At 39.0% G+C, this 144,179-nt stretch overlaps 2 protein-coding genes and 1 long non-coding RNA gene across 11 annotated transcripts; 2 read left to right on the top strand and 1 right to left on the bottom strand.

The window, feature by feature from the left end:
• Positions 1 to 31,252: 31,252 nt before the first annotated feature.
• On the top strand, positions 31,253 to 106,629 carry LOC139044369 (centromere-associated protein E-like). Its single transcript, XM_070503833.1, has 37 exons — positions 31,253 to 31,363; positions 31,799 to 31,880; positions 32,049 to 32,116; positions 32,194 to 32,259; positions 42,758 to 42,809; positions 44,329 to 44,416; positions 44,765 to 44,894; positions 45,974 to 46,093; positions 54,979 to 55,125; positions 56,003 to 56,091; positions 57,416 to 57,583; positions 61,930 to 62,049; positions 63,664 to 63,786; positions 63,869 to 64,034; positions 64,416 to 64,570; positions 65,749 to 66,063; positions 66,176 to 66,448; positions 66,602 to 66,760; positions 71,998 to 72,198; positions 73,799 to 73,957; positions 75,504 to 75,794; positions 75,913 to 76,071; positions 76,256 to 76,537; positions 77,201 to 77,359; positions 78,137 to 78,427; positions 79,049 to 79,207; positions 80,872 to 80,976; positions 84,117 to 84,335; positions 86,253 to 86,450; positions 87,354 to 87,557; positions 89,425 to 89,643; positions 92,525 to 92,710; positions 99,178 to 99,290; positions 100,898 to 100,995; positions 102,611 to 102,794; positions 104,483 to 104,769; positions 105,814 to 106,629. Exons 9-37 carry the CDS (start codon positions 55,026 to 55,028, stop codon positions 105,906 to 105,908), a joined length of 5,277 nt encoding a protein of 1,758 aa, XP_070359934.1. The 5' UTR covers positions 31,253 to 31,363; positions 31,799 to 31,880; positions 32,049 to 32,116; positions 32,194 to 32,259; positions 42,758 to 42,809; positions 44,329 to 44,416; positions 44,765 to 44,894; positions 45,974 to 46,093; positions 54,979 to 55,025; the 3' UTR covers positions 105,909 to 106,629.
• LOC139044373 (uncharacterized) lies at positions 63,272 to 112,974 on the bottom strand. Of its 2 annotated transcripts, XR_011501313.1 has the most exons (5): positions 112,324 to 112,974; positions 111,271 to 111,348; positions 65,616 to 65,771; positions 64,810 to 64,983; positions 63,634 to 63,771 (listed from the first exon to the last, which is right to left on the bottom strand). It is a non-coding gene; the product is annotated as an uncharacterized lncRNA (long non-coding RNA). The 2 variants fall into 2 exon arrangements; XR_011501312.1 differs by lacking the exon at positions 111,271 to 111,348 and having other exon boundaries at positions 63,272 to 63,771; positions 112,595 to 112,850.
• LOC139044371 (dehydrogenase/reductase SDR family member 6-like) lies at positions 112,500 to 142,644 on the top strand. 8 transcript variants are annotated; one of them, XM_070503837.1, is made up of 10 exons: positions 112,500 to 113,097; positions 115,653 to 115,744; positions 116,607 to 116,685; positions 118,481 to 118,578; positions 120,295 to 120,403; positions 126,017 to 126,073; positions 134,261 to 134,374; positions 138,023 to 138,081; positions 138,659 to 138,751; positions 141,324 to 142,644. In XM_070503837.1, exons 6-10 carry the CDS (start codon positions 126,046 to 126,048, stop codon positions 141,375 to 141,377), a joined length of 348 nt encoding a protein of 115 aa, XP_070359938.1. In that variant the 5' UTR covers positions 112,500 to 113,097; positions 115,653 to 115,744; positions 116,607 to 116,685; positions 118,481 to 118,578; positions 120,295 to 120,403; positions 126,017 to 126,045; the 3' UTR covers positions 141,378 to 142,644. The 8 variants fall into 8 exon arrangements, with proteins under 8 accessions (XP_070359938.1, XP_070359940.1, XP_070359937.1 ...); XM_070503839.1 differs by having other exon boundaries at positions 120,295 to 120,408; XM_070503838.1 differs by lacking the exon at positions 112,500 to 113,097 and adding an exon at positions 114,321 to 115,412.
• Positions 142,645 to 144,179: the final 1,535 nt, after the last annotated feature.

Here is a 144,179-nt window from a genome sequence, read left to right as displayed (position 1 = left end):
TGCCGGATCATATGAGAGTTCTATGTTTAACTTTTTGAGGAACCACTACATTGTTTTCCACAGTAGCTGCACCTTTTCGTATACCCACCAGCAGTGCGCAAGGGTTCCAATTTCTCCACAACCTTGCCAACACTTGTTTTCTGTTTTTTGCACAGTAGTCATCCTAAGGAAGTAGTAACTCATTGTGATTTTGATTTATATTCCCTTAAGGATTAGTAACTGTTGAACATCTTTTCATGTGCTTATTGGCCATTTGTATATCTTCTTTGGAGAAAAGCCTATTTAAGTTTTCTGCCAATTTTTAACCTTTTGTTGTTGCTGTTGGGTTTTAGTAGTTCTCTATATATTCTGGATATTAATTCCTTATCATATATGTGATTTACAAATATTTTCTCCTATTCTGTGGGTGAGAGGCAGGCATTTTACAGGCTGTGTCCACAAGGCAGGAAATAGACCAATGTGGAGAAAGGATCAGACCTTTCTTGCATGAAGTCAGGAACCCAGTGGATGAGCCAGAAAAATCTCGATCCAGAGAAGGAGGATAAGGAATTCTTCCTTTACCATTTTTATTCACCAAAAGGAACAAAATAAAACCCAACTGTCTCCCACTTCCCATATAACAAACTCACTCTAGTTTTAGGTTAGAATTAACACTACCTTTGTGGACTAAAAATGTTAGTTTACGTGTACCAAATTTGAAGATGTCTAACAGAAAACATATAAAATTTATTCTACAGGAATGTACTTTAAAACAAGTTTTTTCTATTGAAAAAACATTTAAGGAAACAATCCAAAGCCGGTCAATATGTTAATAAAAGATGAGAACAACAAAAGGAAAAACAAAGCAGATCCTCAAGATTGAAAATTGAAAATGACAAAATCTATATATTTACTGTCTCATTTTCAAAAGACTGTATTGACATCAAGATGAAAGATTACCAAAAAGGTACAATTGAAAAGAACCAAATGAAACTTGTAGAATTGACACATCACTGAAATTATAAACTCAGCTAGTGGGCTAAGCACATACAAAAGAATTAGTGAACTGGAAGCCAGATTTGAAGATATTATCAACTGTGCCGCAGGGATAAAAAGATGGAAAATGTTAGTGTAAAACTCTCCGTGGAATTTCAAAGCACTTATAAACTTGTGCTCACTTCCAAGGCCTATTGGGGTGGGAATCTTTCTTTTCTTCCTCACTGACCTCATTTGGTAGCATCTTCCCCATTCCTTATAAGCTTCATTCACTCTTGTGGAACATGTTGCAACAGTTAACTTTATGCGTCAACTTGATTGGGCCACAGGGTGCCCCATTTGGGTGAACATTATTCTGGGTGTGACTATGAGGATATTTTGGGATGAGATTAACATCTGAACTGGTATTGAGAAGAGTAGATTGCCCTCCCTAATGTGAGTGGGCCTCATCCAATCAATTGAAGATCAGAACAGAACAACAAGGCTGAGCAAGCGGGAAGTCCTTCTCTCTGTCCGGCTGTCTTCTCCTGTCTTGGTCACACATATGTGAGCCAATTTCTTATAGTCTCTTTCTCTGACATCCTCTTCCTATGTATATTTCCTACTGGTTCTGTTTCTCAAGAGAACTCTGATTAATACACACATAATGTCCCTATCCTGACTTAGTGCCATTGATTCAGTTCTTTCTCTACCTTGGGACATTTTTCCTGATCTTGGCCTGACTGATTATTCTTGCTATGAAGATTTCAGTTAGGGCACCTCAGAGAGGTCTAAAGTTACCATGTCACCAATTGCTGTCCCTTCACAGCTCAGCACAGCGGCTATCTGATCCATCCTTATTTGTGTATTGATCCCTTGCTTTGTCATGGTCTCCCTCCCTCAACTAGAATGTAAGCTCACATAGCAGGCCCTGGAGCTCTTATTCATTTCTCTCCATCATGGAACTGAACTGTTCCACATTGGAGTGAATGACATTTGTCCTTTTGGTTGTGTGTGCCCAAAATAAAGGAGGGTCCTTGACAACCCTGCTCTCTCACCCACACCTCTGCTCCCTCTCCATCACATCCCCTGTGATCTCCTCTGGAGAGCTGTGTTGTCTGGTCATGTCTTCAGGGAAGATTTTACCTGACCTCCAGAATAATTCTAATCCCTTTAGTTCATGCTTTCAGGACAGCAGTTTCTGTTCTGTATAAAAGGAGATGGGAGAAGCAAGTTTTAAAATGAGAGAATTCAATACTATATTAGAGCTACAAGTCACAAAGGGGTATTAGGCATTACATAGCCAGGATGAAAAGAGCAAATTAACAATCAAATGGTGAGTGGGAGGGGGCAGAAAATACATCATGCCCTTCCTTTCTATCTTGTAAGCTTTCTGCTGAAAAGTCAGCTGATAACCTTATGGAGTTTCCTTTGTATGTCATTTGTTGCCTTTCTCTTGTGGCTTTTAGGATTCTCTCTGTCTCTTTAACTTTGGACATTTTAATTATGTGTCTTCGTGTGGGCCTGTTTGGGTTTATCTTGTTTGGTGATCTCTGTGCTTCCCATACATGGATGTCTGTTTCCTTCCTTAGGTTAGGAAAGTATTCAGCTATTGTTTCTTCAAATAGATTCTCTGTCCCTTTGTCTCTCTCTTCTCCTTCTGGGACACCTATAATATGGATGTTAGTGCACTTGATGTTGTCCCAGAGGTCCCTTAGACCGTTCTTGTTCTTTTTAATTCTTTTTTTCTGTCATCTGTTCAGCTTGGGTGATTTCCTCTATTCTTTTTTCTGTCATCTGTTCAGCTTGGGTGATTTCCTCTATTCTTTTTTCTGTCATCTGTTCAGCTTGGGTGATTTCCTCTATTCTTTGGTCCAGCTCGCTGATCCGTTCTTCTGTATCACCTACTCTACTATTGAGTTCCTCTACTGAATTTTTTGCTTCCAGTATTGTATTCTTCATTTCTGATTCATTCTTTTTATATATTTTCCAATTCTTTGTTGATATTCTCACTGTATTCATCCATTCTTCTCCCAAGATCAGTGAGCATCCTTATGACTTTTTGCTTAAAGTCTTTGTCAGGTAGATTGTTTATTTCTGTTTCATTTAGTACTTTTTCTAGGGTTTTGCCTTGTTCCCTTGATCAGAATGTACTCCTTTGCTTCCTCATTTTGCCTCTTTCTTAGCATATATAGCTAAGTATCAGGTGGGTCAGCTATGTCTCAAGATCTTGGAGAAGTGGCTTTATGTAGGAGACACATTTTCAGGCCCAGCAGTGTGCTTCCCTCTTGTCACCAGTTCCAAATGTTCCAGGTGTGAACCTTGTAGGCTACATGTGTATTTCTGTTGTGGTGGTAGAGTTGCTTTTGCTGCAGGTGCCCAGGGAGCCTAGCCTGTCCCCCTGGCCAGCTGGTTGTAATGCTTAGCTGCATGTGGCTGGTATGGACCCTTCAATCTGTTTACCAGGGTTGAGGAGCCCCCAGCACAGTTGGATGCAAGATGTAATAGCGCACTCCTGTTGCAGTTTTCTGTTAAGTGGGTAGATGCCCAGTGTGGCCAGTTGTGAGGCTCAGGTGTTTAAAACTGCTGCAGTCCTCTTGCTTGCAACGCTGATGTCAGCTCTGTCAGGATTGCAGCTGAGTGGGCCTGGCCCCAGGCACAGGACTACCCAATTGTTTCAGGCCTTGGAAGGCGGTGCCAATCCACTATGTGGCTGTTTGAGAAGTACAGGTCTTCTATCTTGATAAGCCCCACAGCCCACATGTCCACACCCACTTTCAAGACAGTGCTGGCACATATACACATCCAGATCACCTGGAGCAGATCCAGTTTCCCCACTGCAGAGGCCCACACACACTCAACCAATGCCGCACACACTTCACCCACTCCTCATGCCCACCCTACCCTGCAGAGGTGGACCAACTCACATGACTGCAGAAGATCCAGGCACACAGTCTATGCAGGCCAAAATGTTCCTTTAGGGCTTGCGGTTGGGTGGGGCCAGTCTCTAGGGTGGGCTGTCTGCCCTGGCTGAGCTGGATTTATTCTACACTCTAGTGGGTGGGGCAGACTCTGGGCTAACAGGCCAGGGGAAGAACTCCACTGGCATCTGGAACATCTGTGTCAGCACACCTGTACTAGGTCATAATAATGGCTACTGTCAACGTCCCCGTCACTGGAGAGGTCTTACGTCTCACAGAGATGCACCCAGAGCCTATCAGGTGAGTCTCTTTTCACCAAAGGACTTTATACCTTTCTTTCTGAATTTAGGTTGCTTCCCAAAACAGGGAAGTTTGTGTGTGGGCCCTTTAAAAGCAGGCTTTTTTTGCCTCTTCTGTCCAGTAACTTTTCTAGTGGTATTCCCCGTTGTAGTTAATAGCCAGCAACATCAGATATTATGACACTATTTTCAGTTATGCTAAATGTAAAGGATGCTTTAGGGGTAACAATCCCCGTCAGGTCCCCCACTCCTCCAGGGAAGGCTGTACACCTTAGGACTGCTCCTAGCTAGCTGTGAAGCTCTGCAGCTCAGGAAGTTGGCTTTTTTTCTCTCAGACAGGAAATTCTGGCTCTTCTGGCTCAGTCAGGAAAGTCTCATGAAGCAGGGGTTCTTTTTATCCACTTTTCAGTTCAAGTTGTATCTTGGTTCTGTTCGTGGGAGGAGGAGAGTTCAAAGTCCCCCTACACCTCCAACATGACCTCTCAAGTTGTGGCTCTTCCAGATCATCTTTGTAAGTGACTTTTAATAGACAGCCATTCAGTCTACACACAGGCTCGGATCGCATGTGATGAAGGAAAACTATTGCTGAGCTCAGCTTGCAAGGAGCTGGAAGTGACATTTTCCCGGGAGAGCACTTAAGCATTTCACTACAGCTGGGAGAAAATAAGTATAACACGTTAAAGCAAAGTACATTGTGCAGCAAAGCTCTGGCTTCTGGCTGTTTCAGATCATCTAGGTAAGTGCCTCACGTATTGCAGTTCCTGGCCTTCACTCAGGATCTCTACGACATCATGAAAGCCTGTTCCTGCTGTACTCAGCTCCCCATAGCTGTGAAGGGACATCTTCCAAGGAGAGACTGAAAACCTTTCACTTTCTCTGGGACAGATCATCTGTAACATTCACCCAGTGCTAGCACACACATTGGAAAACGTTCTACTTTTGGCTCTTTCATTTTGTCTTCATAAGTGACTTTTAACTCAGTGCCAAGCAGTCTAGTCACAGGCTCTCATACCCATGTGAGGAAGGAAAACTATTGCTGAAACCACCTTGTCAGAAGCAGGATGTGACATTTCCCAGGAGAGCTTTAAGATTTTATTACAGCTGGGAGAGATTATCTATAACACACATTCAAGCAAAGTACACTGTGCAGAAAATCTCTGGCCTGTAGCTCTTTAGGATCATCCTGGAAAGTGCCTCTTCACAGCTTGCAGTTCACCGCCTTCACTCGGGCTCTCTCCTGTGTCATGAAAGCACCTTATTACTGAACTCAGTTGCCCATAGCTGTGAAGGGACTTCTTCCAGGAAGAGATTTATAAGTTTTCACTATACCTGGGACAGATTATCTGTAAGAAATATTCAATGAGGGTTCACAGAAAACCTCCTGCTTCTACCTCTTTAGTATCTTCTTGATAAGTGACTTTTAATACGCTCCAGTTCAGTCTACACACAGGCTCTGATCGCATGTGATGAAGGGAAACTATTGCTAAGCTCTGCTTGCCAGGTGCTTGTAGTCACATTTTCCTGGAAGAGCTCCTAAATTTTCACTACAGCTGGGAGAGAATATCTATAAAATCCATTCAAGGAAAGTACACTGTGCGGAAAATCTCTGGCCTGTAGCTGTTTAGCATGGTCCTAGTAAGGGCTCTTGCACACATTGCAGTTCACCGCCTTCCCTCAGGCTCTCTCCCAGGTCATGAAAGCATCTTCCTGCTGAACTCAGATGCCCATAGCTGTGAAGGGGCTGCTTCGAAGGAGAGATTTAAAAGCTTTCACTTCAGCTGGGACAGATTATCTGTAACTTTCATTCAATGAGGTTACACTGTGTAGAAAAATCTCTGGCTTGTGGCTCTTTAGTATCGTCTTCATAATTGACTTTTCATACATGCCATTCAGTCTACACAGATTCTCTCACTCTCATGTGATGAAGGAAAACTATTGCTGAGCTCACCTTGACAGGAGCTGGAGGTGACCCTCTCCTAGGAGAGCTTTTTAACATTTTATCACAGCTGTGAGAGAGTATCTATAGCATCCATTCAAGGAAAGTACACTGTGCAGAAAATCTCTGGCTTGTAGCTGGTTAGGATCGTCCTTCTAAGTGCCTTCTCACACACTGCAGTCCTGAGCCTTCGCTCGGATTCTCTCTTCCATTGCATGAAACATGTTCCTGCTGAACTCAGCTGCCCATATTGTGAAGGGGTTTCTTCCATGGGGAGATTGAAAAGTCTTCACTACAGCCAGGACAGGTTATCTGTAACGTCATTCAAAGAGGGTATACAGTGAGGAAAAGGTCCTGCTTGTAGATCTTTTGGATCTTCTTGATAAGTGACTTTTAATACATTGCCATTCAGGCTACACACAGGCTCTCACGTGTGATGAAGGAAAATTCTTGCTGAGCTCTTCTTGCTCAGAGTCATATTGATATTTTCCTAAAAGGGCTTTTAAACATTTCTCTACAATTTGAAGAGAATATCTATAATATCAATTGAAAGAAAGTGCACTGTGCAGAAAAGCTCTCAACTCTAGCTCTTTAGGATCATCAGCAAGTGTCTTTTCCCACATTGCAGTTCAGGCCCTTCACTCAGGCTCTGTCTCACATGTATTGGAAGAATGCTCCTCCTGAACTCTGCTTCCTGGTAAGTGTGAAAGGTTTTGTGTCTAGAAGAGATTTAAGACTTCTCACTCTAGCTGTGCAATATCTATAACATCCATCGAGTAGAGTACGGTGGTGGGGAAAACTCTTGCTTCTCCCTCTTGAGAATCATCTTGACAGTTGCCTCTTCAATCTTTGCAGTTTTAGTCCTTCATTCAGGCTCTCTCTCACATTTATTGAAAGAGTGTTCCTGAGGAGAGTGGTGTCGAGATGGTGTTGTAGGTGGACTCTGAACTCACCTCTTCCCATGAGCACAACGAAGTTACAACTGTGTTTGAAGCAATTACCCCTAAGAAAGAACTGAAAACTGGGTAAAAGGAAGCCCCGCATCATGAGACATTCCTGACTGAGGCAGAAATTCCTGTCTGGAGAGAAAACAGCCAACTTTGTGAGCTGCAAAGCTTCACACTGGGTGGGAGGAGCCCTAAGGTGTGCAGTCTTCCCCAGAGGAGTGGGGTACCTGACCAGGGGAACACTGCCCCTATAAGCATCCTTCAGACTCAGTACAACTGAAATGAGTGTTATAATACCTGGCTTTGCTGACTATTAACTACAATGAGGAATATCCCTAGAAAGCTATTGGACAAAAGCAGAAAAAAGCCAGCTCTCAAAAGGCCCACACACAAACTTCCCTGTTTTGGAAAGCAACCTAAAATTACCAGAAAGAAAGGTGCAAGGTCCTTTGGTAAAAAGAGACTCACCTGATAGGCTCTGGGTGCATCTCAGTGAGATGTAAGACCTCTTCAGGGACTGAGACATTGGCAGCAGCCTTTATCGTGACCTAGTACAGGTGTGCTGACACAGATGCTGGCAGATGCCCTTGGAGTTCTTCCCCTGGCCTGTTAGCTCAGAGTCTGCCCCACCCACTAGAGTGTAGAATAAATCCAGCTCAGCCAGGGCAGACAGCCCACCCTAGAGACTGGCCTCACCCACAGCAAGCCCTCAAGCAACTTTTAAGCCTGCATAGACTCTGTAAATGCATCCTCTGCAGGCAGGCAAGTGGCCCTGCCTCTGTGGGGAAGGGCATGCATGAGAAGTGGGTGGAGAGTGTGGGGCACTGGTGGAGTGTGTGGGTGGCTCTAAAGTGGAATGACTGGGTCTGTTCCAGGGAGTTGGGAAGTGTCCACAGGGCCAGGACTGTGTTGAGGGTGGATGTGGACCTGTGGGCCATGGGGCTTATCAGAGGCAGAAGGCCTGTGCTTCTCAAACAGCCACATAGGGGATTGGCCCATCCTTCCAAAGCCTGGAACAACTGGATACCCCCATGCCTGGTGCCAGCCCCACACAGCTGCAATCCTGAGAGAGCTGACAACATTTTTGCAAGCCAAAGTCCTGCAGCAATTGTAAGCCCCTGAGCCTCATGATCAGCTCTGTTCTGGACCCACCCGCTTAACGGAAAACCTGCAACAGAAATGTGCTATTAGACCTTTTGTTCAACTCTACTGAGGCTCCCCAAAGCCAATAAACAGACTTAAGTGTCCATATCCGCCACACGCAGCAGAGCACTACAACCAGTCAGCCAGGGGCACAACCTAGACTCCCTGGGCACCTACGGCAAGAGCAATCCTGACACAACAGGAGGACACACATAGCCCACACAGCGGTCACTCCTGGAACATTCGGAACTGGTGACAAGAGGGAAGCACACTGCTGGGTCTCCAAAGATGCCTCCTACATAAGGCCACCTCTACAAGATCAAGACACGTAGTGGACCCACCTAATACACAGAGAAAGAGACAAAGTGAGGAGGCAAAGGAGTATATTCCAAGCAAGGAAACAGGACAAAACCCCAGAAAAAGAACTAAATGGAAAAGAAATAAACAATCTATCTAACAAAGAGTTCAAGTAAAAAGTCATAAGGATGCTCACTAATCTTGGGAGAAGAATAGATGAATACAGTGAGAATATCAACAAAGAATTGTAAAATATAAAAAATAACAAATCAGAAAAGAAGAATACAATACTGGAAATGAAAAATCACTAGAGGATTTAATAGCAGAGTAGATGATACAGAAAAACAGATCAGTAAGCTGGATGAAAGACTAGAGGAAATCACCCATGCTAATCAGATAAAAGAAAAAAGATTATAAAGAATGATAACAGTTTAAGGGAACTCTGGGACAACATGAAGTGCACTAACACTGATGACATTCATATTATAGGTGTCCCAGAAGGAGAAGAGAGAGACAAAGGGGCAGAGAATCTATTTGAAGAAATAATAGCTGAAAACTTTCCTAACTTAAGGAAGGAAACAGACACCCAAGTACAAGAGCACAGAGAGCCACAAACAATATACACCCAAAGAGGCCCACACCAAGACATATTAGAATTAAAATGTCCAAAGCTGAAGAGAAAGAGAATCCTAAAAGCCACAAGAAGGCAACAAGTGGCATACAAAGGAAACCCCATAAGGTTATCAGCTGACTTTTCAGCAGAAACCTTACAGGATGGAAGGGAGTGGCATGATATATCTATTTAAAGTGCTGAAAGGAAAAACTCTACAGCCAAGAATACTCTACCTGTCAAGGTTATCATTCAGAATGGAAGGAGAGATAGTTTCCCAGACAAGCAATATTAAAGGAGTTTATCATCAAGAAACCAGCTTCAGGAGAAATGATAAAGAGACTTATTTAAGTGGGAAAGAGAAGACCACCAATAGGAATTAGAAAATTATCAAAAGAAAAAAAGAGGCAATAAAATAACTGATAATGGCAAAAATAAAGTTAGAAGATACCACCTATGAAGAGAATATGAAGGTCTAAAGAAAAGGTGCTGGGGCTGCCCCGCGGCCGAGTGGTTAAGTTCTTGTGCTCCACTTCAGTGGCCCAGGGTTTCGCTGGTTCAAATCCTGGGTGCAGACATGGCAGCATGCATCAGGCCACGCTGAGGCAGTGGCCTACATAGCACAACCAGAGGCACTCACAACTAGAATATACAGCTGTGTACTGGCGGGCTTTGGGAAGAAAAGAAAAAGAAGATTGGCAACAGTTGTTAGCTCAGATGCCAATCTAAGAAAAAAAGTGCTAAAATTCCCTGTTTCAATGATAGGAGGATAATGGATACATGCACACAAAATGAGAGGTTAGATATGATCAAAAACATAAAACGTGGGCAGAGAGGAATAAAAGAGAAGAGCTTTTATAAAGACGTCAAACTAAACAGACCATCAACTCAATATAGATTTCTATATACATAGATTATTATGTATGAACCTCATGGTAATCATAAACCAGAAAACTATAGTAAATACACACATAATTAAAACAAGGGAAACGAACATAATACTAAAGAAAGTCATCGAACCACAAGGGAAGGGAGTAAGAGAAGAAGAAAGGAACAGAGAAGAACCACTAAAACATCCATAAAAAAGTAACAAAATGGCAGTAAGTACATATCTATCAATAGCTATTTTAAGTGTCAGTGGACTAATGCTCCAATTAAAAGGCATAGGGTGGACAATTGGATAAAAAAGTAAGACCCACATATACGCCGCATACCAGAGACACACTTCAGACCTAAAGACATTCACAAACTGAAACTGAAGGGATAGAAAAAGATATTCCATGAAAATGGCAAAGAAAAGAAAACAGGGGTAGCAATACTTATATCAGACAAAATAGACTTTAAAACAAAAACTGTAACAAGAGACAAGGAAGGACACTACATAATGATAAAGGGAACAATCCAACAAGAAAATATAACACTTGTAAATATCTATGCACCCAACATAGGAGCACCTAAATATATAAAGCAATTATTAACAGACATAAAAGGAGAAATAGGCAGTAACACAATAAAGTAGGAGATTTTAACACTCCACTTACACCAATGGACAGATCAGCCAAACAGAAGATCAATAAGGAAACACTGGCTTTAAACCACACATTAAACCAGATGGACTTAGTAGATATAAACAGAACATTCCATCCAAAAACTGAAGACTACACATTCTTTTCACATCCACATGGAGCATTCTCCAGGATTGATTACATACTGGGCCACAGAACAAATATCAGTAAATTTAAGAAGCTTGAAATAATACCAAGCATCTTTTCTAACCACAACAGTATGAAACTAGAAATCAACTACAGGAAGAAAACCAGAAAAGTCACAAATAGGTGAGATTAAACAAAATCCTACTGATGAATGATTGAGTCAATGAAGAAATCAAAGGAGAAATCAAAAAATACGTGGAGACAAATGAAAATGAAAATAAAACATGCAAAAACCTGTGGGATACAGCAAAATTCGTTCCAAAAGGGAAGTTTATAGCAATACAGGTGAAACTCAACAAACAAGAAAAATATAAAATAAGCAATCTAACAGTGCACCTAAAGGATCTGGAAAAGAAGAACAAAAATATCCTAAATCAGTAGAAGGAAGGAAATAATAAAAATCAGAGCAGAAATAAACGAAATGGAGACTAAAAAATATCAATGAAACCAGGAGCTGGTTCTTTGAAAAGATAAACAAAATTGACAAACCTTAGCTAGACTCACCAAGAAAAATACAGAGAAGGCTCAAATAAATAAAATCAGAAATCTAGAGGAGAAATTTCAATGGACACCTGAGAAATACAAAAGATTATAAGAGAATACTATGAAAACCTATATGTCAATAAATCGGATAAAGTAGAAGAAATGGACAAATTCTTAGAATCATATAACCCTCCAAAACTGACTCGATAAGAAACAGAGAATTTAAGTAGACAAATCACTAGTAAGGAGATTGAAAGATTAATCAAAAACCTGCCATGGGGCCGGCCCGGTGGTGCAGTGGTTAAGTGTGCACGTTCCGCTTCTCAGCGGCCCAGGGCTCACCAGTTCAGATCCCAGGTGCGGACATGGCACCACTTAGCTAAAAGCCATGCTGTGGTAGGCGTCCCATGTATAAAGTAGAGGAAGATGGGCATGGATGTTAGCTCAGAGCCAGTCTTCCTCAGCGACAAGAGGAGAATTGGCAGTAGTTAGCTCAGGGCTGATCTGCCTCAAAAAAAAAAAAAAGAAAAGAAAAACCTCCCAGGAAATAAAGGTCAAGGACTCCATGGCTTTCCTGGTGAATTCTACCAAACATTTAAAGAAGAACTAATACCTATCCTTCTCAAACTCTTCCAAAAATTGAAGAGGAGGGGAACCTTCTCAACTCATTCTAAGAAGCCAACATCACCCTGATACCAAAACCAGACAAGGACAACACAAAAAAAGAAAATTACAGGACACTATCACTGATGAGCATCGATGCAAAAATCCTCAACAAAATACTAGCAAATCAAATACAGCAATACATTAAAAAGATCATACACCATGATCAAGTGGGATTTAGTCCAGGGATGCAGGGATGGTTCAACATGTGCAAGTCAATGTGATACACCACGCTTAACAAAATGAATAAAAATCATGTGATCATCTCAATAGACGCAGAGAATGCATTTGACAAGTTACAACATCCATTTATGATAAAAACTTTGAATAAAATGGGTATAAAAGGAAACTACTTCAATATAATAAAGGCCATGTATGACCAGCCCACAGCTAATATCATTCTCAATAGAGAAAAGCTGAAATCTATCCCTCTAAGAACAGGAACCAGACAAGGATGTCCACTTTCACCCTCTTACTTAACATCATATTGGAAGACTTACCTAAGGCAATCAGGCAAGAAAAAGAAATCAAAGGGATCCACATTGGAAAGGAAGAAGTAAAACTGTCACTATTTGTTGGTGACATGATTTTTATATATAGAAAACCCTAAAGCACTCACTAAAAAACTTTCAGAAATAATAAATGAATATAATTTACAGGATATAAAATCAACAAAGAAAAATCGGTTGCAATTCTATACACTAACCATAAAGTAGCAGAAAGAGAAATTAAGAATATAATCCCATTTACAATTATGACAAGAAGAATTAAATATCTAGGAACAAATTTAAGAAAAAGGGGAATGATCTGTACACTGAAAACTAGAAAACATTGTTGAAAGAAGTTGAAGAAGACACAAAGAAACGGAAAGATATTCCATGCTCTTGAATTGGAAGAATTAATATAGTTAAAATGTCCATACTTCCTAAAGCAATCTACTGATTCAATACAATCCCTATCAAAGTTCCAGCAACATTTTTCATAGAAATAGATCAAAGAATCCTAAAAGTTATATGGAACAACAAAAGACCCCAAAGCAATTGGAATCCTGAGAAAAAAAAGAACGAAGCTGGAAATATCACACTCCCTGATTTCAAAGTATACTCCAAAGCTCTAGTAACCAAAACAGCGTGGTACTGGCACAAACAGACACACAGATCAATGGAACAGAATCAGGAGATCATAAATATACCCAGACATCTATGGATTATATCAGCTAATTTTCAACAAGGGAGACAAGAACCTACAATGGAGAAAGGAAAGTCTAATAAACGATGTTGGGAAAACATGCAAAAGAATGAAACTAGACCACTATCTTAAACCATACACAGAAATCAACTCAAAATGGACTAAAGACTTGAACATAAGACCTGGAAATATTAAAATTCTGGAAAAAAATAGTCAGTATGCTCTTCAACATGGGTCTTAGAAGCATATTTTCAAGTATCATGCATGATCAGGCAAGGGAAACAATAGAAAAAATGAACAAATGGGACTACATCAAACTAAAAAGCTTCTGAAAAGCAAAGAAGACCATCACCAAACAAAAAGACAACCTAACAACTGGGAGAAGATATTTGCAAACCATATATCTGATAAGGGGTTAATATCCAAAAAATATAAAGAATTCGTACATCTGAACAACAAAAAAACTATCAACCCAACTAAAAACTGGGCAAAAGATCTGAACAGACATTTCTCCAAAGAAAATATACAGATGGGCAACAGGCACATGAAAAGATGTTCAATATCATTAGCTATCAGGGAAATGCAAATCAAAACTACAAGATATCACCTTACTCCTGTCAGAATGGCTATAATTAACAAGACAGGAAACAAGTGTTGAAGAAGATATGGAGAGAAGGGGACCCTCATACACTGCTGGTGGGAGTGCAAACTGGTGCAGCCACTATGGAAAACAGTATGGAGATGCCTCAAAAAATTAAAACTATATCTACTATATGATCCAGCTATTCCACTGCTGGATATTTATCCAAAAACTTGAAAATACAAAGGCATAAAGATACACACACCCCTACGTTCATCACAGAATTATACACAACAGACAAGATTTGGAAGAAACCTAGTTGCCCATCAAGGGACGAATGGATAAAGAAGAGGTGGTATATATACAGAATGGAATACTACTCAGCCATAAGAAATGATGAAGTCCGGCCATTTGTGACAACATGGATGGACCTTGAGGGCATTATGCTGAGTGAAATATCAGAGGGAGAAATTCAAATACCATGTGATCTCACTTATAAGTACAAGATTTTAAAAAACGACAGACAAAAGCATAGAGACAGAGATTGGATTGGTGGTTACCAGAGGGAAAGTGGGGAAGGAGAAAGGCAAGTGGGGTCATTAGACACATGTGTGTGGTGATGAATTGTAATTACTCTTTGGGTGGTGAACATGATGTAATCTACACAGAAATAAAAATATATAACAACGTACACCTGAAATATGTATGATGCTATAAACCACTGTTACCACAATAAAATAAATAAATAAATAAAAAATAAAAAAAAGAGAAGAATGTTCCTGCTGAACTCTGATTCCTGGTAGGTGTTAAAGGTTTTGTTTCTAGAAGAGATTTAAAATTTTCTTTTAAAATTGCCACTACAGCTGGGACACATTATCTGTAACATCCAGTACAGTGCTGAGAAAAAACTCCTGCTTATAGTTCTTTAGGATGATCTCATAGTGACTTTTGATAAGTTCCTGTTCAAGTTTACACACAGGCTCTCATTTTTATGTGAGGAAGAAAGACTATTGCTGAACTCAGCCTGCCAGGAGCAGGAAGTGAAATTTCCCAGGAGAGTTTTTTCTTTTTAAAGATTGGCACCTGAGCTAACAGCTGTTGTGTTGACAAAAATAATCCATAACCAATCTATAAGTAAAAATTTGACACAGTGTATTCTGAGCTGAAATCTGAGGACCATGGCCCGGGGCCTTTCTTCCCGAAGGAAGAAAGGGCACCAAAGAAGTGGGGTGCACAGAGTGGTTATATACCCCCAGAGAGGATGTTTCACATAGGATTGAAATGTCCCTTTTACAGTAGTCGCGAGACTGCTCTGTCCGCACAGCGATTGATGGAAACAGCAGGTAGGTCTGCTGTCTCAGTGAACGCAGCAGGGTGACAGTCTGTTGTCTGTAGCTGGGTTGTCACAGGTGAGCTGGTGGTCCAAGGTGAGTGCAGCAATCAGTTCCTAGCCTAAGGAAAGATGCTTATCCCTAAGGAAATGCCAATGTGAGGGGAAGTTGCACCTTTATCTCAAGGGCCTTTGTTCTTGCCACAGGAAATGTCTAAGCAGATATGCAATGCGTGCTCAACAGCCACAGTCAGGCCCTTTTGGAAAAAACAAGGTCAGGCCGAATTAGGTTTATACCAAATGGCTTGCTCATATACTCCAATATATCCTATTGCTTGCCATTTTTATTTGTCAGTTGCCAATCTTTTCTTTTTCTTCTGCTTTTTCTCCCCAAATCCTCCCAGTAAATAGCTGTATGTTTTAGTTGTGGGTCCTTCTAGTTGTGGCACATGGGACGTCGCCTCAATGTGGCCTGATTAGCAGTGCCATGTCTGCGTCCAGGATCCGAACCAACAAAACCCTGGGCCACCGTAGCAGAGCACGTGAACTTAACCACTCGGCCGCGGGGTTGGCGCTCCCAGGAGAGTTTTTAACCATTTCTCTACAGCTGGGAGAGAATATCTATAAGCTCCATTAGAGGAAAGTGCACTCTGCAGAATCGCCATGGCTTCTAGCTGCTTCAGATCGCCTAGGTAAGGCTCACACAGTGCAGTTCACCGCTTTCACTCAGGCTCTCCCATGTCATGGAAGCATCTCCCTGCTGATCTCAGTTGCCTGTAGCTGTGAGGGGACTTCTTCCAAGGAGAGATTTAAAAGCACTCACTGCCCCTGGGACAGATGAACTGTCTGTTCATTCAATGAGGGTACGTGGTGGAGAAAATCTCCTGCTTGTGGCTTCTTAACATCTATTGAAAAGTGACTTCTAACACATTGCAGTTCAGTCTACGCACAGGCTGTCACTTGTATGTAGTGAAGGAAAACTGTTGAGAAGCTCAGCTTGCCAGGAGCTGGGATTGACATGTTCCTAGGAGAGCTACCAAAAGTTTCACTACAGCTGGGAGAGAATAGCTATCATATCCATTCAAGGAAAGGACACTGTGCAGAAAATCTCTGGCCTGTAGCTTTTTTGGATCACCTGGTTAAGTGCCTTCTCACACATGGAAGGACAGGGGCTTCACTCAGGCTCCCTCTCCTCTGTCATGAAAGCACGCTCCTGGTGAACTCAGCTTTCTGTAGCTGTGAAAAGTCTACTCCCAAGGAGAGGTTTAAAACCATTCACTACAGCTGAGACAGATTATCTGTATATTCATTCTATGAGGTCACATGGTCAAGGAACTCTCCTGCTTGTGGCTCTTTAGGATTTTCTTGATAAGTGACTTTTAATTCAGTGCCAAGCAGTTTACACCCAGGCTCAAGGACATGTGATGAATGAAAACTATTGCTGAGCTCAGCTTGCCAGGAGCTGGAAGGGACACTTTACTAGGAGAGCTTTTAAACATTTCACCAGAGGTGGGAGTGAATACCTATAACATCCATTCAAGGAAAGCACAGTGTGCAGAAACGCTCTGACCCGTAGCTGTTTAGGATCATCCTGGTACGCTCCTTTACACACATTGCACTTCACGGCCTTCACCCAGCCTGCCTCTCCCCTGTCACGAAATCATATACTGGCTGAACTCAGCAGCCATGTAGCTGTGAAGGGACTTCCAAGCAGATATACAATGCGTGCTCAACAGCCACAGTCAGGCCCTTTTGGAAAAAACAAAGTCAGGCCGAATTAGGTTTATACCAAACGGCTTCCTCGTTTACTCCAATATATCCTATTGCTTGCCATTTTTATTTGTCAACATTTTATCAATACAATGAAACACTACGTAGCCAGTAAAAAGAGTGATATAGCTCCTATGTGTACTTTAGAAAAGCATCCCAGATGTTTTATTAGCTGAAAGAAACCCAAGGTGCAGAATTGTATGCACGGTAGGGTCGTATTTGATATTTTCAAAGGACATTTATATGTCTTGATAAGCATACATGATTTCTGGAAAGATACACATAATATGCCTAGTTACTTTGGAGAGTTTGATAATGGATCAATCTTTTATTGTATAGCAGTCTCCCCTTATCCATGGTTTTGCTGTCTGTGATTTCAGTTACTTAAGGTCTCTCACGATCTGAAAATATTAAATGGAAAATTCCAGAAATAAACAATTAATGAGTCTTAAATTGTATGCCATGCTGAGTGTTGTGATGAAATCTCACGCCATCCTGCTCTGTCCCTCCCCCCGAAAATGAGCCATCCCTTTGTCTAGCGGGTCCACACTGTACCCACCACCTGCCCACTAGTCACATTAGCAATCTTGGTTATCAGATCAGCTGTCAGTATTGCAGTGCTTGTGTTCAAGTAACCCTTATTTTGCTTAATAATAGCAAAAAAGTGCAAGAGTAATGATGCTGGCAATTTGGAAATGCCAAAGAGAAGCCATAAATTGTTTCCTTTAAGTGGAAAGGTGAAAGTTCTTTACTTAATAAGAAAAAAAGTCATATGCTGAGGTTGCTAAGGTCAATAGTAAGTTTCATTACAATATGTTGTTATCATTATTCTATTTTATTATTAATTATTGTTGTTAATTTCTTACTGTGCCTAACTTGTAAATTAAACTTTATCATAGGTATGTATGTATGGGAAAAATCATAGTATATTTAGGGTTTGGTACCATCCGTGATTTCAGGCATCCACTGGAGGTATTGGAATGTGTCCCCTGCAGATAAGGAGGGACTACAGTATACTATTTTATAATGATTAATATTTTAACTATGCAAATATTAAGTAGTTTCATTCAACTTAAAGAAACTAGTTAATAGAAAAAAACAATAAATATAAACGAGTTTGCTTGTTCAAGAAGTGTTTTGGTTAACAAACTGTGAGCTAGTATGGACTACAATTTTAGTTGCTAAACTGTGAAAATATTTGGCTATGTCTAATAGAATATAAGGTTAAAAAAAGTGTGTTTTAACTGGTTTTTTAAAAATAGTGGGAAAACTTTGCACATACTTAGCTGAAAGGAAGCAGCCTGAGAAGAGGAGGAAGGGATGTGCAGTTAATGAAAGAAAGTCTCTGATGACCCGAAAGGAATCTGTTCAAGAGCACAGAGGAGGATCAGCCTTCCACAACTGTGCTCATGGTTGTTGACATGGTTGTCTATGTTGTCATTGTAGCCACTCACGTTTACTGAAGATTTACTATGTGCCAGGCACTCTGTTATATGCTCTACATATGTTTTTTCACTTAATTTTCCAATTATGTTCATCAAGAAATATTTAATGAGCACGTACTATGTGCCAGATGTGATTTTAGGCTCAGGAGGCACCTGGTCAATAGAATAGAAAAGCACCTGCTCTCATAGAACTATGATTCTCTGAGGGCGATGGATAGTGCACAAATCTCTCTCTCTAGTCCTATCTCTATCTCTGTCTCTATCAGGTGGTGGTGAGAAGAGGAAAAGCCAGATCAGAGGAGAGAGAGAGTGATAAGGTGGAGGTGGGGTGAGGGTGATAGTTTCTTATGAAACACATTCTTGTGGGAAGAAGCAGACAATACAGAATAAACATGTAAGTAAAATAACATGATGAGAAGAGAGGCCACTTTAGATGGGGTATTCAAGAAAGGCTGAGGGAGGGGACCTTTGAGGTGAGACCTATATGATAAGAATTAGCCAAACTTAGCAGGTGGGAGAGAGGGCTTACCAGACAGAGGGACAAGTAAGTCAAAGAACCCAAGCTTGTAAGTTTGCCATGTGTCTGAGGCACTGAAGGAAGAAGGCCCCCATAGCTGGAACATTTTGGGCAGTGGAGAGAGGTAGATGGCGCCAGGTCCTGTGGGGCCTTGTGGGCCATGATGAAATGTTTGTATGTTATTCTATTGGTGAAGGGAAGCCTATGGAAGATTTTAAGCAAGGGAGTGAAAATGGATTCACTAATTCCTTCCAACAAGATTTTCCTTTCTATTTCACTATGAAAGTAGAAGCAGCCAGAAGAAACTTTGCACTGACTCCTGTCAGCCTGTCTACCCACCCACTTGTCTGTGCCCATTTCCCTCATCTTCTAGCTTGCAATAAGTTGAACAGCCGTCTTCCACTCTGACAGTCTCCCCACCGGTGCACTGGATCCTACCCCTTCCTGCATACTCTTCTCTCTCTTGCATCATCATTTCCCCTGTTCAATTAAACCAGTCACATCAGCAAACAGGTCTTAATTTCTCCCTTCTTGGATACCTAATAGATACTGCGAACTAAAAATGTCTGATACTAAATTCATGATCTTCCCCTCAAATCCACAGTTTTCCCCTGCTCAATCCACAGTTCTCTACATCTTAATTGATGGCAAGTCCAACCTTCTGGTTACCCAGGCCACAAACGATGGAGTCCTGTTGCTTAACTTCTTTCTCTCCAAGTTCACCTTCAAAGCACCTGAGAATTCTGTTGTGGCTACCTTGAGAATATTCCAGAATATGACCAGTTATCACAACTTCTGCTATCCATCTGATCTCAAACAGCATCATCTCTCTCTGAACTCACCTCCATGTTTCCATCTTTGCCCACCCCCACTGCCAGTCTATTCTCACCACACCAGTTTGAATGATCCTTTAACAATGAAAGTTAGGTCATGTTAATCCTCTCTCAAGATGCCCAGGACCACCCATCCCAATTTTTCTCAGAATAAACCCACAGTCTCACTGTCGCCCGAGCCTCACCATAACCCTGCCTCTTGTTACCCCCTGGCCTTACCTCCACTCTCCCTTTTGTTCTCTCCACTCCAGCCACATCAGGTCTCTTGGCACTTTCTTGAATACTAGTCAGTCTCCTTCTCTTTTTGCTGAGGAAGATTCACCCTGAACTAACATCTGTTGCCAATCTTCCTCTTTTTTTATATGAGCCACCGCCAAACATGGCCACTGACAGATGACTGGTGTGGTTCCACACCTAGGAACCGAACCCAGGCTGCTGAAGTGGAGCATGCTGAACTTTAACCACTAGGCCATCAGGGCTGGCCCGACAGGCTCCCTCTTAATTAAAGGATTTGCACTGGCTATTCTCTGCCTGTTAGGCCCTTACCTGAGATAGCCATAATTTTTTTCTTCCATTTAATTCTGGTATCTACTCAGATGTCACCTTCTCAGAACTCAGTACAAAATAGCAACTCTCTTGTCTGCCACTTCTGTTTTTTTACTCTTCTTTTTCTTTTAAAAATTATAACTTTCAGACACAATATCTATGTATTTATTTGTGTATATATTATCTGTCTCCTCCCACTAGAGTGTCACCTCTATGAGGTTAAAGACATAGTTTTTGTTTACTCCTTATTCCATGCACTTAGAAAGACTCTTGGGGTATGGTAAACATTCAATTAAAAATTTTGCTTATTCAATCACTCAATAAATTTGTATTGATGTAATTTCTGGAAAGATACATAGAATACACCTAGTTTCCTTTGGAGAGGAGGACTGAGTTAGAAAATAGACCTACCCTTGGTGGTGGCACCTGTGACCCCAGCCCACTTGAAGTGGCGATGATGCCTGCAAACCCAGAACCCCCAGTAGTGGTGGTGCCAGCACCCCTAGAAAACCCAGGAACAGCAGTAGAGGCAGCACGAGTGACTCCAGCCCCCCTAGTCACAGTGGCACATGAATCTGCAAAGAGCCAGGTAGAAATGGCAGTGGAGCCTGTGACTCCAGTCCTCTCCAGCTAGAGCAGTGCCTGAACCCTGGCCCCTCACCTGTGGCAGTAGCACCTCTGGACCCAACAACTTCAGATGTGGCAGAAGTGCCCATGTCCCCAGCTCCTGCCTCATTCTCTCCCTGCCCCCATTGCAGGGGAGAACCCACAAACCAGGTAACACTGGAAGCAGCAGAGGGACACGCCAGCCTGGACCTTGGTGGTGATGCCTGCTACTGCTAAGACACCAGCAGCAGCAAGCCACCAGCAACATCGGAGGCACAAGCAGCACAACAAGGGCACCAAGGACACTGCTAACAGAGGCAGTGGAGGGTGAAAGTACCGGTTCTCAAATACAACCAGAAGCAGCTCAGAATCAAAGTGAACAAAGCATTACCTGAATAAGCAAGATACTCACTATTACAAATGCACCAGCAGAGGAAAAACTCCTCAAGCACCATGAAAAATTATGGTGACATGTTATTACAAAAAGAAAATGACAATTCTCCAGAAAGCAAACTTGAAGTTATGGAAGATTGTAATTTAACCAACAGAGAATTCTGAATAGCTGTCATAAAGAAACTCAGTGAACTAGAAGAAAACTCAGAAAGACAGTTCAATGAACTCAGATATAAAATTAATAAACAGAAGGAGTACTTCATCAAAGAGATTGAAATTCTAAAAAGGAACCAAGCAGAAATTCTGGAGTGGAAGAACTCAAAAAATGAGATGAAAAAGATAGACAACACTGGAAATAGAGCAGACCATGTGGAAGGGAAAATTAGAGACGTTGAAAATAGAACTTAGAAATGATGCAGGTAGAAGAGGAGAGAGAACTAAGATTTTTTAAAAGTGAAGAAATTCTATGAGAAATATCCAACTCTATTAGAAAAAGCAACATAAGGATAAGGGGTATCCCAGAAGGAGAAGAGAGGGAGAAGGGAGCAGAAAGCCTACTTAAAGAAATAATAGCTGAAGGGCCAGCCCCATGGCTGAGTGGTTGTGTTCACGCACTCTGCTTCAGCAACCTGGGGTTTTGCTGGTTCGGATCCTGGGCACGGACATTGTGCCACACATTGGGCCACGCTGGGGCGACATCCCACATGCCACAGCTGGAAGGACCTACAACTAGAAATACACAACTATGTACCACGTGGCTTTGGAGAGAAAAAGGAAAAAAAGTAAAACCTTTGAAAAAAAAAAAGAAGTAATAGCTGAGAACTTCCCAAACCTAGGGAAAGAACTGGATATATAAGTATGTGAAGCTAATAGAACACTTAAATATCTCAACACAAAAGGACTGTCTCCAAGACATGTTATATTAAAACTATCAAAAGACAGGGACAAAGAAAGAATTTTAAAGACAGCCAAGGAAAAGACAGTAACCTACAGAGGAACCCCCATTAGGCTATCAGATTTCTCAGCAGAAACTCTACATGCCAAGAAAGAGTGGAACAATATATTCAAAATATTGAAAGATAAAAACTGTCAGCTAAGAATACTCTATCCAGAAAAATTATCCTTCAGGTATAAAGAAGAAATAAAGACTTTCCCAGACAAATGAAAGCTGAAAGAGTTCACCACCACTAGACCTGCCTTACAAGAACTGTTGAAAGGAGCTTTACTACCAGAAATGAAAAGGCAAAGGTAAAACTTTGAGTAAGGTGATAAATAGAGAGAACCAGGTAATTTCAAAGCTATTACAGAATAGGGTGTTAAACACTTAATTGTAGCATAAAAGTTAAAGGAGAAAAAACCATTAAAAATAACTAAAGCTACTTCAATATGGTAATGAACTCACAACATAAAAAGAGATAATTTGAGACAACAAAAACATAAAAGGGGAGGAGGAAAACCTGTATAGGCAAATCAAGATATGATGTTATCAACAGATAAAAGACTATTTTATCTCTGAGACATTGTATACAACCTCATGGTAACCACAAAACAAAAATCTAGAGCAGAAACACAAATACAAACAAAAGGAGAAACTGAGAAACACATCACAAAAAAACCACCAAACTAAAATGGCAAGCAGAAACATAAGGGAAAAGAAACAATGGAAATATAGAACAACCAGAACACAAAAGATAAAATAGCAGTAGTAAGTCCTCATATAACAATAATCACCCTAAATGTAAATAGATTGAATTCACAATCAAAAGGCAAAGAGTGGCTAGATGGATTAAAAAACAAGACCCAACAATATGCTGCCTCCAGGAGACCCATCTCAGCTCTAAAGACAAGCATAAACTCAAAATGAAGGAATGGAAGAAGATACTCCAAGCAAATTGCAACCAAAAGAAAGCAGGTGTAGCCATACTTATTTCAGACAAAATAGACTTGAAGCTAAAAAAGGTAACAAGAGACAAAGATGGACATTACATAGTGATAAAGGAGACTCCTTCAAGAAGATATAACGTTAATTAATATTTATGCACTCAATGGGAGAGCACCAAAATATATAAAACAACTATTGACAGAACTAAAGGGAGAAATTGAAAGCAATATAATAGTAGGGTTCTTTAATACCCCACTAGCATCAATGGATAGGTCATCCAGGTAGCGAGTCAACAAGGAAACATTGGCCTTAAATGACACATTGGACCAGATAGACTTAATAAATATATACAGAACATTGCATCCAAAAGGAACAGAATATGCATCCTTCTCAAGTGCACATGGAAAATTCTCAAGGATAAAACATATGTTGGGAGACAAAACAAGTCTCAATAAATTTTAAAAGATTGAAATAATACCAAGCCACAGTTTTTCTGACCACAACAGTATGAAACTAGAAATCAACTACAAGAAGAAAACTGAAAAAAATCACAAAAATGAGGAGACCAAACATCCTACTGAACAACTATTGGGTCAATGATGAAATCAAAGGAGAAATAAAAAAATACAGAGAGACAAGTGAAAATGAAAATAAGACATACCAAATTTATGGGATGCAGCAAAAGCAGTACTAAGAGGGTAGGTTACAGCAAAAAGGGACCTACCTCAAGAAACAAGAAAAATCTCAAATAAACAGTCTAACCTTACACCTAAAGGAAGTAGAAAAAGAAGAACAAGTCAAGTCCAAAATCAGCAGAAGGAAGGAAATAATAACAATCACAGGGGAAATAAATGAAATAGAGACTAAAAAAATCAGTGAAATTAAGAGTTGGTTCTCTGAAAATATAAACTAAACTGACAAACTTTTAGCTAGACTCACTAAGAAGAAAAGAAGACTCAAATACATAAAAACAGAAATAAGAGAAGCCGTAACTGATACCACAGAAATAGAAGTGATCATAAGAGACTACTACAAATGGCTATACACCAACAAATTAGAAAATCTAGAAGAAATGGATAAATTCTTGGACCATACAACCTTCTGTGACTGAACTATGAAAAAAATAGAAAATCTGAATAAACAGAACACCAGTAAGGAAACTGAAACGGTAATGAAAAACTTCACAAAAAATAAAAGTCCAGGACCAGATGGCTTCACTGGTAAATTCTACCAAACATTCATGGAAGATTTAATGCTTATCCTTCTCAAACTCTTCCAAAAAATTGAGGAGGAGGGAATGCTTCCTAACTCATTTTAAAGGCCAACATTACCCTGAAACCAAAACCAGACAGGGACACCACCAAAAAAGAATATTACAGGCCAGTATCTCTGATGAACATACATGCAAAAATTCTTACCAAAATATTAGCAAACTGAATACAACAATACATTAAAAGGATCATACAGCTCAATCAAGTGGGATTTATTCCAGGAATGCAGGGATGGTTCAAAATCTGCAGATCAATCAACATGAAAGACCACATTAATAAATTAAGGGATAAAAGTCCTTGATCATCTCAACAGATGCAGAGAAAACATTTGACAAGATTCAGCATCCATTTATGATAAAAAAAATTCTGAATAAAATGGGTACAGAAGGAAGTACCTCAACATAATAAAGACCATATATGACAAACCCACAGCTAACATCATACCCAATGGTGAAAACTGAAAGATATCCTTTTAAGAAAAGGAACAAGACAAGGATGCCCACTCTCACCACTTTTATTCTTTTTTATTGCGATAACATTGGTTTATAACATTGTATAGGTTTCAGGTGTACAACATAATAATTTCACATCTGTATATACTACAGCGTGCTCACCACCAAAAGTGTAGTTTCCATTCATCACCATATAATTGACCCCCTTTGCCCATTTTGCCCCCACATCCTTCCCCTCTGATAATCACTAATCTGTTGTCTGCTTCTAAGAGTTTGTTTCTGTGTCGTTTGTTTTGTTTTGGTTAATCAGCTGTGGGCTAATATAGACAAATTTTTCATAGCTAAATTGCGAAGATACTATGCTGTATCTAATGAGATAATACAGAGTTCAGGAAGCTATACTTTAATTTAAATTGAGTGGTCAGGGAAGGCAAAGATATTTGTTAAAAGATAAACTGAGGCACATTAACATTTTTTAGTTTATTTGTGCAAAAATTGATTTGAATCAAGCATCATCTAATTTAGACTGGATTGCAATATCTTCAAGAGTTAAGGAGAGCTTCCTGAACATAGCCTCATTTGCACTTACTCCTAGCCAGGGGAGTAGAGATCTGCTGAAGGAAGTGAACTTTTTAAATCATGGATGCCTCCTGGCAATTCCAATTTTTGTCTGTGGCTCAGGACTGGAAAGTTGACAGCCATGGAGGTGAGTAAAACTTAAGGGACTGTAGACTGCATGGGTGGTTTTATTCTGGTTGCCTTTATCTTGTGTCCCTTTCTTTGTACAGAGCCTAGAAGCAAGGTCCCCTGGGTTTGGAGCTGTTAACCAGAAGCGGGGAAATGGACCCCCAGGTTTGGAGAGTCTGGCATGATAGAGAAAGGAGTCAGATTGTCCCGAGAAATGGAGGCATTGGAAATCAGGGAGAAGTTTGTGAGGGCAGGGTCAACACCACTGTGGCAAATCCAACAGCCATGTTGAGGTGGGAGTACCCTCCTCTGCAGTGGCCTGAGATGTGTGAACAATGATATTATTTTTCCAGGCCAGAGCAAGACAAAATGTGAACAACCGCAACAACAAAAATAAAGACATTCATGGTGTAAAAATTAGGAAAAGGAAGGTCAGAGAGGGGAGGAGGACTGGAAAGAGACGTTCTCGATCTGACATCTTGGGAGGAAGCATCTACCTCGATGTTGGCCACTGCTCTTCCTACTTAGTTTGATTTCGATGTCTCCAGCATTTGCACAGGACCAGATGTCAGGTGGAGCTTTCTTCGGTTGTGAAATGTGCACCCAAGTTTTGACACTTTGTAATTTGGCAGCAGAGTCATGGTCCAAGAGTACTTGGTAGGGTCCTTTCCATGAATCTTCCTTTTGCAAAAGCATTAGAGTAAAATAATATCTGTTTGGAAATGACAAAAGACTTAAAAATCCCCATGGTTAAAGATCTGATCAGAGTTCATTATAATGGAATTGACAAGGAAATTTTGTTATGTCTGTGACCTACGACATTTTAAGACAATTAGTGGAATTACAACTGATAACATTATACCAGGACATATCAGATTTTTAGGAATTTCATATGGCTTCTAGAACACATATTAATAACATGTGTCATACGAATATAATCTGAGTGTTTATCATCTGTTATTTGACAATGCTTCTGCTGTAATTTTTTTTTTTTAAAGATTTTATTATTTCCTTTTTCTCCCCAAAGCCCCCCGGTACATAGTTGTATATTCTTCGTTGTGGGTTCTTCTAGTTGTGGCATGTGGGACACTGCCTCAGCGTGGTCTGATGAGCAGTGCCATGTCCGCGCCCAGGATTCGAACCAACGAAACACTGGGCTGCCTGCAGCAGAGTGCGCGAACTTAACCACTCGGCCATGGGGCCAGCCCCTCTTCTGCTGTAATTTAACATACCAAATAAGCCTATTAGTTTAATATCTCTCTTTTACAAAGTGAAAGACAAATCTTTTGAGATTTTTCCAGGGGCCATCTGAGAAATTTCAAAGTTATGTTGCATTCAAAAAGATTCCACTTAGAGTCTGATTTGGGGAAGTTGTCAAAACATCTAAAAGTTTGAACCATTGACTTGGGATCACAAACCATTATGAAATAACACTTCATTATCCATTTAACCAAAGTGACAATAGAAAAATTTAAAGTCTAATACAGAAGGTTACATAGTTGTAAACAAAACTTAGCTTTTTTAATATTGAGAAGATTGGGTTTTCTTAAGTAATCAAAAACCTAATAAAGACAATGTGAAGCACAGTAAATCATTTTGGTAAGACACAAAATCTTTGCTTTCAAGCTTTCCAGTTAGATTTAACCAAAAGGTAAAACAAACAAACAAAAAAAACCCAAAAAACAAAAACTTTCACAACCTCTTATCAAGGGCAGACCATAGTCTAAGAAAACTTTGTTCTCTTAACAGAGTGAAACCAAATTCTAGTTTTGCACCAGTGCACTTTTGATATTAAAATTCATTGTTAAAAAACTTAAATAAATCCATGCCGAACACATAAAATTTCTTTCCCAAGATTCCTTTTTCTACAAACCTATAGCTTTTGATATCCATTCAGATTTTATCCTATGCTGTTTCCTCTTTCTCGTTCTGGAACAATCAGTCATTTTGCTTTCCTTACCTACTTTTCATATGCATTGTTTTCTTCCACTCTTGTTATTTCTAAATAGTTTTAATTAAATGTATTTATTAGAATTCTTGGCCCTTAGAATCCTTTATTCCTAGTGATAACTTAGAAGTAAGCAATTGTGGACTATTACACAAGCATTCTGTGAGTCGGCAAATTTGTAAACACATTTCATAATTTCTGGAAGTTTATCTTTCTCACAATGAATTTTTCAATGTGGCACAAAACATTGTGACACATTCCTTGCTAATAGACCACAATATCTTTAGTTACTTTGTAAAAGGAAGCCAAAAGTGGATAAACCTATGTTCAGTAATTAATGTTTCAGTATTTTATTTCATTTGGAAATGATCTAGACGTTCAATTAATACCCATTATTTAACATATTTCAGTATAACTTTAAGGTTTCAAGTTACCAAAAAAGATTTTGGAAACTATTTTTAAATAGATATACTATAAAGAATAATTATTGTTGAAAAGTTCACTTATAAACTTTTATCTTATTACATTTATTTAATTCATTTGCTTCCTAAAAATTATGCTTAGATTAGTCATTAAAACTTCACAAGATATTACACAGCTAATCATCATCTTAAGTTATCTTTCTTGCTGACAAATTCTGTAACAGAGAGCACATGAGCTTATTTGACTTTTGCTAAACCTAGGTAGAATAAAAGTTTTATATTTAATGCTGATAACTCTCAAGAAATGCCTGTTTTAATTAAACCAAAAAACTTAAACTAGCTTTTATTTACTGAAGATTATTCTAGATCACATGAAATTGAAAAACATTTGGGTTAGTTTCTATATTTTTGAGAGTACACTTGATTTATATAAACTCTTGTTTGCCTTTAAGCCAACTAAATAGAGCTCTTTACAAATTAATTTTGGCAATACCGATGCGGGGTTGGTGAGCCGAGGAGTCGAAAGAAAGATTTCTTGGATTCTCAAGGTCTGGCAGTAGTGTTCTTTTATTTAGAGAATAGTGTGGAATAGCATGGGGACAGGATCCATGGGCAGTCAGAGCTGCTGTGTGGGGACAGGACCCATGGGCAAGAGGAGCTGCTGCTGCCACTTCTGCTACAAACATGGGTGGAGAGTAAGGCTAAATTTAAGGCATAGGTATGTGAGCCATCTCTTTACAAGACAAAGGAAAGAACATGTAAAAAAGTTAAAATGTTATCAGTGCAGGTGGGGTCTGGCCATTGGGTGGTCCCACAACTTTTAGATAAGAATCAAATCGGATTCAGTAAAGGCCAGAAGCCACCACCCTAAATCAGTTACATGAGGTTGCCAAACAGTAACCAACTTAAGTCCTTGCCTTCCCCATTAAGAGTTCCCAGAGATAAGGCCATCCTGCCTTCTTCCTGACACAGAGAGGAGGCATCTTTACAGATGGAGGTTTCCCTTACAAATGTAAATGTTTCCCAACAAAGGGCAAGCAAACTCCTCTCCTGCTCCTCGGAGCCTGCTTCTCATCTTCAGTTTTAAAATTAACCAGCCTAAAACCCTCATTAATACCATCTGGAGGTAGAAAAAAATACAGATTTAAAACATACATACATAGACAAACATAAACACGCAAACAGATCAAACAAAGATCTCCTAGCTTTTATTTTAAAATTTTAGCTGAGAGACAGGTATGGTAATGCAAGACTCACTAGTTTATAAAAAAATCAGTTTCATCCAAGTTGTGTTTCTGGCAGAGGGAGTAAATTAACTGCTCAGATGGCTAAAGCTTTTTACTATTATTTGTGGAAGAGATTTTCAATAAGCCTAGTTTTCAAAATTGCCTTTTCTTTTTCTTTCTTCTGATATGAATGACCTTGGTTCCTAGAGAAGACCAGGTAGAATATTTACATTTCAAAAGGCACAGAGAAAGAATACAAGTTCCACTTAGAAGGACTTTTGTTTCTGAAGCCCAGATCCTTTAGAATATCTGCAAGCCTTCTGAGATGAATATCGGAGGTTTTGGATTGGTAAAAAAGAGAGATGGGCTTTGAATTGTTTCTAGATCCACATTTCTGTTCTTGTAAAGACTCAATTTGTAAGACAAGTATGGTTGTTTTTAATTTCTCAGAGAATGGGATTGCAACCAGATTAATATCAAGGAGGGACCCCATCTACCAAGCACATTATCCTCAGTTTGCTTCTTTATATCAGGGAGAAGATCATCAACTAAGATGGAAAACAAAAGATCCCTATGTTCTAGAGTTAGAGCTGTGTGTCTTTGGAATATTTTAGTAAATTCTTCCACAAAGATTTCAGAATGTTCTTCTTTCCCTCTGGGTATATAGTTTCATTCTAGCTTAGGGGAGAAGGCCTAAAAAAATTGTTTTCTATCAGGCTCTAAATATCAGCTTCTTATTGGGCCAACTTTTGACCATAGAGATACTTAAAAAAATCCTTTTGAATATCTTGTCAGATTTCAGCCAGGGCAAATAGTAAATATTCCTGGCAGTACTGAACAACTCCATGGACACAAGAGGTGTCCTCAAAGAGGAAAAAAAGATACTACCTTCTCAGGATCCAGAGCCACTCTCCAAGATAATCAAAGCAAGAAAGAAATAATTCCCCTGAGAGCTGGCAACAGTGGGTAGAATCCCAGCTGCAAGTGGAGTGCAACCCACATTTCTGTCCAGCCATGTCCAGCTGCAGATGGGGTGCAACCCACATTTCTGTCCAGCCATATCTAGCTGCAGATGGGGTGCAACCCATATTTCTATCCAGCCATATCTAGCTGCAGATGGAGTGCAACCTACATTTCTGTCTTGCCTTATTGTAGGGGTCCACAACCCGATGATTGCCAGGCCAATTTCTCTGGCCACTAAAGGAGACAAACAATAAGGCAATAGTTATCCCTAGGAGGGAAAGGATCAACAACCAATGGGTACCTGAAAGCAGATTCATACTTTCAGTCAAGATCTAATTCTTACAAATGTTTTGTCCTGCCAATCTGAGTTTGGAATAGAAGGAATAATGTGAAATTTTACCTTCCTCTCTCAACCAGGCACCACAGATAGAGATCTGGAGGGTGACTTTGGTAAGAATTCTCACCCTTTGGCAGCTTCTACCAGTTTTCCTGGATCCTGTCTGCAGGCTCTGGAGCGAGTGGGGTGTCCCAGCAGGCCTCATCCTGGTACCAGACACAGTAGAGGAGGAAAAATAATTTTCCCTCTTCGTGTTTTGTGTTTGGCTGAGACCCCTTTTTCACCAGGGCATCTTCTAAATGGATAATCTTAGCTAGGTTAAAAGTTCTCCACCATGGCCACTATAATTCAAGACTGTCTTTGGCAAGGTTAACTTACTTGCCCATCCTTGAAAGAAAATTTTATCCACTCAAGGCCTCACACTGGACCCAGTCCAGCTTAAGTCACGTCCAGTCCAGACCCAGACCCAGCCCAGGTTTTTTTTTTTTTAGATTTTATTTTTTCCTTTTTCTCCCCAAAGCCCCCCGGTACATAGTTGTGTATTCTTCGTTGTGGGTTCTTCTAGTTGTGGCATGTGGGATGCTGCCTCAGCGTGGTCTGATGAGCAGTGCCATGTCCGCGCCCAGGATTCGAACTAACGAAACACTGGGCCGCCTGCAGCGGAGCACGCGAACTTAACCACTCAGCCACGGGGCCAGCCCCAATGCTTTTATATTTTTGTGTTTACTTTTGTCAATATAGAACCATAGGATTTTTTTTGTTTGTTTTACAAAGATAACTTCTCAAAGAATATTTTAATGTTTATTATGAGCACATCAACATTCAGTATTAGGTTTTCATAACTGGGTGATCTCTGATGTTTTTACATATGTTTTCCCCTAGTTTCCTGATAGGGAATTTCTCTTACGTGTGTCCTACATGGAGATATACAATGAAACCATTACAGACTTACTCTGTGACACTCAAAAAATGAAGCCTTTGATAATTCGGGAAGACTTCAATGTGAGTAACAGTGGCTCAAACAATACAGTTACTTATTGGGATTATAGTTCATGAACATTAACCTTTACTTTCCATTATTTTTTAAAATGTCTCCTGTTTCTGTGATTTGTTTTTTGTTTTCTTTCTTAAATGTTTATGAGATCATCTTTTAAGTGATGTGTATCATTTTGAAATGTTGACAGTTGTAATATTTTTGTGTAAGGGCCTCAAAAGAACAAGATGGAAGTATCAGGTTAGAATTTGGTGTGCTTTGGTATAGGATATAAATTGTAAATATCATAGATTTACTTCTTATTTTTATACAGAGTAATATTCTCCATTTTCTACTTTTAACTTCTACAAATTAATTCTGTAATAGTTTGCACCTTCTCTTGAGATGCACACTTTTAAGTGACTTCTATTTCTCTACTCTTCCCATCATTAACCTTGTTTCAGAGGAATGTATATGTGGCTGATCTCACAGAAGAAGTTGTTTATACACCAGAAATGGCTTTGAAGTGGATCACAAAGGGAGAAAGTAAGACTTTATGCTGTATTTCCTCAAAACACTTGTAGAATAGTAAAAACTATTCACTTGAATGTATTTAGGCTTCAAATCACACTTTTCACTTTTAAGCTACAGTAAAAGTTAATGTTTTTCTTTGGATTTTAATATATGCCGCTGAAATATGACTCATTTTTACAGAGAACAGACACTATGGAATCACAAAGATGAATCAAAGGAGCAGTCGTTCTCATACCATTTTTAGGATGGTGGGTAATTCTCTCTCTACTTGGTCTTTCCAATTAAGAAGACACTAATTTTTCTACAAGTTGCCTTTTCTGTCTAGATTTTGGAAAGTAGAGAGAAAGGTGAACCCTCTAATTGTGAAGGATCTGTCAAGGTGTCCCATTTGGTGAGTATTGGTAAACCCTGCTAATGTACTCTATGGGCCAAAGCAAAATTTAATTCAGCTGCTGGATGTTTGGTTTCATAAGAACTGTTAACTAAATAGGGAAAAACATCTATAAATTGGTAGTTTATTCTTATCGGTAGCATGAGATAACTAGTTAAAATATAGGAAAAATTCGGGGGTCTTTCTTCCTGTTATGTTATGGCTGCCATCTCCTAAAATTTAGATGTAATGGTTGTAGGAGTTGAGGCCTTTCCTAACCAGTAACGAAAGAGGATTTGGGTTTTTTTTTCCAATCTACATTTAAAACTTAAAGTAATCTTGGAATTTGGTGATTTTTTTTTAACTTAGTCTCAGCCAGTAGAATTGAGACTTGTGAGATCAACAGAAACCTAGATGGGATGGTTAAAAAATAAATCACATATTCAAGTTCGTTCTTAAGTACAATAAAAAAATACGTTTTATATTATGAGCACAATGTTTTATGGTTTTTATTTTTTTTAATGAAAAAAAATTACATTTATTTAACCGATGGAAATGTTGCCACTGTTGACGATGTATTCAAAGTATGCATTCTGTAGATGGCACTCTCTTTGGTTTACAGCACAGGCCTTCCCATGCATCCTCCAAGTTGTGTTGGATCATATGCTGATTCACCCAGAGTTTCTTTTTGTTTTCAAATGGAGTGTTTCTTCCAATAAACTTTATTTTTCCCCCAAGGTAGTTTCTTTCTTTCTTTTTCTTTTTTCTTACTGTTCTGTTGGACATGCGTGTCAGTGAAAGCAAATTAAAATGAATTGAGGGGGTTTGCGGCATTCTACAGATCTGAAGAATTTATTGCAACAGGAGAAACCATTGTGGTCTTTCTTATCATTTAATTTTAACAGTCCGTAGATACTGGGACTTTTTGTTCCCCCTTAATTGCAATTTTTCTCCCAAATGGTGGGTTGAATTTATTTATTTATTTATTTATTTTTTATTGAGTTAATGATAGGTTACAATCTTGTGAAATTTCAGTTGTACATTACTGTTTGTCATTCGTGTTGTAGGTGCACCACTTCAGCCTTTGTGCCCACCCCCCACCCCACCTTTCCCCTGGTGGCCACTAATCTGGTCTCTTTGTCTACATTTTTAAATTCCTCATGTGAGTGGAGTGAATCAGAGATTATCCTTCTCTAACTGGCTTATTTCACTTAACATAATTCCCTCAAGGTCCATCCATGTTGTTGCAAATGGGATGATTTTGTTCTGTTTTGCATCTGAGTAGTATTCCATTGTATATATATATACCACATCTTCTTTATCCATTCATCTGTTGATGGGCACTTAGGTTGCTTCCATATCTTGGCTATTGTAAATAATGCTGCAGTGAACATTGGGGTGCATAGGACTTTTGGAATTGCTGACTTCAAGCTCTTTGGATAGATATCCAGTAGTGGAATGGCTGGATCGTATGGTAGTTCTATTTTTAATTTTTTGAGGAATCTCCATACTGTTTTCCATAGTGGCTGCACTAGTTTGCATTCCCACCAGCAGTGTATGAGGGTTCCATTCTCTCCACAACCTCTCCAACATTTGTTAATATTAGATTTAGATATTTTTGTCATTCTAATGGGTGTAAGGTGATATCTTAGTGTAGTTTTGATTTGCATTTCCCTGATGATCAGTGATGATGAGCATCTTTTCATGTGCCTATTGGCCATCCGTATATCTTCTTTGGAGAAATGTCTGTTCATGTCTCCAGCCCATTTTTTGATCGGGTTGTTTGATTTTTTGTTGTTGAGTTGTGAGAGTTCTTTATATATTATGGATATTAAGCCTTTGTCAGGTATATGACTTGCAAATATTTTTTCCCAGTTAGTGGGTTGTTTTTTTGTTTCAATCCTGTTTTCATTTGCCTTGAAGAAGCTCTTTAGTCTAATGAAGTCCCATTTGTTTATTCTTTCTATTGTTTCCCTTCTCTGAGTAGACATGGTGTCCGAAAAGATCCTTTTAATACTGATGTCAAAGAGCGTACTGCCTACGTTTTCTTCCAGAAGCCTTCTGGTTTCAGGTGTCACCTTTAGGTCTTTGATCCATTTTGAGTTTATTTTGGTGAATGGTGAAAAAGAATGGTCAATTTTCATTCTTTTACATATGGCTTTCCAGTTTTCCCAGCACCATTTGTTGAAAAGACTTTCTTTTCTCCATTGTATGCACTCTGCTCCTTTGTCGAAGATAAGCTGTCCATAGGTGTATGGTTTTATTTCTGGGCTTTCAATTCTGTTCCATTGATCTGTGCACCTGTTTTTGTACCAGTACCATGCTGTTTTGATTACTGTAGCTTTGTGGTAAGTTTTGAAGTCAGGGATTGTAATGCCTCCCGTTTTGTTCTTTTTTCTCAGGATTGCTTGAGCAATTTGGGGTCTTTTGTTGCCCCATATAAATTTTAGGATTCTTTGTTCTAATTCTGTAAAGAATGTCATTGGGATTCTGATTGGGATGGTGTTGAATCTGTAGATTGCTTTAGGTAGAACGGACATTCTAACGATGTTTATTCTTCCAATCCATGTACATGGAATGTCTTTCCATCTCCTTATGTCGTCATCCAATTCTCTCAAAAAGGCCTTGTAATTTTCATTATATAGGTCCTTCACTTCCTTAGTTAAATTTACCCTAAGGTATTTTATTCTTTTTGTTGCTTTTGTGAATGGTATTGTGTTCTTGAGTTCTTTTTCTGTTAGTTCGTTGTTAGAATATGGAAATGCTACTGATTTATGCAAATTGGTTTTATACCCTGCAACTTTGCTGTAGTTGTTGATTACTTCTAAGAGTTTTCCAATGGATTCTTTGGGGTTTTCTATATATAAGATCATGTCATCTGCAAACAGCGAGAGTTTCACTTCTTCCCTCCCTATTTGGATTCCTTTTATTCCTTTGTCTTGCCTGATTGCTCTGGCCAGGACTTCCAGTACTGTGTTAAATAAGTGTGTACAGTACTGTGTTAAATAAGTGATGATACATGTCTCGTCCTGTTTTCATGGGGATGGTGCTCAGTTTTTGCCCATTGAGTATGATGTTGGCTGTGGGTTTGTCATATATGGCCTTTATTATGTTGAGATAGTTCCCTTCTATGCCCATTTTGTTCAGAGTTTTTATCATAAATGGCTGTTGGATCTTGTCAAATGCCTTCTCTGCATCTATTGAGATGATCATGTGGTTTTTATTCCTCAGTTTGTTGATGTGGTGTATCACGTTGATTGATTTGCGGATGTTGAACCATCCCTGTGTCCCTGGTATGAATCCCACCTGATCATGATGTATGATCCTTTTGATGAATTGCTGAATTCGGGTTGCCAAAATTTTGTTTAGAATTTTTGCATCTATGTTCATCAGTGATATTGGCCTGCAGTTCTCTTTTTTCGTGGTGTCCTTGTCAGGCTTTGGTATCAGCGTGATATTGGCCTCATAGAATGTGTTAGGAAGTGTTCCATCCTCCCTAATTTTTTGGAATAGCTTGAAAAGGATAGGTATTAAATCCTCTCTGAAAGTTTGGTAGAATTCCCCAGGAAAGCCATCTGGTCCTGGGGTTTTATTCTTTGGGATGTTTTTGATTGCTGTTTCAATCTCTTGCCTTGTGATTGGTCTGTTCAAATTGTCTGCTTCTTCTTGAGTGAGCTTTGGGAGATTGTAGGAGTCTAAGAATTTATCCATTTCCTCTAGGTTATCCATTCTGTTAGCATAGAGTTTTTCATAGTATTCTCTTATAATCCGTTGTATTTCTGCAGAGTCTGTTGTTATTTCTCCTCTTTCATTTCTGCTTTTGTTTATTTGAGCTTTCTCCCGTTTTTTATTTGTAAGTCTGGCTAGGGGTTTGTCAATTTTATTTATCTTCTCAAAGAACCAACTCTTTGTTTCGTTGATCCTTTCTACTGCCTTTTTTGTTTCAATAGTATTTATTTCTGCTCTGATTTTTATTATTTCTCTCCTTCTGCTGACTTTGGGCTTTGTTTGTTCTTCTTTCTCTAGTTCAGTTAGGTGTAGTTTAAGATTGCTTATTTGGGATTTTTCTTGTTTGTTAAGATGTGCCTGTATTGCAGTGAATTTTCCTCTTAACACAGCTTTTGCTGTATCCCATATGAGTTTGTATGGCATGTTATCATTTTCATTTGTTTCTAGGTATTTTTTCTTCTTTAATTTCTTCAACGATCCATTGCTTGTTCAGTAGTGTATTGTTTAGGCTCCACATCTTTGTGCCTTTCTCAGCTTTTTTCTCCTAATTAATTTCTAGCCTTATAGCATTATGATCGGAGAAGATGCTTGTTATTATTTCAATTTTTTTTAAATTTGTAGAGGCTTGCCTTGTTTGGCAACATATGGTCTATCCTTGAGAATATTCCATTTGCACTTGAGAAGAATGTGTATTCTGCTGTTTTAGGATGAAGTGATCTATATATGTCTATTAAGCCCAATTGTTTTTTCATTTAGCTCCACTATTTCCTTGTTGATTTTCTGTCTGGATGATCTGTCCATTGATGTGAGTGGGGTGTTGAGGTCCCCTACTATTATTGTGTTGTTTTTAACATCTTCCTTTAGGTCTGTTAATAGTTGCTTTATGAATCTTGGTGCTCCTGTGTTGGGTGCATAGATATTTATAAGTGTTATTTCTTCTTCATGAAGTGTCCCTTTGATCATTATATATTGTCCCTCTGTGTCTCTCTTTACCTGTCTTATTTTGAAATCTGCTTTGTCTGATATAGGAATTGCAACACCTGGTTTTTTTTTGCTTGCTATTAGCTTGAAGTATTGTCCTCCACCCTTTCACTCTGAACCTGTGTTTGTCCTTGAGGCTGAGGTGTGTTTCCTGGAGGCAACAAATTGTTGGATCTTGTTCTTTAATTCATTTTGCCACTCTGTGTCTTTTTATTGGAGAGTTCAGTCCATTTACATTGAGAGTGATTATTGATTCATGTGGACTTAATGCTGTCAATCTGTTGCTCGTTATCTGGTTTTCCTGTGTTTGTCTTCCTGTGTGCTTTAGCCTACCCATTTAATACTGCACTTTCTTATGCTGGGTTTCTTAGCTTTTTCCTTATTTATGTTTTGTGGCTTTGTTGTGTTTTTTAGTTTAGTGTCTACCCTGAAGTTTGTATTTTGAATCTCGTGTATAATATAGTCTATTCTCTGGTGGTCTCTTACTTACTTGGCCTAGACTAATTTAGTCCCTTTGCTCTTCCCCTCCTAAATTATTATTTTCATTTCTTTTTTTTTTTAAGATTTTATTTTTTTCCTTTTTCTCCCCAAAGCCCCCCAGTACATAGTTGTATATTCTTCGTTGTGGGTCCTTCTAGTTGTGGCATGTGGGACGCTGCCTCAGCGTGATTTGATGAGCAGTGCCATGTCTGCGCCCAGAATTTGAACCAACAAAACACTGGGCCGCCTGCAGCAGAGCACGCGAACTTAACCACTTGGCCATAGGGCCAGCCCCGTTATTTTCATTTCTTATTCCAACTCGTGTTATGAGTTTGTAGTTAGAGTGATAAGATCCACTTTGCTTTGGTAGTTTCCTTACCTTTGTCCTAATGCTATAGGTGAATATTTGCTATCCTATTCTGGTTCTATTTATCTGTCTCCCTACTCTGTGGATTGTGTCCCCTTTCTCCCTTTTTTCTTTTTTCAGGTATGAGAGCCTTCTTGAGGATTTCTTGTAGTGGAGGACTTTTGGTTACAAATTCCCTTAACTTTTGTTTGTCTGGAAAAGATTTAATTTCTCCCTCACATCTGAAGGATATTCTTGCTGGATAGAGTATTCTTGGCTAAAGATTTTTATCTTTTAAAGTTTTGAATATGTCACTCCATTCTCTCCTAGCTTGTAAAGTTTCTGCAGAGAAATCTGCTGAAAGTCTGATAGGAGTTCCTTTGTAGGTTATTTACTTCTGTCTTGCTGCCCTGAGTATTCTTTCTTTGTCTTTCATTTTTGCCATTTGTACTACTATATGCCTTGCAGTAGGTCTTTTCACATTGACAAATCTAGGAGATCTGAAAGCTTCCTCTACACACATTTCTCCCTCAATCCCTAGATTTGGGTAGTTCTCTTCTATAATTTCATTAAGAACACTTTCTGCTCCATTTTCCTTTTCCACGTTCTTGGGAATTCCTATTATCCATAAATTCTTTCTTCTCATTGAATCCGCTATCTCTCAGAGATTTTCCTCATTTTTTTTAACTCTTAGTTCTCTTTCTTCCTCTGTCTGGAGCCATTCGGCCTGTATATCTTCAATTATGCTAATTTGCTCCTCTCTGGTGTCTACACAGGCATTCAGGGAGTCCGTATTCTGTTTTATCTGGTCCATTGTGTTTTTCATCTCTAGTTATTCTGTTTGATTCTTCTTTATAATTTCAATCTCTTTTGTGAAGTAACTCCAGAACTCGTTGGCTTGTTTCTCTATCTTTCTCTCTATCTCATTGGGTTTTTTGATTATAGCTGCTCTGAACTCATTTTCACTTAGTTTACCTATTTCTAAGTTCTCAGGACTTAATTCTGTGTTTTTATTGTTTTCCTTCTGGTCTGGAGCTTTTATAAATTGCTGGATGGTAGAGGAGCGGTTTTTTCACATGGTGGTAGAATTGAGTTGCAGTTACAGCCTGTTGCCACTATATGGGGGTTGAGAGCCACGTGTTTTGAGCTCTCCGCCTTCGGACAAGATGGCAGCACCCAGCATTGTTTGCCAGGGGGAGGGGCTGTTTTTCTGGCTCGCCGATCTGGATTTGGATCAGTTCTGTTTTCTGGTCTCCTGAGGCCCTGGGTTTATGGGGTCCCCACACACGGAAGCTTTCCCCCATCAGCGGGTTTCCACTATACCGGCGGCAGGAGTCCTGGGCAATCCCCCGGTCACGTGGCCCCTCCCCGACTCCTTCCCTCACCTGCGGCAGTGATCCCAGACTCTAGGGGAGGGAGCGAAGTTCTCTCCTACCCTGTTCCAGCTCCTCTGAGGCCAGCAGCAGGGTCTCTGTCCTCCGTCTTTTTGATACTCTAGGTCTCTGATCTCCTGGCATTAGGTTTATTAGCTGAAATTCAGTTTTTTTTCAGTCCTTTGTTGTAGTTTGGAGGGGAGCGAGTCCCAGGTCACCTCACCCCGCCATTTTGCTCCACCCACCCCGTCCATGAGCACAATGTTTTAGACTGTAAATCGCTTGAAGGGAAGAGTAATGTCTAATTCATCTTTATAGCCCCAACACATCGTATGTAGTTTATATTCAATACCTGTTTGTTGAATGAGTGAACATAAGCATTATGCAAACACTCCTTACCACATAAGTAAACCTCCCATTTCCTTCTTGCTGCGCTGTATCAATTCTCTCTGTTTTTGTGCTTCCTTCCTATTCCTTACCATTATTACTTTATTCTCTGTCTTCAGGACCTAAATTCTTTAGCTTGATGTGGGATATGATTTAAGATTATTCTGTTTGGGAGCTGGCCCCGTGGCCAAGAGGTTGAGTTCTCATGCTGCTTTGGAGGCCTGGGGTTTCGCCACTTTGGATCCTGGGTGCGGACCCAGCACTGCTCATCAGGCCACGCTGAGGTGGTGTCCCACATAGCACAGCCAGAAGGACCTACTACAACTAGAATATACAACTGTGTGCTGGGGGGCTTTGGGGAAAAGAAGAAGTGGGGGGGAAGATTGGTAACAGATGTTAGCTCAGATGCCAATCTTTAAAAAATAAAGATTATTTTATTTGAAAACTTCAGGGAAAAAACGAGTAAATCTATAATATGTTTATTCACTTTGAGATTTTGAAAAATCACTCAAGTATCTAATTCTAGTTCACCCCAGTTATTTTACTACACAGTATAATGTCTATTATAATAGCCTATTCTTTCTTCAGTTTAACAATAAAAAACCCCACAAAACCTAACTTCTGTTTTGTTTTCCAAACCTGGCCTGTGATATTTCACTGCAATTTTTAACTTTTCTCTTAATAATGTAGCTTTAATACTCTTGACATATTCAGTGATCCATTTGGTGACTTTTCTTGTGTTCTTTGATGTTCTATTATCTGGCGACCTTAGATATCATCAAGTCCAGCCCTCCAGCCTCCCGCTCACTCTAAGTATCTTCTTGGAAAGAAGTCTTCCCCAGAGTCATTTTCTGGCTCTTTGGAGGGAGTCTCTGAGTGTCTCCTGGCCTTTCTGGGAGAATAATATCCAGGTTCTCTTAGCTCTGCTCCGTCTCTGTTCCCTTCTGTGGCTTCTTTTCCCTACCTTTCTAACAAAAACTCAGGCGTGTTCTGTGGCCTTTCTTACTTCCCCGTTGCCCTCTGACATTTGGTTCACATTTGTCTTTTGATGACAGCCATATATTTATTTTGTCTAGAGCTCTGAGTTCTAATTCATATCTTCCTAAAGATTGTTATAATGGTGTGTCTCACTGATATCTCAAATTTTAGTGTGTCTAAAACCAAGTTATTTCTTCCTACCATGGTGAATATTCCTTTTTTCCAGTATTATCAGTGTTATCCTGGTCACCTAGGCTGGAAACCCAAGTCAGTTTCACCTCATCTTTTTCTGCCTTCTCTTTTGTCCCGTCATCCCCGTTTTTTATTGATGCTACCCTTTAGCATTCCATGGGTGTCATACTCAAGTCCTCATCTCTTGAATTACTGTATCATTCCCCTGGACCTGGCCCCCATGACCTGGTTTTGCTTCTTCAGTCTGTTATGCAGATTTCTGATGTCACTAAGCTTGTGTCGTGTCACTTCCTTGGACAAGATCTGGCCACTCTTAACCAGTCTAACTTGACGTCCTTCTGCTCCATGTGCACTCCTCTCTTAAGGATAGGTTGGGCCACTTGGTATCTTTGAACACTAATGCTTATTCCCATCTTTATACCTAAGTTCATGCTGCCTTCACCACCACTTCACCCCTTTATTATGTATCTAGGCCATCTGTGGTAGATACTACACAGGAAAGGTGAGACTTCTTTGAATGTTTTAAAGAAAGAAGTATCTGAGACAGGACTCCAAAGCAAAAGTGTGTAATCACCTGCTCATCACTGGAGGTCTCCACAGAGACAAATAATTTAAATCTTTGACTTTCTTTTAATGCATTAAGAATATTTGCGGAGGCTTTACAGTGTTCTGAGCCCAGGACTGGGCTCTGAGATTAAAAGAGTAAAGAAGACATCCCTCCATACTTACTGTCTCCATGGCAACCTCCCTAGTCCAGGCCGCCTTGTCTCCATTCACATTCCTGCCCCAGCCTCCTAACTGGGCTCCTGGCTACGGTCTTGCCCCTCTCCAATCTGTTTGCCCCCCAGGGGCCCAGGTGACCCTTGAGGAAGTTCAGTCAAGCATGTCACTCTTGTCAAAGCCGTCCAATGGCTTCCCATTGCATCCCAAAAACCCGCTTCTGTACCCTATCTTGTCCCATCTCTCCTTCACCAACTCTGCCACACTGCCCTTTCCATTTCTTGAACACACCAAGCTCATTTCTGCTTTGTGACTGGTGTGCTGGTTGTTCTTTAATCTGGAGTATGGTTCCCTTGGTCTTTGCAGGGCTGGCTCCCTCTTCTCCGTCCTTCCAGATCTTAGCTGAATTGGGGGACTTCCCCTGCCATCCTGCCCAAAGAGCCTGTCCTGTCCTTTCCTCTTCCCACTTCTAACACTCTGTTTAAATTGTCTGTATTACGCTTAACATGCTATGTTTCTTATTTGTTTGTCTTTTTCTCTCCTCTCACTAACTTCCTCCTCCCCGAGTCCCACCCTGTGCAGAACATAAGCTGAGAGCAGGGTCCTCATTTGCCTGTTGCGCTGCCATATCCCTAGCACCTAACGTGCTGCCTGCAGCACGACAGGCAGTCAGTTCTTTCCAACAATATTTGTGAAATGGAAGAGAGGCCCATGGTTTTAAAGATGCTACAGTGTGGTCAGAGACGCAAATAACTAGCTCAACACAGTAAGTGCTATAATAACCAGTCATATCTATAAAGACCTCTGGGTACACCGTTGAAAGGTCAATTCATTCACGGTATAGGGAAGGAAGGATCAAGTTGACAAAGCTACACTGGGAAGGTGGCAGTTGCCTTTGGTCGTGAAGGAAGAGTAGGGGCAGACTAGAACATCAGAATCAGCGAAACACAGGGAATGGCAAAGGGTAGCTGTGCATGGTGTGGAGGGCATAGTCCGTAGTTCAGCCAGAGTTAAGAGTAACTGATGGACAGAAATGAGGCTAGAGCAACACAAGTGCCGGATTATAAAGAATCGTATTCACCATGGTAAGATTTCGAACTTTGTGTAGGAAAGTGAACCTATTCTGGCAGCATTATGGAGGAGGTATTATAAAGAAGGAACAAGATGTTGAGCTCAGTTTGACTCAGACAAGGGAAGGCTTAAATAGTGAGGTGAGAAACAAGGAAACAGATGGGGTGTTCAGATAAACCATGGGTTAAAAATGTTCTTCCAGTACTTTGGATTTTATTATTTCAAGTTACACTTCCTAAAGGTTTATTTTCATCTCCTGCAGAATTTGGTTGATCTTGCAGGCAGTGAAAGAGCTGCTCAAACAGGTGCTGAAGGTAATGAAAACTCATGAAATATTTTGGTCTGAAAGTCCTCCTGTTCTTTAACAGAGTAAAAGTGCCACCATGCATTTTAGAGACTAATAAAGTAATGATAATTTTGTGATAAAAGTCTTTAACAGAAAAAGCAGCTTCCTTATCTGGCTTATTATCTGCTTTGTGCTGCTGTAGCGTTAGTTAAAAAGATGAAACTCTGTCGTTGACAGGATTTATAGTTGGAAAGCTCCTGAGAGTCCCATGAACACCATAATCAGTAAGGAAATTCAGAAAAGTGGCAGGATACAAAATTAATCTATAGACATGAGCACCTCCTAACACAACAGCCGGTTGGAATATTTAATGTACGAAAAGACCCCCTTTGCAATAATGACTTAAAAGGAATAATACCTAGGAAGAAACTCAACAAAAATTGTATAAGACCAAAATAAGGAAAACATTAAAACAGACCTGAAAGAGGTAACCAAACACTGAGACAAATGAAAACGCATACTTAGATGGGAAGTTTCAGAACCATAAAGATGTCAGGCCTCTCTCTGTGTTAGTTTCCTGCAGCCTGACATAGAGACACTCAGCTGAGTGTGGCCTGTACCCACCACACCAGTGGATCCTCAGACCTGTGAACAAGAAATAAATGCCTGTTGCTTTAAGCTGGCTTGTTAAACAGCAGTATTCCAGCAATAGCTGAATAACGCACCTGTGCAATAACTGCTGTTCAGAAGGATTTGTTGCAGTATTTTTTGTGTACATGGCAGATTGAACACCTGCATGTCCCTCAGCAGGGTGCTAGGTAAATAAATTCTGATACATCCATACAATGGAATTCTATGCTGTAAAAAAGAGTGAAAAAGACCAATGTTTACCAATAAGATAGATGATATATTGCCAAGTGAAAAAAGCAAAGTGCAAAATAGTGTGTATAGTATGTTACTATTTATGTAAAGAAGAAAGGGGAAAAATTAATACGTATGAACTTGTATTTCTAAAAATCTCTAGAAGAATAAACTAATAATAGTTCTTGGTTAGAGCGATAGGAACTGGTTGAAAGGAGAATAAAGTGAGAGAAACCTTTTTCAGTAGACTTCCGTTTAAGACATGTGAGCATATTAACAGTTTAAAAATAAGGACTTTTGGTTGTGAACCTCTAGGAACTAACTTGGTTGCACGTCATTAGTTGCCTGTATTGGAGGTTTGGAAAAATAGATTTGAATTGAGGAGTTCGAGGAGCTCTTTTAGGACGTGGTGCAGACATGGGCTTTCCTGCATTCTTATTCTTTTCTTAGTCGTCTTTTTCGAGCTGTTTCTCTTGGGTGAGAGCCTTTCTGCTTCACGTGATGGGTGGGAGGAAGGGAAGGGCGCCTGTCAGCAGTGGGAGGAAAGGTGGGCGCAGATCTAATTTGAAGCACAGACTGTAGCATCTGACCCTGCAATTTCTAATTTCTCCCATAAATTACTGATAAATAAGTTCATCATCTAGTACAGGGACCAATTTGTTTTCTTATTTATTTAATAAATGCAGGTGTGCGACTCAAGGAAGGCTGTAATATAAATCGTAGCTTATTTATTTTGCGACAAGTGATCAAGAAACTTAGTGATGGACAAGTTGGGTAAGTTTGTCCCATTGTACATTTACCTATTAATGCTTACGTTTTTCATTAGGTTGAAAATTATGATATTTCAGTGACACTCAAATAAATGTACTGATACCCCTGTATGTTCAAAAGCTTCTGTGATTCTATGAGCATGCGTTGCTTCTTATATGTATGACCGTGACCTACTAAATTTACTTTATATTTTAAATATTTTCTAGTTAGTAGTTTTGCTCTGCCTCAAGTAACCAGTAAAGAATGAATTTTTTAAACTGTAGCAAATTTAAGGTTCTGCGTTAAAAATAAACCACTTTTGTTATATAAAAAGTTTTACTCTTTTTCTCCCCAAACTCATCTCTCACTAAGTGGTTTCATAAATTATCGAGATAGCAAATTAACACGAATTCTCCAGAATTCCTTGGGAGGAAATGCAAAAACACGCATTATCTGCACAATTACTCCAGTGTCTTTGGATGAAACCCTGACTACTCTCCAGGTGAGTTTGATTTTTATCTCGAATCAATATGGGGGAAATCATCTTTCAGAAGGAAAAATTAGCTACTAAAATTAGGTGTAATTTTTTGTAATTGACATAACATACCTGTTAAAATAAAATTGGTGTGTCTACTAAATAGCATTCCTTAATCTTCCCAAACTTCAATCATTCATATCCTGCCTCCCCAATTTTTGCCACATCCAACAATATTTTATTGAAATTGACTTGATTTTTTCTTAAATAACTCACTTTTTAAATTTAACTTATTATAAAAGGAAACTTTCTATCAGTCCCATAAATGAAAAACTGGTTATCACTTGGAACAAACAGAAGGTGACCCAAAAAATGGGTGTGCGTGTTTATAACAAAATAATTCTTAAGTTCCTGCTAACAAATTGTTGCCTGCCTTTGCCTTGAGCCTAAGGCCTGTATTTTCTGTTTTCAAAAGAAAAGAAGAATGAGAACTGTCAGTAGAATAGCTGTCTCAATGAAGGGTTCAGTGTTATTTAATGGGCACCCTCACGTACCCAGTTAAAGTTACTTTTGACACTCATGCTCTAAGAAACATCACTTTAAGTAGCTATTGAGCGCTGGATCAAGGTTCTGTCAGAGAAACAAAGGTAGGAGATAGCGTTCCTGGCTTCACAGAATTTATAGTCTTATAGTGAAGATAAGACCTGTCTTCCAGCGTGATTTCCTTGGATTAAAAGTTAAGTGGCTAATAAGTAGGACAGAGTTCAAAGGAAGGAGAGGTGCTTTTGACTGGAAGTGAAGCTTCAGCGCAGAGGGAGCATTTGCCCTGGACTTTGAGGAGTAGATGGATTCCAGTGAGCCAGGGTGTGTAGGCTCTCTGTTGGCATCTGTCTTCAAGATATTTCTCTGACCCTCCTGAAGACTAGTGGCAAAGGTAAGTTATGGACATTGTTACAGGGACGTAGAATGCTGTGTGTTCAGAAGCTGTAAGCCACCTGGGAAGCTTTTACTGATGTTTCTTTACAAAAGAAAATTACAAGAAACCTAAATATTAATTAAACTAATCTTTTGGTGTCAACGTTTAACACTCTTGTATTTTTTCCCAGTTTGCCAGCACTGCTAAATATATGAAGAATACTCCTTATGTCAATGAGGTGTCTAGTGATGAAGCTCTCCTGAAAAGATATAGAAAAGAAATAATGGATCTTAAAAAACAATTAGAGGAGGTATGTATGAACTGTGTATTTCAGTAAAGAATAGAGATGGATTTAGAATTGAGATCTGCCTACATGCCCAGAGACTCTTAAATCCTCAATATCTGAGTTCTACAATCTAAATTTAAAACAAATAGTTTTTAACTAAGGAGAAATCAACCCGTAAAAACTTTACTATAAACTGCAAGATTTGGTTTCTTGAAATTATTTTAGATTTTGTTTTTCATTTCCAAAGGGCAAAATTTGAGATTTTCAAATGGGCCAAGTAGAGATACGTTTTTTTAAGAGATAAAAACTGTCACAAATACAGAGAATTAGGTTAAAAAGAGAGACCATGAATAGTGTTTAAAACTACTTTGTTTCATTTTACATTATCTTGAATTCCTCTTCTAGCCCTAAGATAGCAATCTAATAAGATAGCATAATTGCTTGTCATTACCATTTGTTTGTTTAAACCATCATGGTCCCCAGTCTGTAAAAAACTTACATTTTACTGATCTTTTTAAAAATGACCTAAAATGTCAAATGGCGGTCTTAGAAGGATCTCTCTTCCTTTGCTATAGGTATTCAAGTCTCTGCTTTATGATTTCTCTGCCTATTTATATATTTTTAGTCAATTAATAGAATTGCTTTAACAGCATTGATATAATCTTATACATGGCATATAGAATAGTGACAGGAGAAATGTATATTTTACCCTATTATAAGTTTGAGAAATTATTGATTATGGTAACTGCATATTGGTGTTCTGCAGGTAGGGCATATTTTATTTCAATAAAATTAAAATTCTCAGGCCAGCCCTGTGGCCTAGTGGTTAAGTTTGTTGCACTCCACTTTGGCAGCCCGGGTTCAGTTGCCATCCGCAGACCTACACCACTTGGCGGCCATGCTGTCCTGTTGTCCCATGTACAAAATGGAGGAAGATAGGCACAGATGTTAGCTCAGGGCAAATCCCTTTCAAGCAGAAAGAGAAAGATAGGTACAGATGTTAGCTCAAGGTGAATCTTCCTCAGCAAAAAAAAAAAGAAAAGAAAAATTCTCAAAACTCACATACAAATTTATATTTTTTTAAACTATACTTTCAAGGTTTTAAAACCTACCTACATTTATTAACGTAACCCAATATTACATTCTTTAGGTTTCTTTAGAGACTCGGGCCCAGGCAATGGAAAAAGACCAATTGGCCCAACTTTTGGAAGAAAAAGATTTGCTTCAAAAAGTGCAGATTGAGAAAATTCAAAACTTAACACGAATGCTAGTGACCTCTTCTTCCCTCACATCACAACAGGAATTAAAAGTAAAATTTAAAAGACAACAGCTTCTTTTCTTCTTCTTTTTTATTATTTTTTTTTTAATTGCAGTAACTTTGGTTTATAACAGTATATAAATTTCAGGTGTATATCGTTATATTTCAATTCCTATGTAGATTATATCATGCTGACCACCAAAAGACTAATTACCATCACCACACATGTGCCTAATCATGCCTTTCAACCTCTTCTCTCCCCCTTTCCCCTCTGGTAACCACCAATCCAATCTCTGTTGCTATGGGATTGTCTTTTGTTGTTTTTATCTTCTATTTGTGAGTGAGATCATACAATGTTTGACTTTCTCCCTCTGACTTTTTACTCTCAGCAGCAATACCCTCAAGGTCCATCCTTGTTGTCACAATTAGCCAGATTTCATCCTTTTTTATGGCTGAGTAGTATTCCCTTGTGTATATATACCACATCTTCTTCATCCATTCATCCCTTGACGGGCACCTAAGTTGCTTCCAAGTCTTGGCTATTGTGAATAAGCCTACAGTGAACATAGGAGTGCATGTATCTTTACGCATTCACGTTTTGACGTTCTTTGGATAAATACCCAAGAGTGGAATAGCTGGATCATATGGTAGGTCTAGTCTTAATTTTTTGAGCCATCTCCATACTGTTTTCCATAGTGACTGCACCAGTTTGCACTCCCACCAGCAGTGTATGAGGGTTCCCTTCTCTCTACATCCTCTCCAACACTTATTGTTTCCAGTCTTGTTAATTATAGCCATTCTGACAAGAGTGAGGTGATATCTCATTATAGCTTTGATTTGCATTTCTCTGATAGTGATGTTGAACATCTTTTCATGTGCCTGTTGGCCATCCGTATATCTTCTTTGGAGAAATCTCCATTCAGATCTTTTGCACATTTTTGAACTGGGTTTTTGGTTTTTTTGTTGTTGAGATGTATGAGTTCTTTGTATATTTTGGATATTCACCCCTTTTTTGATATATGGTTTACAAACATCTTCTCCCAATTGTTAGGCTGTCTTTTCCTTTTCTTGATGGCTTCCTTTGCTGTGCAGAAGCTTTTTAGTTTGATGTAGTCCCATTTGTTTATTTTTTATATTGTTTCTCTTGCCCAGTCAGGCATGGTATTTGAAAATATGCTGCTAAGACCGATGTCAAAGAGTGTACTGCCTATGTTTTCTACTAGAAGTTTCGTGGTTTCAGGTCTTAGATTCAAGTCTTAAATCCATTTTGAGTTGATTTTTGTGCATGGTGTAAGGTAATGGTCTACTTTCATTCTTGGGCATGTGGCTGTCCAGGTTTCCCAACACCATTTATTGAAGAGACTCTACTTTCTCCATTGTATGCTCTTGGCTCCCCTGTCAAAAATTAGCTGTCCATAGATGTGTGGGTTGATTTCTGGACTCCTGGACTCTGGATTCTGTTCCATTGATCTGTGTGTCTGTTTTTATGCCATACCATGCTGTTTTGGTTACTATAGCTTTGTAGTATATTTTGAAATCAGGGAGTGTGACGCCTCCAGCTTTGTTCTTTTTTCTCAGGGTTCCTTTGGCTATTCTGCGTCTTTTGTTGTTCCATATAAATTGTAGGATTCTTTGTTCTATTTCTGTGAAAAATGTTGTTGGAAATTTGATTGGGATTGCACTGAATCTGTAGATTACTTTAGGAAGTATGGACATTTTAACTATGTTTATTCTTCCAATCCAAGAGCATGGAATAGCCTTCCATTTCTTTACATCTTCTTCAATTTCTTTCAACAATGTTTTATAGTTTTCAGTGTACAAACCTTTCACCTCCTTGGTTAAGTTTATTCCTAGATATTTTATTCTTTTTTGTTGCAACTGTAAATGGGATTATATTCTTAATTTCTCTTTCTGCCACTTCCTTGTTAGTGTATAGAAACGCAACTGATTTTTGTATGTTGATTTTGCATCCTGAAACTTTGCCGTATTTGTTTATTAGTTCGAGAAGTTTTTGGTGGGTTCTTAAGGGTCTTCTATATATAAAATCATGTCATCTGCAGCTAGTGACAGTTTCACTTCTTCCTTTCCAATCTGACCGCTGTTTATTTCGTTTTCTTTCCTGATTGCTCTGGCTAGGACTTCCAATACTATGTTAAATAAGAGTGGTGACAGTGGGCATCCTTGTCTGGTTTCTGTTCTTAGAGGGATAGCTTTCAGTTTTTCTCCATTGAGAATGATATTAGCTGTGGGTTTGTCATATATCAGCTTTATTATGTTGAGGTACTTTCCTTCTATACCCAATTTATTTAGAGTTTTTATCATAAATGGATGCTATATCTTGTCAAACGCTGTCTCTGCATCTATTGAGATGATCATGGGATTTGTATTTTTCATTTTTGTTAATGTGGTGTATCACGTTAATAGATTTGCAGATGTTGAACCATCCCTGCATCCCTGGAATAAATCCCACTTGATCATGGTGTATGAAATTTTTAATGTATTGTTGTAGTTGATTTGCTAGTATTTTGTTGAGGATTTTTGCATCGATGTTCATCAGTGATATGAGCCTGTAATTTTCTTCTTTTGTGTTGTCCTTGTCTGCTTTTGGTATCAGGATGATGTTGACTTCGTAAAATGAATTTGGAAGCTTCCTCTCTTCTTCAATTTTTTGGAAGAGTTTGAGAAGGATAGGATTAAGTCTTTGAATGTTTGGTATAATTCACCAGGGAAGCCGTCTGGTCCTGGACTTTTATCTTTTGGGAGGTTTTTGATAACTGTTTCAATCTCCTTACTGGTGATCGGTCTATTCACATTCTCTACTTCTTCTTGATTCAGTTTTGGAAGGTTGTATTAGTCTAAGAATTTATCCATTTCTTCTAGATTATCCAGTTTGTTAGCGTATAGCTTTTCATAGTATTCTTTTATAATCTTTTGTATTTCTGAGGTATCTGTTGTAATTTCTCCTCTTTGATTTCTGATTTTATTTATCTGAGCCTTCTCTTTTTTTCTTGGTGAGTCTAGCTAAAGGTTCGTCGATGTTGTTTATCTTTTCAAAGAATCAGCGCTGAGTTTCATTGATTTTTTTTCCTGGTTTTTTTTAGTCTCTATTTCATTTATTTCTGCTCTGATTTTTATTACTTCCTTCCTTCTACTGATTTTGGGCTTTGTTCTTCTTTTTCCAGTTCCTTTAGGTGCACTGTTAGACTGTTTATTTGGGATTTTTCTTCTTTGTTGAGGTAGGCCTGTATTGATATAAACTTCCCTCTTAAAACCGCTTTTGCTGTATCACATAGACTTTGGCCTGTCGTAGTTTCATTTTCATTTGTCTCCAGATATTCTTGATTTCTCATTTGATTTCTTCTTTGACTCAATTGTTGTTCAATAGCATTTTGTTTAAGCTCCATCCATTTGTGGCTTTTCTGATTTTCTTCCTGTAGTTGATTTCTAGTTTCATACCATTGTGGTCAGAAAAGATGCTGGGTATTTTTTCAGTCTTCTTAAATTTATTGAGACTTGTTTTGTGGTCTAATATGTGATCTGTCCTGGAGAATGTTCCATGTCCGTTTGAAAAGAATGTGTATTCTGCAGGTTTGGGATGGAATGTTCTATACATGTGTACTAAGTCCATCTGGTCTAATATGTCATTTAAGGCCAACGTTTCCTTATTGATCTTTTGTTTTGATGATCTCTCCTTTGGTGTAAGTGGATTGTTAAAGTCCTCTACTATTATTGTGTTGCTATTTCTCCTTTTATGTCTGTTAATAATTGCTTTATATGTCGAGGTGCTGTTATGTTGGGTGCATAGATATTTGTAAATGTTAAATATTCTTGTTGGATCATTCCCTTTATCATTATGTAGTGCGCTTTGTCTGTTGTTACAGTTTTTATTTTAAAGTCTATGTTTTCTGATATGAATATTGCTACCTCAGCTTTCTTTTCATTGCCATTTTCATGGAGTATCTTTTTCCATTCCTTCTCTTTCAGTTTGTGAGTGTCTTTAAGTCTGAAATGCATCTCTTGTATGCAGCACATATATGGGTCTTATTTTTTTTATGAAAGATGACAGCTTAAACTTGATATATAGGGAATAGAATTGGTATTCTTATATGCTTATTATATAGCTATGTGTTTCTTATCCTTTGATACAGTATATTTTAGGAAAGAACCTTTTGTGTATTTGCCTATACCTCAACAACACCTAGAACGTTCATTAAAAATACTTAACCCTGATTCCCATATGAAGAGATCCTAATTCAGAAAGTCTGGGATGTAGTCAAGGAATCTATTTGCACTATACTTCTTATGAAATTCTAATGAAATTGATTAGGTGATTGGAAACCACAGGTGTCTAGAGTATGTGGTAATATTTTCTATTTAATGAAACAGAAATAGTAATCTCAGGAAAATTTATCTAGACTATAAATCAACATAGTAATCAAAATTCTGGCTTCCAGTCTGTGTGCTTTTGTTTTTACCAGAGTAGGGGTTTATTTATCCAGCAGATGTTTTGGGGAGTGATAGTGTCATGGTTAAGAGAATGGCCTCTGGAGCTGGACTTTCTGGATTTGAATCCCAGTTCTGTCAATTCCTAACTCTCGACCTTGGGCCCTTTCTTAAATACTTTTTGCTGCAGTTTCCTTATCTGTGAGAAAGCTTGATCCTCACCTCATAGGACTGATGTGACAATTAAGTGAAGTGATATATAGAATGTGCTTAACACTATACTCTCCATACAGCAAATCCTCAATAAGTGTATGCTGTTAAGATTATTATTAATAGACGCTACCTTTAAGTCCACCATACCAGGTAAATGGAAGGCATCAAAACCATCTGTTGGCTCAGCCATGAGTAGGAAACAGCCCAAGGAAAGGGGTAGGGAAAAGTATGCCGGTTAGACATCTACATGTACAAAAGCTTGGAGTCGTGAGAAAACATATTTCTTGGACTTAAAATATTCTGGTGGCAGGGGCATTTAAACCACATTGTAGGATTCGAACATTGCATTATGCTAAGGATATGGGAAAGCCTTGTAGGTAACATGATTGGAATTGCTGTTTAGAAAGATGTGGCTACTGTGTACCTACAATTGATTGGGCCTCCACAAGGCTTGTGGCTCTGGAGATGGAAAAAAATGGGTAAATTGGAGAGCTATTTGGGAGACAGACTCGACAGAACTTTGTGATTGTTTCAACATGGGGACATGGAAAGGGAGAAGGAAGCATCTAGAATGACATGCACACATTACTGGGCTTGCTGGATAGCTGGTAGCAGTATTTGTTGAGTTAAGGAACATTGAGTGAAGAGCAGTGGAGCTGTCCAGTGTTTTATTTGGGTCAGCTCTAGTTTAAGGTGTCAGGCAGTTGAAAATGCAAATATATGAAAATCAAGTGAAAGATCTGGGATGGAGATATCAATTTGGGCATTAACTACTGCAAATCCAAATTAAAGTCGTGAGAATGGATGAGCTTGCTCTGGGAGCATGTTGAGAATGAAAAGAACAGAGGGCCAAAGATAAGATCCTCCCAAACAACTTTTTAGGTAAAAGCAAAAAAGAGGAATGCCTAAAGGAGCCCAGGTTTAGCTCTAGAGTTAAGAAAGAAACCAGGTGAACGTGGTAAACTAAAAGAAGAGAATGTTGCATAGAGAGGTCACATTCTATGTCAGTGATGTCACGTTCTGCTGAGAAGTTAAATAAGACAAATATAGACTAAAACTTTTTGGATTTAGAAACAAGAAGCTCCTTTGCAAAAACAATTTGAGTTATGTATTGGGAATGAAAGCCACCTTGCAGTAGGCTGAGATGGCCCAAAGGCGTAGGATCTTGAATACAGTAGAAGGGTCTGGCCTTAGATAGAAGGAGAAACACTCCTTCATTATAACAAGGACAGAGGAAAAGGGTAGGAATCAATGCAAGTAATGCTTTTGTAAGTTTAGGCTTGTATTTTCTTTGTGAAATAGGAGGTTTAATTTTTCTTCTGTGGTGGCTGGAGATGGTAGAGACACAGTTTGTAGACCTGCTAAGGGTTTGAAATAGTCTCGCCTTTGTAGGGAATGGAAAAGAAAGCCAACGAGGGGGCAAGGAGTCTTGCCAGGCAGCCTTAAGGGCCCAGGTGATGTTGGTAGCCAGTCTTCTGGCTGTCCACACAGTGTTCAGGAGGCTAATAAAAGCTCAGATGGCAGTGTAATTCATCTGAGTGTACATTGTGATAGGATAGGTGTGGGGAACACAGAATGGGTCTAATAGTTTGAGACCATTGACCCCAAAATGTGATTGAACTGGTGATCTATAGAATCTAAGATGATGGGATGAGAGCCCAAAGGTAGCTGGCAGAAAGAAAACAGTGGATCAAGAGACTAGATGTCCCTCTTAAGCTAACTAGCTATAATGGGATTAACTGAATCACTGGGGTGGAAGGAGTTCTAGGTTTATGAGTTTCAGATGACAGGGTCCAGTGGCTTTGGGAGCGAATGGAGTTGAGCTGAAGGTCATGGGAATCAAGGATTTATATATGAATGTGCTTTTGCAGAGCAGGCTGTGGAAAGGGCTGGCCATTTCAAGCAGAAGCCATATATTCTGGGGACAACAGATAATCTTGACAGGCAACGCAGTGGAATGGGTGGTGGATAAGGTCTGAAGTTACAAGCATGGGCTCAGCCACCAATTGGCTGTATGACTGTACACAACTCATGTAAACTTTTTGGACACTCAGGCATCTATAAAGTGGATGTAGTAAGAGAGGATTGTTGAGAGGATCAAAAAAGATGAGATAATGCTTGTTCTAGTAAAGGGACAAGAGAGGAATATACCTGTAAAATATGGAAAAACACTTAGGCGGTGGTCAGAGAAAGAGAAAGCAGTAAAGCCAAGTGAGTGATGAGGACAGCTAGCTGGGTGGGACAAGAACCAGGAGACAGAGGTATCCCAGGAGGGATGAGGAAGAAGTAGAGAGACGAGGAAGAAGAGAACATAGAAACTAAAAGAAAATGTTGGCTAGAGAGAAGGAAGGAGTGAAGGGTTTGTTTTTGAAAAAATCAAAAGCAGAAAACAGAGGCTTGAGCATTCTTAAAGCCCAGTGGAAGAAGGTAGTGAAGACGACAGATGAACAGATACCTGAGGGAACAGAGTCCCAAGGGAGAACGGAAGGAACAAGATTAGGAGCGCTGGTTGGATCGTGAGCTTTATAAACTGGCAAAGAATTGGCATGGGAATGGCCCTGTGGAAGATTTACTTGCTGAGGGAAGTTCAAATGGGCTGCCTGTCTGTTCCTTCCCAGTTAAGGCTGGGTTCCCAGAAGTGCTTTTGGTCACTATGTTGGTGGCTGTGCTGTCTTCTGTAACACCAGATTACTTGAAGGATTGATACTTAACTAATTCCTTTCAGTAAATTTGCAGAAATTCTTGTAAGTAAGCCTTCAAATACAAAATGAAATTTAAATAATAGTTTCATCAAATTTATTATGAAGTTAACACTAATTTGAAAAGTTTGAATATGTTTTCTTATCTCAGGATGTCCTTAGACTGATAAGATATTAAACTAGGCTGAATAAGAATTCTACCAAGTCAATGGTTGTTAAAAATGGAAACTAGTTCCCTTGTTTTATGATGTTTGAGCCAGATGTGTGTGAGGTAATTTTGATTTCTTCTTCTTTAGGCTAAAAAAAACGAAGAGTCACTTGGTGTGTTGGCAAAATTAACAAAATGAAGGATTCAAACTATGTAAATGAGTTTAATGTACCAGAGAATGTAACAACAAAGACACATAAGTCTGCTCTAACTTTAGGAGGAGAAATTGATGAATGTGAGTTCTTCTTCAACTACTTTTAATTATAAAAGTATCCCCATAAAGAGAGACTTTATTTATAACTCAGTTAATGTGATAAACACAGTTAAATAAAATGTATGTATTTTAGATGTGATTACGATGATAAAAATAAGTAATTTTAAGAAAGTGAACATTGATGAAGTTCTCTATTTTTTCCAGATCTCTTAAGAATGATGTGCTGTAGTTGAAACATTTGAGACAGATATTTTTATTTTTTGTTTTTGTTTTAATCACTGCTCATTAAGTTAGTACCCATATAATGTCTGGCTTAAACTTTGCTAATCTTGAAAGGGTAGCATTTACACAGGAATCTGTTGCAAAGTTTGTCTCTAACATTATAAGTATTTTTTAGGGGCATTTAAAAATCTGCTTACAATGATTAAATCTCAAATTTAGAATTTGTCCTTTTAACCTATACAGTCGCACGTTGATTAATGATGGGACGTGTTCTGAGAAGTGCATCTTTAGGCAATTTTGTTGTGTGAACATCACAGAGTGCACTTACACAAACCTAGGTGGTACAGCCTGCTACACACCTGGGCTCTGTGGTACTAATCTTGTGGGACGCCTGTTGTATATGCAGTCCGTCCTTGACTGAAACGTCCTTATGCCGTGCATGAATGTGTTGTACTAAGGATCCTACATTTTATCACTAATTCTAACCAGTGATCTTAATTCACACGAGTATATAAATGATCACATCTGTTTATATATTCTTGGCATTCATACTGTGAGCACATATTAACTAATTTGAGCTTATTACCTCAGATCAGAATTTTTTTAATCTTTAATTTGAGTTTTAGGAAACTTAATAACATGTTTATGGATAAATTTCTTTTCCCCCTAATTATAGCTCTCTATTCAGAGTCTGATATTTTCAGTAACACTCTTGATACATTAACTGAGACAGAGTGGAATCCAGCAACAAAACTACTAAGTCAGGTAACTTAAATGTATTTTACAGAACATTATCCTTTTACTCTTCTTTAAATTCATTTGTTATTGATGTTTGCTGTTGTGGCACATTTCTAGCTCTGACTGTTTCAGTAGTAGTTGAGGTTCTTATTAAGGCTTCCCCAACTTGTTACACTCCTCGTTGGTAACTGTGGCATACAGAGAGAGGCTAAACATTTCCTAAAGTATGGTAATAGGTAAACCTTTGCTTCTAGTTTTTACCAGCAGATCTTGGTATCTATGATTTTTTGGTAAGTTTCTGTTTTGCCTTGGGCCATCCCTTGAAGGTAAAAAGGGCTGATTTTAAAAGTATCAAAATTCTCAGGCATAAAGTAGAATGGTGTATCAGGGAAGGGTAATATTGCCAAATAATGCTGAAAAATGAAAGTAAATAAAATTATATAGTCTTATGAAAACTTTAAGAAATAAGGAATACTGTAGTGAATACTTTAGTATGTTTAGATTCCATGTTTGCTTTCTAGGCTGCTAATATTCAAAGAAATATAACATAGTCATATAAATGTATTTGTTAAAGAAAATTTCATTTTAATTTTGAAATAAAATTGCAGTGATTCTTGGGAATTGTTATTATCATTAGCTAACCATTATAATTAGTTGTAATGGTTCTTATAATTAATTATTATGGGGAATTATATGCTTTTGTGTCCCTAAAACACTCTGGAAGGTTTGTTGTTTTTTTCAAATCCCTAGTGTTGGTTTAGTTTCTTTTAACTCATGGCTTACTCTTCCTCATGATGGAACAGAAAGCAGAAACAGGCCTCTGCTCAGCACGGTGAGGCCTGGCAGCCGTTGGAGTTTTAGAAGTCAATAAATAATGGCTCCATGTCACTTCCTAAATTCAGAGCTGTCTGAGAAATTAAACAGGAGTCAAGCAGGTGGAGAATTACATTATTAGCTTTATTACCAAGGAGCTTAAGGATCTGTGGTCAGATGACTTCCCATTATGTGCCCTACTCCTACTCCCGACTGAATTTTAAGTCAGGCACAGGCAGAGCATTTGTTTATATGATCTTTCTTTCTTTCTTTCTTTCTTTCTTTCTTTCTTTCTTTCTTTTTTAATTCTATCTCTTTGAAAATAGTCTTCCTCTATTCTATGTTAGCTAGTTTACCAAAAGGCAGACCTTCTGTTATGCTGTGGATCAAGCTAGACCATTGGGAAGATATTGGAGAATGGCCCAAACTACCAAATGATTCAAGGTTAAATGAATTATTTGACTAATCCAGATTTTAGTTAACAAAACAAAGAACTTGAATCCTCTCTGACTTGAAAATCTGGTTTTGTTTATAATAGGAAAACTTAGAAAGTGAGTTGAATTCACTTCGTGCTAACTATGATAGTCTGGTACTAGACTATGAACAACTAAGAAGAGAAAATGAAGAAATGGAATCGAAATTAAAAGAAAAGAATGGTTTGCATGAATTTGAGGCTCTAGAAAGAAAAGCGGAAAAAGATCAAGAGGTAAAAGATGAAAAGATGTGGAAACACAAAACTAAACTAAAACTACACTTTGTGTGTGTGTGAGGAAGATTGGCCCTGAGCTAACATCTGCTGCTAATCTTCCTCTTTTTTTTGCTTGAGGAAGATTGTCCCTGAGCTAACATCTGTGCTGGTCTCCCTCTATTTTGTATGTGGGACACCATCACAGCATGGCTTGATGAGTGCTATGTAGGTCTGCACCTGGCATCCAAACCCATGGAGTGCACAAACTTAACCACTACACCACCAGGCTGGACCCTAAAACCACACTTTTAAAAGTATCATTTTCTTAAAGATGTTTATTTCTAAGGTTGATATATTGAAAACCCAACCATTTTCCATTTGTACACACAATTTAGAGAATTTAAGAAATAATCAGTTCATTTATATTGCTTTAAAAATAGTTAAATCATAATTGTTTCACTTGTGCTTGTGTGCAAGAAGAGGAAGGAATCAAAAACATCTTTGAGCAGGTTTGGTGAATCTGCCTATTGATGAATTAATCTTGAAGAAATTATTTCCTGATAATTTGTATGTTATCAATAATTTATTGAGTATACCAGAATTGCTGCCTAGAGCATAGCTGTTTCCTTCTGAGACCAATATGAATTTTAATATCTAGTGAATGTTTTATGTATGGATACTACATATTAATGGACTTCATTTTCTTTAGAAAGTATGTACCTAAGTAGTTAGAACATTATTAGAATAGCTGGGAAAGCTGATTTTGCATGTTTCTTTTTCCATAAGAGAGTTATTGTAAAAATTAGTATAACTAATATGAAGTAGTTTTAATGGAATTTTTAGAAATGAAACAGATTAGTTAAATTTTCTCAGTGTATAATGTTAGGCTACATGTTAAGAGAACCTAATCCCCAAATCATCAGACTTTGGAGACAGAAATTGTCCAAAAGATTCAAGAGATTTCTTAGTGCAGAGAGTCGTTAACTTAGAGTTTATAGACACGATGAAATTATTTTGCAGAAGTTTTGAACTCACTCATTTTTTGGGAACGAGAATCCATAGCTGTTATCATACTTGTGAAGTGATCTGTGATTCCCTCCAAAATTAAGAGCCAGTGTTTGGTGTGGTTAAAGTATGAGTTAATTTGCAGCTGCTTCTCAGATTTCTGTATGAATAGCCCAAAGGGACACAATCATTTTTCCTCTGTGTCATTGTTTAGTTTCTCACCCTCTTTTCCTTTTTAAAAGGAAAAAAAGAATCCTGTGCCAAATATGTTATTTCCATTCTACCTACAAATTAGTTAATCCTACATTTCATAGGTATTATATCCTAAGACGCAAAAGTTTGTAAGTTCTCCAGAGTTTCATTTACCTTTTTTAATATTCTCATATTGACAAAATGCAAAATGTCATGAAAAAAACAGTGGACTTCAGTCAGTAAAACTGGATTTTATTGAGAGGAGGTGGTCTGGCGTCGTGGTTAAGAACAGGTTCTCTGGGGCCAGACTCCATGGATTTAAGCCCCAGTTTTGCTGCTCCCGACCTCACTGCGGATTCAAGCCTGGCACGCATTATTGACAAGGCCTTGAGCAAGCACCGAATTTCATAGGGCTTCCTTCCTGCGTGTCTCCACCCCTGAGGTTAGATCAGGTGCTTGCCAAGGCCCCTTCGAACTCCAAAATTTCATCTAAGTTTTTGTGTATTTCTTATTATAAATAATATGATGTAAAATTAACTTCGGGCATAAGTGTAGCAGTAATTTCTCTAATTTTTTATTACGTCATTTATATGTTCAATTAGTAAAAACTGAAGCTCACTGAATTGTCACACTCAAAAAGATTACAAAATAACAGAATGTATGACTTGAATCTCACATCTGGATTTTTTTTTCTTTTTTAACCACAGTCAAAGGGGAAAATAATCCTATTCTCTTCAGTTTTTCTTGGACATAAATTGAAATTCTAGGTTCTGTAAGGTAACATAAAAGATTAAGTAATAAAAACTTATTCTTTTCAAAGACAGTTTTACAATATCCATTCCATTTTAAACTGAAAATATTGTAAGTTTATGTGTATGCAGTAAAATATGTTCCAAAACATATATTTTGGGGAAAAGTTTAACCAAAAAAGAGTAAAAGTCAAATTATGGCTTTAGGACCTATGTCATTGCTCTGGTTTGCCAAAGGGTTTCACCAAAAATCACCAAAGCTGTGGATAATTCTCAAGTGGGAATATCATAATATAGGATGTTTAAATAGTGATTTTAGAGGGAGAAATAAGGTCAGTATCATCAAGCTCAGGGAACAAGAGAAATTACAGTCCTGCTGCTTAAGAAAACAATGCAGATTTCAGCTCTAAGTTTCAGCAGGTGAAATGAAATACTTAAGTTCTTAAGACAAAAACTTGATTTATTTAATTTTATAATTTTCACAACTTGGAGATTTTTGTCTTAAGAACTTAAGTATTTCATTTCACCTGCGGAAAATTACAGCTGAAATCTACATTGTTTTCTTAAGCAGCAACAGATTAACTTTTGATCGTATTGTACACTTTATGCTCAGCATCTTAAACAATATGTTATTGGAAGGTTACACTCAGATCTTTACAAAAGTTGCTTCATCTTTTTCTGTTTATGAGAACCAATACTTCAAATGAAGTGCTATTTCAAATGAGAAGTGGGAGAATTTTTCCTTCTAAATCTTTATTTTCTAAATATTTTCCAAAATTAAGAATGATCATTTAGTTCTTTCTTTTTGGTAAATGTGCTTTTCTTGCACAAAAATTAGAAATAGGCAGCTTTCTTGCACGAAAGTTAGAAACAGAGAAGAAGAGGTAAAAGATGAAGCCAGTTTAAATTACAACCTATACAAATGTCTAAAACTTTGCCAAACAATTGGGCAGCCACTCACCACATGTGGCAGCTGGGCACTTGAATTGGGGCCAGTCTGAATTGACTTCAGTATGAAAAAAGAATGTAAAATATTTCATTTTTTTTATATTGATTACATGAAGAAATGACAATATTTTGGATATATTAGGTTAAATAAAATGTATTATTAAAATTAATTCTACCTGTTTTATTTTTTAATGTGGCTACTAGTAAATTTTAAATTACAAATTTGGCTCACATTATATTTCTGTTGGATGATACTGCCCTAAAATAAGAACGTCAACACTAGTCTGAAATCTGAAACTAGTTTAGGATGGAAACAGCCAGTCGCTTGCATTCTACTAGAATTTGCTTTTACTCTTTAAGGACTCATCTGATTATTAAGATTAAATAATTCTAAGGAAAAATATGTTTATCTTAGGAAATTGTAGTTTACTTGTTTTGAACACAAAAGTTTATGGTACTGAGATAGTTAATGCTATAGCTATTTTGATAGAAAGGAAACTTTAATAGAAATACTTATATCTTTAAGTATTCCTTATACTTTTAGACAGTTGGACAATGTAAAGCGATAACATCATCTTTCCAATATTCCCTGTGGAATAAACCAACAGGGTAGATAGTTGGTAATGCTGTGCATACCTCTGTAGCTTTGGTGAGCACCACATGGAACCAGCCTAATCCAAACCTGCATTCCAGATCACAACGCATTAACAAGCACGCCAGTGTAAAGCTAAATGGCTAATTCATGGGAAGAAAAAATCTTACGGGGTAAATACATTTATGCATTTAACTTACCCAAAACAAAAATCTATTCAGAGAATGTTTTTTAAAAGTTTGATTACAGTTCATCTCCTCCAAGTGATGCCTACTAATGTACTTTTGATGTTATTGTAACTTTATTAACAGATGATGTAACTGTTATTTGGGTTATGCTGAGGTTTTCTTCTTTGTTTTGTGGGGTTTTGGGATTTTTCGTTTGGTTAGTTGGGTTTGGTCTTTTGGGAGAGTTTTTGTATTTTTAAATAATGAGGTGCTCTGCTGCAGTAGCTTGAACAGTTATCTCTCAGCCCTTCTTACTGTGTTAGGTGATTCTGAAGCAGTGAATGAATGCTGTCTTTTTTTTTTTTTTGCTCTGTTTAACTATTGGTTTGCTCTGTTGCCTGTTCACATGCTCTTACAGATGCAACTAATTCATGAAATTTCCAACTTAAATAAAGAATTTAGTTAAGCATGCAGAAGTGTATAATCAAGATCTTGAGGTGAGCTTTTAGGTTGATATTTCTGTTGATAAGGGACTAGAGCTATAAAATATACATCATATGTAATTGAACATGATTTCAGAAAAGAGAAGGAATTATATTTAAGTATCAACTTTTAAATTTTACTGTCTAAACTATTAAATGTAAATTCTTTTTAATCCCTTAGAATTTAGATCCAATTAAATTGTGTTTCACTCTCCTTTGATTCTTTTAGAATGAACTAAGTTCAAAAGTAGAGCTGCTTAGAGAAAAGGAAGACCAGATTAAAAAGCTACAGAAATACATAGACACTCAAAAATCAGAAAATGTGAACATGGACTTGTCATACTCATCGGTAAAAATCAGGTTTATTTTGTTGTGTAATCATGTTGGCATTTATAGTGTACCATCACCATCATCATAGCAAATGCTTACGTTGAGCCTACTGTGTGCCGAGCATTGTTGTAGTTGTTTTACATTTAGTATTTTATTTAATCCTATCACTAACCCTATGGGAAAGGGACTGTTGGTATCATTGCCATTCTACAGATAAAGAATCGCTCAGAGAGTTGAGGACATCATTCTTTGAGTGCATGTAAGTAAGTTAGGAGTGAGCTTCCATTAAAAACCAGTAATTCAAAAAACATTTTAATTTTTTTCAATTGTTTTATACAAATGCATGAAGAAGTATGTAGTTGATCTCAGCCAAGATATCAGATCTTGGCATTAAGTAACATTTGAATCTCATGGTGAAATTGTTAAATTTTTTTATTTGCTTTCAATCCACCTGATTACTTCAAGAAAGTATCTGTTTGATTCTAGTTTTTAACACCCTTTTTTAAAAGGCAACAGTTTCTAGCTAGAATTTTTTTATTTTTTTAAAGATTGGCACTTGAGCTCACATCTGTTGCCACTCGTCGTCATCATTTTTTTTTTCTTCTTCTTCTCCCCAAAGCCCCCTAGTACATAGTTGTATGTTCTAGTTGTGGGTCCTTCTGTCTGTGGCATGTGTGATGCTGCCTCAGCATGGCCTGATGAGTGATGCCATGTCCGCACCCAGGGTCCGAACCAGCAAAACCCCGGGCCACTGAAGCGGAGCTCGTGAACTTAACCACTCGGCCACGGGGCTGTCCACTAGCTAGAATTTTTTTAATCTTAGTTTCTGTTGTTCTTTTGTTTTCATTTGAACTTGTCAGAGTACTTTTTGTTACCTTCTATTAATCACAAATGATTCTTTTTAAAAGTGTTGTTACTGTTTGGAGGCCCTGGGAAGAAAGGTACTTTCATATAATCTTCGAGTGTCTACTGACAGAGTGGCAAGCAGAATTGCCCACTTTTTAAAAGTTGTTCTTTATTTCTTTCTCTTTATTCATTCATTCATTCATTCATGCATTAATGTTTTCCCAAGGACATATGGTTGAATTCATGTCAGCTAAAGTCATGTTAAAATGCTACTTCTCTTTAAAAATGACACAGTGGATCTTTTTATGTATTTATCAGTTATATTTTCTCTTCTGTGAGTTGCCTGTTCGTATCTTTTCTCTCTTTTTCTTTTGGATTGTTTGTCTTTTTTTTTTCAGTTTGTGATTTAATATTCTTAATTTTAACTATTAATTGCTCACCTGTCATGTTTTGGAGAGAATAATTTAAAAATACGTAGGAAACTTTAACAGGCTAGCTGAGCAACAATTGTGTTAATCTTTTTTAAACAATAACAGATTTCTTAAATTACAGTACTTCTATATATATAGTGCTTTTATAATTTGGAAAAAGATAACCAGAATTTTTAAAAATATTTTTATTTTCGAAAATGTCATTTCTTTTCATCTATCCTAAAAAAAATTTGGTGATTAACGTATTTTCACCATTTTTGATTTGTTAGGAATGACATCTGTGTGTGTGTTCTCTAAAGTCTTTTCCAACTCTAAGAAAGTTAGCTTTCAGGAAATCCTTTTTGTTGTGTGTATAGGAAAACATTCAAGACCTCAAACAGATGAAACAGACTCTGTTCGATGCTGAGGCTGTAGCCCTCGATGCCAAGAGAGAAGCAGCCTGTCTCAGGAGTGAAAATCTGGAGCTGAAAGAGAAAATGGTAAGTGATTTTTGTTATATTTATAATAAAGCAGTTGTAATGATCACTACATTTTTGTGAATTTGTATTGTTTCTCTCATAGAAAGAACTTGCAAGTGCATGCAAGCAAATGGAAAATGATATTCAGTTATATCAAAGGCAGTTGGAGGCAAAGAAGAAAATGCAAGTTGATCTGGAGAAAGAATTACAATCTTCTTTTAATGAAATAGCAAAACTCACCTGCCTTATAGATGGAAAAGTTCCAAAAGGTATTTTATAATTTCAGACTTACCTCTTTGCAAATCCAACTGCCTAAAGGATTTTGCACCTCCATTCCAATGATTAAAAGTCCATTGTTCTCTGATGTTTGTAAGTAGCCTAATATTAAATTTCAATATCATTTGGTGTCAGTATTTATAAGTGTTTCCATGGACTTCAAATTATAAAGGTTTAAGAATTATTTTTCAAATGAATTGGACCCGATCTTGAAAAAGGCGATTCAAGAACTTTTAACAATTGGATTACCTGTTGACCAACACTGGTTCTTTCTTTAATAAATTTTATATAATCTGATTAAGTAATCTAAGTTTGTATGTAATTTAAATTGTCCCAATAACTGCAAACTGTTTAATTTACCAAAAATATCCTAGATTTGCTCTGTAATTTGGAATCAGGAAGAAAGATTACTGATCTCCAGAAAGAACTGAATAAAGAAGTTGAAGAAAATGAAGCTTTGCATAAAGAAGTTAATTTGCTCTCAGAGTTGAAATCTTTACCCTCAGAAGTAGAAATGCTAAGGAAAGAGGTAAATATGTTTTTAAGCAAATAACTCTTACTTTGAAATAAAAACCCTTGCAATATTGCCTTAAATATTTTGCCATAGTTTGTTTTAAAGTAACAGTGAAGAGACTGTAAACATTTGACCCTGCTTGTTAGGAACATTTTCAAAGAATATGTAACAGTATACTTAGTAATGAGATCCATGTAGGGGCCATTTCTATAGTCCTCAGATGTAGTGCTTTTCAACAGAGATTGATGGCCCACCCTTAGTCTTTATCTTTTTTGGTGCTGTTGCTGTGGTCATATCACTATGTTGAATAAAGGAGAGTAAGGAGGTAAAGAGGGTGGCATTGATGAAGTTTTAGAGGTTGACGTAAATATTGCAGCCTAGTGAGCAATTCCGGAAACCTTCTGCCAGCCTTTCCTTTTTCTGCCTTTCTGAAAGAAATAAAAAGGACAAGAATTTGAGTACTTACTACATGGTGAGCATCATGCTAAACAACTTTAGCAACGTTATTTAGTCATCCTAAAAACTCTTTAAAGTACATGCTGTTTTTTAGCCCAACACATAGTTATGGATCTAAAAGCTGAGTTACACAGACCTGCCTCCTACCCTGAGCCTGTGGTTACAAGAGCTCTACTGTCTCGCTCCCTCTCCTTTGTCTCAACTTTGGCTCTCCTCTCTTTTTCCCACTTCCTTCTCCTTTATCTTTCACAATGATTAAACTATTTATAAGCTGGATGTTGTTGGTTTAAATTAATTACTTAAATAATAGTTTCAATTTAAGTTATTTAAAATTTAAATTATTCATGGATTAAGTTTTTGGAAATCTGAGCTGCATTCAAAGCCTTTAGAAAGAAAATAATAAGTCAAATTCTAAGAAAAACCATAAGATGCCTGAAACACCATAAAGTTAGAAAACACTTTAGAATGATAGATAAGGAAATAAAGACATCCTAATTAAGTGTTTCTTCTCCACTCAATCCTTACTAGAACCCAAACAAAACTTTGATGGTAAAGTTAAGCAGGATAATATATTGTTATAAAGATGTGACAATAAAAATATTACCTTTCCTCAGTCAAATCTGTGCTTAATTTCAATGTCTTTTTTCTTTTTTGCAGATAAAGCTTTTCTTTTCCTGATAACTGCTGTAGTGGATCTTATATTGCTAACATAGCTAAATTTTATTTCTTTTCCGTAGATAAATGACAAATCTGAAGAGCTCTGTAAAATAACATCAGAAAAAGACAAATTGTTTTCTGAAGTAGTTCATAAAGAGAGTAGAATTCAAGATTTACTTGAAGAAGTTGGGAAAACTAAAAGTGACCTAGCAGCTAGCCAGTTGAATTATAAAAGAACTGATCAAGAATTCCAAGATTTTAAAAATCAACATGTTGAAACTGAGCAAAAGTATAAGATGGTCCTTGAGGAGAATGCAAGAATGAGTCAGAACATAGGAAATCTCTCTAAAGAAGCTCAAACACTTGGTTTAAGCTTGGATGCTTTGAACATGGAGGTTGGTACAACACACCCTCTATGGAAATGGTCTTTAGTTTTCTGGGGTTTGGCTTCTATATAGATGCCACAGAATGCTCTGCTTCTCACAGTAACTTTTTCTTATTTTAAAGCTTTCTTACAAAACCCAGGAACTTCAGCAGAAAACAGCTGAGAGTCAAGAAAGGTTAAATGAAGTGAAAGAGCTGAAGCAACAATTAGAAAGTAGAGATTCTAGGCTGCAAACTGTCGAAAGGGAGAAAGCACTGATTACTGAGAAACTTCAACAAACCTTAGCAGAAGTAAGAACCTTAACCCAAGAAAAAGATGGCCTGAAACAGCTCCAAGAGAGCCTGCAGATTGAGAGGGACCAGCTCAGAAGTGACATTCAGGACACCGTGACCATGGTGAGGCTTTGACAGAGTAAACTGAAAACTCAGAGCCTCTTCAAGACGTTCAGGAGCCATCAGTTATTATTTATGATCAAGCAGTAACTATAAAGTTATTTTCATTGTTTCACATTATTCTAATTGAAATTGTGTTCCCTTTCTCTGACAAAGAACATAGATACCCAAGAACAATTACAAAATGCTCTTGAGTCTTTAAAACAACACCAAGAAACAGTTAACACACTGAAAATGAAAATTTCTGAGGAAACTTCCAGGAATTTGCGTATAGAGGAAAACATAGGAGAAAATTCGGATGAATTTCAGGAAAAGGTAAAGGGTATTTCTGTTCGAGTTTTCATATACTATATGTGAGCTTTCTCCTTAACTTCAGACACTTAAGTACATAATGGTGACCTCAATCTTATTGATTATTCACAGTGAATAACTAACAACAGTTTACAAGATTAGCCCTAGTGTCTTTGAAATAACTTCAGATATAACTGCTTACAATCAGTTGGAAAAGGAAAAGGCAAAAATGTTAGTTCAAACTTTGAGCTGATATTTTCCGAGGCCTGGTGTATTTTAAACATCTTTAAAAGCCCCTCTGAATTCTAAGAATGTAAGAAAGATTGAGTGCTTATTATTACTTATGGGTAAAATATTTGTTTTATATCAGATTTTGTGTACTAGTTGAGAGTTCACTATCGATGTGTGTGTCGTGTTCATGTCTGTTTCTAGAGCTGTGCTGTGCTTAAATCTCAGCTTATTCTAGGCAGCATGGTTCGTTTTGTCCTGAAACCTGGGGAGAAGAGCTGCTTTGTTATTTAATTATATACAAGAAAGGCTAGGATGCTAATGATGATTTTTTAAAAGGGAGGTATATTAGTCTGCCATCACAAAATATCATAGACTAAGTAGCTTAAACAACAGAAATTTACTTTTTCCCAGTTGTAGAAGCTAGAGGTCCAAGGTTAAGGAGCTAGAAAATTCAGTTTCTTGTGAGCCCTCTTCCTATCATGCAGATGGCACCTCTCCTCACATGGCCCTTCTGTGTGTGAGCCGAGAGAGCTCTGGTTCTCTTCTGCTTCTGGAGTGGACACCAGTTCTATGGGGTTAGGGCCCCAGCCATATGATCTCATTTAACCCTAATTACTCTCCTTAAAGGCCCTCTCTCCAAATACAGTCATTTTGGGGCTTAGAGCTTCAACATGTGGATTTTGGGAGGACATAATTCAGTCCATAACGGGATTGCCTGTAATTTTATATAACTGATTTATTTACAATGCATTTCTACTTTTCAAAAATGCCTTTTATATGTCAGAATTTTTTATACTATTTTTCATTGTTATTATACTTAATACTATTTAATCCAGAATAATTACTACTGGGAATTTAAAACGTTCACCAATAGGAGAATGGTGAAATAATCTTTCATACATCCATAGCTTGGAGTAGTAGTCATTCATATATATATATATATATATATACGTATAAATTTATTTTTGTTTGTTTTGTATCTTTAATTGTGGTAAAATATACATAGCATAAAATTTACCATCTTTATCATTTTTAAGCAAACAGTTCAGTAGTGTTAGGTACGTTCACGTTGTTGTGCCACCAATCTCCAGAATTCTTTTTATCTTGTGAAGCTGAAACTCTATACCCACTAAACAATTCCTCATTCCCTCCCTCCTCTAGCCCCTAGCAACCACTTTTCCACTTTCTATCTCTCTTAATTTGGCTACTCTAGGTACCTCACATAAGCGGAATCATGCAGTATGTTGTCTTTTTTTGACTGGCTTATTTCATTTAGCATAGCGTCCTCAAGGTTCCTCTATGTTGCAGCATACATCAGAAATTCCTTCCTTTTTAGGGCTGAATAATATTCCATTGTATGTATATACTACATTTTGTTTAACCATTCACCCATTAATGGGCAGTGAAGATTGCTTTCACCTTTTTGCTGTTGGGAATAATGCTGCTATGAACATGGTGTACAAATATCTCTCTGAGTCCCTGCTTTCAATTCTTTTGGATGTCAGATTTACTGGATCATGTTTTTTATCTTTTGAGGAACTGTCATACTGTTTTCCATCATGGCTGTACCATTTTACATTCCCACCAGCAGTGCATAAGGGTTCCAATTTCTCCAAGTTCTCACCAACACGTATTATTTTCTCCTTTTTTCACAGTAGCTATCCTAATAAGTGTGAGATGATATCTCATTGTGGTTTTTATTTGCATTTCCCTAATGACTAGTAATGTTGAGCATCTTTTCATGTGCTTGTAGGCTATTTGTATATCTTTACAGAAATGTCTGTTCAAGTCTTTACTCATTTTTAAATTGGATTGTTTGGTTTTTGTTGTTGAATTTTAGACATTCTTTATATAGTCTGGATATTAACCCTTTATCAATTGTGTGACTTGCATATATTTTCTCCCATTCCTAGGTTGCCTTTTCACTCTGTTGATTGTGTCCTTTGGTGCACAGAAATTTGTAGTTTTTATGTAGTCCAGTTTATCTCTTTTTGCTTTTGTTGTCTGTGCTTTTGGTGTCATATCCAAGAAATCATTGGCAAGATCCACTTTATGAAGTTTTTCTCCCATGTTTTCTTCTAAGCATCTTACAGTTTTAGTTCTTATGGTTAGGTCTTTGATCTACTTTGAGTTAACTTTTTTATATGATGTAAAGTAAGGGCCCAACTTCTTTCTTCTGCATGAGATATCCAGTTTTCCCAACACCATTTGTTGAAGATACCATCCTTTATGATTGAATGGTCTTGACATCCTTGTTAAAGATCATTTGACCATATGCAAAGGTTTATTTCTGGGCTCTGTTTTCTATTTCATTGGTCTATATATCTGTCTTTATGCCAGTACTGAGCTGTTTTGATTACTATAACTTTGTAGTAAGTTTTGAAATCAGGGTGTGTGAGACCCTCAGCTCTGTTCTTTTTTCAAGATTGTTTTGCCTGTTTGGAGTCCCTTGAGATTCCATATGAATTTCAGGGTGGATTTTTCTATTTCTGCAAAACACTATTAGGATTTTATAGGGATTGCATTAAATTTGTAGATCGCTTTGGGTAGCATTGACTTCTTAACAATATTAAGTCTTCCAATCTGTGAACATGAGACGTCTTTCCATTTATTTGTGTCTTTAATGTATTTCAGATACATTTTGTAGTTTTCATTGTACAAGCCTTTGCCATCTTGGTTAAGTTTATTCCTTAATATTTTATTCTTTTTGATGCTTTTGTAAATGGATTGTTTTCTCTATTTCCTTTTTTAATTGTTTATTGTTAATGTATAGAAATGTAATAGAGTTTTGTATAGTCATGGAATTTCTTTAAAGTAGACATTATCTACAATTGGAAAATTTCCAGGATACATTATTAAATAAAAACAGATACATACTAAAGAACAATTCAGTAAGATCCAACTTATGTAAAGAAACCTCTATATACCTTTATATACTATTACTCTATATAATGAGCTTCTTTTTTCCCATTTACTCTGGGGTACAATATTCCTGCCTTGGAAAAGGAGCTTTCTCTTCCTCTCTCCCTATGCTTCAGTCATTCTTTCCTAGAAAGCATTTTCACTTGCTCTGTATCTTGTATTCTCAGTTTATCTATATTTTGGGTCAACTATGGGCCAAAGGCACTTGACCTTGATTTAAAATTTATGACTTCCACTTTTATAAGGGGAAAGGTTTTTCAATAGTTTTTTGAAAATAAATGCACAGTCAGTAGCCGCTTTTAAACAAATGCAAAATGCAGTCACAGGGCCCCATGAGAAGGAGCAGTAGAGGCGGAGTGAGGGAAAAGGAGAGTTACACTCACCGGACCAGCCAGTCTGTGGTATTAAGTTCATGCTGGAATCATCTGTGTTGATAAAAGGGTCTAACTGGAAATTCTCCTGGGCCATTCTGTTCATCAGGGTTTCTGAAATCTGGGATGCAATGCTGAGGTGAGCTTGGTCTTGTGAAATCGTGTTCATGCTGGAATCACCCATGAGGATAAAGCAGTGGGTCTAGGGATTTCCAGATAAACCTGTTTATCAGAGCACCAGAGGGCAGCCTATGATAGCCTAGTAGGTCTATCATGAAGCCTCTAGGAGTGCCCGTTTTCAATCCTGCTTGATGTGTCTCTCTCTGGAAATGAGTTTCTCTAGTGTGTCTCAACAGAAATTTTAAACTTTGTGATTAGTAGGCTTATTCTCATATAAAGGACACAATTTTTTTCCTTATTTAATAATTAGACCTATTAGATTTGCTCATAACCATGGTAGCTGGAATACTTTCTAGGCTGAGTTCAGTTTTGCACTTTGTCTCAATCTGCTTTGTTTTGTGTACATTTCCATATTTAGGAGTAAAGATGCAAGATTCTGAATTATAGTAGCTGACTGACTAATCCCAAAGACTCTGTGTTCCTGCCTTAATTTCTCCTGTAGTTGTAGTTAGCTCTCTGCTCATCCTTGTAGAAGCTCATGCAGATTGCCAAAAAGAAGGGGCTAACCAAATGAAATATGGTTTGTCTGTATCCACTCTAGAGAATTGAGCAACTACTAAAAATTATAATTTGGAGATTATGTAACAGCATGGGAAAATGCATATCATCTAATCTAAGTGGGAAAGAAAAACTAAAAAGGATCTTATATGTAAAGTAGTCATAATTGCAATGTTAAAAAAATTCTTTTAATAGAAGAAACTCTGGAAGGAAATATTCCCAAATTCTAATAGTGGTTGTGTGAAGTTGGTGTCATTGGATGATTTTTTTTCTTTTTCTTTTTTTTCTAATTAAATATAGATTATTATAAAAACTTTTTAAACATCTGTGACCAATATTCAGCTGAGTGTTTTTACTGGGCTAGTATAGGATTATATGGTGATACCCTAATTTCATACTGGTAACATCAATCTTTGTCTCCTTTTACCAAGGAGTCCATGTATCAGGTTACCTTTGGTTAAGACTTATTTATGGATAAATGGATTTATATAACATGCTTTTCTTAAGCAGTATATGAAAAATATGAAAAGGTGAATTATGCTACTATAATATGAAATATGTTTCTAACAAAACTCTTTTGCCCTCTTATCTATAATAAAACTCTGAAAATAAAGATTTGTTAGTAGTAGGGCATAAGTTATGGTTTCCAGCTTTTGAAGGAAAGAAATAAAGAGGGAGAGTTTAAGCTGGCTTACTCCTTCATAAAGCCAGGTTAACCCATCGTACATGAAGATAGTTGTGAATTATCTATAGCTGTCCACATAGCTCTTACCAGTGAACAGGCACAAGAGCACGAGCTCTGGAACCAGACCACTTGGATTCAAAGTCTGATAACTTCTCTGAGTGACCTTGGGCAAGTGACCTACCCTCTCTGGGATTCAGTTTCCTTGCCTGTCAAACGGAGATAGTAATAGTGCCTACCTTGTAAGGTTATGGGGAAGATTAAATGTGTCACTGTGTGAAAATAGTGCCTGGTACATAATAAGTAATAGAAGTTTGGCTATTTTTATTATTAAAACTGTTACTAAGAAATTCTTCTCTAATGTATTAATATTTTAGATGGTTGGCATAGATAAAAAGCAGAGTTTGGAAGCCAAAAAAACCCAAGTGCTGATTGCAGATGTTGATAATGAGCTAACTGAACAACAGAGAAAGATATTTTCTTTAATACAGGAGAAAACAGCACTGCGACAAATGTTAGAGAGGGTTACTGCAGAAAAGGAGCAACTGAAGACTGACCTGAGGGACAGTATTGGAATGGTGAGATTCAGCAATGTGTTTTTGTCTTTGTATGTTTTAGATTTTTACAACTTTATTGAGGTATAATTTACATGCAATAAATGTATCTGATGTGAGTGTCCAGTGTGATGACTTTTGACAAATGTCTCTACTTGTGTTCTCTCCACCCCAGCAAGTTCCCTCCCACCTCCACCCAGGCAATCCTGATCTCATCCTCTGCCCCACATAGTCACTGTCCTGATGTTTTCCACCTCAGCTCACTGTCTCTTCTAGAACTTCACACAAATAGAATCACACTGCATGTGCTCTTTTGTCTCACTTCTTTCTACACTCCTTTTTACTGCTTGGTAGTCTTCCGGTGTATGAATAGGCCACAATTTGTTTAGCCTTTCTCCTATATTGATGGAAATTTGAGTTATCTCTACTATTTGGGTATTTTGAATAAAGCTGCTATAAACATTCTCATACAAATGTTTTTATGAACATATATTTTTTATTTCTCTAGAGTATGGATCTAAGTGAAATAGCTGGGTCATAGGGAGATGTATGTTTAGCTTGGTAAGAATTTACTAGGCTGATTTCCAAAGTATAGTTGCACCGTTTTACATTCTCATCAGCACATTAAGAGAATTCTGATGGCTCCACATCCCCACCAACACTTCATATTATTGGTGTTTTTAATTTTAGCCATTTCTATTGGGTGTAACCTTGTTTTGATTTGCCTTTCCCTAATGACTAAAGATGTTGAGCATCTTTTTATGTGCTTATTGTGTATCTTTCTATAAACTGTTCTCTCAGTGATGTGTTGTATAGATTTCAATGTACAGATCTTGGACATATTTTGTTAATTGGTTCCTAAGTGTTTCTATTTTATTTATGCTGTTGTAATTTTTCTTAAATTTCATGTTTAATTGTTGTTAATGTTTGCCAATATTTTCAAACCTACTTTAGTTTTTGTTTCTATATGTGGGGGCAATCTAATGTGTAATAGATTGAAATTAATATTTTCAGAAGTTTGCTATGGATCACAGTAGACCCTGACCTTTTGTGTAATTTTCCATGTTTCTTAGGATTGTCTGTTTGGTCAAAGAGCTGAATGTAAATAAGAGTACAGACAAAAGTTGTATTTTCTTCTCGGTATCTGTCTTGTAATGTTTTTTGGTCTTGATACTTGAGAATGTCACTCTTTAAGCATAATAACTAAGATTAGTCCAATTCATGCTAGCAAAGGACGGCTGCTGTTTTGAGCTTGCTCAAAATCAAAGCCATCCCAGCATATGAAAAGCCTATAACCTGCAGTCTCATCGTCTATCGATGAAAGCTTAGAAACAGTCTCTTTTGGCTTCAGGGTAGAAAACAAGCAAACCTCTTATGATGGAATACTAAATCCAGTTCTAATTCTCGTGGTAGGAATGTAAGTTGAGCAATAAAGAAACAGCATAAGAAAGCAGATTCTTGGCATTTACATGATCAAAATAGACTCACTTTCTTTTTAAGTTAGTCTTTTCCAATATAGTTTGCCATGATTTCTCCATTTTCAGGCTGAGGTAAATGCTGATTTTTACCTGATTTCCTAAATGTAAGCTAGTGTCATTTAATCTCAACTTTTAAAAAATTCTAGACCATTGAAAACCAGGAAGAATTAAGAATTCTTAGAGGTGAACTTAAAAAGCAACAAGAGATAGTTGCACAAGAAAAGAACTGTACCATAAAGAAAGAGAAAGAGCTTTCTAGGACCTGTGAGAAACTGGCAGAAGTTGAAGAAAAGCTAAAGGAAAAGGTGAATTTTTAAAGTTATCTTCCTGGCCATATTTCCTGACTAAACTTTTTTTTTTTGGTGATAAATTTTGGTTCTAATAGACCTAAATTCCAGAAATAGAATGTACCTCCCAAATGAACAGCTCTCAATGCTAATATTTTGGACAGTTTGAACTCACACTAGGATCTTAGCTAACCTCTTTTGTGTGTATTATATTATCCTAGAGTCTTTCAATGAGAGGGGGCCTTGGTTCATCTAAACTACTCATGATGTATTCATTCATTCATCAAATATTTATTGAGCATTACCGTGGGCCAGGCACTGTTCTGGGCACTTGATATACATTAGTCAGTAAAACAAAGCTCCTGCCCTTATATAGAGCTATATTAGTCATTCTCTAAACTCTAAGATTTGTCACTATTACCATCTCTTAGATGTTTGCAAGTTCCTGAATTATTTCTTTTTTAGAAGTAAGGTGCTGTTGTAATATAATTGTGTAAGAGCTAAGACTGTTAGAACAATTGTACTGCTCTAGTAATTCTAAAATGGACCCACTGATATCTTTCTGTTTATCCTAAGAACAGTGCTACATGCATTATAAATAGCGTAGTGTTTCCATTGTGCTTCTGTGGAATGTTTTTTTCCTAATATATGTTCTCTTAATTCTCATCCCTTTCACTATAACCTAATTGAATTTACTAAAACCTCCTGTCTATTTCATACTCCTCCCAAAGAGGTGATATCAATAGGCTTATGTAAAAGTTAATGCCTCAGTGTTTGTGTGGGCCATCCCCTAAAGACCTTATTGGAACTAAAAATAAATTATCCAAAAAGGTTTTAAGAGATGAGGAATTACAGTTTATTTGCCAGGTACATCTATATATTTAGTCAGTCTCTTTTCTTTTTAAATTTTTCGCATTTTTACTTTGCCTCCTTGATTAACCAAGTGACACTATGTTAGTTTCTTAGGACTTCTGTGTCAAATTATCATAAACTTGCTGGCATAAAAACAATGGAAATTTATTCTGTCACATTTCTAGATTCTCGAATTCCAAAATCATGGTGTCGGAGGACCATGCTTCTTCTGAAGGCTCTAGAGAAGAGTCCTTCCTTGCCTTGTGCTATCCGTGGCTCCCGCTGTCCTCGATAGTCCTTGTTCTGTAGCTGCATCACTTCAATCTCTGTCTCCATCTTCACAGGATCTTCTCTGTGTCTCTGTGCGTCCTTTCCCGTCTCTTATGAGGACATTCTCATTGGATTTAGGGCCCAACCCTAGTCCAGTAGGGTATCTTCTCAATCCTTAACTAATTACATCTGCAAAAACCCTCTTTCCAAATCGGATCACATTGAGGTTCTGGGTAGACTTGAATTTTGGGTGGGACCCTCTTCAGCCCAGTACAGACACTATGCCTAGAAGCTGCTTTACTTTCAGTGCTGCTTGTCTGTTTCCACTAGGGTAGTGTGCAGGGCTGTGATAATGATTCTCTCAGTTTGGCAAAGTACATTTTACATAAGAATTTTAAGATAATATGGCAAAATGGTAATAATAAAAACTTTATTTCTTAAGAGCCAACAACTCCAAGAAAAACAGCAACAACTTCTTAGTGTACAAGAAGAGATGAGTAAGATGCAGGAAAAGATGAATGACGTGGAGAATATAAAGAATGAATTAAGGAACCGAGAATTAACGTTGGAACGTATGAAAATGGAGAGGCTAGAGTTGGCTCAGAAACTCCGTGAAAATTATGAGGACATAAAATCCATAACCAAAGAAAGAAATGATCTACAGAAATTACAAGAGTCCTTTGAAGTAGAGAGAGAGAAACTTAAAGAATACATAAGAAGAATTGAAGTTAAGGTCAGTTAGACCCTTTTCTTCATCTGTTGTGTTTCCTTAAAACTGAGCCAATTGGGAAGGGGGGCAGTGTTGAGATGATGTTGTTAAAATATTCTTTAAACTTCACATGCTAATAAAGGGTCTGGAAACAAAAGAAGAACTCAAAATTGCTCACATGCATCTGAAAGAACACCAAGAAACTATTGATAAACTCAGAGAAGTTGTTTCAGAGAAGACAGATGAAATATTAAATATGCAAATACATTTAGAAAACACAAATACTGCCTTAAAAGCACAGGTATTTTTTTAAAGTTGTTATCTGAGTAGCTGAGAGTTTGAATCAGGTCTTTTGTGTAAAGAAACAAGATATGAGTTAGCCTAAAATTGGAGACAAGTAAAGATTTGCCTATTAATTTAGAAACTATTATTTAGCTTTTTATCAAATCTATCTATATCATAATTTATTGTATGCTTATCTCAAGATCCAAGAACTTCAGGAGAAAGAACATCAACTTCTTAAGGCAAAAAATGATCTCAAGGAAAATATGCATCAAACAGAGCAATTGAAGAAGCAATTAGAGGCCCAGAATTCAACTCTGGAAACTATAGAAACAGAGAAGTTCAAATTGACTCAGAAACATCTTGAGAACCTTGAAGAAATAAAACTTGTTGCTAAGGAAAGAGATGGCCTCAGAAGAGTGGAGGAAACCCTCAGAACGGAGCGAGAGCAGCTCAGGGAAAGCCTGCGAGAGACGGAAGCTACAGTAAGCGATACTCCTTCCCTCCCTCGTGAGGAAGCGTGGGCTTTGCTGACAGCAGTGAGCCCTGCTTTCACATGATGGTGCTGCTGGTGTGAGTGAACTGATAGAAACTTTTAGGCACGTAACTTGGTATTGTTCTTGAAAATTGTAAATTCTGTAAGCAATATTTTCTTCATAGACTTTATCCTACATGTATACTTAATCAATTGTTAAGATAAAGAAATATATATATATATACATACACATATATACACCACAGTGTTGTTCATTGTAGCAATTTGTAATAAAAAATGGGATACAATCTGAATGTCCATCAGAAGGAAACTGGGTAAACAAGAGCAATATGTCAGAATACTATGCAACACCTAATAAAAAAATGGAATAGATTTGACCGTCCTAATATGGAAAGCCCAGAATGACTCTTAGGAGGAAAAGCAAGCTGTAGAATAGTGCACATATAACATGTTTGCCTCTGGAAAGTGGAAGCAGGCTGTGGGAGGTGGGGACAGGGAGGAAAAGCTTATCACTTTCTAACAACAAAAATACAGAGTAAGAAGTAATAGTTTTATTATTTTTACTAAGAAAATATGTTATTTTCATTAAAAAAATACTAACATTTTAACATTAAGATATGTCACTGTTCTCAAAATTTCTCTAATGATGAAGAATCTGGAAAAACAAGAGGAACTAAGAATTGCTCACATGCATCTGAAGGAGCACCAGGAAATTATTGATAAACTCAGAGGGATTGTTTCTGAGAAGACAGATGAAATATCAAATATGCAGATGGATTTAGAAAATTCAAACACTAAATTACAAGAAAAGGTATGGGGGGAGGGGAGGGTTATTTGATTGGCTGTCTGACTTATTTGTGCCTATAATCCTCTGGGGATATGAAATAGTTTAGCCACATTGGAAGACACGTTGGCAGTGTTTACTGACACTGAACATGTACATGCCTGTGGCCCAGCGATTATAGGTATGTACCTGAGAGAAAAGAACGCATACTTCCACATAAAGATATGTACAAGAATGTTCATAGCAGCTCTAATCATAATAGTGAAAAACTGAAAACAACTCAGATGCCTTTCACTGGGAGAATGGATTTACACCTTGTGGTTTATAAGTTCAAAAATAGGCAAAGTCACCTAAGATGACCAAGGTCATGATAGTGGTTGGCTGTAGTAAGGGGGCACACAGGAACTTTTTGGGGTGCTAGAAATGTTCTATATTTTAATCTGGGTTGTTATTACATAGATGTAAACATATGTCAAGAATAATTGAGCTATACACTTAAGATTAGTGCACTTATGTGTATATGTACATGAGTGCATCTATATACATGTGTATATATGCACAAGTATATATATGTATATATATGTACACTTGTGTGTATATGTACATATGTACACACTTGTGTGTATATATATATACACTTACGTATATAATCTCAAAAGAAAATAACTTCTGTGTGGAATTATGCAGAATATTAATGAGTGACATTAGAAGCCTATTGTCTTAATCAATTTAGAAACTATTCTTTATACTTGTCTTAAAAACCATCTGTATCCTGACATGTTATTTTATGATTATCTTGATAAGATCCAAGAACTTAAGGCAAATGAACATCAGCTTTTTAAGTTAAAAGAAGATGTCAGTGAGACACAGAAAAAAATGTCCGAGATAGAGCGATTGAAGAAACAATTCAAGGCCCAAAGTTTAACTCTGGATAAAATAGAAACGGAAAACTTAAACTTGGCTCAGAAACTTCATGAAAATCTTGAAGAAATGAAATCTGTAATGAAAGAAAGAGATAATCTAAGAAAAGTGGAAGAGGCACTCAAACTGGAGAGAGACCAACTGAAGGCAAACCTACAAGAAACCATAGCTAGAGTGAGTTATACTCTTTCTTCCTGTCCAGCACACATATTTTTAATACAAGAAGCTTCCTTCTCTTTTAAATAAATGATACTGTTGGTGAAAAAGTAAATGTTAGAGCCTTTTAGGGAGACAGTTTGACAATATCTTATTAAAAATTTATCAGCATATACGTTTGTTACAGCAATTCCATTCCTAGGAATTTATCCAACCAATACATTCACACATTTGGGCAGAAATACAACAGCATTCACTGCAGCATTGTTTGTGGTAAACAAAAGCTAAAAGCAATCCAAGTGTCCGCCATAAGGCACTGGCTAAGTGGGGTTTGTCTGTATAAGGGAACACTAAGCATAAGAATGGGACACTTTTTCTGTGACGTTGATCTAGAAGGGTGTCCAAGGGGTCTGAAAGGAGAAGAGCAAGCAGCCAGTTCAACAAGGAGCAGGACTAGGATGGGCGAGGTGAGGGACAGGGTCTGTACTCTCTATCCTTCCATACTGTTCTGATTTGGGGGTGGTGTGTTGGTGGTTTTTAACTGTGAGAATGCATTTTTTTACTTTAACTAGTTCATCATTAAGAAAAGATAATGTGCCTTTATATTATCATATTTCTCAATTTCTTCTAATAATAAAGGATCTGGAAACACAACAAGAACTGAAAATTGCTCGTATGCATTTGAAAGAACACCAGGAAACTATTGATAAATTCAGAGAGAGAGTTTCAGAAAAGACAACCCAGATTTCAAATATTCAAAAGGATTTAAATAAGGCAAAAGATGAATTACAGGAAAAGGTATTGTTGTTTTATTCTTTTGGGAGTAGTTGTGTCCAAAATTATTTGTAGACTCAGCAAGGAGATAGAAATAGATATATAGACATAGATATGTGCTTGTATGTAACAAATAGACTATTTTCCGTCCTTGAAGGAGTTCTGTTTGCATTCTAACTTGTTTTATAATTATCTCAAGATCCGAGAACTTCAGAAAAAAGAGCTTCAACTTCTTAAAGTGAAAGAAGATGTCAGTAAAACTCATTAAAAAATGAATGAAACGGAAGGATTGAAGAAGCAGTTTGAGGCCCAAAATTTATCTATGCAAAATGTGGAAATGGATAACTTACACTTGACTAAGAAACTTTATGAAAGCCTTGAAGAAATAAGAATTGTAGCTGAGGAGAGAGATGAGCTAAGGAGCATAAAAGTCTCTCAAAAATGGAAAGAGACCAATTCAGAGAAACCTTAAGAAAAATGATAGCTAGAGCGAGTTCAGAATCTACCCCTATCTAGTAACTATTTATAAGAAACAAGCTTTTTTGAAAAGGGTAGCAATGTTTTTACTTTTTTTTTCCGGGAAATTTCTACAAACGGAGGATAATGGGAAAACTATTACTATAACTTTTCACACAAACAGGCAAGTACAGTTTTAAAAGAAGCTAAAATCTATTTCAGAAAATACCATTTTAATTCTTTATTTTTAAGAAAAAATTTGTTAAATAAGCAGACTATTTTCTTTAATGAAATTTTAAAAGAGTTTTTAAACCAAGAAATAGCATTATTCTCAATGGAGAAATAGTTGAAGGATTCGATTTACAAAAGATTAAATAGCCCATCTCTCTATCTCTACCTGATAGGGTTAGACGTGGGCTCTTGTTAGTGACATTAGAAGGGAAGAAGGCAAGATGAATACAAAAAAAGAAATTGAACTGAATCCTCTAAAAAGTAATGTAAACTTCAGATCAATAAGAAAGTTTATGAAATCTATAAAAATCTTTTTCATTCTCATATTTCAATAGTGAAGAAAGAATAAAGTGGAAAACAGTATCATTTGCAATCTCAATAGAAACATCAGACACTTGGGAATCATATTTATGTGGACCCTAACTAAATTTATAAAGAGATTTAATTCATTCAACAAATATTCATTGAACAATTAGTCTTCTGGGTACTGCAGTAAATAAGATAAACAAATGGGAGAAAATGTTTTGTTTTGTACTTGTAGTCAGAAATACAAAATGTAGGCAGGGTATGAATTTTCTGGTCCATGGTGCTGGGAAGAATATATGAATGGAGCTTGGAGCACCATGGACAGTACAGACAGTCGTGCTAGCATGTTTAGTTGGCAATAATTATTCTACTGCAGAGATCTGGAAGAGTAGGAACCAGAGATAAATCTAAAACCTAATTTGCAGCTATGAACGTTACAGGAACAGATTCTGTCTCCAAAAAATATGTGGTTCTCCCACTTTTTTCCCCAATGAGTTGAGGTTACTCACTAAAAGACTTCATGATACTATTATTCATTTTCTGACCATTTTTTACATTTTTTTGTGTTACAAGTATAATATTTGATTCCATTATTGAAATAATGTACAATGTGTAATTGAAAAAGTAAATGATTAGACATTATATATGAATGGAGTTATAGCTGAAGCCTTGTTTATTTCTTTCCATCCAAGCAGGACCAACAGAACATCAAAGAGGTATTAAAATATGAAAAAATGTTGCTATGTGATGGAAAACAGCACCTTACAGAAAGCCTGAGAGAAAAGTGCTTTAGGATAAAAGTAAGTGCCCCTGTTCAAATTACAAATAAATATTGGGGCCCTTCCAAAGGCCTGAGGAGTCACAGGCACCTCTATGGAATGAATAGATAATGCTCAGTATTCTTCTAAACTTCATAATCTAGTACAGATATGTGTGTGCATACATGCATACATACACAAACAAAACAGTGGGGTTTGGGGCCGGCCCTGGGGCCAAGTGGTTAAGTTTCTGCTCCCGCTTCGGCAGCCCAGGGTTTCCCCAGTTCAGATCCTGGGCACAGACATGGCACCGCTTGTCAGGCCACGCTGAGGCAGCATCCCACATAGCAAAACCAGAGGCACTCACAACTAGAATATACAATTATGTACTGGGGAGGCTTTGGGGAGAAGAAGAAAAAAGATTGGCAACAGATGTTAGCTCAGGTGCCAATCTTTGAAAAAAAACAGTAGGGTTTATGATTTTGAGGCTTCACTGGAAAGGTGGTATTTCAGCAGATACCTGAAAGGAGTCAATGGTTGAGACATACAGGTATCTGGTGGAGAGCAGAACAGGCAGGGAGAACAGCAAGGACAGAGCTCCTGAAGCAGAAGCTGCCTAGTGGGCTCCAGCAACATCAACAAGGGGGAAAGCTAATGAGAAACGAGGTCAGAGTTAACAGGAGGAAGCAGGCTGTGGGGCTTTTAAAAGACTTTGGGTTTTACTCTGAACGAGATGTGGATCCACTGGAGAGTTTTGACCACAAGAGAGACATGGTCTGACTTACATTTTAAAGGGATAGCTCTGATTGTTGTGTTGAAAATTAAGTGATAGCAGGAAGACTATTTGAAAGACTAATTTCAGTAATCATGCGAAGATGGTGATGGCTTGGCCCAGAGAGGTAGTAGTGGAAGCAGTGAGAAGTGTGTGGATTCTGAACATGTAGTGAGGGTAAAGCCAACAGGATTTACTGTCACCCCTATTAGAACACAAGATCCCTAAAGACTTCTGTGTGTTGTTTATGGCTGCATCACTTAGCACAGTCCTGACAGAAGTCAGCCTTCAATATGTATTTATTAAAAGTACAAATGAATGACTAGACAGTGCTGCTCCAACCATAAGGTGATTCCTCCTAAGACCAAAGGCAAGAATCCCCTCTCCAACATCCCAGATTAATGAACATCTATCTAGGTTTTCCTTAAATTATTAAAAGGAGAGCTCATTATTGTCAGAAGCCCCTTACTCTATTGTTTAGCACCCTGAACTAAATATGTTAATACCCGATTGAATGTAAAGTGTTCTTCCACCTGTGCCCTGACCAGCTTGTCACCTGTCTGGTCTCTAGAAAGTTGAGCTGCTGGGCCTAGGCCTAATGGGTGTCTGCCATACACAAGGCACTAGACTGGGTGCTTTACCTCATGAGACAGAGTTTATTGTTCCATTTATAAACAAAGAAATTGAGGCCCAGGAGGAAGTTTAGTCATTGCCCAAGGTCACACAGCTGGTAAATTGGTAAAATTAGGATTTGAAACCAAGTCTAAGTTTAAAACTTGGGTATAGAAGCATTTCTACAAATGTAATTTTATTTCCTTTAATTTATAGTGTCTGTATGTATTTTATAGGTTATATTTAGATATTATCTAACATTTTACTTAATTCCCTAGAAAACTTTGTGGAAATTATTGTACTCTTCATTTTGTAGTTGGGAGAATGGCTCAAGGATTTCCCCAGTCAGGAAGTGACAGGGCTAGAACCTGAACTCTAACTCTGATAAAAGGTGAGAAATCTCAGATTCTAGGCAGATAATAGAACGTAGGTCATGTGATTTGTTGTCACTCGTTTTGATGCTGGCTCAGTGAGCTGAGGAGTCGAAAGAAACATTTCTTGGACTCTCAAGGTCTGGCAGTAGTGCTCTTTTATTCAGGAAGTAGCATGGAGTAGCATGGGGACAGGACCTATGGGCAGTGAAGAGCTGCAAACATGGGTTGAGGGTAGGGCTAAATTTATAAGGCATAAGTATGTGAGTTGCTTCTTTACAAGACAAAGGAAAAATTAGGTAAAAAAAGTATCAGTGCAGGTGGAGTCTGGTTATCAGGTGGTCTTATAACTTTGGGTAAGAATCAGATTGAATGAGGTCAGGATGTCCCATGCTTCTGTGAGGATGATATAGATTGGTATGTAGGCCAGGAAGCCTTGGGCTTTTCTCCCTGAGGCATCCTTGATCCTCATCAGTTTTATCTGCTCACTCACACCACCTATTGTCAACAGAAGCTAGCATTCAGCCTTGAGCTACAATACATACTAGATTGAATTCATGCAAATTTCTCTTCCAACTTTGTAAATGTTCATTCAAATCATGGATGTTTAGAAGACTAAAAGAAAATGTATCAAAATGATAACAATGGTTGTTTCTGGTTTTCTTTGTTATAGCTGTTTTATAGAGGATTAGAATTGGCCACCCCAAGATATATCTCTTTGGCATGAAGATTATTTTGGGCTGGTTACTTTCAAAAACTGCAGACATGAGAGAAACTCTGAAAAGTAGAAGTTACCCTTTGTAAGAGACATTTCCATTTGTAAGGGAAATCTCCATCTGTAAAGATGTCTCCCTCTCTGTACCAGGAAGAAGGGGGATGACCTTACCTCTAGAAACTCTTATCAATGCGGAAGGCAAGGACTTAAATCTGCATAATAACCTTACTCTTGTTTACTGTACTTGTCTGGTAACCTCCCATACTGACTCCCCCTACCCACAACATCCTCCTTTGTCTTTAGCTGAAGATGATATTTAAGGTGAGAGCTTCCGCCATTTTGGTGAGTTGCTCAGTTTTCCTGGGTCTCTCCCATGTATACATGTTATAAAGCTTTGTTTAATTTTCTCCTGTTATTCTGTCTCATGTGAATTTAATTTGCTGTCCAGCCAGAAGGACCTAGAGCGTGTAGAGGAAATATCTTCCTCCCCTACAGTTTAAACTTCTTAAATTTCCACAATGATTATAATTATTTCTATAATCCAAAATCGACAATAACATTTTCTTTTTGTTTTTTATACACAAATGTCTCAATTTATTTCTGCCCTATAGAAAGTGTTAAAGCATAAATTTTGTTACAATTCCAGAGCTAGGACTACTTATTGTTAAAGTAGAATGAATTATTAAATTGAATGAATTCTCACTGCCTTTAGGAGCTTCTGAAGAGATACACAGAGATGGATAGTCATTATGAGTGCTTAAATGGACTCTGTCTTGACTTGGAGAGGGAAATTGAAACCCAAAGAGAGCTTTCAATTAGAGTAAAAGCAAACCTCTCACTTCCACATCCACAAACCAGACAGATTCAGAAACTTCTCACTGCCAACCAGAGATGTTCCATGGAGTTCCACAGAGTCATGAAGAAACTCAAGGTACCACCTGTTTTAGTAATATCTTTGTAAATATTGCCATTAATTTCAGTTACAAACCAGTATATTTAAGTCCTGCTTTGGGAGTTGGTGTATTTGCTAATTAGTACATTTGCTACTGAATTAAAGATGGCATGGGTCTGAGAATAGCATGTGCAGGATCCTCAGTGCATCTAGGACCTGCTCATTCAACAAAACCTGAGCTCTGCCTTTGGCCTTAACAATGTGTCAGGGTGCTGGGGAGACAGAGATGAGCAAGCGCTAAATCTCTCCTAGTCCAGTGGGTGAGGCAGACATTTGAACAGGTGAGAAGTGCAGTAGTGGACAATGTCCTGGAGAACAAGTTGGACAAGACTGGACTGGAAGCTGGGCTCAAGCAGTAAAGCTTAGAGTTCATTTTAGAGATGAGGAGGGGTCACTGGACAGTTATTTTAAGTGGTGGCAGTAATGTGATCGGGTTGCCATTGTAGAGACTTCACTACAGACAAAGAAGAAATGAGTCTGCAGGGGATGATAAGCCTGGTGGCAGAGAGAAGAGACAAGAGGCAGTTACAATTGTCCTGATGAGATGTGATGGGTGACAGTACTATGGGGGAAGGATTCATAGGGATGGAAAGGATGAAAGAAGTTAAAGAAATATTTGGCAGTTTACAATAGTAGGTCCATGTGCTTGACAGTGGAGGGAGGGGAGGGAAGTTCAGACTGAGCCCCAGGATTTGGGCTTAGCCGGGTTTGTGGATAGTGGTGCCATTAACTGATAGAAAGAAAAAACGAAAGGGAGAAGGCAGGTGAGGCAGGAGGAGAGATCTGGTGTTTAATTTGAGATGTTTTGAGATAGAAATACCTATAATGGAACATCCAGGAAGAGAAACCAAGTAGGCTTTTAGTTGTGAATCTGAGGTTTGTCAGGAGAAAAATCAGGACCACAGATAAAGATGTGGGATCCATCAGCATTTGGTGATAGATAGTACAACAGGTGTGAATGAGGCCACCCAGAAGTATAATAGAGTGAAGATAAAAGAGAACTCTGGAAAAGATCAGTTCTCAAGAGGCAGTAGCAGAAAAGAGAGCAACACATGAGTTTGAGGTTGGAAAAGTCAGAGAGATAAGAGAGAACTGAGCAAAAGTGCCATTGGTCAAGTCAGTGGTGGAGAGTGTGTCAAAGATGAAGTGGTCAAGAGTGTCAGATGCTTCAGACAGCCAGAACATGAATGAAGAGATCCCCTCAATTGTTGACAATAGAGCTTACTGGTGACCTTTGTCAGAGCAGTTTTAGTTGAGTGGTTAGGAAAGAGGCCAGATTGTAAATTGTTAAGGAATGGTGGAAGTTGAGGAAGTAGGAAGCGGTATCTTCCCTACCTAGGTAGATTGCCCCTCAGGCTCTAATAGTCTTCAAAAGCCTAACAATCAGATATCCAGAACTTATTCATGAGGTCCATAGAACCAGGGCATTCAAATTCTTGTCCCCTTTAAGCCACACTTGACAGGTAAGTCCTGAGGCAGGGCACACTCACGTTGGCCACCCAGCTGACATAGGCAGGAGAGGATGTTGAAATGAATCTCACTGGGAAAACTGCGTGATATAATTAACCAAAAGGAGGCAATAGAAAAAGGTGGGTTTATAGGGAAAGGCATCATGTTACATTGTAAACATATTGAATCTGAGGTAACTGTAGGACATCCCTGAGGTAGCTCCAGAAGGAAGTCAGAAATAAGAAACTAGAGGTCTGGAAGTCACTCTCTGAAGACGCTGAGAGTAGAAACTTGGGAATAGAGAGAGGTTCTTCCCTTCTTCCTCACTCCTCAGAGGATAGAGACAAACAAGACAAGCCGCCCCACCTCTTAGTCTTGAGAGTTTAGAACTTCCTCTAAACGTGATAAAAGTTTCATTTCCCAATTTGTTTCATGTTTTCCTGCAAGTATGTGTTAAGCCATGTTACAAAGATAAAGGAAGAACAACATGAATCCATCAGTAAACTTGAAATGGTTTTTATTGATGAAGTGGAAAAGCAAAATGAACTGCTAAGTAAAATGCAGCATCTTCAACAAGATGATGATGTACCATCCAGAGAATTAGGGGACCTCCAGTTGAGCCAGAAAATGGATCTACATATTGAGGTATGATTTATTTAAAATGGATTTAATTAGATTTTAAGTCTTTTTATCAAATAGAAAGGTACCTCTTCATGTGCTTAGAGTCATTTTCATTTATGAAATTAAAAACAGCTTGCAGAGGGGCCAGCCTGGTGGCGTAGCAAGTGGGTTCCTGTGCTCTGCTTTGGCAGCATGGGGTTCGCTGATTCAGATCCTAGGTGTGGACCTGGCACTGCTCATCAGGCCATGCTGTGGCAGTGTCCCACAGAGAAGAACCAGAAGGACCTAGAACTAGGATATACAACTATGTACTACTGGGGCTTTGGGGAGAAAAAAAATAGGTTGCAGAATGACAGCTGGCCAGATGTAAAGAGTGCCAAGTCATAGACTAGCCTCCTTTCAGAACTACACAGATATAGAAAAGTAGACTTAATATCAGCAAGTAGGATTTCTTGGAAGGCCAGAATAAGTTTCCAAATGCCTTCTAAAACTTCCTAGATCTGTGACTGGGAGTCACAGACATTTGTATTGTAGCAACCCCACATGGAGTGTCCTGCTCTCACCCAGCAGTGTGAGGCCCCTGCAGTTCCCAGTATGCATGCAAGGCCTGCTGTATGCACAGAAAAGCTGCATCCAGAAGCACTTCAGACACTGTCACAGATTCATTGTTTCGAACAGGTTTTAAAAATGCCAAAAGGCAGAATTTGTAGATGTGCCTCTGTTACATAGCCTATACTGCCAAAATTTTATTATTTAAATTAGAATTATATTTCTAATATAATGAGGATAAATTAGAATTATGTTTACTTCAAAATATTAGAAGTGAAAGTTCAGTAAGGTTATTTTCCCCTTTTTATGATATTTGTCTGATATTTAGATAAAAACTTTCCTAAGATTCAGGAGATTCAATGCTTATTTTTCACACAGGAAATTCTCAAAGATTTTTCGGAATGTGACTTCCACAGCGTAAAGATGGAATTTCAACAAGTACTGAGTAATAGGAAAGAAATGACCCAGTTTTTGGAAGAGTGGTTGAATACTCATTTTGATATAGAAAAGCTTAAAAATGGCATCCAGAAAGAAAATGATAGGATTTGTGAAGTGAATATCTTTTATAATAAAAAGATAATTGTAAGTAGTACTTTTTTTGTGCTCATTCTTTTTTTTTGTTTGCTTTAATTTTTCTGCCTCATTCTTAAAAAGACTTAGAGCAACTTAATTTTAAGTATATTTTCTTTCATTTATTTGTATATGCTTCTTTATTTTTTTATTTGAAAAAGAGTGACTGTAAATGTGTTCTTCCTCTAACACATTTTGCTTCCTTAAGGTAATTAAATATATCAACTTGTAAAGAAGATAATAAAATGTTGCAGTATAACAATCCATTTCCACTGGTGAAACCTCAAATCTTGCCATTTTCCTCTGTCCTTTCTCGCTTCCATAAGACCTGAGCCTTTTCCCCCAAGTATCCTCAAACAAGGTGAGATGCTAGCCTGTTTCAGGGCTGTGGGCAGCACCTGTGGTCAAGCCAAAGACAGCTCTAGTCCACTAATTAGTGAGGCCTTGTGCTTCTCACCTCGGTGCTGTTGCTATCATACGTGCTGATCCTTCAACTGTGAGGTTCAAACATGTGGTTTGTATCATTGTTCCCAAGGTGACCAGCCCTTGTGGACAGATTCATATGAACCAATATTGCTTGAGATCAGTTTTATTAATTTGTTTTACTTTCCACTGATGAGAAGATTCATTCGGCTTTCTGAAGTAATCTCTACCTCATACACCTGGTAAAATTGTCATTAATCAGAAAGTTGCTTGTTATATAGGCAGTTGGAGCAAAGGGAGCTAGATTAATATTATAGCTCCTAAGACTGGTTTTATATTTCATTTGTTTGGGTAGTTCTTTCCTGACACTTTAATTTCATCTGGAAACTATACTTAAATCACATTGAAATGTAGATAACATTTTTAAAAAAAGGTTTTCCTGTGGATAGTGAATCCCATTTGTCGAATACCCCAAGCTAGCAAAACAGTAAATGAGCTTTTAAAATAAAAAAAAATGGTCCACAATCAATGAAGAAAAGCATAAAACCAGTGTTTGGGATAAGATAATTTCCATATAATTCAGTGTTTTTCTCATAATATTGAGGGCTCACTTGTAGTTAGAAAGTAGAGATTTCTGCTCTGTGGATCAGCATGGATATGTGGCTTCTTCCACCATCTGAGCATAGCAATTGATAACTTGGTGTGGTGTGGGGTCAGTAGTCCAGAACCAAGGAGAGTCCAGGGTGCCAGCAAGAACAACTAATTTAGGATCCGCATCTCACAGAACTACCATAAAGCCACAAAGAAAGATACAGGTAAGGCCAAGAAGGCATTCATGATGAGAGCAAAAAGTACATCCCATAGGAATAGGAAGTAAAAAGATGATAGAAGCAATTTCAGAGTGAGTCAGCCTTTGATGTAATGAGGGTATGGATTGGCTGTTACTCCCTGCACGGAAATAGAAGATTTTCAGATTACGAAAAGTCAGTAAATTTTTTTCCTTATAAACACTGAGGTTTGAAATGAAAGAGGAAAATAGATTGTTATTAAGTTTACTGGGTATGCTCTGCTATTAGATGTCAGTTAATGTTTATATATGACATTATATATGTCATAACATACATAATGATTTTAACCTGACCAGTTCTTCAGATTCCTCTTCATATGTCAGTGCTGATCTAATAGAATGAGATTATCATCTTGCAGATCAATATGAATCCTCTCTAGTCCTTTTTCTTCTTTTATTCTCATAATCAATATCCAGCGTCTTCTGAAATGTCAGGAACTGGTGCAAGCCACAAAGAATGTTCACATTCTTTTAAAGTACTATTCTAGAATGTTCTGAATAATGAATTTCAACATATGCCTTGTCCTAGAACTCTAGTATTTTCCATAGTGGTTTTTTTAATACGTAATTCATTTTAGAAGCTATAGTGTTGTCTTTACTACTCAATAGGCTATAATGAATGAATCAACAGAGTTTGAGGAAAGAAATGTGACCATCACCAAAGAATGGGAACATGACCTGAAATCAGTGAAAGAGAAAAATGAAAAACTGTTGAAAAACTATCAAACTTTGAAGATCTCTCGAACATCTGGTGCCCTTGTTAATCCTACTACACAAGGCGATAAGAATCTTCATGTCACATCAAGAGCTACACAACTAACCACAGAGGTATGAGATTTCTTATAAGATGTTTTTCAATTTGCAGCTTCATTGTAGAGTTAAAGATGTATCATATGTAACATTTCAGAGCAAAATCACAGTATTGAAGGTATTAGGGAACATGCATGATGGACTTGTTTTTTAAATATAGTTCTATTGGGGCGCTCACTCAACTAATTATAAAGCTACATGTTACATAAGATCTTACCTTTGAATTATAAAATAGAAGTAACTCATGCCTTAATTTGATTAATAGGTATGTATACCACTTAAGGTGTTATTACCATACATTATAAGTTTTCTAAATCATGTGACTTTCTATTAAATTATAATCTATGTCTATAGTACCAAACTAGTTTAGAGAGAAAGAGCAATTTAGCTTTTCTCTAATTATCATCAGTGTCTTTAATATTGGTTAATGTGATCAAAACAAAAATGGAAGAGGCTAAAAGTATAATAAATTTCTTATACAGATTAACCTGTGCCCAAGAATCAGTACATTATTTGAATAATCCAATAACTGTATTAACTGCCCTTACTTGGGAATCTGTACAGCAAACATGCTGTTTTATTTTGTTAGCACACACGTCTTAGTGGGGAACCCGAGTGAATTACAACTTAGCATTTTTACCAAAATAAATATTTATAATAAAACATCAACTGCCAGTTTAATAATTATTACTAGTGGAAACTAGAAGATCACTAATATAGAGTTTATTGATTTGCTGATCACTACAGACCTCAGTCAGCTGTAGAGGTAAAAATAGTGGAAATATGAAACCCATCTTCCAAAGCAATAAGATAAACAAGCACAAGGAAATCCCATTTTCAATGACCCCAGGAAATACCCCATCAGATAATAAATCGTATGTTATTAGTTTGATAATTAGGCCAAATCAGAGTAGCACAGAGCAGGTCAGTGATGTGGAGGTAGAGCAGTGGGGCAGGCAGAGAGTTGGGCAGTCCACCCAAACAAGTAGGAGAATTCAGTGCATGACAGTAGGAGCAGTCAACTCGGGGGAAAGATAGTCTGCTTAATGTTTGAATCAGAACAACCAACTAGCCATCTTAGAAGAATAAGTCTGGACTCCTACCTCATTCATTAAACAAAAGTAAATTCCAGGTGGACCAAAAAGAAACATTTTCCAGGAAAACCTGCATGTGTGTATATGTGAACAGTCTTATATTATGAACAAATTAAGATATTTTTGTATTTATAAAAAACTGGAAATAACCTAAATGTTCATTAGTAGGTGACAGGTTAACTAGTTTATAGTACCTCCATGAAATAGGATATATTTACCCATGAAAACAAAAATGCGAGAGATCTATGTGTTGATAATGAAAAGATCTGGAAAATATATTATCAAGTGAAAATAAAATTTTTAATTTTTTAAAAAGCAGGAGGCTAGCCCCATGGCATAGTGGTTAAGTTTGCATGCTCTACTTTGGCGGCCCAGTTCATGGTTCAGATCCCAGGCACGGACCTACACCACTCATTGGCAGCCATGATGTGGCAGCAATCCACATATAAAATGGAGGAAGATTGACATAGATATTAGCTCAGGGCTCATCTTCCTCAGCAATAAAAACCCACAAAAAACCAGAAGTATATATTTATTGTTGTTATGTGCTGTAGAGTCAGCTCTGATTCCTGGCAACTCTATGAATGAGTGATGTCCAATATCCTGTCCTCAAGAGCCCTACTCAGCTCCTGTAGACTCACGCCTATGGCTTCCTTTCTGGAATTACTCCATCTCGTATTTCGTCTTCCTCTTTTCCTGCTGCCTTTTACTTTTCATCATGTCCCCAAGGTAGGATAGTCTCAGTTTTACAGTTTTTGCCTCCAGAGATAGGTCAGGCTTAATTTGCTCTTGGACCCACTTGTTCATTTTTCTGGCAGTCCAGGGTATCTGTAGAGCTCTCCTCCAACACCATATCTCAAATGAGTCCATTTTTTCCTGTCAGCCTTCTTCACTGTCCAGCTTTCGCACCCACACATAGTAATTGGGAATGCGAGGATGTTGATAATCTTGGCCTTGGTCTCTAATGATACTCCCTTACTGTTGATGATCTTTCCTGATTCTTCCATCGCTGCCCTTCTGAGTCACAGTCTTCTCTTGATTTCTTGGCTGCGGTCTCCATTTAAACTGATGACTGAACCAAGGGAAACAAAACCTTTAACAATTTCAGTGTCTTCATGGTCTACATTAAAGTTGTATAGTTCTTCTGTAGTCATATCTGTCTTCTTCATGTTTGAATGCAGTCCTGCTTTGGCTCTTTCTTCTTTCACGCTATTCTGTGTGAACTTTCTTCTTACACACTATTGTGTGTGTGACTTACTGTTTTTGTAAACTGTATATTCACATGCGTAGATACATATAGAAAATTTCTAGAAGGATACACTTGAAAGAGTTTAGTAGTCATCGCTTTAGAGTCAGTGGGGGTTCTGAGATGGGGGAACTTAATCTTAATTATATGCCTTTGGATTTTTCCACATACTTGTATTTTTCAGCATAAAAACTAGGTAATAAAAATAAAGGGAAAGATATGTTACATGTATTCCTCTAAAGTGTCAATTAACAAATATACTTTCTGTAATTAGTGTTAATTTAAAATGTAAGTGCCTATTTAATATGCTTAGCACCATGCTAACTAGTAAATAAAATAAGTACTAACCTTATATAAAATCTGGGCCTCTTTTAGTCCTAAATGATCAGCTTCTAAATGAAAAAAATAATACATGTATAAATTGAGTGACATTTGGAGTCTCCATCTATCCTATGTTGATGCAATCTGAAAGATTAATACCTATATATGATCTTTGTTTCATATAAACTGTGATTCTGTCTTCAAGGCACACCTTATATATGTGTGTTTTTTTTAATAGAAGATTCAAGAGCTGGAAACTTCACTACGTGAAGCTAAAGAAACTGCCATGCAAAAGGAAGACAAGATTATAAAGATACAGAAAGAGCTTGAGATGACTAATGATATAATAGCAAAACTTCAATCACAAGTTAATGAATCAAATAAATGCCTTGAAAAAACAAAAGAAATGATCCAAGTACTTCAGGTAACTTAAAACTCATTTTATAAATAAAGGCATAATTTTATAAATTATGCATAATAAATATAAATAAATGCATACGTTTATTTTCATGCCAAATAATGATTGTTTTCATCTTCCTGTAAAAATTATTTTTAAAAAACATAAATATTCTTGACAGTTTAAAATATATCTTATTTTTTTAATTTTTTTTAATTTTTTTACTTTTCAAAGTAAGGAAATTTTTTATTTTCACTTTAATTTCTGAATGCCAAAAATGTAGAGGATGTATGTTTGTATATCTCTAGTAGTATATTGCAACATTTTTTCATAAATATGTTTTTTTTAAATTTTTTATTATTGCAGTAACATTGGATTATAACATTATATAACTTTCAGGTGTACATCATAATATATTTCGAATTCTGTGTAGATTACATCATGTTCACCCCACAAAGACCAATTATCCATCACCACACGTGTGTCTAATCACCCCTTTTGCCCTTCCCCCTCCTCCCTTCCCTTCTGGTAACCACCAATCCAGTCTCTCTTGCTCTGTGTTTGTTTGTCATTTTTATCTTCTACTTATGAGTGAGATCATATGGTATTTGACTTTCTCCCTCTGACTTATTTCACTTAGCATAATACACTCAAGGTCCATCTATGTTGTCACAAATGGCCAGATTTCATCATTTCTTATGGCTGAGTAGTATTCCATTGTGTATATATACCACATCTTCCATTCGTCCCTTGATGGGCACCTAGGTTGTTTACAAGCCTTGGCTATTGTGAATAATGATGTGATGAACATAGGGGTGCATATATCTTTTATGCCTTTGTGTTTTCAAGTTCTTTGGATAAATACCCAGCAGTGGGATAGCTGGATCATATGGTAGATCTATTCTTAATTTTCTGAGGCATCTCCATACTGTTTTCCATAGTGGCTTCACCACTTTGCACTCCCACCAGCAATGTTTGAGGGTTCCTTTCTCTCCACATCCTCTCCAACACTTGTTGTTTCCTGTCTTGTTAATTATAGCCATTCTGACCAGAGGGAGGTGATATCTCATTGTAGTTTTGATTTGCATTTCCCTGATAGCTAATGATGTTGAACATCTTTTCATGAGCCTGTTGGCCATCCATATATCTTCTTTGCAGAAATCTCTGTTCAGATCCTTTGCCCACTTTTTAATTGAGTTGTTGGTTTTTTTCTTGTTGAGACTTTCTTTTTATTTTTCAAAAAAATATGCTTCTTATCTAAATATTTAATACTCTGTTAGATAAGTACATTTTAAAATTATATTTTTTTCTACTTAATCCCCTGTTATTGAGTCCCACCTGGTAGCCTATGGGCTTAATCTAACCTGTTTTCTCTAGAAAGAGCAGAGTTGAAATGTTTTTGAGCTTGAATGCCGTTACACAAGTCGCACCCTCCTTCATCACAGCCTTCCTTCCTCGTCTGAGCCACAGCTACTTCTCACTCTTCTGCTACTTGGGTCGGATCCTAATAGGCATTTTGTTCACTGTTCCTGCTCCAGTGTCTCTTCTCTTCATTCAAAAATTAGAAACAAGCCAAGAATGCCTACTCTTTTCATTATTTAACATTGTTCTAAAAATTCTGGTTCTTTCAATGAGACATGAAACAGAGAGGCAAGAGAAAATAATCTTAATTTTGTTTTTAGAAATTGTTAGTATAGCTAAAAACCAAGAAAATCAACTGTAAAGCTTTAAAATCCTTGAGAGTAATTTTTTAATACTTTAAATAACTAAATGATCACATTTTTATTCATTCAGCAAGTATTTGTTGAATACCTACTATGTGTTGGTCATTGTTCTAGATGCCATGTGTACTACAATGGAAAAAAAATAAAGCCTCCTTGAAGAGGCTTACATTCTGCTTCATGAAGTCAGAAAATAAACAAGTATATATGTTTGTTAAACGGTGAGAAGTGCAATGGAAAAATATTAAGCCAGACAGAGGTATATAGGTGCAGGGTGAGAGTGGGTGTGAGTAGGAGTGTGATTTTGTAAGGGGAGTTGAGGAGAGCCGCACAATTAAGATGACGAAGTGATGGTGTGAGCTGTCTGGTAGGGAAGGGCCTTCTAGGCAAAAGAAGTAGCAAATGCGAAGGCCACAACACAGAAGTAGTTGAGATGTATTCAAGGAAACAGCAAGAAAGCCAGCGTCTCCTGAGCAGCGTGGGCAAGGATAGAAGGGGAAATAGGTGAGAAGTAGCAGAGAGCCAAATCATAAAGCATCTTGAAAGCTATTTGTAAGCACTTTGGGTTTTATTCTGGATGAGATGGGAAGTCATCAGAGGATTTTGGCAAAATGATATAGTCTGACTTAAATTTTTAAAGGCTGCCCTTTGAAAATAGAATCCAGGAAGGCGTGTTTGTTAGTGACGTGCCAGCTCCTACAACAAAGGGAACCACAAAATGCAATGGCTCAAACAAAACAGAAGCTTATTTCACACGTAAAAGTGTGGGTTCCAGCTTGGCAAGTGGCTCCTTTCCACATGGTCATTCAGAGGCCCCCGTTTCTCCCATCTTGTTTCTCCAGCACTTCCTTGGTGCTGTTTTCATCTGCATGGTTAAAGCCCAGTTGTAAGCTGTCCGTGCTCAGGCTCACAGAAAAGGGACAAGATGGAGAAGCTAAAAATTGTCTTAAAATCTGTACTCATAAAGGCTCTGGCCCAGAAGTGGCACATGTCTCTTCCTCTCATATTTCTTTTTTTTTGCAAAATATTTAGATTCAATTTATCAAAGAGAAAGCCAAACACGTACCTCTCGTATTTCTTGGAGTCAGAGATGATTCCAAAGTTTTTGGCCTGAGCAGCCAAGAAGATAGAGTTGCTACATACGGAAATGGGAAAGACTGCCAGAAGAGGAAGTTTGAAACCAGGAAAGTTCAGTTTTGGACATGCTGAATTGGAAATGCCCACTGGGGACACCCAAGTTGAGATATGACTTAGGCAATTGAATATCTGAGTCTGAGCAAGATATAGGCGAGAGGTTTAAGTTTGGGGAATCATCAGCGTATAAAAATCATGAGACTGGACGAGGGCATAAGCATAATGGAGAGGAGATGTGGAGTAACCAAATGATACTGAGATGGAGCAGCCAGTGAGTGAAAAAGAAAAGGGGGTCTGGGCAACAGAGTGGTTCCAGTTTCTTCATATAAGTGAAGCTAGTGTTTCAAGAAAAAGGGAGTAAGCGACAAATTTCTCCACACTCAGTATAGATTGGTACAGGTGTCTATGGAGAGAGGAATATCTTTCCTGCATACTAAAAGTAACCATTTAGATAATATAATAGAGTATGCCATTGTACAGCATCCATGAGGAAAGAAAGCAAAGTATAGGGTATCCATAAAATCTTTATACAGTTTGAATTTTTAAGAATCTGTTTCTGTATTTTATATAAATATTCTATAAAATGCAACAGTATATTTAACTCGAGATTTGGCATAGTAAAATGCAAAGATATTAACTTTTAACCTATTCACCACTATTTTAATTCACCTGGATATAGCTGTCCAATATAATGTAGGGTTTATTAAGTGAATATAGAAGAAAGTAATTTGAACAAATGACTCATTAACAGTTTTGTTTAAATCTTGATACATTTCCTCTGTTGTATCTTTACAAATTATTTATATCAAGTAGCAGTAAATTTGTTAAAAATTCAAACTGTGCTAGTACTTTAGGGACATCCTGCACAGTGGGAAAAAAAGATCTTATTTATAACTGGCACAAAATATAAAATGCTCAAGTGACTAACCTTAACAAAAAATGAGGCAACATATATGAAAAGAACAACAAAACTCTAAAAGGAAATATAGGAGAGCATGTGGTTTAAAATAAGAAATATGCCATTTCCTAGGTTGTAACCTAAATACTGTACAACCATCAGTTTTTCCCAAATTAATTTCTAAAGTTAATGTAATTCAAATCAGAATCTCAAAGGAATTCTTTTTCTGGTAGAGCAAAGAAAGTTTCTCAGCAGACTCCATCTAAAATAGGATGAGCAGGTGCTGTTCACTGAGAACACAGGCGCTCAGACTCCTCAGGCGGCTAGAGGATGTTTAAGGCTGTCAGCGCTTCTGAGTGCAGCTTGGGCACACGTCATGTGTTTGAAATAAGGAATTCTCACTGTCTTTCATTTCTAAGAGAGTATTTCCAATTTCAATTTCTTTTACTCAAGAATTGTTTTAAAACTGTTATATATGACTAATTTATTTCATTATATTGTGGCAAAAAAATTACTGCAATTTCTCCATTTTTAGAATATATTGAAATTTTCTTTTAGGTGTCATAAATGAATAAATATTTTTAGAGTTCTTTGAACTTTTAAATCAAAATGTATACAAATAGATCAATGGAACAAAATAGAGAGCCCAGAAATATATACACACAAATATAGTCAGTTCATCTTTGACAAAAGAGCAAAGGCAATTCAATGGAAAAGGGTAGTCTTATCAACTAGCGGTGCTGAACAACTGGGCACCTTTCACAAAAATTAACTCAATTGATTGTAACCTAAATCTAAAACACAAAACTAGAAAATGCCTAGAAGATAACGTAGGAGAAAATCGAGGTGACCTTGGGTTTGGCATTGACATTTTTTTACATACAACACCAAAAGCATAATCTATGAAGGAAAAAAATTGATAAACTGGACTTCATTTAAATTAAAAATGTTTGCCCTATGAAAGACAAGCCACAGACTGGAAGAAAATCTTTGCAAAACACATATCTTTCAAGAACTGTTATCCAAAATATACAAAGAACTCTTAAAACTCAATAATTAGAAAGCAAACAGCCTGATTTAAAAATAGGCAATGGATCTGAACAGACACTTCACCAGAGAAGATACACACATGGCAAATAAGCATATGAAAAGATGCTCCACATCATATGTCATTAGAAAATTGCAAATTAAAAAACAATGAGATACCACTGTACATCCACTGTATCTCAAAATATAATGGCCAAAATCCGGAACACTGACTACACTAAATGCTGGCAAGGAGTGGGGCCAGGAGCTCTTGCTCACTGCTGGTGGGAATGCAAGTGGTACAGTAGCCACTTTAGAAGAGAGTTTGGCAGTTTCTTACAAAACTGACACCACTCCAGCCAGTCATATGCTCAAGGAGTCCCTGATATCAGCATCTGGTCCAGAAAGCCAGGGTATTTTACTGGTGCCATGACTGAGCAAATACTGGGCTCCTCCCAGAATGGGCTTATCTGACCTAGTCAGCAACCTCCTTAAGCTGAGCATCTCAGCTATGGAAGCTTGCATCTTTTTAGTCTTTGCTAACTACGTGTGTGTGCAAATGTTTTTATAGGCACTGGGGGTAACGCCTAGAGGAATGAAGAGCTCTCTGGGTCCCTATTTAGATGGTTTATTTTTGTATTCAATATATAATAGTAATCCATAGTATGGCTGTGGTAACAGCAATAAAAGAAATGAATGATTTATTCAGCAATAATAAGAAATGAGCCATCAAGCCACAAAAGACATGGAGGAACCTTAAATGCACATTGCTAATTTTAAAAAGCCCATCTAAAAACACTGCATACTGTATGACATTCTGGAAGAGGCAAAACTAGGCGAACAGGAAAAGATCAATGATTACTAAGGGTTCTGGGGGAGGGTGGAGGGATGGATAAGTGGAGCACAGGAGATTTTTAGGGCAGTGAAACTATTCTGCATGATACAGTGATGATGAACACGTGTCATACATTTGTCAAAACCCATGGACTATACAATGCAAACAATAGACTCTAATGTAAACTGTGAACGTCAGTTAATAATGTATCGATATTGGCTCATCATTTGTAACAATCATACCACACTAAGATGTTAATAATAGGAGAAACTAGGGGAGGACACGGGTATTACCGGGACTCTATGTACTCTGCTCAATTTGTCTATAAACCTAAAATTGCTCTAAAAAGTTAAACCTATTTATTAAAAAAGATTTTTGTATATGTTTGTATGTATATATGACTGATTTTTTTTCTGAGTCGAAGTAGATGTATGGCTAGATTGAACCAACCTTGAGTACAGAATATCCCCAATAATGTTATATAATATTTTGTGCCTTGAATTCAGTTCTACTTTGATATTTATATTACTGTTCATCTCTTGTCTTATTTTCCTGATTTACCTTTATCTACCCATTTCATTCGTTTCAACCTTTCTGTTTCATTTTGTTTAAGTATATTGTTTTTTAATTGGGAAAAATATTTGTTTTAAGAAATAGAAGTCATAGGTTTTCTAATTACACATTAGCTTCCAATAGCTTCACATGTACTTCACATCAAATATCTATTTGTTACTCATTTTAGGGTTAAAATTTGTGCCTTTCCTCCTTTTCATATGTTTGGAGTTTGCTGTTTTAAAATGTTCCTACTATATTAGGTAGTTAACAAGTCTTTGAAACTGCTCTAAAATTACTTTATTTCTCTTTTCTCTAAAACCTTTAGGACAAAGTTGCTTTAGGAGCTAAGCCCTATAAAGAAGAAATTGAAGAGCTCAAAACAAAGCTGGTGAAAATAGACCTAGAGAAGATGAGAAATGCCAAGGAGTTTGAAAAGGAGTATGTCTTTGTCTTAATTGAATATGACTTTAGTAGCTTAAACTTCCTTTCTAAACTGTATAAATTTAAAATATATTAAGATATTGTTATTGCTTTTTATAAAATAAATACAAACATCTACAGATTTTAAAGTTATTAAATTCTCATTATGTATGCAAAGGTTTTGAAAACAAGCACAATTCTGATCAATTACTGACATACTATGTCTTTGGATACTTCTTGTTCAATCATATAGGAACAGCTTAAAAATGGCCTTTTTTGTTTGAAAGTGAATATTAAGAACGTGTGTGTGTTTTTAGCAGTTTGTCTAAGGTTTCTGTTGGTTCTCTTAATTTCATTTGTTCTTCCTATTGTATTTTTGTGTAAGGTTTTATTTCCTTTTAAATTGTAGTACTTAGTGCCCAAGAGCATATTCCCTTTTTATTGATTTATTTATGTATAGTACCATATACAATAGCATGCCTAAAGTTCTTTGTGGTATAGCATAATGAAAAGAACATTAAACAGAGAGTCAAGGAAACTGAATTAGAAATATAATGTTGCCACTTATTAATATGTCACCTCTGACTCCTCACACTTTTTATTCTTCCTGTAAATGTTTAATAAATGTTTAATGATGATATCTAATTTTGCCCAAAAAGTCGCACTCTGAATCTTCATGCATTCTAACCAGCCTTCTATTGATAGGACTGTTGGTTTTAGTGGAGCATCATTAAAAAGGCAATTTTAGTGGCCAGCCCAGTGGCACGGTGGTTAAGTTTGCACATTCCGCTTCGGTGGCCCAGGGTTCACCATCCTAGGTGTGGACCTACACATCACCTGTCAAGCCATGCTGTGGTAGGCATCCCACATATAAAGTAGAGGAAGATGGGCACCGATGTTAGCTCAGGGCCAGTCCTCCTCAGCAAAAAGAGGATTGGTGGCAGATGTTAGCTCAGGGCTAGCTAATCTTCCTCAAAAGAAAAAAAATTTTTTAAATAAATGCAAAGCAATTTTATATAGAATAGAATCAGCAGATACTTTCAGTCTCTAAGAAAGGCAGAAAGTCTCATAATTTAGCATTGCCAATTAACACTCAAGCAAATAATTAACAGAATGTCTTTTTCTCCTGGGTGCAATGAGCAGACTGTGACCTCTGACTGTGTCACCTCAGATCAGAGCTGCAGTCGAGTGTGCTTTCCTTACAGTATATACAGGAAGGTGCTTTTGGTTTTACGCTTTGCTAATTGTTGTACCTTCAAGAGGTTTCTAGGACCTCATGATAACAACCCAATTATTTGTTTTATGGTGCCCCTGAATGTAATTTTGCTCAATATCCAGTTAATGATACCTATTGGGCTTTCAGAAATTTTAAAAGAATTGGTTTCTCAATGTTAAAAAAAAATTGCCCCTGCAGCCAAACAGAACACTTCCAATTTGATGGTGTTATTTATGGCTATAAAGTGCATGATACCAGGGGGTATCGTGAGGGCTTACCTACTGCTGCTTATGCATATCATATCAATGTGATGTATCTTATCAGAAAATTCTTGACAGCAGTTCTGTTTATTCTTCCATTAAAAATTAGTTGCTGGCCTTTTACATATTTCTGTTGTTATTCTTAATAGAATTACTTGTACAAAAGCCACTGTAGAACATCAAAAAGAAGTTATAAGGCTATTGAGAGAAAATCTTAGACGAAATCAGCAGGCCCAAGATACTTCAAGTAAGTAGAAAATGCTGATATTTCCAGATCTTTTTCCATCTTACTTCTCAGTATACTTACACATTTTGAAGACTGCTACTATATATATGACAGTCAAGAATAAACCTGTTAATCACTAATTTATAAAGAACTATTTTTAAAATGAATTCATTGAGATCATATTTATCCTGTGATACCTCCTTAAGTTTCCTGTAATCTCAACTATTTATCCATTATAGATTCTTAAAAACTATGAATGTAACCTGTGCACTATCAGATCTTTACATATTAGTGAAGATACCTTCAGTAGTATACAAGAATGACTTACCTGTCAAGGTAGACATACCCTTCCCAATAAAACACAAGCATATCTTAATAGATTTTAACCATGTGCACTGTAAAAACATAGTCAGTATACAGTAAATATTATCCTACTTGTTGTTGGTACTGAAAATACAGACTTGATGCTTACTGGCAAACTCTTTGAAACTTATCTTAGATACAGTTTTCAAATCTAATCATCAAATTTCTGCATATACATTCCTCAAACTGTATCTTTTCCCATATTTCTGTCTCTTATGTTTCATTTGAAAAGAGAGAATGCTGAACAGTACTTGGGGCAGCTTTGTGTAGTGGGTCCAGCATCGAAATAACGTCACGAACAGTTCTCTAAGCTGACTGCCCTCACTTAACAGCCTGTGAAATCATGAGGAGAACGCCTGACCTTCTAGATTGGATATAGACTTGTAAGGATCAGGCTAAAAGTTGTGTGTGAAAGCACACTGAAAATTCTAAATGTCAGGCAAATGCAAGATGATGTTTGTGTGTATTATTGTCCATGCATTGTCTGGTGCTTGTTTAGTTTGAACTGCCCTAGTGTCCATTGCAGGATAATTGCAGCTCCTACCTGGAAAACTTCAAGGGGTAAAAATAGAACTTTTGTTGTTAGAGAAGGGTCAGGATGATTCCTTCTAATTTGTGACTTTCAGGTACGTGTTGTACCTGAATTCAGAATAATTCAAAAGGAAATGGACATTGAGTGTCTTCCCCACACTCATCTTGCCCCTCCCTTGTAAACAGTCAGTGACCCAGTGGATCATTCCACTTTCTAAGCACCTCACACTTTTATGCAATTTTACCTAAAATTTACAAAACAGTTCTTTACATTACTTGTACACATATGGTGTAAAATACTGGATAGTATATTCTTTAATAGCAGTCTAAGGTTTATTTAGTTAACAAATACGTGTTGAGTATTGGGAGCACATTGACTGCCTTGGGGTGGACCCCACACACGCTGTGTGGTGGAAGCAGCCCTCCAGGGGACCCCACTGGCGTCGAGAGTAGACAGTGAAGGGCAGCTCCGACTGCTGCCGTCACCGTGAGTGATCCTAGCAGGTGGTGGTGGTGGAGATAGTGGGTGGAGAGAAGCAGGGGTTCCGCAGATACTTAGAATCCATGATGGAATTGGCATAGGAGGTGAGGGAAGAGGAGGAAGTCAAGGGTGACGTTCAGGGAGATGGTGCTGAGATGTTTTGTTTTTTATAGTGATTTATTGAACTTACTAATGTTTCCTTTATTGTGAACTTTGGAGATAATTAAAATTATCACCTGTCTGTGTGTTTGCCTCCCACAGTGATATCAGAACATACTGATTCTCAGCCTTCAAGGAAACCCTTAACCTGTGGGGGTGGCAGCGGCATTGTACAAAGCACAAAAGCTCTTATTTTGAAAAGTGAATATATACGGCTAGAAAAGGAAATTTCTAAGTTAAAGCAGCAAAATGAACAGTTAACAAAGCAAAGGAATGAAATGTTAAGGTAAGATCTGCTTACCTGATACAGGAATTATGCTTATGGTGGTATGTGTGGGAGAGGATGATGCCTACACATGCATATATATTTTTTGCAGTGGGCAACCCCTCACACATATAGGGGAAGTAAATTTTAGAGCTCATGTAATGTGTCTTTTTGAAAAGGAATGAGAATATGGTAGCACCATTCCAGAGGTTTGCTATCCATCAACTGACCTTTTTTTTTTCCTGAGGAAGATTCGCCCTGAGCTAACATGCCAATCTTCCTCTATTTTTAGTATGTGGGCTGCCAGCACAGCATGGCCACTAACAGAGTGATGTGGGTCCACACTCGAGAACCAAACCCAGGCTGCCAAAGTGGAGTGCCCGGAACTTAACCACTAGGCCACAGGGCTGGCCCATCAACTGATTTTAGCTAAGCCTGTTTTTAACTAAGCCAAGAACCAAAAAGTAAACCAAGATCTTTGAGGGGAGCTTAAATATGCCACAAATATGCCCAAGTCAGTGAGGCTTTACTCAAAGGAGAATCCCTCAGGTCCATTATTGTAGCCCATTAACCTTTATAAACAGTTGTAAAAAATTTAATTAATTGGCTTCTACCAAAGATTAGAATCTTGTGCTAATCTTTACTAATGATGCAATAGAAGAAAAATAGGCATTAAATAAATATGCAAATAGCTACTGTTCTGTGTGAGGCTATTAAACAACAAAAAAAGCAAACAGGACATTATGAAAGGGTCCAACAGAGGGATCAGACCTTATCTAGATGTGGGGAGGGGCGGTGATCAAGAAACTAATATGTAAGAGTAGATCTGAAAATGAGTAGCAGTTAGGCTTGATGACAGTAGAGATGGCTAAGCCTTCTAGGCTGAGGGAACAGCATGTGCACAGGCTTTGAGTCAAAGAGGAAAGTGGAACAGAAAGACATGCAGTGTGGCCAGAGCATACAGAATGAGGCAGAGTAAGTGCAAGATGCGATGCCAGAGGCCACTGGTCCAGATTACACATTGCAGGTCATTCTGAGGCAGCTGGGGTGGTCTCCTAAATGTAACGGGAGGATTACCACCACTGGAGGATTTTAAGCTGGGGCCTAATGAGCTCATACGGCGTCTCTAGCTGCTAGAGCAGAATGGGGGGGAACCCAAAAGTGTGAGGTTGTATCAACACACTTGGCTGACTGATCAAAGAAAGGAGAGCAGGGCCTAGGATTGCTTCCCAGGCTTCTCTGAAGGAGTGAATAAATGCAGGCAGCATTTCCTGTGGGAAGCAACACTATAAGTAATCCAGAAAAGCACAGTGTAATATATCTTTTAAAATAACAAAGGTACATTAAAGATTCATCCATCCAGAAGACTAACTTATCAAATTATTGCCACAGAGTATCAGTAGATAAACCATGCTGGACGACATCACTGATTCATTTGAAACCTAATATCATACTTTTCAAGATTCTGTGATCACGGAGATTTAGTACAATTTTTCAATTTATATTGACCTCATTTCATTTTCTGAACTGTGGAAATAATCCAAACTTAGGAAGCATTAGGTTGAAATTAAAATGTAAATATGATAAAATGGTAAATTATATGTCACATATATTTTACCACAATTAAGAAAAAAAATTTTATGTAAATATGAATATATTTCTGGAATTGAGCAGTCTTACAGTCTCTTTTATTTTTCCCCACATTTAAGCAATAATCATCATCTTTCCAATGAGGTCAAAATGTGGAAGGAGAGAACTCTTAAAAGAGAAGCTCACAAAGAAGTGACTTGTGAGAATTCTCCAAAGTCTCCTAAAGCGACCGGACCAGCTTCTCAAGAGAGACAGCATACGCCTTCTCAATGCAAGGAACGGAATTTACAAGATCCTGTGCCAAAGGACTCACCGAAATCTTGGTTTTTTGATGGCCGATCAAAGTCTTTCCCAGCACCTCACCCAGTTCGCTATTTTGATAACTCAAGTCTAGGCCTCCGCCCAGGTGGGTAAATATACTGGTTACTTGGGGATCCGGGATAACGGTTGGAACTCATTTGTCCCCTGTGGCCCCAAAGGGCAAGTTTAGACAAGAGAAGATGTCATGGAGAAGCTGCACTGCAGAGATGTCATTTGCTGTCTCTGTGAGAAGTTTCTCCAAAGCACAGCACTGAAGTGAAATCACTTTTTACCCCGAGGGAAGTCTTATTCTGCCTCCTGAACCTTCAACTTTTCCCTCAGATAGACAAGCAGCTCTCGAGGACACAGAGAGACACCATCCTACAAACATAACTACTTTTACTGCAAAAGACCTTCTTATCAATTCAATGGGCCAGTATTTCCAGTAGCATTATATTCATTTTACACAAGCCAGATCATAGACTTATATCATTTACATATTCATTCAATGAACAGAAATTTTTGGTCTCCACCTATGTGTCACATATTGCACCCTGATGGTACATTGATAACCAAACCAGATATGGCCCCTGCCTTCCTGGAGTTCACAGTCTAGTGGGTATAGACGGTGATCAAGTAGTCAAAAAAGGTACAGTTCTAGAGTTCAAAAGCCTATGAGTTTTTAATAGGTTGTTTTAGGAACATAAGGAAGTCTTCCTTGAAGAAGGGGACTGAGATCTAACAGGTTAAGGTGAGTTAGCTTAACAAAGAGGGGAGGGGAAGGCGATTCAGGCAGAGGGAACAGGGTCGGCCCAGCTGGGAGAGACCGTAACCAGGGGAAGGGTTGGAAAACCACGTGTGGCCAGAGCGCAGTGCACACAGGTTCCTCTGGGTGAAGTCGGTGAAGCCAGAGAGAGAAGAGCCAGATGCGCAGGACTTTGTGGGTTGTGGAGAGGAATTTTTACTTCATCCTGGGAGCATGCTAGAGGAAGCCGTTGAAAGATGTTAAAGAACAGCAGGAGAACATAATGGGTTATCAATTTGAAAACATTACCTCAGCTGTAAGGTAAACTGTATATAAGCTGTATGTTGTGTTGCAACCAAACGTGTTTTTTAATAAGATGACTTTTGCTTTCTATTTTTTTCTCAGAAGAACAAACTGCTGGAGCAGAGAGTGTGGATCCTCAGCCAGGCCCTTGGCACGCCTCCTCAGGACAAGCTGTGCCCGAGTGCAAGACTCAGTAAACTCTGCTGTCACTTTTCTAGGGGCCTAGTGTTCCTTATTTAGAAATGACTGTATTTGTTACTTTATTTTTCTATCCCTGGCAATGATGTCACAGTCCAACTTAATTTCAATTCAGTTTGCACTTTGCCATTAGAAATTGAGGCATTCCAGTCATTTAGAATGGTGATAGACTGCCTTCTTCCTGAATGTGATAATACTTTAGAAGTTGAATTGTTTTATTTATTTATATATTTTGTGAAGAATAAAGTTATTGAAGGAAATTTCCAGTCTTTCCGTGTATACATAAAATGTATACATTTTCATTAATCTCGTTATCCACATGTGACTTAGATAATACATAAATTAAAGCATCATTTAATTAACAAAATTCCTAAACCTGGGCTCCCCGCAACACATAAAGCATCTATGGATGGGCTTCACACAATCTGTAAAACCTCTGAAATTTTATCTTTTGTGTGTGGATTCAGTTTTCTAGGATACTAGGGTCCCTACTTTCTTATAACATACTCTCTGAGAGGTCTGTTACTCTATAAGAGGTTAAGAACTGTGGTTTTAGAGAGTATCTGATAGTACTTTTATATCATATGACTTTGAAAAACCATATAAAACAGCAAGTTGCATAAGGTTTAGAACACAGTTAGTGATTTCAAGGCATTCTTGGCTCTTTGGTAAGAAGACATTCAAAGGGAGAGATTATTAATTATATCATAGCCATCACTGTTAAAGTCTATGAATTGGTTATTTCCCTTACCTTAACACACTGTCACAGGTTCACTAGGGTGAAGTGAAACTGTGCCTTCCTATAACGCTGTCCCTCAGGCCTGTCCCTTGGGAGTTTGGTTTCTCCTCTGCACCCAAACCAGACATGATTACAGAGCTGCAGGTTGATTCTCTACGATGTTCACTCCTCCACTGAATAAGAGTATTGCAAAGTAGTAGGTATGTTCACCTGGGTAATAAAACGACTTTAAGGCCATTAAAAATATAATCAGTCTTAAAAATAGATGATGACATAAAGAGATGGAAAGAGATTCCACGCACATGGATTGGAAGAATAAACACGGTTAAAATGTCCATACTACCCAAAGCAATCTACAGATGTAATGCAATCCCAATCAGAATCCCAATGACATTCTTCATGGAAACAGAACAGAGAATCCTAAAATTCATATGGGGCAACCAAAGACCCCAAATTGCTAAAGCAATCCTGAGAAAAAAGAACAAAGCTGGAGGTACCACCATCCCTGACTTCAAAGTGTACTACAAAGCCATAGTGATCAAAATGACATGGTACTGGTACAAAAACAGACACACAGATCAGTGGAACAGAACTGAAAGCCCAGAAGGAAAACCACACATCTATGGACAGCTAATCTTTGACAAAGGAGCTGGGAACATACAATGGAGAAAGGAAAGTATTTTCAACAAATGGTGTTGGGAAAACTGGACAGCCACATGCAAAAGAATGAAAGTAGACCATTATCTCATGCCATACACAAAAATAAAATGGATCAATGACTTGAAGATAAGTCCTGAAACCATAAAACTCCTAGAAGAAAATATAGGTAGTAGACTCACTGACATCAAACTTAAAAGGATCTTTTTGAATACCAGGTCTTCTCAGACAAGGGAAACAGAAGAAAAAAAGTGGGACTTCATCAGACTAAAGAGCTTCTGCAAGGCAAAAGAAACTAGGATCAAAACAAAAAGACAGCCCACCAAGTGGGAGAAAATATTTGCAAATCATATATCTGACAAGGAGTTAATCTCCATAATATATAAGGAATTCACACAACTGAACAACAAAAAGACAGCACAATCAAAAAATGAGCAGGGGATATGAACATTTTTCCAAAGAAGATATACAGATGGCCAAGAAACACATGAAAAGATGTTCAACATCACTAATCATCAGGGAAATGCAAATCAAAACTACACTAAGATACCACCTTACACCTGTTTAAATGGCTATAATCACTAAGACTAAAAATAACAAAAGTTGGAGAGGGTGTGGAGAAAAGGGAACCCTCATACACTGCTGGTGGGACTGCAAACTGGTATAGCCACTATGGAAAACAAGATGGAGGTTCCTCAGAAAACTAAAAATAGAAATACCATATCCAGTTATTCCATTACTGGGTATCTACCTAAACAACTTGCAATCAATAATCCAAAGAACATATGCACCCCTGTGTTGATAGCAGCACTATCCACAATAGCCAAGACCTGGAAGCAACCCAAGTGCCCATTGACCAATGATTGGATAAAGATGATGTGGTATATATACAATGGAATACTACTCAGCCATTAAAAGAAGACGGATCCATCCCATTTGCAACAACATGGAAGGACCTGGAGGGAATTATGCTTAGGGAAGTAAGACTGAAAAAGACAAACACCAGATGATTTCACTCACATGTGGAATATAAACAAACACATGGACAAAGAAAACAGTTCAGTGGTTACCAGGGGAAGGGGGGTGAGGGGTGGGCATAGGGGGTGAAGGAGAACACTTACGTGGTGACAGACAAGAAACAATGTACAACTGAAATTTCACAATGATGTCAACTCTTATGAACTCAATAGAAATTATATATATATATAAGATCAGTCTTCAGATATCCAGTCTAGTAGAATGTTGCTTAACTCTTGAATTTGGATATCTTTCATTCCTCAGATTTGGGAAGTTTTTGGCCATTATTTCCTCAAATAAATCTTTTGTCCCTTTCTCTTTCCTTCTGGAAGTTCCATGATGCATATATTGGTCCACTTGCTGATGTCCCATAAGTACCTTAGGCTCTCTTCACTTTTCTTTATTCTTTTTTCTTTTTTCTTCTCTAACTGAGTAATTTCATATGACCTGGTTTCAACTTATTGATTCTTCTGCTTGATCAAGTCTGCTATTGAACCCCTCTGTGAATTTTTCATTTTAGTTATTTGTATTCTTCAGCTCCAGAATTTCTGTTTGGTCCTTTTTTATAGTTTCCATCTCTTTAATATTCTCATTTTGTTTGTGCATCATTTTCCTGATTTCATTTAGCTGTCTATTGGTGTTCTCTTGTAGATCATTGAGCTTCCTTAAAACTATTATTTTCAAGTGTTTGTCAGGTATTCATAGGTCACCATTTCTTTGGAGTTGGTTTCTGGAGATTTAGTTTGTTTCTTTGATTGCATCGTGTTTCTCTGTTTCTTTGTGTGCCTTTTGATTTTTTTGCTGACTTTTATGCATTTGAAAAATAGCCACCTCTTCCAGTCTTTATGGGCTGCTTCATACAGGGGAAGACCTTCATCAGTCAGCCCAGTTATAGATTGTGGGCCCTCTGAAAGCTTTTGGGCAGATGTGACTCTCTAGGCTTGTGTGTGTGATTTGCCAATTAGAGAGGTTTGCCAGTTTCTTTTTCAGGAGCTCATAATCTCTTGCTCCCTCTAATATCTGTCTGTAGTACTGCAGCTTCTTTGGTGCTGCAGCAGGAAGCCACCCCACTCTCCTTTGTTCTCATTGGCCCCCAGGCATCCAAATTACGTCAGCTCCCATCAGCACCCCAAATCAGGTGAGATAGAAACCAGTCCCAATGGCAGCCCTCCAAAACGCTGGCACATAAGACACACGCTCTGTTCTCCTCCCTCCCTCCCTCCCGAGGATGAAGCTTCGAGTTGGGCACCTACTCCTGATGGTGCTGAGCCACGCTAGTCTCTGTCTGGTGCCAGACCATGCCAGTTCCATCAGCAGTTCGGGTCAAGTGAGACAGAAACCAGTCCTTCAGGCAGCTCTCCAAAAAGACGGAACTGTGAATGAATTTTCCTCTCTTTTCTTTCCCCTGCTCCTCACGATGGAGGAGCTGTAAGCAGGGGTGAGCTGTGCTGGCTTGGGGGAGAGGTGGTCGCAGGGAAAATGAAAGGGCTCTTCTGCCTAGTTTCAGGGTGGAAGTTGTTAGCTTTGCCCTTACCCAGGGGACTGCAACTTCTTACCTGGCTTCTGAAGTTCTCACAAAGATACTTTGGTCCATGTATTGCTGTTAAGACAGTGTCTCTGTCAGGGAAGAAGAGCTGGGACTTTGTATTCCTCCATCTTGCTGATGTCTCCCTCAGAATGTTGCTTAACTCTTATGACCTGAGTTTCAGTGTCATGATGAAAGATTGTGAAGGAACAATGATGAAAGTTAGCAATGGAAACTTGCGAGAATGTTAAAAAGCAGTAAGATGGTCAGACGACGCTAAAATCTGAAAAGTCAAGTCAGGACCAGAGAAGACAAAATACAGTATTGTTCATAGGAAACATTTTCTTGAGAGCCTAGCAGAATCATGTTCAGGAAACTTATTGAGAGCCTGCCATTCATACTCAAATATTTAACTACCTTCTACTGTGTGCTGATCACTGGTCTAGGCACCGAAAGGCACTGACTTTGTGGGACTCATGTAGCTGGAAAACAAATAACTCATACTTTTAATATGAGCTGATCACAATGTAAGGGTGAAAAAGATATGGTCCCTAACCTTAAACAAATTTAGTCCACTGACTATACAGAGGGGTAAGCAAATATCTGCAATACCATGTGACTTAGGCGGTCGTAGAGTAAGCATAATTGTTGAAGATCTGTGAATAAAGGGAGGCTGAAGACAGCTGCATCGAGAAAGAGGTACCTGAGTTGGCCTTGATTAGGGAACTCTCATATTCATAAAAAGTCTATTCCAAAATCCTCAAAAGTCAAAGGAAAGGTATTGGCGCTGGCCCCATGGCCAAGTGGTTAAGTTCGCATGTTCTGCTTTGGTGGCGTGGGGTTCACTGGTTCAGATCCTGAGTGTGGACCTACCACCGCTCATCAAGCCATGCTGTAGCAGTGTCTCACATAGAAGAGCTAAAATGACCTACAACTAGGATATACACCTATGTACTGGAGCTTTGGGGAGGAAAAAAAAAAAGGAAGATTGGTAACATGTTAACTCAGGGCCAGTCTTCCTCACCAAAAAAAAAGCATAAAAAAAAAAGAAAGGAAAGATGTTGTTAGGAACACAAGGAGCACAGCTGCGTGTGATTACAGTCATTAGACCCAGTGTTAGAAGCTACAGTGGGGCAATGAGAGACAGTTTTACCAAAGACCTTATGTGAACACAAGCAGAAACTAGGGCAGGGTTTTAAAAAATCTTTAAGGGTAATTTTTACCATCCATTATAATTGAATTTCTAATAATCATTCACATTTTTAAGTACAAATGTAACAACTATTGTACATGCCAAGTCCTTCCTCCTCACAACATCCCTGAGGTAGGTGCTATGCCTACCTTCATTTTACAGATGTGAAACAGGTTTGGTCAGCTGGGTAACTTACTCACTTAGCTGGTGAGGGAAAGATGTGGGACTTACCTGCATCTTTCTGACTCCACAGTCTGTTCTTAACCACTGTGACTGTTACGGATACACTTAGCTCCAGGAACAAAAAACCTGAAAAGTGACTAAAGTTTATTTTTCTCACATAAGAAGTCCAGAGGAGTTACTTTAGGGATTTTGTCTTAAGCCTGTCTTCAAGGAACTAGGTTCCTTTTCTTCCCTATTGTCCTTAGTGTGTGCCTCTGACCTCAGACCAAGTCACAAAATGGCTGCTAGGTCCCAAGGCATCATATCCACGTTCCAGGACTGCCCCCCCCCAAAAAAGGAAGGAGCAAAAGCCAAAGGCCTTTCTATCCAAGAAGAAAGGCCTCCTCAGAAACTCCAGCCCACATTTCATTGGCCAACCCTAGCAGCAAAGGAAGCTGGCAATTTGAGAGTTTTGTTTTCAGCCCCTTGACACAAATAATCCACATCAATCTACAAATCAAAATTGGGGTGAATTTATTATGAGTCAGGTCTGAGGACTAGCCTGGGGCCTTCCTCCCCCAAGGAAGGAAGGGCACCAAAGAAGTGGGGTGTACCGAGTGGTTATACACAGTCTTGGAACAAAGAGCATCCATCATATATGGCAGGAATATCCCTTTTACAATTATCGTGAGATGCTTTGCTGGCCCAGCAGGTCAGAGGTCAGTAGGTCAGTGGTCACAAGGTGGGTGGTCACACAGTGAGCACAGCAGGTCCATAATTAATCCTTAGTTTAGGGAGAGATGCATATTAAAGGAAATGCCGATGTGGGGGGAAGCTACCTCCTTATCTTTAAGGGCATTGTTCTTGTCTTTGGGACATTGTAAGCGTTTAAAGCAGATGTACAATGCATGCTCAACAGACCTTTCTGGAAAAACAAGGTCAGGTCAAATTAGTTTCAAACCAAATGGCTTCCTCATATCCTCCAATATAGCCTACTGCTTGTCACTTATTTATCACCCTTACAGTGTAGGAGGCAGGGGAAAGTGAGTTGGGTGGGTGCTGAGTGAACCCACTTAAACAGCACGTGCACAAACAACCTACACACTCACTCTGCTCAGTTACCTGCCTGAGAAAGTTGGAGTTACGAAGCCTAGTGTAGAGGGCTCACGTGACCCAGTCCTTTCTTTTCCTTCTTGTGTCTCTGTTCTCTTCAGCCAGACTTGGCTTTTTGCTCTTACCCAGCATGTTCTTTCCTTGAAGCCTCCACACTCCCACTGAGGCTCAACCTGCTCCCTGACGCCACCGCCAGTGCAGTCAGGACGCCTGCATTCCGCCACTAAGCGTGTATTAGTGTTAGAAGAGACGGCGCGTCACAAGAGAACCACAACCATACCTTCAACGCGAGAGAACGTGTGCTGCCCTCTCAGCAATCATGTCAAGGGCCAGGAGAGAAGGCTCTAGTATCTTCAGTGACCTGGGCTCCTTCTGTTTCGCGGCTCTGCCGTCTTCCACATGCGACTTCTGCCTCATTCCATCTTGAACACCGCAGAACGGCACGTAGTAGACACAAACGACAGGGACTGAGAGGGGTCAAAGCCAAGGGAGTGGTTTCCAGTCCTGAGCATGCTGCGGGGGCTTTTTCCGCTTTTCACCGTTTACTCGGAGTTAGCAGTTCGACCTGAGCTCCACTAGACGGCAGCACGTACACACATTGAGTATACCAATGTGCGAATCCTTAAAAACTCAAGGAAACAGAACCAGCAAACTCGGAAGAAACCTGAACTACACATCCCAGCATTCATCATTAAGCGCCTGACTTGTCTGCACGAAGGTCGGTCTCCGTTTGCCGCTCGCGCAGTGACCTGGAGGACGCCATCCACCTGCTGCTACTCTAAAGTAAGATTTCCTGGTATTTTTTCAATGAAACTTTAAATGGACTGGGAAAAGGAAATGTTTAATTTTTATGTGTTGCTTTGCTCTGCACGTTACTTATTTCAGGAAATCTTAGCAGTTAGATCAGGATTAGGGTGCATTTGGAAGTCTGGTATCTTAAGTTTTTCAAAATAACCAAAGAAGAGAGGATTTTTCAGTGAACATTTTTCTTCCGGGTTCATGAAGACAGAATTCCCGAAAATGCTCTGCCTCTGATAACGAAAAATTAACACTTTGATTCCAGTGTTTACAGTAAGAAAGCCATCACGTTTGCTTTTCATGTTGGAATTTACCATTTCAGGCCATGTTTGCAACTCATTTTCCCAAAAACTCTGTTTTAGCGTGGCAGTGCAGTTGACCTAACAGTAAACCTTCGGCTCCAAACTCCGGGCCCAGAAAGGCGGGGAGGCCGCCCGGAGCCCGGCGCCCAGAGCCGCAGGGCGCACGGGCTCAAGTCACAGCGTTTGATCCGCACGCTCAGGACTGGGGGTGGGTAAAGGTTCCTGGAGTCTCTCATTCCTAAAGTACATATTGAAAATATCTCAACTCTCCCCAAGTTTAAAGTGAGTATGAACCTCTCGTGTAAGAAGGGGGAAAACCAGTGAAAATTTCGTTGCCTCAGAGTGGCTGGGCTTCTTGGTGGCTGGCGAGGGCGGCCGCGGTCGGAGCGCCTCGGGCAGCGGCGAGCTGGTCCCGGAGTCGGGCGCCGGCAGCTCGGGGCAGCGCTGGGAGCAGAGGGAGCGAGCGCCCGGGCAGGGGCGGGGACGGCGGGGCACCCCCTGGAACGCCCGCCTCCTGTCCGCGCGTGGACGCCGCGGGCCCCGGGCGGCCGAGGGCTGGACGGCAGGGGTCCGGGCGACACGAGGCCCGCTGGACCGGCTGGTGGGAGGCCCGGGTGCGACGCCGGCTGGGACGCGGGAAGGAGCGCGCGAGACCGGGCCACACCTCGGGCCTTCGCCCCGCGCCCCGCCTCCCCCGGCGCGCCCGCCCCCGCCTGCCTGACGCCCCCCGGCGCGCCCGCCCCCGCCTGCCCGACGCCCCCCCACCCCGCCCCGCCCCCCCCCGGGCGCGCCCGCCCCCGCCTGCCTGACGCCCCCCCGCCCCGCCCCCCTGGCGCGCCCGCCCCCGCCTGCCTGACACCCCCCGCCCCCGCTTGCCTGACGCCTGCCCGCGTGAGCGCCCCCGGCGGGCGGAGCCGCGCGTGGCTGAGGAGCACGGAGTGGGGCTCAGGAGGAAAGGGCTTAGGGGCCCAGGCCGGAGAAGCCGCCTGCGCCTTCTCGGGCGCGGTGTGTGTGCGCGCGTGCTGCTTGAGTGCGTTCGCTCAACGCCCTCCCAGCTCGTTTCCCTGCCTTTCCCATCCTGAGGGGGGAAGACGGCGCCCCCACATGCCGGCCCCCGCGGCTGCTAGGGCTGGCGGGTGAAACGTGGGCCGGGGTTCTGAGCAGGCCTTCCTTCTTGGGTAGAAAGACCTTTGGCTTTTGCTCCTTCCCTTGGTGTTTTTTGGGGCGGATGCAGATATGGTGCCTTGGGACATAGCAGCCATGTTGTGACTTGGCGCGAGGTCAGAGGCACACGTTGAGAACAGCAGGATGGGGGAGAGAGCCTGGCTCCTTGAAGACCACCTCATTTGATCATCGTTTGACTCCTCGCCACCCCGACCTCAGCGCTAGCCGTTCCGCGCGCCCTGCAGTCGGCACTGGTCAGACCTGATGCACGCCACCTTTCCCCCGGTCACAGTGTCTCAGTCCTGCCTGTCAGAAGTGACTGACTGTGGCTGTTAAAGCGTTAACTCCCGCCGGCTTAAGCTTGAGAAGAGGATCGGCAGCGTTATGGGGAGGCCTGCGTTTCGTCTGTCTCTCTCACCTGGACCAGGCCACATCAGTTTCCTCATCTGTAAAATGGGGGTATTGGACATGATTTGATTTTCCGGTTCTTTTGTTCAGTGACTTTCTGAGGCCGATGGTGAAATCTTTCCAAGGGACAAGGAAAAACCACAGATGAGAGCCAGCCCTGATGGCTTAGTGGTTAAAGTTTGGTGCACTCCACTTCAGCCTCCTGGTTCAATGTTAGCTTAGGGCGAATCTTCCCCTGCAAAAATAAGAATATAAATAAACAAACTAGAAATGATTGATGGTGCAAACCCAACGGAAGTTTACAGGACAGAAAGCAGGAAGGACATGCCCAGTGGCATAGCAGTGCGTGCGGGCACAGCGGGGAGGATGGGGAGGGGAGGACTCCACCCCTTCTGGATCAGCATTGGGTTCTCAAAAAACCGAAAGGTGGGTCAAGTCCAATGTCTGTCTCTTACTGAGTATCAGTTGAGTGGGCTGTGCCAAATGGTTTTGATGTACAAAGCTAGGTATCTAGAGTGGGCGCTCTTGGAGAATTCTCATGGTGGGAATATTTGTGCTGAGGTGCCATCTTCAGGTTCTTAAAGGAGTACATTGAACCATTCATTCTAGATGTTACTGCATAGGACCATGTCTACAGTGCATGCCATTAAATACACGTGTCTGTAGATTAAACCGCAGGTTCCGTTATGGGTCGACTTGATGGGAAGGTCATCGTCCTGACAGCTGCTGCTCAGGGGATCGGCCGGGCCACTGCCATAGTAAGTTACTATCTCTGTTTGCTTCCTGCCTTTGGAGGTGTTGAATCACGTGGACAGATCCCATGGCTGTTTAATTCTGCTCTACTTCTTTTTTTTATTGGCTTTTGTGCTTCTGTTGTCTTAAGTTACAAAAATAAAAGTTGCTACTCTTGATCCCAGGCAGATGAAGCAAGGCTTACCTCACATATTTATTATGTGACGTCTCATAACTTTTGACGCTGAGAACTTATTTCTTTGCCTCAGTTTCTCTGCACTGTAATAAATTTGTTACAGCGGGCCTAAAGGAGTACATAGCCCTCTGAAATCACCTCAGTTCAGACATAGGACTCCAGAGTTCTAAGACTATCAGGTTACCTTTACCTTGTAATTTATAGCAGCTTCTTGCACATTATAGTCCTCACTTGAGCTAATAATGCAGCTTAACTGTAACGGTAGGATTAGTTTGATATTTGTAAATACACTAGTATACTCTTAGGAGGAAAAGTGTTGAAATAACCCATTTTTCTCATTATTTTGGGTTTAGTCACCTGCTCAGAAATGGAATAAAGGCTGTCAAATCACAGAATAGTAGTATTTTGAGAGGTGTTAATAACAGAATCCTAGTTTTTTAAAAACACGATTGTATTTGATGTTACTAAAAGGGATAAAGTCAGATGACAAGCACAATGTATGTCATGTTGTACTAATTAATGATAAAAATAACAATGGGAAGGGCTAAGTGAGACTAGATAGTTTGAAATTCCACCCATGTATAAGGAAAACAATGAAAATAAGATAAAGGGAGAAAAGGCTAAAGGATTTTCTATTCATGAGAGCAGCTTAACCAAGTAAACAAAGGATTCATTTGTGTGTTGTCTTCCAGGCTTTTGCAAGAGAAGGTGCCCAAGTCATAGCCACAGATATCAATGAGTCCAAACTTCAAGAACTGGAAAAGTACCCGGGTAAGCAACTCAGCAGCTTGAACTTGGGATTCAGAGTCCATAAGGTATTATAAAAAACAGTACTCGTCTGCTGAAAGAAAATTACTTGGCTGGTCAGCTCCACCGGCCTTCTTCTTAGAGCCTGATTCTTTGATATCAAATCTATATTCTGTGAACCTACAGACAAAAATCTGTATACTTAAATATATAAAAGTTGTATACTTAAAATTTTTTTTATCCAGCATGTTGAAGGATTTTGTACCTAATTACAAAGTTGTATGTGAAATTTAACAGTTGTTGCGTTAACTTTTAATGACAACTTTCACTTCTGTGCCCTACTCAGCACAGTGCTGTCCAGTAGGAAAATGATGTGAACCACGTGTGTGATTTAAATTTCCTGTGGCTACATTTAAAAAGTAAAAAGAAACAGATGAAAATTAATTTTAGTAATGTATTTTATTTAACTAAATATATCTAAAATACCATTTTAACATACTCAATATAAAAAAAATTTATGGAATATTTTACATTCTTTTTTCATACTAAATCTTTTAAATTCACGTGTGTTGTACACTTACAGCGCATTTCAGTTCTGACTAGCTGCATTTCAAGTGCTTAGTAGCCACATGTGCCTGGTGGCTACCATATTGGAGACAGCTCAGCCCTAAAGTCACATATGATCAGAAACCCTAAGAGAGTATGCAAATTATTTCGCTGTGTATCACCCCTTACTGCACCACACTGAACTCAACTCCAGCATCAAAGGACTTCAACTAGAGTTCCTCTGAAAGAAATCAGAACAGACAGCTCATTTGAAAGTTAATTCTTCCAGCAAAATAGAACAGGTTATATAATCAAATGCAAATTAGCACATTGAATTCATGAACGGAATTAGACTATGCTATTTTAATTATTGGATTGTTTATTTATTATTGGAAAATTATTTAATTTTAATAATAGGGAATTTTAACTCCAAGTCAGAAAAACGCTGTTGTACTGAAAAAGTATTGAAAAAGTACTAAGGGAAGAAAGTCCTCCCAAAACTTTCTCCCCTTTCTCTCCTTTTCTATGTTTATAATCTTTTCTTTCTATATCTATAAAAGAATAATAAACCATATTTTTTTTAAAAACATTAAAATAGTGACTTTCTTTTATTAGAGAATGTTTGGGGTTTTTTAGTAACTATTACAGTGTGTCTCTGAGATCCAATGCTGGATCTCTCATGTCTAGCTTTCAAGTGTTTCATCCCTTCTCCTGGCCCCTCATTTCTTCTCCTTGCAATTTAGTGCAGAAATAAGTGATTATACCCTTGACTGACAAAGTTGTTTCCAATAAATAATGGAATTGACATGAAGGTAAAGTGCACAAATGGAAACAGTCTCCTGTCTCACTGCCCTGCCCTTCCCTACCCCTCACTCAGATAGGATTCAGTGTTCCTGGGGCAGTGACTCGCCTCTGGGGAAAGAGCAAGCCTGCGCTCTGTTATTACTGCTGGCTCACTGAGAAGCATCTAATATAGATCATTCATACTTCACTGTAAAGTCTTTTCTCAGAAAAGGCCTTTAGTATTCAATTTAGAGAGTGAAGAGAAAGGGAGGGAAAGAGAGGTGTGTTATTGGGAGTTCAGGATGGGGAGGATTTTAAGATTTTTATTAATGAGATTCTTAAGATTCTTAAGACCCTACCAATGGTCAACAATCCTATGAAGGCAAAATGGACAGATACTGTAATCTTTGTACTTCAAAGCAGCTACATCTACAAGACTAAACATTTTTTATGGGTATAAGTAAATAGTTTCCCTTGTTTTATGTTTCAGGTATTCAGACTCGAGTCCTGGATGTCACAAAAAAAAAAACAAATTGATGAGTTTGCCAATGAAATTGAGAGAGTTGACATTCTCTTTAATGTTGCTGGGTAATTCATAACTTTTTAATTTCATTCTCCTCACAGAAAGTTTTCTATGTCTTTTATTAAAAGAAATTTGATAATATGGCCAAATTATTCTTTGTGAACCCTAATATATTCCTTAGGAAATAAAGCTGGATTTTGGACAGAATTTTTGTTACAAGTAAGATTCAGCAAGTAAAACAGCCATAGAAGTTGACATGTGCTTGGGGCCTAAAGGCACTTAAGGATACTCAAGACAACTGCTACCAATCCAACGCTGTTGATCTACCTAAGGCTGGGGACAGGCTCACACCAGTGGACTTGTCACTGATGTTCCACTAAGACTTATAAAATAAAATTAAAAACTGTTTTCCAGGAGTGTCTTTAAGGCAAAGTATATCTGCCAAAAACTGAGTACTCAGTTTATTGAAATGCGAATGTTCCCCATTTGTTGGCACAACATTCTGGCAAGTTCTTTCTACCTCCCAAGCGCAGCATTTCTTATTAGGGCAATTAATCCCAGCAAAAGAAGTTTCACTCTGTTGCTTTATATACAGCACAAAGAGAATGGCTTAATTGAACTTGATAGAGTAGTACCAAACTTGCTGAACCATGCTTGAAGGATGAGAGACTGGAGCTGGAGCAGCCCCATGTGGAGCAGCTAGTGCTTGTGCTCACTCTCCCTTTTCAGGCATGACAGTAGAGATGAGGACAGTTGAGGCTTACGCAGGACTAAGTAGATAGAGTCTGATGTTCCACTTTTCTTGTGTGGTGTTAACGTTTATACTGTGGCATTGATAGAAAAATCCTAGAGCCTTCTTATGTATTTTTATGATTCTTCCTAATCATGTTTCAGTATGAAAAAAGTCTGTCTATTCATAGTTTATCATGTGTTACAATGTATGGAAATTAAAGCAACAATTTATGATTATCTATTTTATAAATAATCTGCTCATCTTTCATAGAAGAATATATTCAGAACCATGAAAAAATCAACTAGCAAAATTATTTTTTGAGCATCTATTAAATTTTCAGCAAAGTAAGGGATATAGAAATATAGCATGTGGTTCTTGCTGTCATTTGATTGAACTGGAAGTACAGTGGTACATGGGAATCACAACTGACAATATTTTATAAGTAATTACATAATCTTGGTCCAGGGGACAGTGAAATCAATTAGGACCCCATTGTTATAAAGCTTCCTTGAGGAAATGTGACTTGGAAAATAGCAAAGGCTATTTTGAGGGTTTTCTTTTGTTCTGCTTTGTTTACTCAGTATGTCAGAACTGTACAGTAGCGATATTACTTTGCTGCCCTGAGATGGTGAGATACTTGTTTTCCCTGCAACTTTGATTTCCCTTGAGAATGATAAGTTCTTGCCACCTGAGGGCACTGCTGCTCTTGAAATCAGAGTCCACTGGGGCAAGTGTCCTCAGTTGTTTGTAATGGCGTTGATATTTCCTGTGCATTTGGTATAGAGCTTCTTATGTTTGGGGGCTCCAGACACTTGCCGCCTTCTTTTAAAAGAAGGATCTTGTTTTCAAATAACAAATTTTTTACCTTAAGTTGTTGAGACACTTACTTACCTAATGTACCAAGTGATACTATGTTTGAATTGTTAAAAGTCTTGGTTAGGGAAGGGACAATGGTCTAAGTCAATAAATGAAAATAAAAATGAAAAGGAAGTGGAATAGAAATCGTTTTTAATGATAATTTTTCCCCATTGTTTAATTACTCTTCCAGTTTTGTTCATCATGGAACCATCCTGGACTGTGAGGAGAAAGACTGGGACTTCTCAATGAATCTTAACGTCCGCAGCATGTACCTGATGATCAAGGCCTTTCTTCCTAAAGTAAGGTGACCACCACCAGGATGACCACCACGTTAGTCTCCAGGTCTCCATCCTGGGCATCCAGAAAGAATCCTCACATGTGCTGAAGAGTAATGGTAGTTAACGTAATGACTAACATGTAGTGAACATAAATACCAAGGCATTTAGTATAAATTAATTCGTCTGACCTTCCAGTTCATCCATTCAAAGAATATTTATTAAGCACTTTCTACATGCCAGGCTCCATTCTAGGTGCAGAAGACAAATCAGAGAACTAAACAAAGTCCCTTCTGTCAGGGAACTTCCATTTTGGAGAGGTGAGACAGGATAATATGTAATCAAATAAACATATAACATGTGAGGTAGTTATAAGTACTATGAAGAGAAAAAAAGCTCAGTTATTAGAGAGGTCCCAGAGGGCCTCACTGATAAGGTGAGATTTTCATAGAGGCTGAATGGAGCAACGGAGCTAACCATTCAGGTGTTTGGGGAGAAGCTTCCAGGGAGAGGGACAGCAGGAGGCCTGTGGGACCAGAACAATCCGATGAGGTAGGTACTACTTTGTCCCATTCACTGTACAGAGAAAGAAACTAGGAGGTTAAGTAACTTGCCCAAATCACATAACTAGCAAGTGGTTAGAGCTAAGACTAGGCACACGCTCTCAGGATGGATGTACCCCACTGCTTTTCTGTACCTTGAGTACCCTCCTTACTCTCCTGTCTTTAGCTGAGCCACTGAAGTTCCAGAGAGGTGAGAGACAGCATGTGCTGAAGAGAGAGTATTCCTCCTGAGTCTGCCACCCTTGAATTCTCCAGCCTTCACACAGCTCATCAATGTTTTTCATTTTGTTATACAAATAAGCTTTAAGTACCTTTTGATACAAAGCACCACACCAGGTGCTCTAGGGGAGACAGGTGTAAATATGAAAAATGTTGACTTCAAATGAGCTTGTAAGCCAGCAGTGGCAGACAGCACGGGCTCAGACAATGGACGGGTTGACTGAGTACAGAACCAGCTCAGTTCAAGGTTGTAAATTAAATCCTAGTGAAATGCAGAAGAGCCATTCTTTCCATCCATCCCTGCTGGATGAGATGACTGGAGTACTGAATGCTGCCCTGTGCGGGGCAGGAGAAGAGCTTTTTAATGGCGCAGCAGGACTGATACTTTGCTCTGAACATTCAACCTAATGTCAAGAAGGATGCAGATGAATGCTAAAAGGAAAGTTAGAGAAATTGACTTAGTAACAAAGGAATTTGTTTTTAATCTATTTGTTTAGTGCCTAGAAGGGATCTTTGGGTGGGCCCACAGATTGTTGAACTAGCAAATTTTTTAAAAATATAAATTGCCTTTTTTACCTATCTGGAGGTGATGAAAATCTGTTATTTGGAACTTGGATGCATTTTTTGAAGGCTGGTCCTTAACACAGGATTTGGGGAGAAGCAAAGGCTGTGGTAAAAGGGGAGAGCGTCCGTCACAGCTGGTGAGACGTGTGAGACTCATTTGTAAAATGAGCTTGTTCGTGTCTGCAGTGCTTCACGAGTATCAGTGAGGAACGTAGGTGTGAGGCACAGTGGAGCTGAAATTTACACTTGTAAGTGTTAACTTTTAAAATATCGAACAATAACTTGCAAATTAGTGAGTTTGCCTGTGATTTAAAGCACCTTAACAATAATCCATATGAAACAATGACACTCGTTTGTAAAAAACGAAAAGAAAAAAATCCCCCAAAATATTAACCAGTGGGATGGGGAATCAAAAGGAGTCAGTGCCACTTGTTAAGGTGACCCTAACCAACCTGACCCCAAGGTCAGACTCTGGTGTCAAAAAACCTTCGGCACAGCCTGAGCTCTGCCCCTAATTCGCCAGGTGCCCTAGGAGATGGTACTTAGGCTCTCTCAGCATGTGTTTCTTCTATTTATTTATTTACTTTTTTTTTTCTAAGATTTTATTTTTACTTTTTCTCCTCAAAGCCCCCCGGTACATAGTTGTGTACTTTTAGTTGTGGGTCCTTCTAGTTGTGGCATGTGGGATGCCACCTCAGCGTGACTTGATGAGCAGTGCCATGTCCACACCCAGGATTCAAACCAGCAAAAGCCTGGGCCACCGAAGCGGAATGCGCAAACTTAACCACTCAACCGCAGGGCCAGCCCCATGTTTCTTCTGTTTAAAATGAGGGTGATAGATTACACAATCCCTTCCAGCAGTAATTGTCTAGGATCCTCTTGTGTTCGTTAACCATGACACACATATACCCAGTTAGAACTTTCCAGAGGAAGCCAGGATTTGGAGTCCAAGCAGATCTGCAAGGTCAGGTGGTCAAAATATAGGAACACTTGTAGGAAATTTCTGTTCATGGATAGACATTCCAAGACTGAAAGATCGGTCAAAAGGCAGAGGACAAATTGAAGATTCTGTAAGAGGTCAGTGCAGAATCCAAGGTCCACTAGAAAAGAAGATCCATTACGACAAGGATCTGGGGAGGGCTTGGATGTTTGGGGATTTTTCCTCCTTTGCTGTATTGTAGAAGAGTCCCTAGCACACGGAAGTGCTTAGCAAATGTTGGTTGAATGAGTAAGTGAATCTAGGTTATCAGTCCAGGTTGGGGTCAGGCATGGAATCACTGAAGACCCAAGGAGCCAAGGTCTGCCAAGTTTAGGAGCTGAGTTCTGGTTGATGGGGACAGAAGAGCTGAGTCAGAGTGGGACTGACTAGATACAGCTAGAGGAGATCTTTAGAGACCTTTGTAGCCCTGCCTGAGCTTCTGGAAGATCAGTCCTATGTGGCCTTACTATGTACAGACACTCCACTTTATGGGCCACAGAGGGCTGCTGCTTGGCAGGCAGAGGGAGCATCACACGGGACAGCAGGTTCTGAGCTGGGGGTAGGAAGGCAGCATGGAGGGAGGCAAGGACTTTGGGCTGGAGAATCAGCAGACAGGCCCAGCCGAATGTATGGTACCAGTGTTGGGGCAGCAGTAGCATCTCTAGGCGCGAAATTCTAGTTTGCCTGAGAGATTATTGCATTTCAGAAGATTGGAGACTGAACTCACTTAATAGCCCATTTTTATATATTAAGTTGGGCTGTATGTATTAAAAATAGATTATGTATGTTAATTATATTTCAATAAAACTGGAACAATAAAGTAAAATGGGTTATTTGCTAAAATGGATAAGAAAGAATAATTTTAAGGCTTAGTTTTCAACACCATTCTACTCTACTAATTTTCCTAGTGTTTTTTATGAGGACCCCATTTCATTATGATTCTCTTTATTTTATAGACACACAAGTTGAGTTAAATATATTCTCCCCTCCATCTTCCTTGACTTGGTGGGTCACCTCAGCCTCTCCCGGTGTCCTTCGCTGTCTCCAGCACCATGCCATAGGCTGGTTTCAGACTCTCTGCTTTTAGTATGATTGGTAGCTAAGTATCAAAACGGAAAGTAGGAAGATGACCATAAAGAGATGTATAATCTTGGCAGCCTCATCCCTGATCCATTCGATCATTCACCGTCTCCATTCCTGCCTCTGTCTGAAAGCTACTGGAGAAACTCACCCCAACGGAAGTGACTTTTTTCTCTAGACCCTTTACACTGCCTCTCAAGACTCTGCTCTTTTAGAAACTTCACTTGATTTTCATGATAGAGTATATCCTGGTTTTCCTTCCTCTGTTCTCTAGTTGATATTCTCCCTTTTCCTCCCGGCAGTTATTTGAACTCTTCCCCACTCTCTCGTGGCCACCATCTCCCCTTGTTCTCTATAGTCATCCTCCCAGCCTCTGACTTCCATGAAAAGTTAGTGCCCATTAGGCCCATTCTCTCAACCTCTTGCTTCTTCCTCCAAAACGTTTATGAGTACCCATGCCCTTGCATGTACATAATATTATCTTGAAAACATACGTATATGTTATAATTAATAAAGTGTAAGTTCATTGAAAACAAAACATTTTTTAAGTCATAGCAGCCTGTTTCATTATATATTCTTTTAGGTCTGGGGCAGGGCCCAGTAATCTGCACTTTAAACTAGCACCTCAGGAGATCTTAATTCATCAAAACGTATTGACCGCCTACTGTGCCCCTTGTCTAGGAGGACAACACAGCCCCAGACCCTCCTCTCTCAAAGTTCACAATTGAGTGGGGAAATCCTGCAGGACGTATTTTTAGGAAACACTGCCCTTGACAGGAGGCTGCCATCAGTGCATGTGGCCATGGACTGAGCTCTGCCTGCTGTGTCTGCTTTTACCACTCCTTTCCCGAACCACTACTGCAGCTTCCAGTCGTCTCCAGCATAGGCTGCCAGAGGAACCTGTAATCCCCGGATCTAGACATACCGCTCCTCCTCTGCACTAAGGCCTGCCTTATCTTCAGGGGAAATCCCAAATTCCTAAATTTAGTCCCTGTTGGCCTCTAAGGCCTCTTTCCTCCCAGGGCCTGCCTTCCAGCCAGACCCATCCCTTCCCCCCAGTTCCATAATAGAACCTTTATACCTATGGTTCTCATTCCTTAAAACACGCTTCTCTTTTGTTTTTCTGACTGTTACTCCACAAAAATGGGGTTCTCCTACCCAATGCACGTGGAAAAAAAAACAATTAATTACAGCATCAGATTTGGGGAAAGAAAAAAGCTTTATTGCTAGCTTGATCTGCAAAGAGACAGGAGGCGTATTCTCTCAGATCTGTCTCCCTGATCAAGGACTTGGGGCAAAATTTATGGGATGAAGGGCAGGGTGGTCTGAAGGGTGGAGACGGATACTTGGAGGTGAGAAATGAGGTGAGTGATGATCTGTGCAAGTGCAGTCAGCTCCATGGCTCTTCATAGGACGCATATTCACAGAATGGTGATGTTGGCATGATCTGAGGGTGGAGTTTTCAGCCCTTTGATGTCAAAAAGATTACTTAACAGGCATTTGCGCAGGCCCACTTGATGGAATGGTGGTCTTACCTGGCCTGAACTGGACAAGGGGGGACTCTCAGTTCCTGAAAACCCACTCTTATTACTCTGTTGGTAAGACGGGGTCAGTTGAACTGGTCCTGGAGGGCCCACGGTTACACTAATACTCTAGTTTTCAAAAATCGACCCACATATTTCCTCCTAGGAGCCCTCCTCTGAGTGTCCAACAGTGGATTGGCCCCTTCCTACCACCCACCACCTGTTCTCTGTGAAGGCCCATGCTGTCTCTGGATGCTGATTATGTCAGCCACCCAGTCAGACTGGCAGCTCTCCATAGGCAGGGACTGTGTCACTTATCTTTGAATCTCCTGGACCTACACAATACCCAGCCACTGTAGGTATTCATCAAATAATGTGTTCACTGGAGTAAGAGTTTTCTAACATCAGGAACACAGTAAATATGAACATTCATTTGCACTGGCTTAGAGTTCATCCTCGGTCTTGCTGATACTCTTGTGACAGGGAAGGTGGTAGTCCCCCTGGGAGATGTTCTTGCCAGTGAGAGTGTACTCTGCCATCAGTTCCCAGCAGTGATGAGGAGGTTGTTAAGACTGCTTAATAGTACTTCATGTTAACAGCTAATAAGATGGTTCTGCAAACCCAGAGTAAATGCAGATCTTTTAAAGAGGTAGTATTTTTAGCCTGCAGAGTGGCATTTTTTTTTTTATTATTTGTTTTATTTTGGCAGATGCTCACAAATCTGGCAATATTATCAACATGTCCTCTGTGGCTTCCAGCATCAAAGGTAAGTCTGTTTTCCTCTGGGGGTTGTGATGAACATACTCATAATCTTCACAAGCTAAGGGTTTTGGAAACAAGCATAGCAGATATGATAAAACTTACCCATAACTTCAAAACTGCTCTTTTAAAATTAGTATTAAGTTCCTTGTCTACCAGTCCTTTCACCTTACATGTGATCCAGTGACATTAAATGAAAGTTTGTTTTTTGTGCTCTCCCGTTTAGTTCTTCTAATGGATATGGCAGTGGAGATCAAAGTGGGAGAAGGAAACATTTATTCATTTGATTAATCAAAAATGTATTGAACACCTACTGTGTGCCCCTGCCCCCAGAGAGTTCACAGTCCAAAACGGGGAGAGGGGAGAGGCTCAGGCAAACACACGTCTTCCACCATGTGATAGTTCCACTAAAGCGGAACACGCGCACTTAACCACTGAGCCACCAGGCTGGCCCCAGCTATTTCATTTTAAACTTGAAAATCCATGTGTGCCAGACTGTGCCCTTATCTCCATCTTGCACTGCAATCCTGGCCCTTCAACTTGACTTCTCGTTTAGGGCCCAGATCAACTGTCTTTGTGAAGCACCCCCCCAAGCCCACAGGCAGAGTTACTTCCCGTATTGTCACAGCACTTCATACAAAGCTCTGTTACAAAAAAAAAACAAAAAAAGAAATAGCCACTGCTGAGAGAACATTCCTTCTCTTTGCGAGGATACACACATTAAGCCTGCATGAGAGAGAAATGCAAAGAAATGCCTAAGCTTCTTGGTCTTTTGTTTTGCTTTGCTTTACCCTAATTTTCTTTTCTTTTCTTTCTTTTTTTTTTTTTTGAGGAAGATTAGCCCTCAGCTAACATCTGCCGCCAATCCTCCTCTTTTTGCTGAGGAAAGCTGGCCCTGAGCTAACATCCATGTCCATCTTCCTCTACTTTATATGTGGGACACCTGCCACAGCATGGCTTGATAAGCGGTGCTGTGTCCGCACCCGGGATCCAAACCGGCGAACCCCAGGCTGCCAAAGCAGAACGTGCAAACTTAACCACTGCGCCAGTTTTCTTTTTTTATCTTTTTTATTTTATTGAGGTCATAATAGTTTATAACACTGTGAAGTTTCAGTTGTGCATTATTATTTTTCAGTCACCATATGTTGCCCGCAGCCGCAAAGGGCAAGGAATGACAGGCACCGCCAAGGCTATTTGGTTGTTTCAGCAATCAAAGGTTTTGGATAAAGGGAAACAGAACAAGGAGTGGGCATAAGGGAGAACAACAAATCGGTACTTACAACATCCACACCACAATCAGCTGGGGAAGTCCCAATAGTTTGTACGGCGGGTGGGAGTGCCGATTGTCCGGGTCTGAGGCAAGGTGTCCTTTCCTCAGTGAGACTCCCAATTGTTCTATGCCTGTGACTCCCTTTTACCCTAAGGTTTCTCTGGGTTCTGACTCAGGGTTTTAGACATTTGGATATTTTGAGTTATTTCTTCTTGTTCCCACAGATGGGGTGCTTCTATCTTTTTCGTTCCCATGGATAGGATGTTTCTAAAGTCCTGTCAGGTGCCCGTCAGGGTGGCCAGCCCAGACAAGGAACATGACACAGGACTCATTCTTTGTAACTTGTGCCTTAGAGTCAGGGCCGAAGTGGCCCTGAGCCCAGACACATTCCTTTGTGTAGGGCCCAGGCCCAGTATCCTTGGAAGGTGGGGAGGTCAATGAACTCTGTGCACCTTATAAATGGTGCCTCTTCACCCCTTGTGCCCACACCCTAACCCCCTTCCCCCTGGTAACCACTAAACTGTTTTCTTTGTCCATGTGTTAGTTTTTCTTCCACATATGAGTGAAATCATATGGTGTTTGTCTTTCTCTATCTGGCCTATTTTGCTTAGCATATTACCCTCCAGGTCCATCCATGTTGTGGTGAATGGGACAATTTTGTCTTTTTTATGGCTGAGTAGTATTCCGTTGTATATATACCACATCTTTATCCATTCATCAGTCGGTGGACTCTTGGGTTGCTTCCACATCTTGGCTATTGTGAATAATGCTGCAGTGAACATAGGGGTGCATATATCTTTACACATTCATGTTTTCATGATCTTTGGATAAATACTCAGTAGTGGAATAGGTGGGTGGTATGGTTATTTCTATTTTTAACTTTCTGAGGAATCTCCATACTGTTTTCCATGGTGGCTACACCAGTTTGCATTCCCACCAGCAGTGGATGAGGCTTCCCTTTTCTCCACATCCTCTGCAACATTTTTTGGTTTTTCTCTTGGTAATTATAGCCATTTTAACAGGTAAAAGGTGATATCTCATTGTATTTTTGATTTGCATTTCCCTAATAATTAGTGATGTTGAACATCTTTTCATGTGCCTGTTGGCCATCTATATATCTTCTTTGGAAAAATGTCTGTTCGTGTCCTCTGCCCATTTTTGGATCAGCTTGTTTGTTGTTGAGATGTATGAGTTCTTTGTCTATTTTGGAAATTAACACCTTGTTGGATTTATGATTTGCAAATATTTTCTCTCAGTTGGTGGGTTGTCTTTTTGTTTTGTTCCTGGTTTCCTTTGCCTTGCAGAAGCTCTTTAGTCCAATGAAGTCCCATTTGTTTATTTTTTTCTTTTGTTTCCCTTGTCCAAGTAAAAATGGTATTCGAAAAGATACTGCTAAGACTGATATCCAAGAGTGTACTGCTTATATTTTCTTCTGGGAGTTTTATGGTTTCACATCTTAGCTTCAAGTCTTTAATCTGTTTTGAGTTAATTTTTGTGTGTGGCAAAAGATAATGGTCTAACTTCATTCTTTTGCATATTTCTGTCCAGTTTTCCCAGCACCATTTATTGAAGAGACTTTCCGTTCTCCATTGTATGTTCTTGCCTCCTTTGTCGAAGATTAACTGTCCGTAGATGTGTGGGTTTATTTCTGGGCTTTCAGTGCTGTTCCATTGATCTGTGTGCTTGTTCTTGTACCAGTACCATGTTGTTTTGATTACTACAGCTTTGTAGTATATTTTGAAGTCAGGGATTGTGATGTGTCCAGCTTCATTCTTTTTTCTCAAGATTGTTTTGGCTATTCGGGGCCTTTTGTTGCCCCATGTAAATTTTAGGATTCTTTGTTCTATTTCCACATCATTGGGATTCTGATTGGGATTGCATTGAATCTGTAGGTTGCTTTAGGTAGTATGCAAGTTTTAACTATGTTTATTCTTCCAGTCCATGAGCCTGGAATATCTTTCCATTTCTTTATGTCATCATCAATTTCTTTCATTTAACGTCTTAAAGTTTTCATTGTGTAAGTCTTTCACCTCCTTGGTTAAATTTATTCCTAGATATTTTATTCTTTTTGTTGGGATTGTATATGGGATTGTATTCTTAAGTTCTCTTTCTGTTAGTTTGTTATTAGAGTATAGAAATGCAACTGACTTTTGTAAGCTGACTTTGTACCCTGCAACTTTGCTGTAGTTGTTGCTTGTTTCTAATAGTTTTCCTATGGATTCTTTAGGGTTTTATATATATAAAATCATATCATCTGAAAACAGCAAGAGTTTGACTTCTTCCTTGCCAATTTGGATTCCTTTTCTTTCTTTCTCTTGCCTAATTGCTCTGGCCAAAACCTCCAGGACTACGTGGAATAAGAGTGGTGAGAGTGGGCACCATTGTCTCGTTCCTGTTCTCAGAGGAATGTCTTTCAGTTTTTCCCCATTGAGTATGATGTTGGCTGTGGGTTTGTCATATATGGCCTTTATTATGTTGAGGTACTTTCCTTCACTACCCATTTTATTGAGAGTTTTTATCATAAATGGATGTTGGCTCTAGTTAAATGCTTTCTCTGCATCTCTTGAGATGATCATGTGGTTTTTATTCCTCATTTTGTTAATGTGTATCATATTGATTGATTTGCAGGTGTTGAACCATCCCTGCATCCCTGGAATAAATCCCACTTGATCATGTTGTATTATCCTTTTAATGTGATGCTGTATTTGGTTTACCAATGTTTTGTTGAGGATTCTTCGTCTATGTTCATCAGCAATATTGGCCTGTAATTTTCCTTCTTTGTGTTGTCTTTGTCTGGCTTTGGGATCAGGGTGATATTGGCCTCATAAAATGTGTTAGGAAGTATTTCATCATCTTCAATTTTTTGGAATAGTTTGAGAAGGATAGGTATTAAATCTTCTTTGAGTGTTTGGTAGAATTCTCCAGAGAAGCCATCTGGTCCTGGACTTTTATTTTTTGGAAGACTTTTGATTACTGTTTCAATCTCTTTACTTGTGATTGGTATATTCAGATTCTCTGTTTCTTCTTGGTTCAGTTTGGGAGGTTGTATGAGTCTAAGAATTTATCCATTTCTTCCAGATTGTCCAATTTGTTGGCATATGGTTTTTCATAGTATTCTCTTATAATTCTTTGTATTTCTGTGGTATCCATTGTAATTTCTCCTCTTTCACTTCTAATTTTATTTGAGCCTTCTCTCTTTTTTTTAAATTAGTGAGTCTGGCCAAGGGTTTGTCAATTTTGTTTTTCTTCTCAAAGAACTAGGTCTTAGTTTCATTGATCCTGTCTACTGTTTTTTTGGTTTCAATTCATTTATTTCTGCTCTAATTTTTATTATTTCCCTCCTTTTGCTGACTTTGGGCCTTTTTTGTTCTTCTTTTTCTAATTCTGTTAGGCGTAATTTGATTGCTTATTTGAGATTTTTCTTATTGGTTAAGGTGGGCCTATATTGCCATGAATTTCCCTCTCAGGACCACTTTTGCTGCATTCCATGTGAGTTGGTATCGTGTATTTTCATTTTTATTTGTCTCCAGTTGTTTTTTGATTTCTCCTTTAATTTCTTCAATGATCCATTGGTTGCTCAGTAGGTTGTTGTTTAGTCTCTGCATGTTTATCTCTTTCCCAGCTTTTTTCTTGTAGTTGATTTCTAGTTTTATAGTATTATGGTTGGAAAAGATGCTTGATATGATTTCGATCTTCTTAAATTTATTGAGGCTTGCCTTATTTCCCAACATGTGGTCCTTCTTTGAGAATGTTCCACGTGCACCTGAGAAGAATGTGTATTCTGCTGGCTTTTGGGTGGAGTGTTCTATATATATCTATTAAGTCTGTCTGGTCTGTAATTCATTTAGTTCCACTATTTCCTTGTTGAGCTTCTCTCTGGATGGTCTATCCATTGATGAAAGTGGGGTGTTAACATCACCTGCTATTACTGTGTTGCTGTTAATGTCTCCTTTTAGGTCAGTTAATAGGTGCTTTATGTACTTTGGTGCTCCTGGGTTACATACACATATGTGTTAAATCCTTTTGGTGGAGTGTCCCTTTTGTTGTTATATACTGCCCTTCTTTGTCTCCCATTGCCTTTTTTTTTTTTTTGGGTGAGGAAGATTGGCCCTGAGCTAATGTCCATGCCAGTCTTCCTCTTTTGTATATGGGATGCCACCACATCATGGCTTGATGGGCAATGTGTAGGTCCACGCCCAAGATCTGAACCCATGAACCCTAGGCCTCCAAATCAGAGCACGTGAACTTAACCACTACATCACCAGGCTGGCCCCATCTCATTGTCTTTTTTATCTTGAAGTCTACTTTGTCTGCTGTAAATATGGCAACACCTGCTTTCTTTTGTTTGCCATTGGTTTGGAGTATTGTCTTCCATCCTTTTACTCTAAGCTTGTTTGTCTTTAGAACTGAGACGTGTTTCCTGGAGGCAGCATATTGTTGGGTCTTGTTTTCTAATTCATCCAGCTATTCTATGTCTTTTGATTGGGGAATTTAATCCATTTGCATTTAGAGTGATTACTGATATATGAGGGCTTAATGCTGCCATTTTATCACTTGTTTCCCAGTTGTTCTGTATTTCCCTTTTTCTTATCCCGTGTATTTCAGACGGATGATTCAGTTTGGTGGCTCTCTATGATGGTTTTCTCAGTTTTCTGCTTATTTATCATTTGTGTCTCAGTTGTGATTTTTTTAGTGGTTAACCTGCACTTTGTGTACAAGATCTCATAGATGAGATAGTCCATTTCTGATAGACTCTTATCTCTTTTGACTAAGCAGTTTCCATCCCTTTCCCCTTCGCCTTCTGCATTATTGTTGTCACAACTTGTTCCATTTTGTGTTGTGAGTTTGTGGTTAAAATGATGAGACTATATTTATTCTTGATATTTTCCTTCCCTTCATCTTTAATGTTATGCTAATCTGTTCTGATAAAGAGTTGCAGTTTTCTGATTTTGTCTGCCTGTTTATCTCCTTGCTGAAGGCTGTGTAAACCCTTTCTTCTTCTTTTCAGGTATGAAGGCCTTCTTGATCAAATCTTGTAGGGGGCCTTGTGGCAATGAACTCCCTGAGCTTTTGTTTATCTGGGAAAGATTTTATTTCTCCATGATATCTGAAGGATATGTTTGCTGGATAGAGTATTCTTGGCTTAGAGTTTTTGTCTTTCAGAATTTTTAATATATCATTCCAGTCTCTCCTAGCCTGTAAGGTTTCTGCTGAGAAATCCAATTAAAGCCTGGTGGGGTTTCCTTTGTAGGTGATTTTCTTCTGCTTTACTGTCCTTAGTATTTTTTCCGTGCCATTAAGTTTTGCCAGTTTTACTAATCCATGCCTTGGAGAAAGTCTTTTTACATTGATGCAATTAGGAGTTCTCTTAGCTTTTTTTACTTCTAATTCCAGCTCTTTCCCCAGGGTTGGGAAGTTTTCAGCTATTATTTCTTTGAACAAGTTTTGTGCTCCATTCTCCTTCTCTTCTCCCTCTGGAATACCTGTATTTCTGTTCACTAAATTGCTAATTTTATCCTCCGTAATATCAGCTCTGTCATTCAAGGTCTCCAAATTTTTCTTTATCTCATTTATTGTGTTTTCATCTCCAACATTTCTGATCGTTTTTTTCTTTATAGTTTCAATCTCTTTTGTGAAGAATTCTCTCCGTTCATTAATTTTGTTCCTGATTTCATTGAACGGTCTTTCTGAGTTCTCATAACTTATTGAGTTTTTTATGATGGCCATTTTGAATTCTCTGTCATTTAGATTGTAGACTTCTGTGCCTTCAGGATTGCTTTCTGAGTATTTGTCTTTTTCCTTCTGGTCAGGAGTATTAATATACTTCATACCATTCAATGGGGTGGATTTGTGCATTTGCATACTGATAGTATCTGGTCATACATTCCACCTGCCACCACTGGAGAGGGGGCAGCACCTGTGTAATCTGAGCCCACCGTGATCCCTGTCAGCCCTGCTTGTCCGAGCCTGGGCCACTTGTTGGGACTGCAGAGGCCCTGTGGGCTCTCCCACCAGACAAGAAAGCGATTATGCAGGAGCTCAGGGCTGCTGCCTGCTCCCACAGTCCCACTGAGTTGCAGTCCACCCCTTGGGGCCGCAGTGGTACTATGGGCATTCAAGGCAGCTGGGAATTTGTTTGCCTGGGTGCACAGCTCCACTGCCATCTGCTCCTAGGTCACACCAGCCATTAGTGCTTTGTAGGCAGGGCCTCCCCACTGGGTCTGAGCCTAGCCATTCCCTGGGACTGCAGTGGCTCTGGGCTCTCCCACCAGACGAGAAAGTGATCGTGCGGGGGCTCAGGGCTGCCATCACCTGTTCCTGTGGTCACGCCGAGGCACGCTCCCACCCTTGGGGCTGCAGCAGTACTATGGGCCTCCAGCTGGGAGAGCAGCTGCATGCGTGTACAGGTCTGCTGGGGGACCAGAAGAGTACTCACCTATCTCCACCACCTCTCCAGGGGTAGTCCATCCCCCTTCAAATGTATAGCTGCGCAGGTCTCTCAGGCATCCTGAGGTGCTGTGTGGGTATCTTCTGCTGATCAATGAATGACCATTTAGTTGTAGTTCGAAGAGGGAGAGACAAAGGGAACAGCTCACTCCACCATGATGCCGATGTCACTCCTAATTTTCTTTTGGAATCTGCCTAAGGTTTCTCCCAGCTGATGATGAAAAACTAAAACCACTTGTCATTTAAGTGCAGCATCTCAACACCTGAGTCTCAGTTGAGTTGTGCCGATAATGATACTATTTTCCTAAATTCAGAAACTCACCCTATTAAGGGAGAAAACCTGATATCAATTTTTAAAAAACAGTGGGGTGAGAGGAAGCATGACACTGGTTACTGGGGACACTAATTTGTGTTCCCTTTCTAGAGGAGACTGTGTTTTTCATTCCTTCACTTGTCGAACCTTCTCTTCATCCTCAGGAGTTGTGAACAGATGTGTCTACAGCACAACCAAGGCAGCCGTGATTGGCCTCACAAAGTCCGTGGCTGCAGACTTCATCCAGCAGGGGATCAGGTGCAACTGTGTGTGTCCAGGTGAGTTAGGCTCCACAGGGCTATGAAATTGTCCTTTGTGACATCCCACTTGCCACTGTGAGAGAGATCTCCATAAGCTTGTTTACTACCTGTTACTGTGGCCTGTCATTGGGACAAGTTCAAAAGGGAAAGAGTCCCATCCTGTTAAGGTAACAGTCTAACAGTCAGTTGGGAGAGAGATCCTAAGTCATCAGGAATAAGCCACTGAGGCAAACAGTTTACATGCTGCTCATGCACGTGGCGGCAATTCTAAACCACTGGGTTAAGAGACATGAGTCACCAGGGCTTACTGTTTTGGAAGCAGACCAGGGATGACTGTGTCGGGGGGAAGATGAAAAGTAGCCCATGCTCACAGGACAGCGGAAGAAAGTAAGAGGAGCCTCCCAGAACACAGGGGCTCTGCCGTGGAAATCACCTGGGTTGGCCCAGGGATAAAAAGGAGGGATTAATACCTTCCTTGATGCTATACAAAGTGAGTCAGCAAACTATGGCCTGCAGGCCAAATCCAGCCCACCGCCTATTTTGTAAATATAGTTTTATTGGAACACATCCACACCCAGTTTGCTTCTTGTATTGGCAATGACTGCTTTCATCCTACAACAGCAGAGTTGAAAACAAATGGTTCTTAACACCAAGAATATTTACTGTTTGGCTCTTCACCCAAATGTGCTGACCGCTCATAAAAGAAAGGAGAAAAGCAGAACTTATTAGTAGCAAGGACATTCAATGTGTCCAAACTAAAGCATTCAATAACCTATTTCTTAGGAATGACTTCTCATTTTCTTAATATCTGTAGGTGTGTCTATTAATTAGATATGCCCTTTCACCTGGTTCCACTGACCAAAATGAATATAGGCTACCTAAGAAGAATTACTAACTTCCTCTCTGGAAAGAAATGAAATGAACATCCAGGATCCAGGTTTTTCTCAGTAGTTCACAGCTGGTGTGGGGATTGAGGAGGGGAAGCATTGCAGTTCCCTGTGGGACCTTTCACGACCTGGAGGGTATGCTAGGATCTGGGGGGGAGTTGACGGGGAATAGGCTGGACAGCCCCACAGGAGATTCTGATGTAATCCAGCCTGGTCTCCCCTCAGGTTGAAAACCACTGATTTATTAAAGAGGGAAGACGACTATATACCTTTTGTTGACACAGAATAACCAATAACCATTTTATAGATAAGAAAGATAAGGTGCGTTTTACTTGAATCAGGCAGTCTCTACAAAGGAAGAAAGCGTTCCAGAGAGGCATGGTTTTCAGTACAGTTTTATACCTTTTTAGAACACAGAACATCCATAAAACACACCCAGGATACATATTCATCAAAGTTTCAGAGAGATACTCAGTTGCAAATTAGCAAGCAGGTCAACATGACCCTGATGTCAGGAAGGGGAACTTATCTTTAAAGAGTTCTGATAGTGGTGGGCACAGGAGGGGAAGTGTGCATCCTTATCTTCAAAGAGTGCCTTCTTTTACTTTGAGATAATGCATAATGCCCTCTTTAATGGTTAAGGCAGATGTTTGATAGGCTATAAGTCAGGTGTCTTTAGTTCAAGCCAAATCAGTTTTAAACCAAAATAGCTACCCCATATACCTCAATATGTGAAAATTTCTTGTCACTTTCAAGCTACAGCATTCCCCTTATGGAGGTGTTGTGTATAATTTTTCTTGGACTAAAAAGGTAAACATCGGTAGCACTAAGAAACAGGAGGATACAGAAGAGACAGTTTCACTTGGTTTTAACATACAAACTGGTGATACCTGAGCCTATCTGTTCTTGGTACCATTTACCCGGTGGAATAAATGGCAAAATGATTTGGAAAATGTGATTGTTTTAGCAGCTAGCCTTTTCAGAAGATTGGAAAATATGTTATCAAATTCTCTGGGACAAGGAACTAGCTGTGACTCACTGAGCCAGTCCCAGAAGGAAACATGATGGGGAATGAGTGTGTGTGGGATGGTGCTGATGGCTGTAGAGTCACAGCTGGTCAGCACGACTTGGGTAGACAGTAGCATGGTGTGTCAGCCTGTGCCATGGACACAGCAGAGTCAGGTGACAGTGGAATGAAGCAGAAGGCATAGGCTTGATCCACAGCTCTCATTTAATGGCCATTCATACTGGCCACATGTAAGATGTGACGCTCATTTTCCTCAGTGGGAGGAAGCTGTAGAAGCTGTAAGGATTTTGAGGAGAGTGTTAGAGAAGCTCAAGGCATCTTGAGCACACTGCTGGTGAAATTTTGGACTTTAAGGAGGCTGTTGATGAGAGAAGTAAGCAAAATGTTGTCTGAGGGGCTGGCCCCGTGGCCGAGTGGTTAAGTTCGCGAGCTCCGCTGCAGGCGGCCCAGTGTTTCGTTGGTTCGAATCCTGGGCACGGACATGGCACTGCTCATCAGACCACGCTGAGGCAGCGTCCCACATACCACAACTAGAAGGACCCACAACGAAGAATATACAACTATGTACCGGGGGGCTTTGGGGAGAAAAAGGAAAAAAATAAAATCTTTAAAAAAAAAAATGTTGTCTGAAACTGGATACAAGGGGGTCTTTGTTATGTGGTTTCAGAAATTTTATCAGCACTATTGGCTGCAGTGACATGGAAGGTATAAAATGTTTCTAATGAACCAGGCAATGTAGCGAAGGCAATTTCCTCCCAGAGTGGGGAGAGTGCCGCCCCTCCGAGTAAAATGTGAGAGGAGAAAGAAGCTAAAGAAAGGGTTCTTAGACAGAAAAGTGTCAGAAAGTGCAAATTTTGAAGCTTCCCAGCCTCTCCAGAGAAATGGCAAATGGTCATAAATTTAAGGAATTATTTCTGAGCAGACCTCAAATCTGCAGTGCTGTGAGGAGCCCGCTCTAAAGATGGACCTGAAGGATGACTGCAGATCATTTTCCGTGACCGTAGGAAGACCGTGTGGCCTCCTGGAGTACTGTCAGTCAGAAAGAGGCTTCCTGAGAATTTACAGGTTACATACGTTAACAAAAAAAGTCTGGGGAACTTGCTCTGTAGGAAGGTGAACTAAGTGGGGTTGTAAAAATTTTAGTGTCATTCTTATTTTTCTTTTTTTAAGTAAAATATTGTAAATTATATTTTTCAATGAAAAACATGAAACAATGTTAAAATAGGAATTTGAAGCCAATGAAAACTGGCAAGATAATGAGGAAAATTTAGAACCAAGGACTGTGACAAGCATGGAGCTGTCCCTGAGGATTCAGAGTGAACGTGACAGCAAAGAATGGTTTTGAGATCATTGAGACAATGTGGGTCCTTGTACTGGTAAAGAATTGTGTGATATTACCTAGCCCTCAGGGTTGTTGTGAGGATTACTGAGATAATACCTGTAAAACTGCATACAGTCCATAAAGTATCATGTCAGTGTAATGCGACTAAAATGCTGGTGTTTCACTCAGAGTCCCTGCCTAGTGTCATAGTGAATTGTAGTCTGTGCTTTTAAAAATCATGGAAATGCTGTTAAAGAAGTTATAAGCCTATGAAATAAAAGGGCAGGCAGAAGAGGTGAAATTGCTGTTCCAAGTTATGGACAGGATTTCTCTGGTACCTGTATCCTACGGAAAGGAAGTTTAAAGTTGAGTTGCCAATTTCTTTTTCAGTCTAAGTAAGTAACCAAGCTGAATGTCACCCTTTGATTTAGGAACCGTTGATACCCCATCTCTGCAAGAAAGAATACAAGCCAGACCAAACCCTGAAGAGGTATGTCTCCTATTTTAAATGTGTTTAAATCTTTTAGTTAAAAAAAATGCCCTCTTCCTTACGCAGAGTAGACAAATGCATAGAGACAGAAAGTAGAAGGGTAGTAGCCGGGCCTGGGGGAGGGGCCTGGGGAGTTAGTGTTTAGTAGGCATAGAGTTTCAGCTTTGCAAGATGAAGAGACTTCTGGAGATTGGTTGCACAACAGTGTGAATGCACTTCATGCTACTGAACTGTACACTTAAAAATGGTTAAGATGATAAATTTTATATTATGTATATTTCACCACATTTTCAGAAAAATTTAAAAACCCTCTACTTTAAGATTAACTTCCTGATCTGTCACAGTGTCTGTAGGTTTTAGTATAACACAAATAGTTTGAGCAGCGTAGGAGTCACCATAGTCCTGCGTGGCCCACAGTTAATAATATTAATGATACTCTCATGTATCATGCGTGAATAATCGAGGCAGCAGGCCAGTGGCCTCTGTAGATCTCTCTTGCTTTGCCTCCTGAAGGAGCTGCCAGTGAGTTCATACTTTAGCTCACACCACTGATGTCTGGTGTGGTGTCTGGTCACAGGCACGGAGCGACTTCCTGAAGAGACAGAGGACGGGAAGATTTGCAACCGCAGAAGAAATAGCCCTGCTCTGCGTGTACCTGGCTTCTGATGAAGTAAGCGCTATTCTTCCCAGGGAGGTCATTATTCTCAATCACATTGGCCCGCTATTTTTGCTCATCAAGTAATGTCATTTTACAGAGTTACAGCATATGATCGTTAAGTTGCTGCATTTACGAGGTAGGGATAAGTTCTGATTTAATTTGCTCAAAGAAAGACCACTTTGATCTGAGCCACTAACTCTTCCTCATTCAAGTTTATATGTCACCAAATCTTGTAGCAAATAAAATGGAGGATGGAAAAAAATTAAATCACTCAATTTTATGAGAAACAGTTACTTTCAAAAATTACAGTTGGGGAAGCCTTGATTAAGTGTAAATCAAACGAACCTCCAAAATCATGAGAGCTTCAGGTGAAATGGGGAGAGAGTTAACCAGATATAATTGTGTCCAGGAGACACAGAATTGGCATCTGGTGTTCTTAGTTTTACTGGAAACTTATTTAGAAGAATCCCACTGACTCTTTTCCTATGAATTTTTACTGTTTGTCATCATATATGGAAATTCCTAATTCTGTCTCTTTCCACTTTGCATCTATTTAGTAACCAGTTTCTTCCTTTTTTTTTTTTTTTGAGGAAGATTAGCCCTGAGCTAACTACTGCCAGTCCTTCTGTTTTTTGCTGAGGAAGCCTGGCCCTGAGCTAACATCCGTGCCCATCTTCCTCTACTTTATATATGTGGGACACCTGCCACAGCATGGCATGCCAAGCGGTACCATGTCCACACCCAGGATTCAAACCAGCGAATCCCGGGCCACTGAGAAGCGGAATGTGCGAACTTAACCACTGCGCCACTGGGCCAGCCCCCCAGTTTCTTCCTTAATGGCTATTGTATATTTTTAAATGGCTTACAACTGTGAAGGCAGAAACTACATTTATAAGGAATAGAGCACAAGAATATCCCCCTATGTTATGTCTTGAAATGTTACATGCCCTGGAAACTAACGTGTGAGCAGAAAGAAGGAAAAGGGAGCAGGCAGGAGAGAGGTGTGTCACTGGCCACTTAGCTCCTCTTTACAGTGATTTGGTGCACATGAGGTGGTTGATGAATGTGGCAGATAGAAGGGTTGAAATGTTTTAGTGACAGAGCAGTTACTACTTGTCAGAACTATTACAACAGCTGTTAATTAATAGCTGGGGAAATTGCTAGGCATTTGATTAATGGAGCATACATTGGCTTTTGTGATTTCTCTGAATCTATATCTTCAGAAGAGCTCACTTGATTTTGAGGTACTGCTGATAAGCTAAATTGTCCTTGTTTAGCCAGAACTTAAGTTACCAAATATTTAGAAATGTTCTGGCTTGAAATGTGCAACAAAAGGACCATTGGCCTTTTAGAGGAGACCAGAGGAGTCCATATATAAAACAGAGAACTTGCCTTTTTAAAAAAACTTGAGGGAATTGGGGTTGTTTCTTGATAAACTGATTTATCTGCTTTATATGATCCGTTTTCATATATTGAACTTGGGGCCAGCCTGGTGGCGCAGCAGTTAAGTTTGCAGTCTGCACTTTGGTGGCTAGGGGTTCACTGGTTTGGATCCCAGGTGTGGACCTATGCACCGCTTGTCAAGCCATGCTATGGCAGGCATCCCACATATAAAGTAGAAGAAGATGGGCATGGATGTTAGCTCAGGGCCAGTCTTCCTCAGCAAAAAAAAAAAAAAAAAAAGAGGACGATTGGCAGTAGATCTTAGCACAGGGCTACTCTTCCTAAAAAAAAAAAATTTCTGTTCTTCTATTATGATGTCTTTCCTTCTTGCCTCTTCCATTGTCTCAGGCTTTAGATGAGTTTAAAACTAAGAACACAAATTAGAGTCTTTATTATCCATGTTTAAGTTAAAAGACTGTTAAACCTCTACCACAAGGATCACTTCACCTTGAATTATTTAGAAAATGAAAAATTCTGTGGGGAAAAAACAGTAATATTTTTAACTCCTTTAGTTTTACACAGATTTAGATGTCTGAAGTTAGTATAGAATATTTTTTTGTAGTTCAATAGATAATTATTAGTATTCACATAAATTTTAAAAACACATTTAGCATGCTCCAGTTCGTGGAATTACCTGTGTATGTTGACCAACTAAATATACACCATCTTTTAAAACAATTCTATTTGTAAATTGACACCACCACTTTATGACTGACACACTTGATTATGTTCAAAAGTTTATTAGTGGCATAAAACTCAGCTAGTTTAGAATAGTTCTGAGTCTCAAAATTAAAGTGTACTATTTTAGCCTCGACTTTATCCTAATTTGGAGAATGGGTATATATCACCAAACTGCTTAATTTTCTGATTCTGAGACCAAATACCTAATAGCCCCTGCGTAGAATGTGATACATGCTCAAACACCAGCTAGAGGCCACTTAGCTCTGGATCACAAGAACACTCAGAAGTTTTAAATCACCCGAAACTTAATTCTAATTTTCCTAAATTCTGTTTGTTAAGTGAAGTTTCCTGTTACCAGGAGAGTAAATTGTTTAGTTATCTCAGTCATACAAAAATTGAAGAAACACAACCTGTGTTAAACCTGGCTAATTGTTGGGTCTCCTTGTGTTTATCACTACAGTCTGCCTACATCACAGGTAATCCTGTCATCATTGATGGAGGCTGGAGCTTGTGATTCAGGATCTCCTTGCTGGGAAGGCAGGCCCTTCCTATACACTGTAAACCCGGCTATGAAGAAAACTCACTCATCATCTCTTTCGTATTAATGGAATATTAATGAAAACAAGCCCTTTTTAAGGATGTCATTGTTCACAAGAATTTGATTCTTTAAATATATTAATCTCTTTTGAAATCATTGTAGCTTAATAACATCACAGCAAAAGAATAGTTTTTAAAATAAGCCTCAATTTGTAAGCATATAAAATTAAAATATGAAGGAAAAAAGTAAGTTTTTTAAAAGAAAAGTGTATTCATTTCTATTTCCCAATATTCAGATGTTTTTGTTCAGGTCTGCATTGGTCTGTATGTGGATACTAATTTAAAATTTTTACACCGTTATAAATGAACAGCAAAGGTAGGAAGGAGTTTGGCTTCACTAACTTATGTTAAAAGAACTATAGACTATTCAGAACTATATGTTGGTCTGTTATATAAAATAAAAATAATCATCAGGTGTTTATACTTAATGGATGTTATCACTTGTAATTAAGTACTATTTTCTTAGTCTAACTAAAAGATCTTTATTAAAATAAACAATGACATTTGACATGAGCCTAAGAAACATAATAGTTAACTAACGCAGTGATGCAGTCTTGGCGAGCCGAGGAGTCAAAAGAAAGATTTCTTGGACTCTCGAGGTCTGGCAGTAGTGCTCTTTTATTAAGAGAATAGCATGGAGTAGCATGGGGACAGGACCCATGGACAGTGAAGAGCTGCAGGCATGGGGACAGGACCCAGGGGCGGTGAAGAGCTGCAGCATGGGGACAGGACCCAGGGGAGGTGAAGGGCTGCAATGGGTTGACGGTAGGGCTAAATTTATAAGGCATAGGTATGTGAGTTATTTCTTTACAAGACAAAGGAAAGATCATGAAAAAAATGTTAAAATGGTGTCTTTGCAGGTGGCTCTGGTTATTGGGTGGTCCTAGAACTTTGGGTAAGAATCAGATCAATGAGGTCAGGATGTCCTGTGCTTCCCGGAGGATGATGTAGATGGGTATGTAGGCCAGGACGCCTTGGGCTTCTCTCCAGCGGGCAGCCTTGATCTGCATCAGCAGTATCATCAGTTTGAGGGATATTTTTTAGATTAAGTATAGATTTCTTCACCAAATTCCAGGATAACAGACAGGAGGATATAAAACTTAGAAATAGTCTCTGGATAAATAAATATAAATGAATCATATAACAGGAAACAAAACTAAAGAAAATAAAAGTTCCAAGAAAAAGTTCAAGTAAATTCATGTATGAGAGAGTACTAGGAAGTTTTTTCTTGTTCTTTTAGTTTTAGCGTTTTGTGTTTGTTTTTTATTTGTAGCTACCTCAAAAGACCAAATGGTATGATGCACATATAGATAATAAATGAGCAGTCTTTTCTCTTAGAATGTTAATTAATATTAACAAGGAAATTTTTAATGGACAATGAAAGGATAACATTTTGTTATAATAATTGCAGTGGATTCTAACATTAACACATGACCCTCAGGGTCAGTTCTCTCAGAGCTAACTGTGAACTATAAAACAGTGTCAACAATAAAAGTAAACTGGAGCCCAAAAGTTCATGTTCTCTAAAGTAAGGTTAATTAATCAGGTTGATGGATCAATGAGGAGCATATGACTGAAAGAAAAGGAAAAATACATTTCACTCCTGTGGTAAGAGGAAGCTGGATGTCACCAGAAGCCTTTCAAGCTTTAGGGAGGAAGAGTCAGTGTAGGAAAATAACCATTGTAGACGGCCTGAGCCAGGTCATGGGACGGGACTTGGGTTCCTCCATCCTGTCCACAAAGGAGCACCTGAGAGACGAGGAGGAGCGGCTCCTGTCTGCTGGGGACGGTCCTGGACACTGTCTGTCTCGCCTGAACAGCGGTGATTAAAACTGGCAGTTGCTTAAAGGAGTAAAAAACAGGTAAGAAATTCTTTATTTCTGAAGGACATGGAAATGCCCCGGAAGGGGCGCGCGCCCAGGCTCACACTCGGGTGGCGGGGTCGATCAGGGAAGGCAGACCTGAAGCAGAAGGGAGGGGAGGGGAGGGGAGGGACGCGGGCTGCCGCCGGCACCGCAGCATCCACGCGGGCCAGCGGGAGGCTCGAGCCAACACGCGGCCGAGGGGACGAGCCGCCCGCCACGCCGCTCGCTGCAAGGGTCCTGTTCTCGCGGCGCCTTGGAGAAGACGCGCCGCGGTGCGCCCGGAGCGCGCGACGGCCCGGCCCGGGAACCGGGCTCCCCGCCGCGGGCTGCCGGCCCGCCCTCCCCGCGCGGCCTCGCCCGACCCTTCCCGCCGGCTCCCCGCCCGCACAGCGCCTAAGGCCGCCAGCGCCGCGCCGCCGAGCCCCGGACCCGTGGAGGCCGCGGGCCCGCCCGGGTCTCCCGCGCCGAGAGGGCGGGGCGCCGCCTGGGGCGATGCGTGCGGGCGCCCGCCCGGCCGTCCCTGGGCCGCGGCGCAGCCGGGTCCCCCGCGGGCCCGCCCGTCCCTGAGCCGCGGCGCAGCCGGGCCCCCCGCGGGCCGCGAGCTGGGCCCCCGAGACGCCAGGGTAAGCGGAACCGGCGGGGCCTCAGGGCTTGCGGGCCGGGGGCGCGGAGGCGGGCGCGGCCCTGGGGTGCGTGGCTGTGTGCGCGCTCACTTGTTAGTTGTTGCTGCCGTGGGTTTCTCTCGTTTATTTTAGTTCTTAAAACAACCGGAGGGTGTGGCTCCTGTGGGCCGAGGTGCCGCTGCGCCCAGACGCCGCCGCTGGAGCCGGCACCACTGTCGAGTTGGGGGCGGC

The sequence above is a fragment of the Equus asinus genome, unplaced genomic scaffold, assembly GCF_041296235.1.
Source record: "Equus asinus isolate D_3611 breed Donkey unplaced genomic scaffold, EquAss-T2T_v2 contig_803, whole genome shotgun sequence".
Classification (NCBI taxonomy): domain Eukaryota; kingdom Metazoa; phylum Chordata; class Mammalia; order Perissodactyla; family Equidae; genus Equus; species Equus asinus.
Note: the sequence above shows the minus strand (reverse complement) of the source record. Positions and strands in the feature narration are given on the sequence as shown.

What these genes read in the sequence shown, in the direction of transcription:
- LOC139044369 (XM_070503833.1), top strand. Translation starts at nt 55,026, where the DNA reads ATGAAGGATTCAAACTATGTAAATGAGTTTAATGTACCAGAGAATGTA. An exon ending in AGGAGGAGAAATTGATGAAT is followed by an intron (nt 55,126 to 56,002) that starts GTGAGTTCTTCT and finishes CCCTAATTATAG; the next exon opens with CTCTCTATTCAGAGTCTGAT. An exon ending in AAGTCTAGGCCTCCGCCCAG is followed by an intron (nt 104,770 to 105,813) that starts GTGGGTAAATAT and finishes TTTTTTTCTCAG; the next exon opens with AAGAACAAACTGCTGGAGCA.
- LOC139044371 (XM_070503835.1), top strand. Translation starts at nt 134,164, where the DNA reads ATGACACTGGTTACTGGGGACACTAATTTGTGTTCCCTTTCTAGAGGA. An exon ending in GTGCAACTGTGTGTGTCCAG is followed by an intron (nt 134,375 to 138,022) that starts GTGAGTTAGGCT and finishes CCTTTGATTTAG; the next exon opens with GAACCGTTGATACCCCATCT. An exon ending in CCAGACCAAACCCTGAAGAG is followed by an intron (nt 138,082 to 138,658) that starts GTATGTCTCCTA and finishes GTCTGGTCACAG; the next exon opens with GCACGGAGCGACTTCCTGAA.